Source organism: Apium graveolens, chromosome 2 (genome assembly GCF_009905375.1).
Source record: "Apium graveolens cultivar Ventura chromosome 2, ASM990537v1, whole genome shotgun sequence".
Taxonomy (NCBI): domain Eukaryota; kingdom Viridiplantae; phylum Streptophyta; class Magnoliopsida; order Apiales; family Apiaceae; genus Apium; species Apium graveolens.
In genome coordinates, this window is record NC_133648.1 from 80,787,945 (window position 1) to 80,932,123 (window position 144,179).

General features: G+C 36.7%; 4 protein-coding genes and 1 non-coding gene across 5 annotated transcripts; 4 read left to right on the top strand and 1 right to left on the bottom strand.

The window, feature by feature from the left end:
* The first annotated feature begins 29,571 nt into the window (after nucleotides 1–29,571).
* LOC141707577 (uncharacterized) lies at nucleotides 29,572–36,772 on the top strand. Its single transcript, XM_074510805.1, has 6 exons — nucleotides 29,572–30,071; nucleotides 30,181–30,333; nucleotides 30,975–31,097; nucleotides 33,298–33,501; nucleotides 34,632–34,796; nucleotides 36,006–36,772. Exons 1-6 carry the CDS (start codon nucleotides 29,829–29,831, stop codon nucleotides 36,321–36,323), a joined length of 1,206 nt encoding a protein of 401 aa, XP_074366906.1. The 5' UTR covers nucleotides 29,572–29,828; the 3' UTR covers nucleotides 36,324–36,772.
* Nucleotides 36,773–37,948: 1,176 nt separating this feature from the next.
* On the top strand, nucleotides 37,949–39,549 carry LOC141705997 (uncharacterized). The gene has a single exon (XM_074508847.1). The coding sequence runs from the start codon at nucleotides 38,361–38,363 to the stop codon at nucleotides 39,294–39,296; it is 936 nt and encodes a 311-aa protein (XP_074364948.1). The 5' UTR covers nucleotides 37,949–38,360; the 3' UTR covers nucleotides 39,297–39,549.
* A 4,080-nt stretch (nucleotides 39,550–43,629) lies between these two features.
* Nucleotides 43,630–47,843, top strand: LOC141707578 (KH domain-containing protein At3g08620-like). Its single transcript, XM_074510806.1, has 7 exons — nucleotides 43,630–43,901; nucleotides 44,029–44,123; nucleotides 45,097–45,263; nucleotides 46,076–46,192; nucleotides 46,305–46,421; nucleotides 46,568–46,711; nucleotides 47,304–47,843. Exons 1-7 carry the CDS (start codon nucleotides 43,813–43,815, stop codon nucleotides 47,448–47,450), a joined length of 876 nt encoding a protein of 291 aa, XP_074366907.1. The 5' UTR covers nucleotides 43,630–43,812; the 3' UTR covers nucleotides 47,451–47,843.
* A 7,125-nt stretch (nucleotides 47,844–54,968) lies between these two features.
* Nucleotides 54,969–55,075, bottom strand: LOC141709651 (small nucleolar RNA R71). Its single transcript, XR_012570216.1, has one exon. It is a non-coding gene; the product is annotated as a small nucleolar RNA R71 (small nucleolar RNA).
* A 6,149-nt stretch (nucleotides 55,076–61,224) lies between these two features.
* On the top strand, nucleotides 61,225–74,265 carry LOC141690950 (uncharacterized). Its single transcript, XM_074495703.1, has 4 exons — nucleotides 61,225–61,291; nucleotides 65,777–66,242; nucleotides 72,895–73,443; nucleotides 73,995–74,265. Exons 1-4 carry the CDS (start codon nucleotides 61,225–61,227, stop codon nucleotides 74,263–74,265), a joined length of 1,353 nt encoding a protein of 450 aa, XP_074351804.1.
* Nucleotides 74,266–144,179: the final 69,914 nt, after the last annotated feature.

The following is a 144,179-nucleotide window of genomic DNA, read 5'->3' on the forward strand; positions in this document are numbered from 1 at the left end:
ATTGAAGACACGTCAAAGATCTACAACTTCTTAAATTCTGAAGTGTAAACAGACTGAAGCTGTTATCAGAAGTTAAAGATGGTAAAGCTGAAAGGACTGTAAGTTGTAGTTATCTAGTCAAATTCTCATGCATTTGTACTTAATATTTTTGACATCATCAAATATCTATTGAACTTGTATATTATGCTAATTTACAAGTTGGGGGAGATTGTTAGATATATTTGTGATGTCATGGCTAATATGATTTGTGTTTAAGTTTTCAGATCTTACTTAACAGGACAAATCAGTACTTAACTGAAAATCAGTACTTATACTGAAGTCAGGACTTAAGATATCAGAACTTAAGTTATCAGAACTTAAGTTATCAGAACTTAAGTTATCAGAAGATATTTATCTGGAGATAATATCAGGTCTTAAGGAGACTTTCAGATAAGGCAGGCGGTTGATTGAAAGGAAAGAAGATCGAGACTAAGACAGAAAGAAATATGCATGAAGAAGGAATTCTATGAAGAATAGAATACTTGAAAGAAAAGATAACTAGTTGATATATTTTAGGAAGCAGAATTATATTCTATATCAATTAGAACATTATCTTGTAACTGTGTAGTATATAAACACAGGCATAGGGTTTACACTATATGTGTTATATTAATCGAAGTTATTATTCTTTGTAATCCTAGCATCTCTTGTGATAATTTGTTCATCACTGAGAGAGGACAGTTCCATATTGTAATAGAGTTTATTGTGTTGAATAAAATTTTGTGTTCTGTTACTTGAGTTCTTATATTCGATTTGATTGTAGTAAACACTGTATTCAACCCCCTTCTACAGTGTGTGTGACCTAACATTTTCCCTTATGAAAGTGGGGCTCTCCTCAGTTTCTCCTCAGGGTATTTTTCTTCCCTTCTCATTTTTACTTTATTCCATGCATTATTGACACCACTTATTTTTATTTTTCTCTTGTTTTTGCAGCTGCTAAGGAAATTAATGAGGATAATGTGTCTGTTATTGAGGAGACCGCGAGGATGAAGAAGGCTCAGCTTGCGGGACTAGACATTGGGGGTTACGGAGCCTAGCTTCTTAAGGAAACATAAGGAGCCTATGGTGGAGGCTCCTTCTGAGGGAACTGAAGCCCCAACTGCCCCTATCTTTGCTGCTGATCCTGCCTCTGCTGCCACTGGTGCCTTTCAGCCCCTTTGGGGATTTTGCCGAGGGGATACTGTGGTTGGTTCCACCAAGCATGCCTGGGATTGGTCCTATCATGATGTGACCCCCAAGGAATTTACTGATATTGTGGTTGCCCCAGACTTGGAGAGGATAATGCTCATGGGAGCTCAGTCCTTGGCCTCGGTACGACCCTTTCATAAAATTTCACTCTATTTTTACTTGCAGCATTCACTTGCCTTATATCTTTGTTTATTATTTTATTTCAGTCTAACGCCTACTTCCAAGGCGTTGTGAGGTTAGCTAAATCATAGAAGAGGGCTTCATATAAGGCTGACAATGCCCCCAGGAAGGAGCAGAGGAAGTACGCTTCTTTGAAGAGAAAGTTGAAGCGTAAGGAGGAGGAGATCGGGGAGTCCAATGTTGAGCTGGTTGTGCTAAGGGCTGAGAAGGACAAGGCGATCGATAACTATTTGGACGCGGAGGAGTTCACCCAGTCTATGAGGGTGAGGGACGATTCGGTGTTCCCTGGGTATTTTAGGACTAGCCGGGATACGGCCCTTGGGACTGTGAACGAGGCTTGTCCTGATATTAACCCAGCGGACTATGTCTGCCCTGATGACGAGGCTTTACTACAGAGGTTTTGCACCCGAGTAGTTGTCTCGGATCGTACCCCTCAGAACCCACTTCTTCCTCCTCCCGAGTCATCTTCCAGGCCTTTTATAGATGATAGCTCTTCTTCTTCTGGGACCACTGAGACATCCAGCGAGAGTGGCGGAGACGATGATATGGATGCTGAGGGCACCTCTGCTCCTTAGAGCTTTTCTAGCCCTGTGTGGCTTATTTATTTTGTCTTTGAGACTTTATTTATCAGACTTTGTATTGTTTATTTGAACCATTTTTATTTATCGAACTTTATGCTTTCATCTCATGCACTTAGTTTACTTGCCATGCCACAGGGATTTGTTAAACATATTTCAAAAATTTTCTAAATTCATAAACTGTTGGGATTCATCCCTTACACAAGTCATAATAAACCTCAACATAAAACTAAAACATGTAATCCTAAGCAATCAAAGCTTCAAGGCGCTTTTCAACCTACTTGTCATCTTGACAAGTGAGAATCGTGCTCAACCATTTTACACATAGTAAATCTTCAGGTTTTGTGCATGCCTAGTTCTCGGGACTTCAAAACCATCCATAATCTCCAGCTTGTAGGCTCCTCTTCCTTGAACACTTTTGACCTTGTATGGTCCTTCCCAATTTGGGGCAAGTTTCCATTTCTGCCCAATACCAGAAACTTCCACCTTCCTCAGGACCAAGTCACCTTGATTGAAGAACCTTTTCTTAACCCTTAGGTTGTAGTAGAATGAAGCCTTTTTCTGATATTCCAATATCTTCGCATGTGCCTCATCTCATACTTCATCAATTAGATCCAGGGCTAATCTTTGCCCTTCATCATTATCCTCAGCATTAAAAGCTTGAATCCTGGGAGACGAATGTGATATCTCCACAGGAACAACCGCCTCTGCCCCATACGCTAACATGAAGGGAGTTGCTCCAGTTGTGACTCTACAAGTAGTCCTATAGGCCCATAGTATTGGGAGTATCTCATCCACCCAGTTATTCCTCGACTTCTCGATCCTCGTCTTTAGTCCATCTAGGATTATTAAATTTGCCACTTCCGCTTGCCCATTGGCTTGTTGGTGAGCCACATAAGTAAATCGTAACTCAATTTCATTCTCCTCACAATACTTCTTGAATTCCTCATTGTTGAACTGTGTCCCATTATCGGTGACTAGGATACGAGGAATTTCATATCGGCACATGATGTTTACCCACAGGAATTGTGCAACCTGCTTAGTTGTGATCTTGGCCAAAGGCTTGGCTTCAATCTACTTAGTAAAATAATCAATGGCTACAATCAGGAACTTCCTTTGTGTCGTGGCCATAGGGAAAGGCCCAAGTATATCCATTCCCCACATGGCAAAGGGGATGGGAGAGTTGATGGAAGTCAACATCTCAGGGGGTTGTCGAACAACAGGTGCATGCTTCTGACAACGATCATACTTCTTTACATACTCTTTGGCATCGGCCATCATCTCTGGCCAATAAAAGCCTAATCGGGTTATCTTATGAGCCAGCACTCTGCCCCCCAAGTGTTGCCCACAGATACCTTCGTGTACCTCCTAAAGAGCCAAGCGTGCCTCATCGGGTCTGAGATATCTTAAATAAGGAACCACATAAGATCTTTTGTACAAAATCCCATCGATCAAGGAGTATCTCAGTGCTCGAACAACCAACTTCTGTGCTTCATTTGCATCATTTGGCAACCAACTAGTTTGAATATGGGCCTTAATGGGATCTATCCATGACATCCCCAGCCTTATAGGAGCTACGAGCTTAACATCAATGCTTCGTGTCTTCAAAATGCGGAAGTATACGCTTCCTGAACTTTCCTCTATCTCAGATGAAGCAAACTTTGACAATGCATCCGCCTTAGCATTCTCCTCCCTTGGGATGTGCTCAAGATGGCACTCATCGAATTGAGTCATCACAGCTCTTACTAGGTAGGCATATTTAGCCATCGTATCATCCCTTTCCTCAAACTCTCCCTTTACCTGGGTATGACCAACTTCGAGTCTCCATAGACTTTCAAGTTCTTGACTCTTAGTGTTCCTGTTAGGCCAAGGCCAGCTATCAGAGCTTCATATTCTGCTTTATTGTTTGTGGTTGGGAAGTCTAACTTCATAGCATATTCAATCAAGAATCCATTGGGGCTTTGTAAAACCAGCCCTGCTCCACTTGAATTTGTTTTTTATGCTCCTTCAAAATAGAGAACCCAATATTCCTACTCCTTGACGTCCTTCTCTTTGTCCCCTTTATCACCTTCTGTGTTTGGAGGTATAGTATCTTCCTACCCCCCGACTTCTTGGTTGGGTATGGTACATTTCATCACGAAGTCAGCCAATGTCTGGGCTTTTATTGCCGTTCGTGGATTGTACTTGATATCAAATTCTCCCAACTCTATTACCCACTTAATTAGCCTTCCACTAGCCTTGGGACTATGAATAATATTTCTCAATGGCTGATTTGTTAGCACCTCAAATTGATGAGCCTGAAAGTAAGGATGCAACTTTCTTGAAGCAATTACCAAGGCTAAAGCAAACTTCTCAATAGTTGAATAATTCAACTCAGCTCCATGCAGAATTTTGCTAACATAGTATACGGGTTTCTGGATTTTAAGTTCCTCCTTAATCAATACAATGCTCAAGGCATTTTCTGAGATGGCCAGGTACAAGTATAAGATTTCCTTCAGAGCTGGCTTGGCCAACAACGGGGCATGGGCCATATATTTCTTTAATTCCTCAATTGCCTTCTGGCTTTCCTCAGTCCATACAAAGTCCTTAACCTTCTTCAAGGACTTGAAGAATGACAAGCACTTGTCCCCAAATTTGGACATGAACCTACCCAATGCAACAAACCTTCCAGTGAGCTTTTGAACATCTTTGATAGTTTTTGGTGGCTCCATGTCCAGGATTGCCTTTATTTTATCGGGATTGGCCTCGATTCCTCTCTTGGAGACCATCAATCCCAAAAACATTCCAGATCCCACTCTGAAAGCACACTTTGCAGGATTTAACATCATCTTGTGGTATCTCAGGACCTCAAAAGCTTCCCTCAAATGGGTTATATGGTCAGTCTTTACTAGACTCTTGACTAACATATCATCGACATAAACTTCCATGGTCTTTCCAATAAGATCCTTGAAAATCTTATTTACCAACCTTTGATAGGTGGCTCCTTCATTCTTGAGACCAAATGCCATAACAAAATAACAATAAATACCAAAGTTAGTAATGAATGATACCTTTGGGATGTCGTTCTTATGCATCTTGATTTGATTGTATCCACTAAATCCATCCATGAAGCTCAGCATCTCATGCCCGGCAGTGGCATCTATTAATGTATATATCCTTGGCAATGGGAAATAGTCCTTGGGGCATGCGTTATTCAAATTGGTGAAATCCACACACATCCTCCATTTTCCATTAGATTTCTTTACCATCACATGGTTTGCTAACCATTCCGGAAATTGTATCTCCTCAATGAAACCAGCCTCTAAGAGCTTCTCTACTTCTTATTTTATAGCTTCTTGCCTCTCTGGAGCAAAATTTCTTTTCTTTTGCTTCACTGTCTTCCGATTCGGATCCATATTCAGCTTGTGAGTAATCAGTCTCGGGTCTATACCTGGAATAACAGCTGCCGACCATGCAAACACATCACTATTTTCTTGTAAAAATTTCACCAACTTCCCTCTAAGGGGATCCTCTAGTGTGGCTCCAATGAAAGTCACTTTCTCAAGATCCTCGGGAGCCAAAGGAATCGAAACCAAGTCTTCTGCTGACTTCCCTATTTTCTCATCATTCTCTCAGATATCCAGATCTTCAATAGGCAGAACTTTCCCCCCAACTCCATATACCCTAAGAAAGGCCACATAACAACTTCTTGCCATTTTTTGATCTCCTCTCTCTTCTCCAATCCCATTCCGGGTGGGAAATTTCGTAACTGAATGGTAGGAAGAAGGGACTGCCTTGAAGGCATGTATCCATGTTCTTCCCATGATCGCGTTATAAGTTGAACTAGCCTTCATCACCACAAAGTCCAACATTTGTGTTGCTTGCCTTGGTTCTTGACCTATGGTTGTTGGCAACTTAATTATCCCTTCCGCGGGGCATTCTACTCCTGCAAATCCATATATCAGCATATCGGTTGGGGTCAATTGAGAATCATTATAACCCATCCTTAAAAAGGTGTCATGGAGCAAGATATCCACTGAAGCACCATTATCTACAAAGACCCTCTTCACCAGGTTGTTCCCTATTATAGGTGTTATGACCAGTGGGTCATCATGAGGAAATTTCACACCCTCCAAGTCAGAATCATCGAATGTCATTGTCACTCCTGTTTTGGCCCTCTTCGGGGCTTCCCCAATATTATGCATAACCTCTCAGGTATATGCTTTCCTGGAGTTCCTGGATAATCCAGCAACAGTTGGTCCTCTAAAAATTGTGTTTATCACAGGCCCTCGGGGTCGCGGCCCTCCAAAGATTGTATTTATCACCGGTCCCCTAGGCTAGGGATTCCGCCCCTGATCGTCTTGGTCCCTCCTACGATCTTCAAAGTTCTTTCTCCCATTGTTATTCCTATCTCCTTCGTCTCCAGTGTACTTGCTCAACCTTCCTTTTTGAATGAGGAACTATTTCATCTTTCAATTGCCTACACTCATCGGTGTCATGACCAGCGTCCTTGTGAAATCTATAATATTTGCTCTTATCTAGCTTGGTAGGATCAGCCTTTAAAGGTTTAGGCCAACGAATATCTCTATCTTTCTCAATTTCCATCAAGATCTGGCTTCTAGGAGCATTCAGCTTAGCATATTCAATGAACTTTTGCCCTGGTCGCCCTTCTTTGGGGTTGAATCAGGGTTTTGCACAGTTCTAGAATACCTGTCCTTAGCAATATATTCCAGATCAGTTTTCCTCTTCTTGCCTCCAGCGGGCTCGTTACTTACTACTGTCTTCCTCATACTCTCCTCCACTTTGATGTACCTAGCCCTATCTTGGAGCTGCAACATGCTTTCAGGGGGTGCCTGGCCAAGGACATCTTGAAGAACTCGTCCCTAGTTCCCTGTTGCAGTGCTATCATAGCCACCTTGTCATCAAGGTCCGAGACTTTTAAAGCTTCCTTTGTGAAACGATTCAGATAGTCCCTCAAGGACTATTTTGCTCCCTGCATAATGCTCATGAGGGATGCTGAACTTTTCTCACGCACTCTCCCACTGATGAATTGCTTAATAAAGGCCTGACTTAATTCTCTAAAGGACTCAATAGAGTTCGGGGGCAAACGACTATATCATCTTTGAGCCATTCCCGACAGGGTTTGAGGAAAGGCCCGACACTTAATAGCATCATTCACGGGCTGCAATAACAGTGCATTAGAGAATGTCTTGACATGATTAGGGGGATCTCCAGTGCCATCATAAGCTTTGATAGTGGGCATCTTGAACTTCCTTGAGATATGGGAACTCATTATCTCTTCAATGAATGGTGGAGTAGGATCATCAGGATCTCCAAGGGGAAGATTGCTTGGATCAGCTCTTGGGACTATTGTCCTTCTTTATGACGGACCATCCAGGTCTATGATTGGAGGATTTCTGGTCTAGGGGCCTGGTGCGCCTCCAAGTCGCGCTTCAGACTTTGAATCTCAGCCTCGTGAGCCCTGATTCTCTCCTGCACTTCTTGGGGATTCGTCCATCGGGTGTTCCTGGGATGTTGGTTACCATCAAGCATTGGCTCTTTGCCAGCACGTCTCCTTCTTGGGGCCACTTCATCATCCGAAGATTCGGAGTCTCTTTCAGTATAAGGACCAGAAAAAACCTGATACTCCAGGATAGGAGCCAAACCTTGTATATAGGAGTATTTTCCCCCGCGCTTCACTCCGTCCAGCATATCCACTTCCTCTAACCTCGGGGTAAAGAGGCATCCCATAAGTGGGGTTATTGGTCACAATAGTTGAATACTTATACCCAACTGGTCGAGAATTACAGATGTATGTAGCTGTTGAAGTTGAGGATTCATCCCTTGAGGAGCTGGGGGTATCGTCCCTTGAGGTTGAGGTTCAGTTGCCCCTACCTGGGCTCCTCCTTGGGTGGCTGCTTCCTCTCTGTGTTCTCGCCATGGTTGTTGTTGTGCTTTCCTACAGACGGCGCCAAATGTTATGGATCAAAACTGAGGTATAATAATTGCTATATTTATTACTAAGGAACGTGAACTTTATGGCTCGATTTGACTACTCTTATGTTTCGTGACTCGGTCTGCCATAACAAGATGCCTACATACATTGCTAATTGCCAATGATCAAGTCAAAAATGTAGTTCTGATTAGTGGGGGTGAGACCCCTTATATAGGTGTTGGGAGTCCTTGAATTGGACTTGTTCTAGGAGACTTGGTGGACAAGTCTCAGAATTAGAATGGACTTTGGAGTCCTAGGAAGTAGGAAACTGATTCCTTATCCTATTAGGTCCCTTGGAGGCTAATCTACAAGGATTTATGTTCTCACTAGGACTCATCTTAACAGCTGATTTCTCCCTTATTTAATTAATTACGAAATTAATTAATATTCAGGGTTTTGGGTCTTCTCAAATGGGCCTAACTTTCAGCCCAATTCTGATGTAATTAATGCGACATTAATTACATACTTAGGCCTTATTTTATTCCCTATCAATAATAATAATAACTCTAAAATTCAGTTTAGGGCTGGAGGCCCATTAGCTCTTGCCTATATACTATCTTTTTCTAATAGAATTAGGGTTACACGTTTTATTTGATAAAACATAAACCCTAACAGCTTGAAAGAGAGATAGAGAGAGCAAGAAGGCGACCTAAAGAATGTGCTAGTACACACCCATCCTCCGGGCGATCATTCGTGTGGATACCTTCAAGGCGTAGATCGTTCCAGCGACGAGCTACATGGTGATCATTCAAGACCTCCATCTTTCCATTAACGTAAAGCTTCTTAAGGTAAACATACTGAACTACGAATTAAATATTGTTTTTCGCATGGATCCTGCAGAGGATTTTGATTTTTAAGATTTAAATTTACGTTTTTTGTTGCGTTTATGTGCTAAAAAACCTTCAATGGCATCAGAGCTACTTGCGAATAGTTTTTAATTCGGTTATGTGTTTAACCATTTTCGATATATGAGCATGTACGTGATTCGCCATAATTTGATGTTGATATAATATGCTTGTATATGTATGGTCTTGAATATATAATATTCATGTGAGTTGTATAATCATAAGATGATTATGTAATCTGTATATATACTAATATATACATGATTTATGTTTGTTCTAATTATGAGAATCGTATTAGATACGGATTCTGAATTGGCTGCTGCAGATTTGTTGAAATCTGGGTCTGGTGTCCTATTTACGCAAACGAATACCCTATTCCATAGGTAAACGAGCATCTGAACAAAACTGATAGCTATCACCAACTCGTCTGTAAGGTGTTTGACGTCGTTTACTGCCCGTAAACAGTGATTCTTGTTTTTCTGATTTGATTCTAATTTTTCTGATTTTTGTCATATTTCTTTTATGATTAGATCGTGGATAATATGATATGTTAAGATCAGATTATGTGTTTTAACATGCTTTTATGTGTTGTATGAGCATGGTGGATGGTTATGGCTTTTGGACCTTAGTGTAATGGTTTTGGTTTTGGTTTTAAATACGACTTGCATGTCGTCAATCTTTGTAATCATAAATCTTGAATGTAACTCGAGTTATTCTTTTAAGTTCATTAGATTAGTTTTACTTTCAATCATTTAATGTAATTGAAGACTCAAGAAGGCTATCCAATGGAGGTGATTCAAAGAAGAAGACGAGGCATACAAGAAGTCTAAACAAAGAAGAAGACTTATGTAATAAGTAGTTGTATTTATTTCCATCACCACATTAGATTGACCTTGATCTTTATCATGAGCTTGATAAAGATCACATAGGATGGGGCCATAACCAACCACATTTACTTTATTGCACTTTACATATTGATGTATGAATGTATGTAGAGAATAGTTAATGATGCATGCTTTAATTAGATTAATCATGCATGAATGTATGTATTAGATACGTCACCCATGCCATGCCTAAACAAGATAAAATCTGTAACGACCCAAGATTTTAAAATTTACAAACGAATATGAGATTCTCGTGTTTATGAAACACGGAATAAAATGTGAATCTTCTTTATTTCCGACATGGGACAATTTTGTCAACAACGGGTTCATAGAACTTATAAGGCTGTGGGTTTTAAGCGAGACCGATGTGACTCCTCCCCTAACTGGAAATCAAACCATTGACGAGTATTGATTCGAAGTATTTTATTCAAGGAAAAATTTGGAATCTCTTTATGATGGGATCATGATCGTTATAATACTAACAAAACCCTAATATTTATATTAAGTTATTTAAATGCCTTCCAATATGTCCAACGCGTTAACCCCTAGATCGATAAGGAGTGGGTTCGCTAGAGCGATGTACTCCCATCTATCATGGGACGGCGTGTTGAAGTATATGATACTTTTTAGATCTTTGGGTTTTAACTTAGCTAAGTTACCACAATAGGATTGTGAACTTAGAGGCATAGAGTTTGGTGAGATTTATTGGATAAATAAGAATAAATGTTGTTCCACTAAACTATCCAAGAGTTATATAGTTGATATAATTGAAAAATATTGTCTACCTTATTGAATCATGTTTTAGGAGTAAAGCCAAAGCTGAACTAAAACGTTGTGAAAATTTGGATCTTGGCTCGCTCGAAAGTATATAGAAGACACTCTTTCTGAATTAATAGTTAGGGCTATTAATTTGATAAAATAGAGGGAGATATATATTTTGAATATATATGAATAATCACTTGAACCTAATTTAATAATCATCTGTAAACTAATTTATCTTATGCATTTTAAACATTGTAGATATCAAATGGCAATCAATTCAAACAACTTCTCTGTGCGATCAGTCCTTGAGAAGGACAAGCTGACAGGAACAAACTTCCTTGACTGGCAGAGGAACTTGAGGACTGTCCTCAAACAAGAGCGCAAGCTCTATGTCATAGATATCCCTCGCCCTGCACCTCTCCCTGAAGGAGCATCCCGTGCTCAATATAATATTTATCAGAAACATATCGATGATGACACGGATGTTCAATGTCTCATGTTAGCGACCATGAGTGCTGAACTTCAGAAACAACATAAGAATATGGATTATTATGATATGATTGAGCACCTTAAATGTATGTTTGAAGGACAGGCTCGTCAGGAGAGGTTTGATACTTTCAAATTATTGCATGCATGTAAGAAGGGAGAACGTGATCCGGTTGGACCGCATGTTCTAAGGATGATTGGGTATATTGAGTACCTTGCCAAGTTGGGTGCCCTGATTGCTGTGGAGCACCAGATTGACCTAATTTTGTAATCTTTAAACAACAGCTATTCTTAATTTGTGATGAATTACAATATGAATGAGATAGATTAGAACCCCATCGAACTGTTGGCTATGTTAAAAACTGCTGAGACTAACGTTCAGAAGGCATCCCCTGCTCTCATATTGATGGTGAATAAGGGGAAGGCCAAAGGAAAGGGTAAATGGAAAGGCAAGAGGAAGATGGGATCTAAATCGAATGTCAATCTAAAACCTAATCCGACCAAGACTTTGAAGCCTAAGGGTGGTGTTCCAAAGGTTGGTGATTGTCACTATTGCAAGAAACCAGGTCATTGGAAGAGGAACTGTCATGCTTATTTGGAGGATCTGAAGAAGAAGAAGGTTGTTGTTACTGCTTCTGATTCAGGTATTTATGTTGTAGAAGTCAATTTGTCTACTTCTACATTTTAGGTATTAGATACTGGATGTGGTTCTCACATTTGTATAAATATGCAGGAACTGCAGGGAAGTAGGACATTGGCGAAAGGAGAAGTCGACCTACGAGTTGGCAATGGAGCAAAGGTTGCTGCTTTAGCTGTAGGGACTTATCGTTTATCGTTGCCCACTGGGCTTGTTTTAAAACTAGATAACTGTTTTTACGTGCCTGCAATTTGTAGAAATATTATTTCAGTTTCTTGTTTGGACAAGAAAGGTTTTTCGTTTTTGATTCAGAACAATAGTTGTTCCTTTTCATTCAATAATGTTACCTACGGGGTTGCACGTTTGTTTAATGGTTTATATGTTCTTGATATAGATACTCTTTTCTATAACATAAATAATGATAATAAACGTATTAAGATGAAAGACTCAAATCAAACATACCTTTGGCATTGTCGTTTAGGTCACATAAATGAGAAACGCATTTCCAAATTACATAAAGATGGTTACTTGGATAAGTTTGATTTTGAATCATACGAAGAATGCAAATCTTGTTTCATTCGCAAAATGGCCAAAGCTCCTTTTACCGCACAAGGTGAAAGGGCCGCCGAACGATTAGGACTTATATATAGTGATGTATGTGGTCCAATGCGTACGATGGCAAGAGGTGGCTTTTACTACTTCATTACTTTTACTGATGATTTCAGTAGATATGGATATGTGTATCTTTTGAAGAACAAATCTGATTCTTTTAAAAAGTTCAAAGAATACAAGGCTGAAGTGGAAAAGCAAACAGGGGAAAGTATAAAAGTTCTACGATCAGATCGTGGAGGAGAATACTTAAGCCTTGAGTTTAAAGGTTTCTTGAAAGAGTGTGGTATCGTATCACAACTTACTCCTCCTGGAACGCCTCAATGGAATGGAGTTTCTGAGAGGAGAAATCATACATTGTTGGACATGGTGCGATCGATGATGAGTCTAGCAGATCTTCTAATAATTTTCTGGGGTTATGCTCTAGAAGCGGCTGCATATACACTAAACCGAGTTCCAACTAAATCGGTTCAAAAGACTCCATATGAGATGTGGAATGAGAAACGTCACAGCATGTCTTTTATGAAAGTATGGGGATGTGAAGCGTTTGTGAAATGCTTGGTGTATGACAAGCTGAGACCAAAATCAGATAAATGTTATTTTGTGGGATATCCTGAAGAAACTAAATGGTATAGTTTCTATAATCCTACCGAGAACAAAGTATTTGTTACTCGAACCACTGTATTTCTTGAAAGAGAGTTACTTTCAAACAAAATTAGTGGGAGGACTATAGATCTCGATGAAGATCGAGTTGTACAAAATAATATTAACCAGAGTTGGAAAATGGGCAGGAAGTACATCAAGATGTTCCTGCTCCGGAAAAACAGGTTGTTTGTAGATCTAGTAGGGCTCGTCATGAGCCAGAGAGATATTATGGATTTCTCTTGACTCAAGATGATGATTTAATGCTCATAGATAATTATGAGCCTCTTACCTACAAAGATGTTATGAACATTCCAGACTCTGAGAGATGGCTAGAGGCCATGAAATCCGAAATGGAATCCATGTATCAAAATAAAGTATGGACTTTAGTTGATCCACCTGAAGGGGTAAAACCTATAGGATGCAAGTGGGCTTTTAAGAAGAAAACTGACATGGATGGTAAATTAAAGACCTATAAAGCGCGACTGGTGGAAAAATCTTTCAAACAGGTTTATGGTATAGACTATGATGAGACCTTTTCACCAGTTGCTATGGTTAAGTCCATCAGGATTTTGCTAGCAATAGCTACTTACTACGACTATGAGATTTGGCAAATGGATGTCAAAACCACTTTCTTAGATGGGAGCTTTGAAGAGGATGTATACATGATACAACCTGAGAGTTTCTTCGATCCCAAGTCTGCTAAGATGGTCTGTAAGTTACTTCGATCTATTTATGGATTGAAGCAAGCCTCAAGGAGATGGAATCGTCATTTTGATGAAACAGTCAAAGAATTTGGCATTATTTAAAATGAAGATGAACCATGTGTTTACAAGAAGGTTAGTGGGAGCCATTTGGCATTCCTAGTACTATATGTAGATGACATATTACTAGTAGGGAATAACATACCTTCTCTACAGGCTGTTAAGACTTGGTTGGGAAATAGTTTCTCGATGAAGGACTTATGTGATGCTACTTATATATTAGGGATCAAGATCCTTAGAGATAGATCAAGGAAATTAATCGGCCTAAGTTAAAGTACATACATTGACAAAGTATTGCATCGTTTCGGGATGCAAGAGTCAAAAAGAGGATATGTCCCAATGTCTCATGTGATATTTGTGACGGCCTCAATCCCGGGGTCAGGAGTTCACGTCACCAACAACAATAATAATAATCATAATTCAGTCCAACTCATTAATAGTACATAACTACGACCCCTTTACCAAGACCTTTGCCAGGTTTAAGTATGACTTAGGTTACTCAACTAACACAACTCAAACTTACAACAATTATCTCGACGCAGCTAACTTAACACAACAACTCAACATACCACCCTTGGTCTAGCACAACCATCTCAGAGGAGTCTGACACGAAGGGAACTGGAACTTTGCCCGACTATCACCGAAGAATCTTCTAGGCATCTGCAATACATATATAAAACATTCTGCAAGGGTGAGTAATTGCTTGCTCAGCAGTACCGCTATATGAATAACAAGCAAAACAGTTTAAAGTAAAGCAGTTATAGGAACAGAATTCATAACACATTAAAAACATGTAAAACAGGTATAAACTGGATATCAAATCTAGCATGCTCTGTAAAACAAGATAAACAGTCGTGTGCTGTGCATAAAAACCATAATTCAATTTTTAGCATGCTATTTCCATTTTCAAACCTTCCGTTCCACTACAGGAACCATAAAACCATATGTCCCGTTACGGGGACCCAAAATCATTTGTTCCGTTACGGAAACCATAAAACTTGTCCCATCATAGGACCTATAAAACTTGTTCCTCTCTGGGAACCTCAAAATCACTTTGATTGGTTAAACAATTTCAAAACCATATCAATCAAATACTCGTACCCTCACGGGAATCACAAAACCAAATCAGATACGTAGCGGATATGTGAAGACAGCTGATCAGGCTATCAACACCAGACGGCTCCAACTGCCATCTCATTTATGGCTCCTACTGCCATCTCATTTGCCTGTTCCGAAACTCAGAGACTAGCTAGGTCTCTGACTTGCTGGACTAATCGGTTATACAGTGCGCGCAACCGAATTAGCCTCTTACTCCAACTCAATAGGCCTACTCTGGACACAACGTATCCCATATCTGATCGTTTTAATCCAGTTTTCAAAATCATCACTTTTACCTATCTCTTTTCAAAATCAATTCTGTCACAGCACACTATTCAAATCATCTTTTCATTTAAATCACATTTAGAGATAGGTGTTTCCAGAAGTTACTTTTCCCCAAAAACATAATTTTAAACAACATTTTCAAACACAGGGGATACGTAACTTAAAACATTTCTGTTCCATTACGAAAGTAAAACATTTAGTTATTCACATATACTTAACCATAAAAGAATGGTCAGGGGTACTTGCCTTGCAGAGCTTTACGACCATCTCTAACTGATTTTGATAGACTTGAACGTTCAGGCTCTCATGAAAAAATGACCGTCTCACTAGAAGACATCCCTGCTTCGCAGCAATCTATCTCAAGATAGTATCCAAGACTCCCAGGGTTCTTTGCTTGGGAACCTCGAGGCACTTGCCAACTGATCACTAGATTATCTTAATTTGATATCAATTCCTGAGTCCTTCGACCAGAACCTACAGAGCCGAAATACCCTACGTTAGACGTCTAGGTATGCTTGACATATCCTCAATACCAATTCTACTCAACGATATTCAAACCCGACTCGTAATTATGTATATATTATAATAACACACGCAACAATTAGGGTTCACAATCTCAAAAATCGATTCGGTGTTCGTTTTCAGAAAATACGTATACTCGTAATTTTACGAAATCAGGGTTATTGATTTGGCAAAATATTTCATCACATTGCACAATCAAGTTTCGTATAAAACACACACATATATATAACCACTCGACGTCCTTGATAATCATCGTATACGCTCTCTTATTTCCGTAGTTCAATTTCCCGGAAATCGGACAGCGTCTCCTTTGTTTATCAGACTACCCGTCGAACCAATTCGACGTCATTTCAACAGCAACAACCAATCAATCCCACAATCAAAACTTTCACAAATCCCAATCGCAATCACAATTTAATTTAAGCACCACCAACAATTACAACTCACAATCTAATAACCTCGAATACAAATATTCAACTATTATCTCGCATTGAACTTACAAATAAAATCAATATATTTATTATTTATTTTTAAATATTAGGACTCAGAACAACGTCATCACCGTCCACCGTCCGCTCGTAACGAGTCATCGCGGTACGGCGGCAAAATTTATTGGTGCCCGAAATGTTCGGGTATCCAAATAAATTCCACCGATTAATTTGTAACCATTTATGCACGAATAATTAATATCATGAATATGTATTCAAATAATCCCTGCATTAAAAAAATTAAATCAGAACTTAAACTATTCAACCCAACTGCATAAATTAGCCTCTGTAGAGGCCCAACAATAACAAGCCCCAAAGTGACAGGCCCAAAGTGACAGGCCCAAAAACGCAGCCTACAAGAGCAACACAGCACATGACAAGCACATGACACACACATACACACACTGTACGCGCAGGCCACCTCACCGGAATATAATCCGGCGGCAGCCGGAAAATATAGAACAGCAGCAAGCGAAGCAATCAAGCAATACACATACATATACCCAACATATACATACATGTAAGCAAGAAAAAAACTCAGCCATCGAACCGGAAAAACAGGCGGGGAAATCGCCGGAAAGCCGTTGGATAAACACAGAAAAACGGGGAACAAATATGAGATGAAATATGGAAGAATCGCAGGGGAGCAACAGCAGGAGAGAAGGGAAAAAGAAGATCGATCCCCCCAACCTTTCGACTGAGCCCCCCCCTCACTGCATAATCCCCTCCATCTGTGTTGTGTGTGTTTTTTTATTATATATATATATATATTATCTAACCTATTCTGTTGCTTACACGTGTCCAGGAAGTTGCAAGAATTAAACACGTATATTTTTGGATAATTATGCAAATTCAGAGACCCGGTCAGTTTCAGAAAATTTTGAAAATAGTCTTGAAATGTCACAAATATCCCGAAGTTTATAAAAACATAAGTTTCGAAATTTTTAAAATAATTTTCAGGGTGCTCTTTGTACCCGCTTTTTAACAAATAACGAAACGACGCGCGGGTGAAACTAACTCCGAAAATTTCCAAAATAATTTTAAAATCTCAGAATAATACGAACTTAATAAAATATAAGTTTCATGATTTTTGAAGATTACCATAATTTAATAGGGATTTTACAATAAAAGGCACTTGGAAAATCATACTGGACTCAATAATTAATGAAATATTGATTTCTAAATTTTATAAAATCCCAAAAATAATTATTGTAATTATGAAACTATAAAAACAATTTTAGAGATCATCCAAATATTTATGGAAATAAATTGGCAATTAAATCCACTTTTTAAAGTGGAACAGAACAATACCACTCACTATTTATTACACAAATAATCACTATACAACCACAATCACACATAAAAATAGTAACACACAATACACTGCTGACACTACCAATACACATATTTTATTTATTAATTATTTAACAATTACCCATTTAAATAAATAATAAATATACGAGTCGTTATATTCTTCCCCCCTTAAAAAGATTCTGTCCTCAGAATTTGACTTAACTAAATAAGTGAGGATATTTGTCAAGCATATCTGACTCTAACTTTTAAATAGGCTCTTCTATCCAAGGATCTATTCAAATATACTCAGTATAGACATAGATTCATTCCTAGGGATTCGCTTTTTAACGAACTAAAATTCGAATTGATCGATTCATACAAAACAAATTCAGATGAGAGCCCCTAGACTCTCAATCAACGACTTAGTTCAAATCAGGTACATATCGTCTTAATATTGATACGCAAGACACATTGTATATATACTGCAACTACAGCAGCCACGACCCCTCGGGGCAACTTTACCTATATATACCAATAACTCGAATGGTTCAACACAGTTAGGACTCCACTTGTCCCTTCTATTCAAACGTAGCCAATCTCTTTTAAGGTAAAATTTTCGCCTATACCTCGATCCTCATTCTATATATTCGTATTTTCTCGATGCAAACCCGCTTTCTCTTCTTTGTCTATCCCGAGCTGTTTCCACCCAACACTTCACAAGTAGTATTTCTTACTAACAGGGTAACTATTTTTATAAAAACTCAATCCATGGTAGGTAATTACTTCATTTTCCTTTATAAACCTAACACATATACTCTCCACATTTCATATATTTTCCGAATCATCATTTCACTTTAACCCTTCACATAAAGATGATAGGTAATACTGATTTTCAATGTAATTTCCAACATCCAATCGCTTCTTACTCATTTCCAGCAGTTAAGGCTGGGAAATAATCGTATATACTAACGTCTCATCACCTTCATATACTCAACTTTAATTCCCACAGTTTTCAATTCCTTTACTGATTCCTTAGCAATCTTAACCACACTACACTGGCTTTGCTTAGGTGGTTGTTAGTGAAATACCCAAAATCTCTTATTATTTTCAACCAAAATTCATACTTCAAAACTTAGCGTATAATTGCTTCCCTTTTTAATCTTTGTAGGAAAATCCTTGGGCATTCTTCCCAGATCTTCTTAATCCTTAGATAGCTGAGGATGTTATCAATAAATACAACTTACTTATCTAAGTATTCCTTATACACCATGTTCCTTGATTACCTGTAGATAACTGATGTACTTATTACTCCCCATCATATCACCAGAGATTACAATGTTCATAACTCATTCTGATCGCAATTCATATCATGTCCTCAAGCTGTATCTTAAGCAACCCTCGAGAAATAACACATTCTTTCAATTAGGTCACATAAGTAACCAATTCTTTATAAAGGTTACCATTATCACCAATGATTTTGTTCCACTGGCCTCCAGAGATTCCAGGGCATTTATTATTACCCAACATTCTTCCAGCTTAAATATTCGCTTCTTCGTATCTTTACAAATGGTGGATCTACCTTATATCCTTAGCTTATTACTCCTTTTCTCGCATGATTGGAAGAACTTCTTATATTGCTTCTGCACCTAGAACTTACCTTACCATTGGCTTCTGTACACTTCACAATTCGCTTTTTATAAAAACAATTCCTTGCCATAATACAAGACAATCAGCTAAATCTTAAAATCACACGAAACGCTTCTAGCTTAGAGGGTGTCAGATTAACTGCAACTATGTCCAACTTCTAACCGCTTGATTTCTTGGTTCTTTTTAAAAATTCTATCTCTAGCTGAGCTGAATGTTGGCCCTTGGAATGTAATATCTTGAATAATCGTTCTACAACCCTTGCAATATGGCCACTCTTCCATAATGGTGATACATAACTCTTGCTTTTCTGGATTACATTTTGGTGCATAATGATCCTTATGTCCAGCTTGAAATATTGCACATTGGTCTTGTACGTACCACTGCGTCTCCTTTCACAGAACTTGCAATCCACTGCTCACTTGACTAACTGGGCTAGACTGGAAACAACTGAAGTAACACTAGACTTAGCCTATAATAAACTCTATCTCCGGAGTCTCTTACCCCTATTCCGGCCAAAACAATTCTCAAATCCCTGAGTGGATTCTCCTTGGTTTGCTTCATCATTAACACCTTCCGACTTCCTTTCCTTATCACTTTCATCCTTAACAATCAACTTCTGGTCACCTTCCATTACTAGGGCGACCTGAACCATAGAGGAGTATGTCCTAGGTTGCAATGCCACAACTCCTCTGCGAATTCCAGGCTTCAACCCTTGTTGGAACCTCCTTACTTTCTGAATCTCCATACTTACATACTTAGGAACTAATCAGGCCAATTCTGTAAGCAACTGTGATGGCCTCAAATTCTAACATACTTCTTTCACCTTGTTCCAGTTCTAGAAACTCGATTTTTCATTTGACTTCGCACACAATCTAGGAAATACCTTTCCAAAAACAACTCAGTAAATCTAGCCCATGAAATAGGGTCTTCTCCTTCTAACGCTCTGGTTGATTCCTACCAATAATTCACTTCATTTTTCAACAAATAACTTACATAATCGGTCTTACGGTTATCACTTACTTGCACGAGGTTGGAAACTTCCTCCATTTCTCTTAACCATGCTCCAACAGTTACTGGATTAGGTTCACTTTTAAACTCAAAGAGTTTAACATTCCAATAAGATTTGAAACAAACACTTGGGTTCACTCCTTGCTGTTGCTACTGCAACAGTAGTTACCGCCATTAAACCTGTTAGCTTAACTGCAACTGTTGTTGCTACGGCTGACGCAACAAATCTAGAATTTCATTTATAGTTGGACCCTTCGCAAAACTACTACTATTTTCTATAGACTGGGTAGCTTTCTTAGGTGGTATTTTCCTGAGACATATAAATAAATTTATTTAAACCATAACAAAATATCACTGTTTTTTTTAAACAGTGCACCTGTATCAGGAAAATGCTGCCCAATAATTTACCCATGTCCTTAATATCAGGGTCCATGTACAAAAGAAATCTAGATTAATAGCACTAGCAATCATAGCAACAATGACAGTAGCAGAACCAATAACAGTTCAGGAAAACTAAAATACTGCTCACCATAGTATAGATCCTTAATACGACAGCAACTGACCATTTCCCATCACTACTCTATTACCATATTAACCCAATCTGGTATACAATAAAACTTGGCTGGTTATAAAAGCCACCAATTACACAGAGCCCACTAGTAATTCAAGTCGCTCTTAAGGAATGTTAGATTCCTCTAGGCACCATAGTCTAAATTTCAACCAACCATTTCTCTAAGGATGATTTCTTATCACCCTCAAGTAATTCAACCATCACTGAGTTACCTTTCTCGGGGCTACACTCTATCCTTAGATCCCGAACTCTCACGGTTACCATTACTCTCCAATAACATCCTGGAATAAAGCTTTCCTTCTTCCTGACGGTTACTCTGACTTGCTTTCCATAAAGAGCGTCATCCAATCACAAAAATTCATTATCATCGAATATCAAAGGAAATTTTTAACTCAAGGGAATCAGATTAGAAGAAACTGTGAAGAAGATATAGGTATGACTGAGAGCAACCATACAAGTACATAAGATGGCCAGTCTTAGTACCATACGGTCACAACACATAACTTGGTGGCGTCCCACCAGACCCTTTTGACACATAGACAAATGGTCAATTCATGTGCATTGTTTGCCCCAATCAACCAATAGAATCACAAAGAAAAAAGACAATGTTTAAATAGAAAATTCACCAATAGGGAGGGAGAAAATCTGATTTATAATAGGATCAACAGAATCCTAGGTTGCTTACTTTGAGTTCTCAACTTTCTCACAGAAAAAAAATAAGTAACTTATGGAATAAAGAAACAATTACTCGGGAGATAAAATGTATTTCAAGGAAGAAATAAAAGAGTTCAAAGATATCACCTCCCGTTCTAATCCACATTCACTACCAAACTTAGTCGTCATAATAACCTCTGACTATTATCACGCTATCCGAACTCACCAAGGTCACACAATCAGTTCATTAACATTCCTTGACACAGAAAATGCGATATTTAGAAATAACGTTGGCGTCTCTTCAGCTGACACATCAAAGGTCTGCTCAGAAGCTGAATTCGCCCAATCAGACTCGAATTCTTGAGAGGGAATCTAGAGATCTCTACTGAACATTACTAATAATACATATACGAAGGAAACGCACTCTAGGTTAGGGCAGTTCCAGTCAATCCTCGATAACATTAGGGTTACACTTCCGAAACCCTTGACTGAACTTTTAGACTCGCTCCTCTGGTTGAGTTGCTGACTTACATCTATCTATAAACCTTTCTTCACTCTTTTGACTCTACCCATAACCTAAATTAGGGACTCAAACCTTTAGCTCAGATACCAACTGTGATGGCCTCAATTCCAGGGTCAGGAGTTCACGTCACCAACAACAATAATAATAATCATAATTCAGTCCAACTCATTAATAATACATAACTACGACCCCTTTACCAAGACCTTTGCCAGGTTTAAGTATGAATTATGTTACTCAACTAACACAACTCAAACTTACAACAGTTATCTCGACGCAGCTAACTTAACACAACAACTCAACAGACCACCCTTGGTCTAGCACAACCATCTTAGAGGAGTCTGACACGAAGGGAACTGGAACTTTGCACGACTATCACCGAAGAATCTTCTAGGCATCTGCAATACATATATAAAACATTCTGCAAGGGTGAGCAATTGCTTGCTCAGCAGTACCGCTATATGAATAACAAGCAAAACAGTTTAAAGTAAAGCAGTTATAGGAACATAATTCATAACTCGTTAAAAACATGTAAAACAGGTATAAACTGGATATCAAAACTAGCATGCTCTGTAAAACAAGATCAACAGTCGTGTGTTGTGCATAAAAACCATAGTTCAATTTTTAGCATGCTATTTCCATTTTCAAACCTTCCGTTCCACTACAGGAACCATAAAACCATCTGTCCCGTTACGGGGACCCAAAATCATTTGTTCCATTACGGAAACCATAAAACTTGTCCCATCACAGGACCTATAAAACTTGTTCCTCTCTGGGAACCTCAAAATCATTTTGATTGGTTAAACAATTTCAAAACCATATCAATCAAATACTCGTACCCTCACGGGAATCACAAAACCAAATCAGATACGTAGCGGATATGTGAAGACAGCTGATCAGGCTATCAACACCAGACGGCTCCAACTGCCATCTCATTTATGGCTCCAACTGCCATCTCATTTACCTGTTTCGGAACTCAGAGACTATCTAGGTCTCTGACCTGCTGGACTAATCGGTTATACAGTGCGCGTAACTGAATTAGCCTCTTACCCAACTCAATAGGCCTACTCCGGCCCCAACGTATCCCATATCTGATCGTTTTAATCCAGTTTTCAAAATCATCACTTTTACCTATCTCTTTTCAAAATCAATTCTGTCACAGCACACTATTCAAATCCTCTTTTCATTTAAATCACATTTAGAGATAGGTGTTTCCAGAAGTTACTTTTCCCTAAAAACATAATTTTAAACAACATTTTTAAACACAAGGGATACGTAACTTAAAACGTTTCTGTTCCATTACGAAAATATAACATTTAGTTATTCACATATACTGAACCATAAAAGAATGGTCAGGGGTACTTGCCTTGCAGAGCTTTACGACCATCTCTAACTGATTTTGATAGACATGAACGTTCAGGCTCTCATGGTAAAATGATCGTCTCACTAGAAGACATCCCTGCTTTGCAGTAATCTATCTCAAGATAGTATCCAAGACTCTCAGGGTTCTTTGCTTGGGAACCTCGAAGCACTTGCTGACTGATCACTAGATTATCTTAATTCGATATCAATTCCTGAGTCCTTCGACCAGAACCTACAGAGCCAAAATACCCTACGTTAGACGTCTAGGTATGCTTGACATATCCTCAATACCAATTCTACTCAACAATATTCAAACCCGACTTGTAATTATGTATATATTATAATAACACACGTAACAATTAGGGTTTACAATCTCAAAAATCGATTCGGTGTTCGTTTTCAGAAAATACGTATACTCGTAATTTTACGAAATCAGGGTTATCGATTTGGCAAAATATTTCATCACATTGCACAATCAAATTTCGTATAAAACACACACATATATATAGCCACTCGACGTCCTTGATAATCATCGAATACGCTCTCGTATTTCCGTAGTTCAATTTCCCGGAAATCGGACATTGTCTCCTTTGTTTATCAGACTACCCGTCGAACCAATTCGACGTCATTTCAACAGCAATAACCAATCAATCCCACAATCCAAACTTTCACAAATCCCAATCGCACACAATTTAATTTAAGCACCACCAACAATTACAACTCACAATCTAATAACCTCGAATACAAATATTCAACTATTATCTCGCATTGAACTTACAAATAAAATCAATATATTTATTATTTATTTTTAAATATTAGGACTCAGAACAACGTCATCACCGTCCACCGTCCGCTCGTAACGAGTCATCGCGGTACGGCGACAAAAATTTATTGGTGCCCGAAATGTTCGGGTATCCAAATAAATTCCACCGATTAATTTGTAACCATTTCTGCACGAATAATTAATATCATGAATATGTATTCAAATAATCCCTGCATTAAAAAAATTAAATCAGAACTTAAACTATTCAACCCAACTGCACAAATTAGCCTCTGTAGAGGCCCAACAATAACAAGGCCCAAAGTGACAGGCCCAAAAACGCAGCCCACAAGAGCAACACAGCACATGACAAGCACATGACACACACACACATACTGTACGCGCAGGCCACCTCGCCGGAATATAATCCGGCGGCAGCCGAAAAATATAGAACATCAGCAAGCGAAGCAATCAAGCAATACACATACATATACCCAACATATACATACATGTAAGCAAGAAAAAAACTCAGCCATCGAACCGGAAAAACAGGCGGGGAAATCGCCGGAAAGCCGTAGGATAAACACAGAAAAACGGGGAACAAATATGAGATGAAATATGGAAGAATCGCAGGGCAGCAACAGCAGGAGAGAAGGGAAAAAGAAGATCGATCCCTCCAACCTTCCGACCGAGCCCCCCTCACTGCATAATCCCCTCCATCTGTGTTGTGTGTGTTTTTTTATTATATATATATATTTTTTATCTAACCTATTCTGCTGCTTACACGTGTCCAGGAAGTTGCAAGAATTAAACACGTATATTTTTGGATAATTATGCAAATTTAGAGACCTGGTTTTATCCCGAAATTTCGAAATTAACGGACCGGGGTGCACGCAAAATAGTTTCAGAAAATTTCGAAAATAGTCTTGAAATGTCACAAATATCCCGAAGTTTATAAAAACATAAGTTTCGAAATTTTTAAAATAATTTTCAAGGTGCTCTTTGTACCCGCTTTTTAACAAATAACGAAACGACGCGCGGGTGAAACTAACTCCGAAAATTTCCAAAATAATTTTAAAATTCTCAGAATAATACGAACTTAATAAAATATAAGTTTCATGATTTTTGAAGATTTCCATAATTAAATAGGGATTTTACAATAAAAGGCACTCGGAAAATCATACAGGGCTCAAGAATTAATGAAATATTGATTTCTAAATTTTATAAAATCCCAAAAATAATTATTATGATTATGAAACTATAAAAACAATTTTAGAGATCATCCAAATATTTATGAAAATAAATCGGCAATTAAATCCACTTTTTAAAGTGGAACAAAACAATACCACTCATTATTTATTACACAAATAATCACTATACAACCACAGTCACACATAAAAATAGTAACACACAATACACTGCTGACACTACCAATACACATATTTTATTTATTAATTATTTAACAATTACGCATTTAAATAAATAATAAATATACGAGTCGTTATAATATTGATCTCAAAAGATAACTGCCCTAAATCATTAGATAATAAGGGCCGTATGAGCAAAGTTCTATATACTTCGACAATTGGATCTATAATGTATGCGATGATATGTACTCGTCTTGATGTTTCGTATGCCTTGAGAATGACGAGCAGATACCAGTCTAATCCTGGTGAGGGTCACTGGACAGCTGTCAAGAATATTCTTAAGTACTTGAAAAGGACTAAATATTCATTCTTGGTGTATGGAGGAGATGAGAAGCTGGTTGCAGCTTTCAGACAGACATAGACGATTCAGTATCTCAGTCAGGTTTTATGTTTTGCTTTATTGGAGGTGTTGTAAGCTGGAAGAGTTCAAAGCAAGAGACAATAGCTGATTCTACAATGGAAGCTGAGTATATTGCTGCCAGTGAAGCAGCCAAAAGTGTTGTAAGCTGGAAGAGTTCAAAGCAAGAGACAATAGCTGATTCTACAATGGAAGCTGAGTATATTGCTGCCAGTGAAGCAGCCAAAGAGGCTGTTTGGATACAAAAATTCATAACGCGACTTGGTGTGGTTCCATCGATCATAGATCCAGTTGATCTTTATTGTGATTATAATGGAGCTATCGTGCAGGCTAAAGAACCAAGGTCCCATTCCCGGGCAAAGTATCTACTTAGGAGATATCACCTCCTTCGAGAGATTAATGAAAGAGGAGATATACATATATGTAAAGTGTATATTGATGATAATGTTGCAGACCCACTGACTAAGGCTTTGTCGCAGCAAAAGCACGAAGCTCATACTAGTTCCATGGGTATTAGATACATTGGTGATTGGCTCTAGTGCAAGTGGGAGATTGTTAGTGTTTGTGCCCTATAGACAACACTATTATGTTTATATTATGAAGCATTTGGATTATTAATAATGATTATATGGATTATTCTTTAGTAATATATTATATCTTTATTTTCTGCGATAAGATGTTAGATTAATAAATGTCATTAGAATATGATATATAAATCTATATCTCTAAGAACATGACTTAGAAATGAGATTATGAGAATAGTATTGATATTCCTAAAGGTCCCTAGTCAAGTATTATTGTTAAGGGACGATAATAAATACATTGAGACTAGTGTGTTTGTTGGCTGATGATCGCATCTCATTGATCATAGGTATGGTGATACTAAAGTCAAAACACAGGCACATGTATTAAATACATGGTGTTGGATTGACCCATTGTGAGATACTACATGTTTATATTGTCATAAGTTAATCTCACAGTGATAATGATGTATTGGTCCTTTGACATGAAATCATTATATTTCTATACGAGAATTAATATACTTTGATACTATTGAAAGTTATCCTTGACCGGGTAATAATAAAAGTAGACCTTGGGGACATTATGAATCGTATGGGAAATATGAATGATCTAGATGGGATTTAGCCCTCCTTTTTTAAAGGAGTGATATTATTGGCCTCTTGATTGAGTAAGACTATAAAATGCATGGACGTGCTCAAATACTGATTTGTTTAATAGTTTACTCATTGATCAAGGAAAGAAGGATTGAACGTTAACAGAGGATGACACAATGCATGCCTCGAGTTTGATCTTTAATATAAGGCTAAAGGGATTATATTACATTGTACATTATTCACGAAAGGTTTAATTGATCACCGATTTAATTATTTTTACTTGGGTAACAAAGATGTATTACTAGATGCCGCTCATTGTTTATGATTTTAAATTAGATTCAAAATTGTGGCCAACGTAATAATAACCTAAAGGGTCGCACAAAGAGTGATTGGAGGATTATTTAATTCAAATTCGGATTTAAATTAAATGTAAGTAATTCGAATTATTTGTTATTAATTAAGTGTGACTTAATTAATTAAATAAATAGGAAATTCGAATTTAATATTAAATCCGAAATTAAGTTATTGAATGATTAAGTGAGACTTAATAATACAATAATTAGAATTTCGAATTTAATAATAATAATAACTCTAAAATTCAGTTTAGGGTTGGAAGCCCATTAGCTCTTGCCTATATAATATATTTTTCTAATAGAATTAGGGTTACACGTTTTATTTGATAAAACATAAACCCTAGCAGCTTGAAAGAGAGATAGAGAGAGCAAGAAGGAGGCCTAAAGAACGTGCTAGTACACACCCATCCTCCGGACGATCATTCGTGTGGATACCTTCAAGGCGTAGATCGTTCCAGCGACGGGCTACGTGGTGATCATTTGAGACCTCCATCTTTCCATTAACGTAAAGCTTCTTAAGGTAAACATACTGAACTACGAATTAAATATTATTTTTCGCATGGATCCTGCGGAGAGTTTCGATTTTTAAGATTTAAATTTACATTTTTTGTTGCGTTTATGTGCTAAAAACCCTTCACGATCAACCATCAAACCATTGAAACTATTGCAATGATCCCGTCCATCTTCCACCTCGAGTCCGAACGAATTGATCCACGGTGCAAGTCAACCGCCATACCGCATGTAACTTTGTCAGCAAATCCATCAACGTACTCCACCATACCAATTGAACCTCGAATGTTCCTCTAACCCAATTCATCACGAATCTCGAACCTCGGCTCTGATACCACTTGTTAGGAGGAAGGAAACACACACACATATTCGAGATTCAATTCTACCAATACAGAGTACGCACACAAACACACAACAATATATATGACGTGGAAAACCCACGTCCCAACTTGTATTATTAATCAAAACAATTATCAATAATACATCAATACATACACCTCAATGGTGTCCCTAACTGATACTTGAGTCAACCAATACTCAAGCATCTCACGAACGATACCTAAGACGACTACATCTCTTAAGCATTCATCAAAAACAATAACATGACTATGTATATATAGCCATCACAAACTTAACCAACAAGACATACCTAATCCGATTACAATAATAATTGTCTGCCCATACAATTATTACCCATTCCCATTATGATAATAATTGTCAACAAGTACAATTATTACTTAATCTCATTATGATAATAATCGTCAACAAATACAATTATTACCCAATCCAATTATGTCTTGTATCACCAAACCCATATCACATATTGGGTTTAACCCAACAATACTTTTGTCTGTGTGATAAGTGTCTGGTGGGGCGCCACCGATTGGTCTGTTACGTGTCATTAAAGTACTAAAGGTTGGTCGCCTTCTGTACTTTGACGATTGTTATAATGTTAACGTATCAGATGTTCACCGATCATATTGATCTCTCAATTCAACCCTTTAACGGAAGACCTTAGTTATAAGTGAACCTACCCAAACCATTACTCAGATTTATTATCAATTGATGATTGGTGCTTATGAGATGCAAAAGAAAATGATAAATTGTGGAGTTACGAAAGCTTCCCTTTTTTTGGAAATAAAACAGTTGAGAAAATAATTCCAAGTATCAATTTCTAAATAAGGATATATTATCACACTAGTTTGCCACTAGCATCTCCATAACATATACATATTATGTCATGATTAGGTACCGAGGTCCCGAGATTTCACTTAAATGGAGCAATTACCGAAGTGAGTTTATTTAAGATAATGAGCAAAGTGATGTTGAATACACATAAAGTATGTTACGTGTTATCGGATGTGTGAAGGTGTTTTATTCGGGTAACAATAACATATACCACTGATATTTCATATGGATTATAATAGTTAAATGATGACTTATATCTTAAAAGTTTTAATATTTGATGTTTAGGATTCCTTATCGGATTGTATATCTTTTGAAGTTCAAAAATTGGATTCCGCAAATTAGATTAAACCAACTTTCTCAACTTACACCGAAGGTTAATTTTGTTATGGATGTTTAGTACATATTTGGTTGTTGTTTGTCTACATGCTATCGCTTTTAAGATGAAAGTAAAATGTTGAAGTTTGATTATTGGTACCGGAGATAACTTTCAAAATTAATCTGAATTGCTATTTCAGTTTTTAACGATCGAAAACTAACATTAAATGATTGCTAACTTAATCAGACAACGGTAATTTTTACAAAACTCGAACTTCCAAACACGAGCAATATGCCTTTAATATTGAAGCTCTATTTTATAAGAGCACGTCCAATGCATATGAATATTAGTTTTATAGTTATAATATAGGACTAAAATCATAAAACTCAATTTCAATGCATATCTATACATTAATGAATAAATATATAAATGGATACTTGGTTTTATATATGAGACCTTGTTGGCCTCTAAAACTTAGTAACATACGTACAAAGTATTTAAACAGAAAACAAGCAGGAGAAACGAAAAAGCCCAAAATGTCATTAAAAACATATACGTAGAGGCATCATCTGTGATGAGGAGGAGAAGAAAGTAAAGTAAGGCACGAGATCCCAAACACAGCACATCTTGAGAGAGAGAGACACGCAGAGAGAACACATCTAGAGAGAGAGAGAGACAGAGAGGAGAGAGAGATCGTAGACAGAATTATTCTGGCGGCGGTGGGACGGTTGCGATTTGGGCTTGTAAGAAAATAATAGAGAGAGAATGGCATATAGAAGAAGACAAGGACAAGGATTAGGAAGAGATTGGAAAACGACATCGTTTAAAGAAGAAAATAATTTTAATGAAACTTCTTCTTCTTCTACAACACCCACATCTCCATCTCTTGTAGCTAAAGCTATTAGAGCATCTTCTTCTTATAAAGACTCTTCTCTCTCCTCTGCTTATTACCCTTCTCTCTCCTCCCCTGTTTCTCCTTCCCCTGTTTCTCCTTCCCCTCTTATTAAGGTCTCTCTCTCTCTCTCTCTCCCTCGAATGTATATTAAAGTTGCTTGCTTTATTTCTTTTTACTTGACCCTTTTGTGTTTACTACTGTTATGTATGTGTGATGTTTCAGGATTCTCCTAAATATCAGACTTCTTCATCAAAGCAAGGATTTTGGGGAGTTCTTGCTCGTAAAGCGAAAGGGATTATTGATGATAATGATTCAAGTGGGGAAATTAAATCCCCTAGAGCTCCATTATCAGAGTCAACCACTCCCAGGGCTCAGGTACTTCTTCTCTTTTCTTTTTTTAATTTATTAGTTTTTTTAGTGCTAGGGGAAGGAAGTTGTAGTTCGATTCAATTATGTTCTTATGGAGTCGACTGATGGTGTAATTGAGCCAAACCAACCTCTTTTTGATTATAAAAGTTCAAGCTTGATCGAAAAGAGCAAAATCTTGAAAATCCATATTGAGAGATAAATTTTATGGATTATAACTCAATGCACTTGAGCTCGGAACTAAATTTATTGATTCCAACTTGAGTTGGATGTCTAATGTGGCAAGCTCGATCTGGTCAAACATGTCAAATGTAATTTACTCCAAATGTATATAAAATGAAAATAGTGAAAATAACAGCCTCATGGCTCAAATAGTTGGATATTCCACTGTAGACTATTTTAGTTCTATGTCTACTTCATTATTACCTAGTCAACTTCGAATATCTTACGAGTCTAGTTCAAATAGTTCTGAGTTCCGATTTATATGAGTTTACACCTATGTGGCTGTCTCTTGAATTACCTTGGTTAAGTGTCAATTCTCATCTAGTCCTACTTTTAGAAACCCCGTGCATTGGTGATGTAGTCTCTTATGAATGGTGCTGAATTTTTTTTCCTGTGCTTGCTTTATGTTTTCTTGTTTATATATGTAGTATTATCAGACAAATGAAGCTCAAACCCGTCGGAAAAATGACAATCCTTCTATACAGAAGGGCCTAGATGCAATTACATCTTCGCTTAATTATCTTGGGGGCACTATTGGCAATGCATTTGAGGTAATTTGACACAGTATATATGTTTTATCAATGTTTTCATTCTATATGCGTGGGGAGATTTGATTGGAATACCTCTTTGAACAAATCGCACTTGTAGGTCAACAATTATAGTGTGCCAAATTTAAAGTATTTTAGTAATATGTGCATTTCCACCTTCCCCCCCACCTTTTTATAGTGTTGGACATGTAGCGGCATTTTTCGGCCACAATGAATAACTGTTTGTCTTTCTCATCTGGAAGCACAAGCCTATATATACACAGCACAATACTACTAGCGATGGAAAACAATTATATATTTGTTGGACAAAAAAATGAATATGAAAGCAACGGTCTTGCACGTAAATGTATATTGATAATTAAGAAAATAAAAAGGCAGAGTGGAATCTGATAAGTGAACAATTCAGAGCAACTAAAAGAGTAAGGGGCTGTTTAGTTCACCAGTTTTCCAGAAAACTTTTCTTAGAAAATAGAAAATTTTGAATATGTGTTCAACTTGCATATTTTCTAAAATAAAAACTAGAAAAATGGAAAACACGGTTTTCTGATTTATAATTAGGAATGAGAAAACTCTGGAAAACAGCTTTTTATTGTTTTCTATTCTAAGAATACAGAAAACACCCACGTTCTAACCTAATATTCACGTTCTAACCCCCTAATATACACACATTCACTACCTTTTTATGTAAGATATGCATAATATATTATTATATTGCTTTTTTTTTGGAAATACATGAATATTATTAATAATAATACAATCAATATTATTAATATTAATACATTTGTTTTAAAATAAAGACAAAACAAACTCGCGTAAAATTTAAAAGTTTTATATTAATGAACTAATCATAAATAAATTGTTAACATAATAATACATAAAAGTTGATATATAATACAAATATTGAAAATTATATAAATATAATTAAATAATTTAAAAACAAGTTATCATAATATAATTTTCTTGACAATAACATTATTTATAATTGTTCATTGATTATATAAAAGAATTATATATTTCAGATTGAGAAGTGTTCATATATATTTTCTACTTTTTTGTTGAAGTTAATTTGAAACATGTTTTCTCGTTTTCAATAGTTTTCTTAGAAATAGAAAAGTGAGAAAATTGGAAAAAGGAAAACTGGAAAAAATTTCTGTAAGTAAACAGTCCCTAAATCTTCCGGAATATAAACAGTAAACCTCTAATCTGCTAAAAGCTGGAAGACCTTTAAGTCATGCTATATATTATCACTATAGTCCATAGCTGAGCTGCCTTGCAGTCTTCTCCAAGAGCCAATAGTGTAACTGCAAATTAGTATCTTGAATCTTGATCCATGGCACTACAATCTATATAAATTATTTTTTCCTGTTGTGCAATTAAAATTTCAAATGGTGCCAACGCTATAAAATCAGTTAGCAACTCATCGTTACACATAAGACTGGTGTTACCTCCGACCTGAGCTTGAAAGTAAGTTTTTATGATGTATTATATGAAGTATAAACAATTGTTACTTCATTATTGAATAGATTTGAATTATATGAATTAAATCAGAGAATGTTTTTCTATGTTTGCTAATTCTTTGCGGAGATAGGCTTGTATCCTCTTGTTTAACCCTTTTTTAACCCTTGTCCTACATTAATGACGTTTAATATGTAATAAATTGTTCAAAGCGTGGAAAATTCGTAATTTAAATGGGTAATTAGGCATTTACTTATTTTTTAATGTTTGATGGCATAACTTACGCGAAACTTAAAATATAAGGGTACCACTTGTAAGTCAAAAATTAGTGATGGTACCATTTGAAAAAGCCAAAATAACTTAAAGGATACCATTGAGAATATCCTTTCGTACTTGTACCATTATTGGTCATAAGAAATATTTATTTGTTAAATTATTAAGTTGGTATGATTTTTAATTTTCTATTTTACATATAGTTTTTATTAATACAATTATGCTTGACTCAAAATTAGAACAATTGTATTAGACGGCTAAAAAATTTGCAACCCCAATGCTTATATGTGATAATAAATTCCAATTTAGTTCTAAGAAAAATATACATAAGAAACACAGTGATACATGAATGCATTTGTGCATATACACATGCACGAAGCTGCGAAATTCTCAAAGATAATCAGGCCCCTACTGATTTATATTTTGGGAGTTCACAGCATACTTTGGATTTATGTGTTCTCTTTCCTGTTTACAGGAAGGGCTTACGATGGTTGAAAACCGTACAGCAGATATCATTCAAGAGACTCGCAAGATTCAAATAAAGAAAAAGGATCGCAATTTTGATGTTCAAAATCAGAATTCAAATGTTTATAGTCCGCGACAACAACTCCCTGTCCAGACTCATATGCAACCACAGACGCATGCAGAGCTAGAAATACAACTGAAGGCATCTCGAGACGTAAGGTGGCATTTTTGTGGGTTTAAATTATGGAACTGTCAGTCTGGCACGCAAAGACTTAACTGTATTTGTCTTAATTTAATTTGAAGTGAATGTTCATGCTTTGCTTTGTTAAATTTTATAAGCTGTTCAATTTACTGGTATAGGATTGATCACTATGATGCTCACTAAAATATTAAGCTTCTTTTTTGCCAAAATAAAATATTAGGTTTCTCCTTCCTGGAGCTCTACTCTATTATTTAGCTAAAGAATATATTGATTAGAGAAGAAATATTGTTTCCATCTGGATATACTGTACAACTACCCCTATTCTCGTTTCTGTGATTACTGTGACGTTCACAAATTCAAAAAATTAACAAGATTAGCGCAGAGTTTATTTTACTAGAATTGTATTTTGATAAACCTTGCAATCTTTTGTTGATGTAGAGTAACTAATTGTGTTAAGATCATATACAATGACACACGTGATTTGAGATTGACACGTTTGTTCTTTCTTTAAATTTTTTATGATAGTTGATAATCAGGGTTCAAGTCAGGATGCATTGCTAGTGGGACCAAAGAAATTAACCAACAGGAAAGCTATACTAATTAAATATGGAATTTTATATCAGTAATTTTCCAATATTTGCTTAGAAGGATTAATGAAGTAGTAAATAATTATACAGTGAATTCCTGGATCTTTCCTAAGGGCCTGAATATTTGTAAGAAATAATATCCTAATAGTCACATGTTGAGTAATCCCTATATCGACTCGACGAGCATACACATAGTTCTGATCTAATGTCGTACCTTTTTAACAAGACGGGTCATCTATTTAATGAAGGGGATGGTTTATTAAAGCATGCATCTATTACTTGATTATTGCTTCAATTACACTTTAAAATTCAGTTTATCGAAAGAGTCTATACATACAGCACCTTTAATGTGAGTAATCTGACTCTTTTTTTCTTTCTGAATCCTCTTTATGTAATAGTACAATGTTGGAATTATAATTTAAAGCAGAAAACAGAAGGCATTAAAAATGTTAAGATTCACTAACAAATTTACTGATATTTGGCTATGGTAACAACGTATATGCCATTGGTATTAGGTGAGATGCATGATATGCTTCTTTTTTTTTTCTATCACAGGTTGCGATGGCAATGGCTGCTAAAGCAAAGCTTCTTCTTCGGGAGCTGAAAACAGTCAAAGCAGATCTAGCGTTTGCAAAAGAACGGTGTGGTCAGCTGGAAGAAGAAAATAGAGTCATCAGAGAAAGTAGAGCTGAAGGAGGTAGCCCTGAAGATGATGATTTGGTACGTATTTTTACACCTGGTTACATGTTCTTATTTCTGTTTTCATTTATCTTTTTAGTTCTGCATACTAGCTCATGCTTTCTTTGTGTACATGAAATTTTAAGAACAGTATATCGCCTTTTTTTGTTTTAACATGGTGAGATTTATTGTTGGTTATTATAAGTATTTCAAACTTTAGAATCATTTTTTGAGTCACATATTGCTATTTTTATCTGCTTCCATTTACTCTGATTTTAATTGTAATCATATGATTGACTCGTTCCGTTGAATGTCCAAAGAAGGTTTTTCCGCTTGAGTCAATTGTGGCACATGAATCTACACATTAATTGATGGATGAAATTATAGGGTCTCAAAGCACATTATTTACTGACCCGAGCACCATCACTTTTGTTACTGATAGTGTATTTCATACTTGAGTAGTTGAGTTCTATTTTATTTTTAATTTGTTGGTCCCACATTGAGCAATATCTTTTCAGTGGAACATTTTGTTTAATTGCTATATCTTTTCAAAACTAAATTAATTTATTACTTGAATTTTTTGGACAAGGCCTTAAATATCAAGGAGAAACCTGTTGTGACATCATTGAAATGAGTTAACTGGGTTCACCCATTGAAGTATATATGTGAAAAGAACAATAGTTATTTCTTTTGGTGTGCTTTTATTGTACAAAAAAGAAAATAAAACTATTCACGGACTTATTTTCACTAAAATAAAAAATTATTAATTTGATTGCACATTTTGTCCAGATTTTCCTTTTTCAAATTTGCTTGATTCAACTACCCAACAATAATTTGTGGACATAAATTTAAGTAGAGGGGACTGTTCCTAAAACTGAAAAAGAAAAGGAAAAGAAAAGGCCTCCTTTTTCTTCAGAAACAGTCTCTAACAAAACCTTTTGTGCAGTTTGTATATATCTGCATGCAACCAAGGGTAAGTTCATTAGCTACTTTCTTAAATATATTAATTTCTACTGATTTCTATGATTTCAATGACCGTCTTCATTGCCATAGCTCAAAAAGAAGACAAATAGTAAAAATTAAGGTGGGCTATTTTCTAGGAAAACCAAAAAGAAATTAAGATGCTCGATTCAATTGGGGAAGGAATTACCTTCATGACCAGTTAAACTGTTTACATACAACAAAACATGAAGTGAAACACTTACGATGACCATATTGTTACTAATTGTGATGGCTATATGTTTGCACCAGATACGGCTTCAACTTGAGACACTTCTAGCTGAGAAAGCTCGGTTGGCACAGGAGAACTCGGTCTTTGCCCGAGAAAATCGCTTTTTAAGGGAGATTGTGGAATACCACCAGTTGACAATGCAGGATGTTGTATATTTGGATGAGAACAATGAAGAGGTAACTGAGGTTTACCCGATCAAAGTTTCACCAGCACTAAATGTACAATCATCCAGCACAACAGCAACTTCACTACCCTCCCCAACTCCACCACCTGCTGCCCAGCCTACCACTAGCCCACCTGCATCACGGGAAGTTTCTCCTTTTTATCTACCACCATAAGACTACGTAAAGTCATACGATAATCTAAGTTCATGGTATCTATTGTTGTCCTAGGATGGAGCTTCCCCTTTTTTGGCAATTGTTTTTGTACGTCACGTGGTTTGCCGATTTATTATGTAGCGTCAACACTTTGAAAGTTAGCGATGAAGAAGTGCAAGGAAGAAATACATTTTTCAGTGGGTTCTTTGTGAAAGTTTATCTGAGGTCCATTCCGGTGTGTACATTATTGATGGGAGCTGATTTGTATATGATATTGAACTGGGGGACTTTTGGTCCTCTCAAGTGCTGTAAACATAAATAATGAAAAATATGTATAATTTAAATTGTGCGACTAGTGCGCCGATTTAGTCATGGAGCACTATTTTGTTCAGAATGTTGAATTATTGAAATTGGGTGATAGTAAAATGACTTTTGTACGATTTTATTGGTAAAATCTTCTTAATTTTCTCCATTTATCATATAATAAATATGTTTGCATTTTTCATTTAATTGTGTTCTTATTACAACGAAAGAGGATGTTTGGATCGTGACATACTTGATCCTATTTGTTTCGCACACCGGTCTTGTTTTTCACCGTTAAACTAATGGCAGGCCGTTGTTAGACCTCTTTTTTTTAGTGTTTTTTTCCTTGAACTGTACTGTCTTTGCATGTACTTATGTTATGTGACTTGAATCTCAAATCCTATCAGTTCCAAAATGAAATGACAATACCGAAGCATTGGTAGTATGCATTCACCGTACGTAGTCATTCTATGACCTCAGGTGATGGAGACCATTTTTATTCTGTCATAATCAAGTGTAAAAGTAAAACTCACCAACTACTAGTTTAACATTAATCCAAAATTTTCAACAAAAAGAAGCTACAGACTGACTGATGCCAGCCAGATACATACAGCTGCTGCTGCTGCTGCTGCTTGCTAGTCTATTCGACTACATTTTGTAGGGGAAACACGATCCAACACGAGTCGAGCCCGAGCCCGAATTTATAATCAATGTACATCACCAGACTAAAATTTAAATAATATCCCTTGCCAAATTTTTTTTGAAACAATATCAATTCCTTTTTATCATTTTCCAAATGTAAAATCATTTTTAATAACTTAAATTGACGTATTTACAAACACCAACGTGAATAAACAAAAATCTTCATCCACAATTTTTCTTTGCCTTCTGTATGACACTGATAGAACACTTCAATTACTGTATGCCTTGCCTTGATGGTCAATAACATACTACTCCATTCCCCCACACCGCCCTTTCTCTCCAATTTTAGGCTCCCATATAATTCCAATTTTAAATATCAACTCGCTTTTATTATTCAGATTGGGAACTCACTATCAATGTAGTAATATTTTCATAAAATAATATTGTTAGTACAGTACTACAACTAACTAGTAAAAGAAAAAGAGAAAGGCAGTCACTCTCAATATCTGGGACCAATAAAGGGAGGAAATGAAGTAGTAAATGATTATATATATATATATATATAAAAGATAATGTGGCCATCTAATCAACATGCATAAATCTAAATAGTAAATACAATCTTACATGCACAGTCACATAGGATAGGAGTACTTAACAAGTTCTTGATATGCTACAAAAAAACCCGGTTTAAAACTCTGTTTGACCAAAGAATATGTTAGCAGCATTGCATTAAAAGTCCTGCTAAACTCCAAAGGTTAATGTTGTTAACCAAGAATTAAGAGTAGCAGTAGTAGTAATTACTCTACTCTACTCTACTCTACTCTTCTCATCTTCTTGGGAAACTAGTAATAAATTCACTAGCGGTTGTGCTTCTCTCTCATCCTTAAATACTTCATCTTCTTCATCTATCATCTAACCGTTTTAGCTAGCAAGCTCTTTTATTCTTCCCACTTCATGATCTTCTGCTAATCATTTCTTACTTCTTTTTCATTTTCAATTTACATTTTTTGTTATGTTTACAACATGTATTTGGACAGACAGGGCATTGTTTTATGATGTTACTACTACATTGTTGAATAGAAGTTTTTAGAAGTTACTGTAATTTATGATCTCATGCTTCTGTTTAATTGTTTGTATGTCATTCTGTTCTTGCCAATGCTCATGGCTCAATCACCTAGCAAGCTTTCGGTTCGATTATTTGACTCCATTCTTCAAGATTATGCTTTCAGAGCATTAGATCATAGGCCGAGGACCGGCATTGTGTTAGATGCTAATGTTCCCTCAAATTTAAAGGGTATTCAGGTTTCTGCCTTGAGGTTGAGAAGTGGTAGTTTAAGAAAAAGAGGTTTCTCATTTTACAAAGAGTTTGAAATTCCAGTTGGTGTGATTGAGCAGCCTTTTGTGGAGAGGCTTGCTTTGGTTTACCACAATTTGGGTCATTTTTCTTCTTTGTATTCTTTACCTGGTTACACTTTTTTAGCACCTGTTGTGGGTCTATTGGCTTATGATGCCTCAAATTTATCAGCTACAAATTTGCCTGAATTGGATATACGAGCTTCTGGAAAGCCCATCTTGGTAAAGTTTCCGCATTTGCAAGAAAAAGATGATGGGGTGTCAGTATCACCAATGTGTGTGTTTTTTGATCTTTATGGTTCAGTGGAATTTGATAATGTAATGAGAGGCAATGTGTGTCAGGCTACTACACAAGGCCATTTTTCAATTGTCATCGAGTACACAGCTCCTTCGCCTGCTCCTTCACTAGAGATTTATCCGCGTCCAAGTGATGGCAATGCTGGAAGTAGAAGTAAACGCAACAAATTAATTATAATTATCGGATCTGCAATTGGCTGGGTGTTTCTGGTGATACTATTGGCTATATGGTTAAGGAAGTGCAGACGTCGCGACAGGATACAGAAATTAGAAGAGGCAGCACAATCAGGCGTACCGTTGTCAATGACAACTGTTGGAAGTATGAAAGTGTCTGTGGCAAATGTGACCAGAACAAGACCAAAACTAGAAAATGACTATCTGCCTTATAGTGATTATTAACAAGTACAACAATGTCAATCTTTCTGCAATTCTCTGCTTGACAAAGAGCATTCATTTGAGGAGTAACAATCTGATGAAGTATTCATTTTCTGCTGTTAGTTCATCAGCAATACCAAACTGTATACATGATATTTACTAGTTTAGCACTCCTATATCTTTAATAAATGAGTGTGCTCTGTCCCTCAGTTCCTTTCTGTATTAAGGCAGTATCCTAGTATTTCTAATAATAATAAAGATTTACAGCAATGACATGTAGAAAATTGGTGACTCACTTATAGTTCCATTTTCAGCATTAAAAAAGTTATCGATTTTTTGTTTTGCAGTATTCGTTTGAGATTTAAATACAACACTCTCATGTTAGGAGACTTGGCCTCCGAATTTTATTTAAAAAGAGAAGAGAAAAGACGCGTATCTGTGCTACGTTTAGCCAATGGATATTTGAACATGTAATTACAAATCATAAGGTACTTATTATTCCAATCAAATCAGTCAGTTAATTGGCAGATTTCTACTAAAGTAATCAGAAGGGTCCTGATGGTCCTGATTCGTTCTAGCTATAAATGAATACAGTTTACATATTGCTGGTGGGTGGAGTGCTTCATTTGCTAAAGAAACAGACTGCATTACAAGGATTACTTTGGGATTATGGCCGACACGGATGAGCATCTCCAAGGGTATTAGGTGAATTGGTTAGCTAAGATTGTAAAACCTGTAAGATCGTGTACTTAAATTTGTAAAACCTGTAAGATAGTTTACCTTAAAGCATGTTATTGGAAGGTTATTAGCTAATCAAGTGCACCTAGAGTGTTTAACTAACAGTTGCATTCATTGGAGATGCTTGTTTATATATAGAAAATTTGCATGAATGAGTGAATAACTGAGAAATATGAAAAAAAGAATTGTAATATATATATATATATATATATAGAAAATTTAGAATATTTCATGTATAAAGAGAGACATGTAGGTGAGCAAGTTATTGACACAAACAATACTGCAGTCTAATGTAAAACTCCAGTTTCAGGAAATAAGAAAACAGCCACATTATTTAAGGAAATTTCGAAAACTTGACATCCACTCTTGAAGCCCATATATACGATATGCATACACATTTATGAATAAGTAAGCCCATATGGAGCAATGAGCATATATTATGACTTACAGCACTCAACATTTGCCAGATTCTACATTTTTGATCTAATTTGCAGCATAATAACTCCATGTGAAAGCTTGGAAGGCTCATAATTTTGCTTCTTGTAATACTAATCATGAAATGTTTATGCAAATTCCATTTACTCAAGTAACTCAACTCACTCAAATCCACACAGAGTCAATTTAAAATACATTTTGCAAGAGAACATGAAGTTAAAACATTAACATTACCAAAAACAGAAACAGTAAGGCTGTGAAAAGGATAAAATCATATTAATATATAGCAAAAATACAGTGAACACATTCATATATAGAATAGTTCCAAAACTCTAAAAAAATCATGTGATCACAGCAAATTCTTTACTGTTATTCATTATGATTCGAAATACATTGAAAATGCCTTTATAATGGTCCCATGCACTGCTGTCTCGCTGGTAAAGTTTAGCTACATCAATGAGTTGGTCATAAATTTTGTTTAAATGATAGGATTTCTGTTGCTCTATTCTCTGTTTTTGCTAGGTAATGCATGTTATTTTCAGTTAAATACTTGGATGATAGACGAAATCCGCTTTTTGTTCTGTATATGTTGTTACAGCTTATAGTTTACATATAATTTATATGTAAGAATCTATGCATACATATATAAAATGACAGGAAGATGGTTCTACGTAGAATTTATATAAGTGAAGCAGCCTAATGGTTTGTTGTGATCCACATATTGTTGTCTCTGCCCTAACATGCATTGCCATATACTTTTTAAACACAGCTCTCAGGAATCCTATGCAATAACAGCTAGCTACCCCCCTCTTGTTGTATTATGTAAACATCTTTTAAGTCATGCATATGGGTGTCCTTTTTCATAATCTATTTTCCTCATGAAACATGCGGGTTGAATTTGCTTAGGTTGTGGTTTATTGTCATGAGCCAAGGCCCCAATAGTTTACTAGCATGGTCTCTTGCTCTCTGCAGTACCATTGTATCACTTGCCAATATGAGTGTGGTATGCAATTAGTGATTTGTGGAGGGGAGCTTCACATTTGTTTTCTCCTTCACCTTAAAATTTATTGTAGAAATTTAAATAATAACACATTATTTCGTGTATCATTGAGTCTCGAATTGTACTCTCCGACTTCTTATTTTCAAAGATATTCATTGCGCAAAAATGGACGGAAAAGTAGATGTTTATGACATTAATCTATCCTTGGTCCATGTGTGTCAATTTGATTAGGGTTGGTGGATACAAAATCATACATATGATTAAACTTCATTTGCCTAGCATGCAAAGTAGTACCCGATACAAATTACTTGTTTAATCTAAAGAGTTAGGAATAAATTAATTAAGGGGGGCTGGGTTTACAACTGTGATTAAGGGAAAGCTGTCTGTTTGCTGTGTGGGAATATTTAGGTAGGTGGGTGGGGTGGGAGTGAGGGCTGGACAGTGATGAAGTGAGAGGTCAGAGAGCCAACAAGTGGTTGGTACAGTCATGACAACAATTATAATAAATTCTTAGGGGGTGCAATTTTTACTTACAACTCACGGTAAACTTCAAACTTGGCTTGAATTGGTGTCCTTTTGCGCCAGTTTATTTCCCTTGTGTTCAATTTTAAGAAAAAGTTCCAAGGGTTATTGTGTCTGGTACATGCTGATACGAGGGAAGACTCAACAGAGAACTAATTAGGAGCTATAGTCTCCTTGATTTATGGATGGCTATGATACAATACCTAATGGTTTCATTGTGTGGATTGTGGTTTAAATTTTTAGCAGTTAGTTCCATGTAAAACTAACCTTAAGTTATTTTTGGAACCTTGGCTTTTGATCTTTGTTCTAGATTCCAGAGTGTTATAAAAAGTATGTAAGTGTATTTACCGGGTTTTGCTAATCAACAACTCCCTAGGTTTCAATATAACTGTCCACTTTTAAAAAATTAGGCATATTAAGAAATTCTAATATTATTAAAAAACTTATATTAATTATCATATTTATTGTATTGACTACGTTAACTACACATAGAAAGTTAGTCTTGGAAATAAAAACTAGTAATACAATAATTGTGTGGTATAGAATTCATCTTGAAAATATAAACTAAATTTTATAATTTGAATAATGATATTGAAACTGTAAATGGGCAACTATTTTGAAATAAATTTTTACTTCAAAAATGGACAATTATTTTGAAAATGAGGGAGTAGTATTTTATTGATGTATTATAAATTTGGTGAAAGAGGGAAGTCAAAGCAATTCCCAATGGAGGATTAAACAACATCTGATAATATTTCTACCAATTGAACAAATCAAAATAATATAACATAATCTTATAAATAACAATAATAAAACATTTGACATTAGTTTAATTATAATATAGCTGAAACTAATGGAAAACATATTTATTATTGTCACACAAGTTGGTGTATTGAAAACACAGAAAAACATGCCTCTTGTGTATTATTTGCTCGTTGGATACTCTGACTCAGGACTACATAGACATTTGATACGAATATTCAAATGAAGACGCCAGAAGCAACACGCCCATATATTGAGCCAAGTCTGGCGCTTTTGGGTCATTGGATAGGAATGATGTTATTGTTTTAACCTCAAAATCTTGATATCAAATATTTGCTATTAAGATCTAGATACAAATAAATTTTTTAAGGAAAGTTGATTCTCTTCACTAGTTTATTCTAAATAAATGATGGTAATTTTCAAGATTATGTCACATGTAGATCTTAATTAATTTCTATTTACATGCCAAACTATATATCTACTATAAATTTTAAAAATGAGGGGATTAATATAGAGCATTTTTAGTATCAAATATGCCCAATTAAATAGATGGGTTACCTGTGTGAACTATCAATTTTTTAACCCAAAATGCAAATTGTTGTAGTAAACAAAATGTATGTAATTAGCTTTAATATTTTACCATGCTAGCACTTAAATATCAAAACAAAAAGAAACAAGTAAAACTGACATTCTCAAATGTTAACTTATAATGTCTTCTTTGAGAAAAAATCTATCCAAAAACAGAACGTAATTGCAACAAATATTACATGAAATAATTGAAAGGGGAAAGAAATGATGCAGTACATAAAATGGAAATACTGTCCTATAGAAATGTTATTACAGCAAAGAGAGAGATAGGAATACACGAACACAAAAGCTACTACGTTATAAAAAAGAAGAGGGAGGAAACAAGAGACAAACGTATCTGTCTCTGGAGACCCCACTTAGTATATTTTCTTCTTTCCAGGGTTCATTGCCTCCTCCCTTTCCCTCATTTCTCTCTTTTTCTTCCTCCTCCTAACCAATCTATACAACCAAAACATCATCATATATGTACATGTTCATCACTGCATATCAGTAGGCATGTCCAGTTTTTACAATCACAACCTGAATTTCTCGCCAGCAAGAACTGCTTCTCCTCATATTACTACTACTAATCCAGATGCTGATAGGTGCTTCTTCTTGCTTCTTTAATCTTTGCTTAATGACTCATATCTTGTTTTGGTTTACTTTTCATCTTTTTCGACTGTTTTTATATATGTGGTGCTGAAGTATACATGTGTTCTTGGTTTATTTTAGTACACAGCAGTACCTGTCAGAGCTATTGCAAGAGCGTCAAAAGCTGGTACCTTTTATGCAAGTCCTTCCCATATGCACCCAACTTTTGAATCAAGGTCCCTTAATCCTTTTACTCCTTATCAACTTTTCTTGAGATCTGCTTATCACTCTATCTGTACACACATTAACAATTCTGTGCTCAAATGAAATTAAGTACTACTTATAACAACCTTCCATTATTGATTATCTAATGGTTCCGATGATATGTACTAGTATGACCGATGACTTATAGTTTTGTAACTCGTGATTTATATCCTGCTTTTTAGATGGTTTTTAGTTTTACATGAGCATATATATAATAATTATTGGTCTTGTGCCTTTTGTGCTTTGAATCTACAGGTTCTGGTTAGTAAGTGGCTGCTAAAGACATTTGGACTAGGAGTGTACTGTATTCCGTATGTTGTGGACCTTGTGATATTGCTAGATGTATTCTAATAGATGTTTCAAGAGACTTCAATCACTAAGTTGTAGTTTATAACTTGACTATAAAATCATATTTTTAAGGGCAATCAAGTTATGAAGAGTAAACATTTCGATTCTTTCTTTCATGTTGGGAAGATTCACATTGCATATTTGTACTACAAAGGAAGTTTATGTGTACGTCGTAAAAAAAACTATTGGTCTCAACTCTCAAGTATCCACATGTATCAGGATACTATGTGCTAATCTGCAGAACAAGACTTTGGATAAATATTTAATCAGTCTCCTAGAGTTAAAAATTTGTTTAGTTCCGTCTTACAAGTTTCCTATAGATGCAAGCCATTAGTTATACTGTTATGGCTTTGTCTCGTCAATCAAGAGATTTAACAAACAAATATCTAAATCGGTTTCATATTGTGAAGTTTTATTGTTCACATGTCTCAATTTACTCATCAGTATGTTATATATTGTCCACTCTTCCATAAAGCATATGTTTGATATACAAGGGATATGATTAGTTTTGACTTGTATCTAGAGACATTTTCCGATTCATATGCATATGCTTTTCATCCTTCTGCGTTCTAATATTTACTTCTGCAATATTTACAGAGATTTTGAAGCTTTCCAGATTGATCCCCAACCAAAGTTTTAGTGACTATGACCTAATGCAGCGTGGAAGCCCGAATCCATCAAATTCGTCGGAAGTACTTACTGACATTGGAGGAAAAGGGGTGAACATTTGGAATGGGAATGGCTGGAAAGGGCTTCAGCGTGAGGTGTGTACCAATTTTCTCAACTTCAAAAGCATCAAAACTCTACTTGGCTTTATACGGTCTTCTCTTTGACAAAATAATTTTAATTTATTGTGCTTCATGCAGTTTCCTTCTGTATTTTGTTAGATTTGTTTATCTTCAAATGAATTTTGCCTAGAGCAAAAGACATGATGCACAGTAAGCAAAAAAGAAAAAGAATCAATGCATACAATTGTAGGACAAGCCGACAATTGTATAGATATCCTATTCTTGTTGGGAGAAAAACTTACAGAATAAGGCAATAGACCTTGTGTTGAGTCGAAAAGAATCCTTTTAGTGGCATTCGGTTCTTTACCGCTTATGATAAGGAAAGTCGATAAGATACCTGTGTCTTGAGCATGAGATCAGGAACTTCCCCACGTGGGTTTTTAGGCGTGTGAGCATGTTTATCATTAATCAACCGAGACCACATTTTTTCTGTTAAGCATCTCATCTAAATGCTGACACGTCTCTCTTGAACCTCCTATACAGTTTTGGCCTTGAATTGGTCCTTTAGACACTATAATCCTTTGTCAAAATTCTTGCTAAAGTGAAGGTATCCGTCTAGAACAATTAGGTAATGTTGATGTGCTTACTTCTGTAAGTGTAAAGTTGATCAACTAAAATTTGCTTATGTATCTTCTTTTCTCTCGTACAAGAGTCCGGTTTTCTAATTCACAGACTTGTTTTGCTCATTGTCATCTATCTATACTGCAATATTTTCTTCTCTGTTTCTGGATGTTTTGGCTGTATCAGAGTGACTAGTGATGCTAAAATATTGACTTATTTTATATCAGAGAGTAGGTGGACCGCTAGGTATGACAAATGACTGGCAGGCAGCTCCAGGAAGCCCAAGTTCCTTCATTGTGAAGAGAATTTTGCGCTTGGATATACCAGTTGGTAATTATCCAAATGTAAGCTGTGTGCAATTGAATAGTATTACTTTACTTGGTTTTATTCTAAGCATGATCCTTTGGACTTATGAATATTAAAGTAATAATTATAACAAAATTCCTGGTTTATTAGTTCAATTTTGTTGGGAGGCTTCTGGGTCCTCGAGGAAACTCCCTAAAGCGGGTAGAAGCTTCTACAGGATGTCGCGTTTTTATTAGGGGAAAGGGTTCGATTAAAGATCCTGATAAGGTACTATTCTTTCCGGATCATATTTGGAATATATAATCATAATGACATTTATCAACAAATGTATTTAGGTCAAGCTTAATTCTAGCTTATCACATTTTGAAGTAACTAACGTCTTAGTGTTGATTTTGTGCTATTTCTTCCTGAAGGAGGAAAGTCTAAGGGGCAGACCAGGCTATGAACACCTCAATGAACAACTACACATTTTGATTGAGGCAGAGCTTCCTGTCAATGTCGTCGATGTAAGGTTAAGACAAGCACAGGATATCATAGAAGAGCTGCTTAAACCTGTGGTATTTAATATTAATCCTTTTCTTATTATTGTTTTTCCATTGCATAAGGTTTTCCAAAGACCAAAATACATGATTTTATATTGAATCCACATATTCATGCATTGGTAATTCTTGATCTATCCTTAACACATTTTTCTTTAGATAACTATTTAGATGCTTCCTCAAGGTACGTGGAAGCAAACTACGAAAGAATGATATTATAAAAGATAATCCGTAATACTTTGAGTACTTTGATTGAGATGCTGATCTACAGACCTCTAAAGATGATGTCACTTGTCAAAGTATACCTTAAGCAATCTTTTTACATTGCTTGAGAAAAAGTGCTGCAAGTGGTGTCTCTTTTTTTAAAAATAAAATAAAATTGAAACAACGGAAAAGAGGACATATAAGCATTTCGCTTATTTCCCTGAACACAAAAGTCCAACATGGAGAAATCTGGTGTGTATCTACCATATATAAAATGTTATTATGTTTGACCAACTGAATATTGCATTGAAGCAAGCTATTGCTAATTTTCCGTCCTTGTGCCCATTCAGAATTTCTATTACTTTAATAAAATTTCACCAAGTCTCCTGTTTAAATTTTGTTGCAGGATGAGTCTCATGATTTGTACAAAAGGCAACAACTGAGAGAACTTGCCATGCTAAATTCTAATTTCCGAGAGGAAAGCCCTCAGCCGAGGGCTAGCGTGTCTCCATTCAATTCAAGCGGGATGAAGCGTGCCAAAACTGGTTGGTAGAACTTCCATAGGCACTATCCTGTGGTTGAGGACATATTACAGAGGTGTCGATACAGTACCTCCATAATCTACAGAGATGCATATGATTCTGCATATTTGCCAGTTGATACTATTCGATGGGGCCAGCTAACAAGTTAAAATTGGATGAATGTTGAGCTTGGATGCAAGAGTGTTCAGTGACAAAACAACAATGCGAGAAAGATGTGGAGAACATCAGTTATAATTACTTTCTAATTTGTGACTGTAGGTGCTTGCTGTTGTCAAAGTAGACTATTATTATTGGATTTATTTGTTGATCACCATACATTATTATTGACCTAGTGTTGTGAGAGTACTGCAATAATGCACATGCAACAAAAAAACTTATAAATCTGTTTTGCTTGTTTCCCTTCTCGTTTTTTTGTTAATGGAAACATATCCTCGTCTGCAGTTTATAATTGCATGCTAAATAATACTCCCTCTCATTTTAAATAATTATAATTTCAATTTTTTTTCACACATGTTTAGGAGCTTTATCTAGTTAAAATTATTGTTTTTGAATATTTTCTTCTGAATAGAAATATCAATTCAATAGTTCAATTCATAAAAAAACAATTGTTGTTACCAGATCCCTCCGTCAACAAATTGACGCTAGAAGGAGGGGAGCTAATTAAGATCATAGTCTTGGGAAGAAAAGATGTCTGACAATCATGATGGAAGTTCTTATGATGGAAGTGATAGCAGATCTGAAGGAGAGGGTGAGGGAGGCTACACTCGCCATAAACCCTACGTGCCCAGAAACATAATGGATCCTCTGTGAGCTCCAGATGTGGGAGGAACACCACGAGTTCTCATCAGCAACGCTGATATCTTGGAGCAGTTGTATCGCATTGGGGACACTATGAACAATTTTAACTCGAGGTTGAGCACGGTGGTGCGTCACAAAACAAGGAGGGGTCGTCGTTTACCCCCCCATGGCCACGCCGTGGGGAAATCGCCCGTGGTCGAAGAAGATGCCCAAGATGTTCGCGGCCAGGCCAATGGAGGAAATCTGCGAATCACTTCGCGGTGCTTGAAATACTCTGATAATGTAGAGCCTATCGTGGAGCTTATCGATGAGGATACTGATGGAAGAGAGAGGCCTCGTATCGACAATCAGGTTGTTCCGCACCCGCATAGATCTGGACATATGATAGACGAGCGTCGTCGTGCGAAAAATATCCAGAATCAAGATGAGGAAAGAAGAGATTTTTCAACTCTGAAGAGGAGACTTGGCATAAGGTTGGAAGATGACGATTTGAGGACGTTGCTACTAGAATGACAAAAGGAAAGAAACGGTGGAGAAGTGAGTCCCCATGATACAACACGTGTGCCCCTACATGCGGCACCACGAACACGAGCGTGCCCTCCACGAGGAAGGTTTGAAAATTACGGCCGCACTATCCGAGGAATAAACGGGGAAGGTCGCGATACCAGCATGGAAGGGAGCCATATAATGGGAGATGAGAGGGCGCACCCTCAACTGAAGAATCCCCTGTCATTATTCCTTTAGCTTCTCACAGTACTACGGGAAATGGATCCAAGATGCGTCCTCATGACAGGAACGACGTCCAAATTCAAGAAAGGTTGCAAAATAACAATGAGATACCGAGACGCGGCCAGGAGGAACCTCGTGCACAAGAGAATGTTCAAAATCAAGATGGCGATATATCACAGCCATAGCCTCAGGGCGAGGGGCGACAAGATCCACCGGTACACCCGGGGGGTAACCAAGGGGAACAACAACAGGTTGTGGAACAACCCCAACAACTAAACGTTCAAACCATTCCTGGAGTAGGAACGTTCAATGTGGATGATCTTAAGAGGTTGCTCAACCATCTTGAACGAGGTAGGATTATAGCAACTGTGCAAGCCCCATCCCCCTTCTCTGCTATTGTAAGGGAAGCGCAGCTACCCGTTGGATACAGGAATACGACCAATGACTTGCACTTTCATGGAAATTCTGACCCCGTGGAATTCTTGGGATGATTCAACATTGAAATGAATGTATATCAGGTACCTGACTTAGCACGGTGCCGTCTTTTGGCAGCTACTTTTAGGGAAGGTGCTCAACAGTGGTTCTGGGGACTTGGCCCGGGGATTATCACATCATGGGAATAAATGAAAACCTTGTTTTTGACTCAGTTCCAAGCTTCGGTGAAGTATACGCCGTATGTTACCACACTGGCCAATGTGAAACAGAAAGAGGGAGAAAGCTTGACCTCATACTTCAAAAGGTTCAATGCAGAGTCTACCTTGGTGAGAGGCGCAACTGAAGAGACGCTGAAAATACTTCTTATAGCTGGTCTGCGCGTGGGAACATATTTCTAGAAACACTTGCAAGAAAATGACCCTATGTCGTTAGCTGATGTACTTGCGTAGGCTGAGTTCTTCAAGGAAATTGAGCAATCGCTTGCTGAGACCTAAAATAATAATAATACCAACAACTCAAAGGGCGAACTAAGAGGAGAGATAGGTCTGCGATTCCAGAGTATCGGCGGAATGCTCAGAGTCCTAATAGGGTGAATGTCATGAACGTGAGGAGAGAGTGAAGTCCACCATCGAATTATGAAAAGAGGGTGAGCAATTATACTCCCCTGGCGGCACCTATTGATCACATCTTTGAATTAAACAAGGACATAGGAATATTCAAGAAACCAGACCGCCTGACCTTATGGTAGAGTAGAGACAAGAAAAAATATTTCAAGTACCATGAGTCTACCGGTCACAATACCCATGAATGTCCTCACCTAAAGGATGAGATTGAAGAATTGGTCAAGGCTGGGTATCTGGGAGAGTAGATTGACAAGGTGAAGCGACGCAGAGGAAACGATGATAATGGGAAAGATGAAAGGCATCCCCCACAAGCAGACGTTGATGAGAAGCCAGCCGAGGTTAAGTTCCAACGAGCTGGGATTATTAGGGAAATTTTCGGAGGACATCCATTTATTGGTGATAGTAATCGGGCATTGGAGAAAAATGCTAGAGAGGCACGACATCTACCACTCACCAACATTCATAGCTTGGAGGATAGACCTCCGAAAATATTCAAAGGGGAGTCAGCTGATATTACGTTCAGGGAAAGAGAGTCAAGGTGGGTACATCATCCTCATAACGACGCGTTGGTAATAACTATGCTCATTGGGATGATGAACGTGCATCGGGTCTTCTTGGACAACGGAAGTTCTGCAAACATTTTGTATAACAACAAGTATAAATGACATGAATTTTGAAGATGCACACGTCTATGGTTTTAATGGAGAAACGGGAAGGGTTATGGGTTCGATTAGACTTCCTGTCACATTTGGGGAAGGAGCTCTGTCTGTTACTCAAATGATCGACTTCAAAGTGCTGGATCAGGAGTCCGTGCATAATGTGCTGGTGGGTAGACCTTGGTTGCGAGCATTCAGGGTGATAATATCGATACATCACTTGATGATAAAGTTTCCGACGCCTAACAGAGTGGGCAGCCTGAGAGGGTCACAATACGAATCACATGACTGCTATCACAAGGCTATTAAGGAATTCCACAGGAGAAGCTATGAAGGAAACAGTCTTCCCCATGAAGATGCGACGAACATTCAGGTGAAACCAAATGGAGAGGTTCACGCCATTATTTTGGGGAGGATTCGGAGGAAGAAGAAACTCGTATGACCAACACTCCTGCTTTGATACTGGGGAATGTTTCGAGGATTCGCAGTGTGGCGGAAGTCATGGTGAATCATGAAGGAGATATTGTGTAGAGGGAAATTAATGGAGAGAAGTTGAAAGGAAGGAGTGAGACCTTTAAAATCCTGAAAAGTAACCCCAAGGTAGATGCTCCTCAAAGGAAGGACACGCCCTCCATATTTGCAATGTCAAAGAATAATACTTCATTAACTGAGGACGCTTCCTCCACACTTGCAATGCATGAAACTATGCCTTGTCCTGAGGTTGATGCTCCTATTTGTAAGGACGCGCCCTCAAGTGCAAGAATGGAAGTGGAAGACCCCCGAGACTTTGATTTCGATCTGGATCCTAGGATCCCTATGCCTGCTGAGAAAACAGGGCCAGCTGAGGACACGATATCTGTTCCAATAGATAAAGATGATCCAAGCAAGATTTTGAAAGTTGGATCTCAGTTAAGTTATGAGATGAGAGAAAGGCTCACCCATTTTTTGATTAAAAATCTCGACGTCTTTGCTTGGAGTCATTCAGATATGGTTGGGATCGACCCGGGAGTAATGTGCCATCGTTTGAACAACTTCCCTAACTGCACGGGCATACGACAAAAGCGTCGTCCGGTGAGCGGAGAGAGGGCGATAACATTAAAGGAGGAGGTAGGTCGACTGTTGGAGGTTGGGCTAATTAAGGAATATTTCTACCCCGATGTGCTTGCAAATACGGTGCTTGTGAAAAAACCGAATGGGAAGTGGAGGACGTGTGTATATTTTACAGATCTTAACAAAGCTTGCCTGAAGAATAGTTTTCCACTCCTACGAATTGATCAGTTGGTCGATGCAATAGCGGGGCATGCCTTGTTAAGTATCATGGATGCATACTTAGGTTATAATAAAATTCCAATGTACAGTCAAGATTAGGAGCATACATCCTTCATCACCGATAAAGGGTTATATTGTTATATAGGGATGCCATGTGGATTGATCAACGCGGGCGTGACTTACCAACGGTTGGTGAACATGATGTTCAAAATTCAGGTTGGAAGGACCATGGAGGTATATGTAGATGACATGTTGGTTAAATCGAAGAAGGCGAATGATCATATCAAGCACCTGATGGAAATGTTCAACATCCTAAGGAGGTTCTGCATGAAGTTGAACCCGCAGAAGTGTGTATTCGGTATTGAATCAGGCAAATTTCTTGGATTCATTGTCAATCATAGGGGGATTGAAGCTAATCCTGCCAAGACCAAGGCACTAATAGACATGAAGTCTCCCACAAGTGTAAAGCAAGTGCAAAGCTTATTCGGAAGAATCACTGCGTTGAATCGATTTATCTCTAAATCATCCGACAGATGCAAGGAATTCTTTAAGGCAATTAATGTGGCAGGGAAAGACTTTGTGTGGACACCAGAATGTGAGGAAGCTTTCAGGAGGATCCAGGAGCAACTGGGGACCCCTCCCATGTTGTCAAAACCATTGGATGGAGAGTCTCTAATTCTATACCTTGCGGTTTTGGAGTATTCAATCAGCGCAGTATTGGTGAGAGAAGAGGATGCGCAGCAATTACCAGTGTATTATATGAGTAAGCGGCTGCATGATGCTGAGACTCGCTATAGTAGCATGGAAAAGTTTGTTTATGCCTTAATCCTCGCATCAAGGAAGCTGCACTCGTATTTCCAAGCGTATAGAATTGAAGTCCGTACAACATATCCTTTGCGACAAGTCCTTCACAAACCAGAATCGTCGAGAAGGGTGTTGAAATGTGATAAATGGAATTTTATACCACTTAGAACGTCTTGTAATGGCTTGAATTGGTGTCTTGAAATCAAGTATTTTATGTATTTGATGCGTTTTTCTAGTAACTTGTGTAATTAGGGGGATTTCATCATAAGAAGCTTAGGGAAGTACTTGGAACCAATTGCGGGGAGTTGTGCGAAGAAATCGGTAAAATCAGAAGCAAGAAGTGGAATTTTTCAAAAGGTGTGCAGGCGCCCGCCTGGAGACTGCAGGCGACCGCCTGGAGAGCAGGCGCCCGTGTGGGATTGGAGGCAGCCGCCTGGGGTCGGATTTTCAGATTCTGGATTTTGTAATTTGAGTTCTATTGGGCTTCTACAACTGCTGTTTCTTGTGGACTCTTATATAAGTAATCTTGGGAGACATTTTTACAACAAGTAACAAGCAAGGATCAAGTAACAAGGAGCGAAGATTAAGAAGACCGTTTAGCAGGAAACAAAGAAGAAGAGGAAGCATACGTTTATCTTGTGATTCTTTTAATTCGTTGTAACATTGGATGCTAGTTTTCTTTACTCTTTGAACCTTAATACTCTTGTGACGTACTCTGTTTTTATTAAGTATTTTTTAGTTTATATCGTTGTGTTATTATCATGTTTTCAAATGAACCCATGGTGACGATGGGTTCTATCATGGGCTAATCGTGATCATGGGGTCGTAGCGGATTTACTATGAATTTCTTTAGTTAATTATTTAATAACTTGGTATGTGATGATTGTATGATATCTAGCATAGGCTGTGCTTATTCGTCTTATATGCGTCACGAACATATAAGATAGCGTGTTAATCTCTTGTGAAGCGACAATGAATCTTGAGATTTAGAACTTGCTATGCTAGCATAGGTTCATGTATTGTATGCATGATTAGTGGGTAACTCTAACCGTTTTACTTGCCCTATGTAATCATAATGAATAACTTGCGCTTAAATCGTTATATTGTCATATTTTGTAGACATATAGGGTCTCAACATAATTGATGCCTATTCAACTTCTATCTTAATTGTGGATGCTTGGTAGAATGGTACCTGTGCAACGAAAGTTAGCTTTTATCAGTTTCATGTTGTTCGATTAATATCATCACCGTTACATGCTAAGGGTAATAACAATGACTATTGAATGAAGTAGTAATGAAGTTATGATCTCATGTGTGTTTAATATTGTTAATTGAAGTGTTAATTTAAGTGTTTAATTCTCATAGTTAATAATTAGTTAATCAACCTTAAGTGTTATTGTCTTGACATTGAAGAGTAATCATGCATTGGTGAGTAAGTGTTAATTAAATATATTTAATCAGAGTCTCTGTGGGAACGAACTAGAAATAATTCTATATTACTTGCGAACGCGTATACTTGCGTGAATTATTAGCGCATGCTTTGTGCCTAACAAGTTTTTGGCGCCGCTGCCGGGGACTTGGTGTTAATTTGTTTAGTTTATGTACATGCCATCAGTGGTCATTAGGACTCATTGATTAAGACTTGTTACTTACTATTTTCGGTTGTATTTCAGGTACTCTAGCGAGCGTTTATGCAAACACGTTCTCGCACTCACAAGAGGACTCTAGATACGGCTGAGGAGACAGATTCAGTTCTTGACATTCCGGAGAAGATAGATTTTGAAGATTCGGATAAAGAGAGTGAAAATAAAGAACCTGTAATAATGGGTGATCGTATAGTTCCAGCAGATCCAACTCTTATGGACTTTTATCGGCCTAAAATTGATGACATTTAGTCAAGCATCATTCATTCGACTATTCAGGCCAATACTTTCGAAATCAAGTCGGGCACTATTCAGATGGTGCAAAATTCTGTTTCTTTCGGAGGTGCTGCAACTGAAGATCCCAACATGCATATCAAGATTTTTTTTAGATATGCAGTACTTTCAAATATAATGGTGTTACTGATGAGGCTATCAAGATGAGGCTTTTCCTATTCTCTCTGAGGGATAAAGCTAAGAATTGGTTACATTCTTTACCAGCTGGGTCCATCACGACTTGGGAAGATCTTGCGCAAAAGTTTCTGGTGAAGTTCTATCCAATGGCCAAGACTGCAGCTATGAGGAGTGCTCTTACTCAGTTTGCACAACAACCAACAGAATCTATGTGCGAAGCTTGGGAGCGCTATAAGGAGATGTTGAGAAAGTGTCCACATCATGGAATGCCTAACTGGATGGATCACTGGGTTCTACAATGGTTTAGGGGCCCAATCTCAGCTCATGCTCGATGCAGCTTCTGGAAGCGCCTTGTGGGGACAAAAGCTATACTGAGGCCTATAATCTCATTGAAACTATGGCTGCAAACGTGTATCAAAATCCAACTCAAAGGATGATGCCTGGGAAGGTAGCAGGTATTCTGGAAGTTGATGCAGCTACAACTATCGCAGCGCAGCTCCAAGCGCTGTCTATGAAGGTTGATTCTTTAGCCAACTATGGAGTCAATCAAATAGCTATTGTCTGTGAGCTTTGTGCATGCTCTCATGCTAAGGATCAGTGTTCTCTTCTTAATGAATCTGTTCAGTATGTGAACAATTATCAGCGACCGCAGCAGCTTGTGTCAGCTAATTATCATCCTAATAACAGAATTCATCCCAATTTCAGCTGGAGCAACAATCAGAATGTTGTTCAGCAACCATATCAGCAAGCTGTAAGTAAACAATTTAATCCACCTGGATTCCAGCAACCTCAGCGGTATACTCAAAGGCAATCATATCCTCAACAAGGAGGTACTGCTCCACCTTCTAGTGCTGATTTCGAGGAGCTAAAGCTGTTGTGCAAAAGTCAGGCTATTTCTATCAAGACCTTGGAGAATCAAATCGGTCAAATAGCTAATGGCTTGCTCAATCATCAACCTGACACACTTCCCAGCGATATTGAAGTGCCAGGAAGGAAGGAAGCTAAGGAGCAAGTCAAAGCTGTCACTTTACGGTCTGGAAAAGTTGCTGAAGCTGAAAAAGCAAAGGATGGAGAAGCTGAAGTTGTAGATAAAGAAGGAAAGTAAAAGGAGAAAGAGGGGGAACCGAGGAAGACTACTGTTGAACACACTCTGCTTGAGGGTAATACAGGGGAGAAACAACTCTATCCTCCACCACCTTTTCCTAAGCGATTGCAAAAACAAAAGCTGAATAAGCAATTCGGTAAGTTTCTAGAGGTGTTCAAGAAACTTCACATCAACATACCTTTCACTGAGGCTTTGGAGCAAATGCCTAGTTATGTGAAATTTATGAAAGGTATTTTTTCAAGGAAGGTGAAATTGGATGATCTTGATACCATTGCTCTAACGGAAGAGTGCAGTGCTGTGCTGCAACAAAAGTTACCTCCAAAGCTTAAGGAACTAGGTAGCTTCACCATTCCTTGCACCATTGTCAAGTTGTCATTCGACAAGTGCCTTTGCAATTTGGGAGCAAGCATCAATCTGATGCCGTTGTCTATCTTCAAAAAGCTGAATTTGCTTGATCCGAAGCCCACCTACATGTATCTACAATTGGCTGATCATTCTATTACATACCCACGAGATATCATGGATGACGTGTTAGTAAAGGTGGACAAGCTCATCTTTTCTGCAGACTTTGTCATTCTAGATTTCGAGGAAGATAAGAAGATTCCCATAATCTTGGGAAGACCTTTCTTGGCTATAGGCCGTACCTTGATAGATGTGCAAAAAGGTGAACTTACTATGAGGGTGCAAGATCAGGATGTAACATTTAATGTATTCAATGTGATGAAATTCCCTACAGAAGATGAGGAGTGCTTGAAGGTGAATTTGATTGATTCTGCAATTACTTCAGAACTTGATCATGTGCTAAGGTCTGATGCCTTAGAAAAAGCCTTATTGGGGGAATTTGACAGTGATAATGAGGAAGGCAATAAGCAGTTACAATATCTAAAATTTTCTCCTTGGAATCGAAAGCTAGACATGCCATTTGAATCTCTTGGTAATACTGATCTCAAGAATGCTGAGGGAAAGCTCAAACCATCTATTAAGGAAACACCTACTTTGGAGCTTAAACCATTGCCTGAACACTTGAGGTATGCTTTTTTAAGTGATGCATCTACTTTTCCTGTTATTACTGCCTCTGACCTTTCAGGTAGTGATGAGGACAAGCTCTGGAGGATCTTGAGAGAATTCAAATAGGCCATTGGATGGACTATAGCAGATATAAAAGGGATCAGCCCTTCATACTGCATGCATAAAATTCTGCTAGAGAAAGGTAGCAAGCTGACTGTTGAGCAACAATGAAGACTTAATCCAATCATGAAAGAAGTGGTGAAGAAAGAAATTCTAAAGTGGCTGGATGCAGGAATTATATATCCTATTTCTAACAGTTCTTGGGTGAGTCCCGTGCAATGTGTACCTAAGAAAAGAGGTATTACTGTGGTAGCAAATGAGAAGAACGAGCTCATCCCCACTCGAACAGTCACAGGATGGAGGGTATGCATGGACTATAGGAAGTTGAATAAAGCCACGAGGAAGGATCACTTCCCTCTTCCATTTGTTGATCAGATGCTTGACAGGTTGGCTGGTCATGAGTATTAGTATCTTCTGGATGGCTATTCGGGCTACAATCAGATTTGCATTGCACCGAAAGATCAAGAAAAGACTACTTTCACTTGTCCATTGGGCATGTTTGCTTTTCGCAGAGTTTCTTTTGGCTTATGTGGTGCACCTTCCACTTTTTAGAGATGCATGATGGCCATATTCTCTGATATGATTGGAAAAATGTCGAAGTTTTCATGGACGACTTCTCCATCTTTGGACATTCATTTGATGAATGTTTGAATAATCTCCGTTTGGTGCGAAAAAGGTGTGTGGAAATCAATCTAGTGCTAAATTGGGAAAAATATCACTTTATGGTGCAACAAGGCATCATTCTTGGGCATAAGGTCTCTAGCAAGGGCCTTGAGGTGGATAAAGCCAAGGTGGGAGTCATTGAAAATCTTCCGCCACCCATTTCTGTTAAGGGAATCCGTAGTTTTCTTGGTCATGCGGGTTTTTATCGGCGTTTCATCAAGGACTTCTCTAAGATATCTAAGCCGTTGTGCAACTTGCTCGAGAAAGATGTGTCTTTCAAATTTGATGATGAATGCTTGGCAGCATTCGAGACTCTCAAGAAGAGTTTAATAACTGCACCAGTTATTACGACACCTGATTGGAAAGAACCTTTTGAGATGATGTGTGATGTAAGTGATTATGCAGTGGGAGCAGTTCTTGGGCAGCGTAAGAATAATATCTTTCATGTGGTATACTATGCTAGTAAGACGCTAAATAGAGCTCAAATGAACTACACCACTACTGAGAAGGAGCTCTTGGATATAGTTTTTGGTTTCGAAAAATTTCGATCTTATCTACTTGGGACAAAGGTGACAGTGTTCACTGATCATACTGCCATTCGCTATCTGGTCTAAAGAAGGATTCGAAGCCTAGACTAATTCGTTGGGTGCTATTGCTACACGAATTTGAGTTGGAGATCAAGGATCGAAAAGGTACTGAAAATCAAGTAGCGACCATCTCTCTAGATTGGAGAATCCCGATTCTACTGCACATGATAGGACATTGATCAATGAATCTTTTCCGGATGAGCAGTTATTCGCAGTTCAAGAGGAAGAGCCATGGTTCGCAGACATTGTGAACTGTCTTATCAGCAATATAATGCCTCCTAATATGAATGCGGCTCAAAAGAAGAAGTTTCTGCATGAGGTGAAGTGGTACATGTTGGATGAACCATATTTGTTTAGACAAGGAGCTGACCAGATCATCAGGAGATGTATCCCATTCTGTGAGACAGAGGGGATATTACGAGATTATCCTTCCACAGTTTATGGTGGACATTATGGTGGTGAAAAGATAGCAGCTCATATTATTTAAGCAGGTTTTTTCTGGCCCATGTTGTTTAAAGATGCACATCAGTTCGTTTTAAGGTGTGATCATTGCCAAAGATTTGGGAATCTTACTAGAAAGGATGAGATGCCTTTAAATGTGATGCTTGAAGTTGAGGTCTTCGATGTTCGGGGAATCAATTTCATGGAACCATTTATCTCATCCTACAATAATCAGTACATCTTGCTGGCAGTTGATTATGTCTCGAAATGGGTAGAAGTCAAGGCTCTACCAACGAATGATGCGAAGGTAGTGTTGAGTTTTCTTCATAAGCAGATATTCACAAGGTTTGGAACGCCACGAGTTATCATAAGTGACGAGGGGTTGCATTTTTGCAATCGTAAGTTCACTTCTATGATGCAACGCTACAATGTGAATCATCGCATTACTACTTCCTATCATCCGCAACTAATGGTCAAGCTGAAGTGTCTAATAAAGAGATCAAGCGCATTCTAGAGAAAGTTGTTTGTCCTTGTAGGAAAGATTGGTCTTTAAAGCTCGATGAAGCTGTTTGGGCTTATAGAACAACATACAAGACTCCACTTGGGATGTCCCCGTTTCAACTTATCTATGGTAAGGGATGTCATTTACCTGCGGAGCTTGAGCATAAGGCTTATTGGGCATTGAAGAAGTTAAACCTTGATCTACATGCAGCTGGGAAGAAGCGAATGCTTCAGTTAAATGAACTTGATGAATTTCGACTTCAAGCGTACGAAAATAACAAGATGTACAAGGAAAATGTAAAAAGGTGGCACGACAGGAAGCTATCTCCTAAGTCATTTATGCCGGGGCAACACGTTCTTCTATTCAACTCTCGTCTCCGACTTTTTCCTGGAAAGTTGAAATCAAGGTGGTCTGGACCATTCATCATCAAAACTGTGTTTCCATATGGAGCGGTGGAAATTTTTGAGAATGATCCGGGCCAAGCATTCAAAGTAAATGGTCAGAGATTGAAGCACTATTATAGGGATACGACAAACTGAGAAGTGGTTAGTGCCACTTTATTGTCAACTTGATCGAACTACTCTTCGTCAAGCTAATGATGTAAAAGAAGTGCTTCTTGAGAGGCAACCCAAGATATGAGACCACAGGAACCCTTAGAATTTAGTACTCTATCCAAAAACCTAAAAAAAATCAGAAAAAACTGGCCGAAAAAAAATATTTTTTCCAGGGACCTTGCAGGCGCCCGCCTGCAGGTTCCAGGCGGCCGCTTGCTGGCAGGCACCCGCCTGCTGGTTACAGGCGACCTCCTGCAGACCTGAGTTTTGAAAATTCGGTTTTTCAGCTTATAATAAAAAAAAACAAAAAAACACAACAACACAACCACAACACTACAAACCCCATTACCCATGATTTTCTTCCTATAAATTAGCCACAACCCCACTCCTAATCTAATTCTAACCTTAATCCTACCCTATATATAGACACAACATCTCCATACACATATATTATACTTTCAACTTACGAACTCTCTCCTACACACAAAACACAACTCTACAACTCTTATTCTCAGTTTCAATGGCCCCAAAGAGATCTCGAACTGTAGATAGCAGCAACACCATTCCGACTGCTGATTCTTCAAGGGGTACTGCTGTGAGGCCCCGATTGGTGGATAAGGCTATTGAGGAGGAGTATGCTAGGCTTCTGACTAAGCCGATTTTGAAGGAGAGGGGGTTTTTGCCATCAGGGAGGAATGGTGAGTTATTGCCGATGATTACAGAGAAGGGTATGGTGACTTTTTGTGAGTCACCTGAGGCGGTCCCGATGAGTGTTGTTCGCGAGTTTTATGCGAATGCCAAGGCCGACAAGAATGGGTATTCTATTATTCGTGGGCTTACTGTTGATTATCAGCCTGCAGTGATTCGCTGTGCTATTGGGCAGCGACAAAGGAAGCCCTAGGAGGAGAATTGGAATGAGAAGACCCCTGAGGATTTTGACTCAGATTTGATTATTGCTACTCCCTGTCAGTCGGGCACGGTGTAGAAGTTTAAGATGGGATCCAATGAGTATCGTTCTTTCCCGACTGTTGCGATGAACAGGCATTCCAGAACAGGTATTCCCGTGTATGGGATGCCTTTATTTGTGCTAATATTTTGCCTTCTTCGCATGCACATGAGGTTATAGTTGAGAGAGCCAGGTTATTGTGGGGGATTTTGAATGAGGAGTATTATGTGGACCTTGGTGAGTTCATCTAGCAAGGGATTTTGAAGTTTTTGAGGGTGAAGTCGCATTACAACATCCCGTATGCCTCTATTGTCATGAAGCTGTGCAAGGCAGTTGGAGTCCACTGGCCTTCTTATGAGCAGCTGCAGATGCCGGGCGCTCCTATTGATTCATCGACACTGAATGCGATGCAGGAATGGACGGGTGGAGAGCCTGAGGAGCATAGTTTGGGATATCATCTCCCAGGAGGACGTCCAGCAGCTGGTGCTACGATGGCTAGGCCCAGTCAGGCTCAGGGGGAGGCAGGTTCTTCCAAAGGCGAGGGAGGAGATGGTTCGGGTATGGCTGATGTCCAGTATAGGAGGCTTTCCAGGAGGATGGATGCGATGTATGAGTCACAGAGTAGGTTTGCGCGGGAGCTTACCCTAGCGCTTGGGACTGCTTATAGAGTCCTTGGAGTTGACATCCAGTGGCCCGTTTTTGGTGAGGACTCTGCTTATCCACCTCCTGACACTTCACCCTCTAAGGGTGATGATGATGATAATTTCTCTGAGTAGGTATACCCTGTGTTCCTTTTTATTACCTTCACTGGGGACAGTGAAGATTTTAAGTTTGGGGATGGTAGTTAAGGAACATATTTGTGTGTGTGTCATATAGTTGCATTTTCATGTAGTTTAGCTCATATAGTTGCATATTTTGTCATATAGTTTTTTTTAGTTTTATCATGTCATATAGCTCATACATATACCATGATCCCTTTGTGTTGCTTTATTGATTGATATGTGATATTGATGCGAGTGTAGTGATAGCGTTAGAGTGATGTTAAATCTTGTTAGGTTGACATGCATGCTAGAAACACTTGTAAATTCACTAAGTCTTAAAGTATGCTTAAGGACTAGATTGTTGTCATGGTTTGATGGTTTTTGAGGTTAATCTATTGCTTATACTTAGAATATATGATAGGCTCTTAATGATAAAAGGCATGAAAAGATAAAATTGAAGTAAAAATTGGAATTCATTGCTAGTTGTGGCTAGGCGTCAAATGGCTAGTAGCCGGCTCGTATTGTATGTGAGTAGTCTAGGGTTGAGCAAGATGGAGCGAAACGCACTTGCTCAGAAATTTTAAAAAAAAGTGAAAAAAAGAAAAAAAAAGAAAAAAAAGAGTAAAATTTTTTTTTTGGTTTAATGCATAATTGATCACGACTAAGCTCTTTGGTATTCAAGTTATTAAGTTCTTAGGGGACTTTGTGCCAAGTGACCTAAGGCTTTTATAGTCCGGGATCCGCTAACCTAACGCTCGCTAAATGGGTACCATTGCATAAGTCTTTTGTGGACCTCACTCATTGCACGATCAAATAAGCATTTGTTTGTTGTGTTGAATAAAAGCATGATTCTGTAATAAACTCCAGTGATCTTGAAGTGTTATAAGTCATTTTGTGTCTAGAATATATTCTTCGTATAATCTTGTGATTGCCTTGAGGATAATTGAGTTACGATAATTGATCTAGTTTCGAAGCATATTTGTTAAGCATTCGCACACACCACGTTTTTAGTTGTATGTTAGCTTGCGTGATTTGATTGATCTTTAGTCGCCCAATTGCATTTGTTGAGATGTCATGTTTTGGTTGGTTTAGTCATCGCGATGGGGATCGCTGCATTCATGTAGTTTGCATTCACGCATGTTTTTATTTTGTTTTTGAGTTTGTGACACTTGAGGACAAACATCGATTTAAGTTTGGGGGTGTGATAAGTGACATTTTATACCACTTAGAACGTCTTGTAATGGTTTGAATTGGTGTCTTGAAATTAAGTATTTTGTGTATTTGATGCATTTTTCTAGTGTTTTTGCATTTCAGGATATAACTTGTGTAATTAGGGGGATTTCATCATAATAAGCCTAGGGAAGTACTTGGAACCAATTGCGGGGAGTTGTGCGAAGAAATCAGCAAAATCAGAAGCAAGAAGTGGAATTTTCCAGAAGGTGTGCAGGCACCCGCCTGGAGACTGCAGGCGACCGCCTGGAGAGCAGGCGGCCGCGTGGGATTGGAGGCGGCCGCCTGGGGTCGGATTTTTAGATTCTGGATTTTGTAATTTGAGTTCTATTGGGCTTCTGCAACTGCTGTTTCTTGTGGACTCTTATGTAAGTAATCTTGGGAGACATTTTTACAACAACAAGTAACAAGCATGGAGCAAGTAACAAGGAGAGAAGATTAAGAAGACCGTTTAGCACGCAACAAAGAAGAAGATGAAGCATACGTTTATCTTGTGATTCTTTTAATTCGTTGTAACAGTGGATGCTAGTTTTCTTTACTCTTTGAACCTTAATATTCTTGTGACGTACTCTGTTTCTATTAAGTATTTTTTAGTTTATATCGTTGTGTTATTATCATGTTTTCATATGAACCCATGGTGACGATGGTTCTATCATGGGCTAATCGTGATCATGGGGTCATAGCGGATTTACTATGGATTTCTTTAGGTAATTGTTTAATAACTTGTATGTGATGATTGTATGATATCTAGCATAGGTTGTGCTTATTCGTCTTATGTGCGTCGCGAACATATAAGATAGCGTGTTAATCTCTTGTGAAGCGACAGTGAATCTTGAGTTTTAGAACTTGCCATGCTAGTATAGGTTCATGTATTGTATGCATGATTAGTGGGTAACTCTAACCATTTTACTTGCCCTGTGTAATCATAATGAATAACTTGCGCTTAAATCGTTATGTTGTCAAATTCTGTATACATATAGGATCTCAACATAATTGATGCCTATTCAACTTCTATCTTAATTGTGGATGCTTGGTAGAATGGTACTTGTGCAACGAAAGTTGGCTTTTATCAGTTTCATGTTGTTCGATTAATATCATCACCGTTACATGCTAAGGGTAATAACAATGACTATTGAATGAAGTAGTAATGAAGTTATGATCTCATGTATATTTAATATTGTTAATTCAAGTGTTAATTTAAGTGTTTAATTCTCATAGTTAATAATTTGTTAATCAACCTTAAGTGTTATTGTCTTGACATTGAAGAGTAATCATTCATTGGTGAGTAAGTGTTAATTAAATATAATTAATTAGAGTCTCTGTGGGAACGAACTAGAAATCATTCTATATTACTTGCGAACGCGTATACTTGCGTGAATTATTAGCGCATTCTTTGTGCCTAACAAAATGGGCTGTGGATTTGGGACAGTTTGACTGAGAATACATGTTAGTGTTTGTGCCCTAGAGACAACACTATGATGTTTTATTTTAAGACATTAGGATTATTAATGTTTATGATCTATCGATTATTACCTTTATAATTTATTAATTCTTAATTTGCTGCGATAAAAATGTTAGATTAATAAATGTCTTTGGAATATGATATGCAATTCTATATCTCTAAGTACGTGACTTAGGAATGAGATTATGAGAATAGTATCAATATTACTAAAGGTCCCTAGTCGAGTATTATTATTAAGGAACAGTAATAATGCATTAAGACGAGTGTGTTTGTTGATTGATGATCACATCTCATTGATCATAGGTATAGTGATATTGAAGTCAAAGACACATGCAGATGTACATGTACATGGTGCTAGAGAGACCCGATGTGAGATTCTACATGTTTGTTGTGTCATAAGTAATTCTCACAGTGATAATGATGTAATGGTCCTTAGACCTGAAGTTATTATATTTCTATATGAGAATTAATATACATTGATTTCATTAAAAGTTATCCTTGACCGGGTAATGATAAAAGTGGACATTGGGTATATTATGAATCGTATGAGAAATATGAATGATCTAGAAGGGATTTAACCTTCCTATTTTAGGAGTGATATTATTGGCCTCTTGTGTGAGCTAGACTACGAAATGCGTGGCCACGCTCGAATGTTGATTTGATATGATAGTCTACTCATTGATCAAGGAAACCTGGATTAAACATTGATGAGGATGACACATTACATGCCTCTAGTTTAATCTATAATATGTGGTTAAAGGGATTATATTACATTGTACACTGTTCACGAAAGGTTTAATCGATCACCGATTCAATTATTATTACTTGGGTAGCAATGATGTATTACTAGATGCCGCTCATTGTTTATGATTTTAAATAAGATTTAAAATTCGTTGCCAATGTAAAAATAACCTATAGGGTCACACACAAAGAATGCTTGAAGGATTATTTAATTTAAATTGGATTTAAATTAAATTAAAGTCATTTGAATTATTTATAATATTAATTAAGTTTGACTTAATTAATTAGATAAATAATGATATTCAAGTTTACTAATATTAATTATGAAATTTATTTATTAAATAATTAAGTGAGACTTAATTATAATACAAATAGAAATTTCGAATTAATAATAACTCCTAATTAGTTAAGAGTTATAATTCGTTTTTCTACTCTCTATATAATATCTCTTGTGTGGCTGATTTTTTGGTGTGCAAGACTTTTACTAAAACCCTAGCCACCAAGAGAAAAGATGGAGAGAGCAAGAAGAAACGAGTTTGTGCTAGTACACATCCTATCCTTGAGTTCAAGCATTCGTGTGGATACCGATAGAGCGTAGATCGCGAGAGCGGGATGCGTGGTGATTGAACAAGCTTTGGATCTCCATTAGTCAACTAATTGGTAAAGCTTTTTAAGGTAAACAATCTGATCTATGAATTAAATATATGTTTTTTGAATGGATCCTGCGGTGGGTTTTAAAATTTTTGATTTTTTACATTTTTAATTACTGTTTCCGTTGATGTGCTCAAACCCAACAATACATTCCTCGCACATCAATCAAAGGGCAAGCCCTGGCTGATTTCTTACTAGATATTGATTACAAAATTGATGGTAAGGCTCTGGCGGTATTGAATCCATCTCCTCATGAAGAAGTTTTGGAAGAGTTTCCACATCCATGGTGGGTGTTGCATGTGGATGGAGCAGTTAACGATGGAGGAGCAGGCACGGGCATAGTCCTTGTATCTCATGAAGGCCATCATCTGATGAGCGCGAATCACTTTAAGTTCTATGCTACGAATAATGATGCGGAATATGAAGCGCTGATTAATAGCCTAAAGATCGCTTTAGAAATGGGAATGCATAATCTAATTGCAAAGAGTGATTCAAAGTTGGTGGTGAACCAAGTGAATGGGGGGTTTCAAGCTCGAGGACCGCAAACAGAATTGTATTTGAGATGCACGCAGCGCCTGATGGGAAGTTTCAAGGAGGTTAGACTGGAATGTGTACCTCGGGAAAAAAACAGCTACGTGGATTCTCTGGCAAAAATGGGTATTTGGTTTAGTGTTTCAGATTTAATGTTATCAGATTTAATTTTGAATTTTCTGATTTTTTCAATATTTGGTTTTTATGATTATATCATGATGGGTATGATATGTTAAGATCAGATTATGTGTTTTAACATGTTATTTTGTGTTAATTGAGCATGATGGATGGTTATGGATTATTACCTTAGGTTAATGGTTTTGGTTTTTTAAATACGGCTTGCATGTCGTTTAATCTTGTAATTATTAAATCTCGAATGTAACTCGAGTTTTTCTTGTAAGTTCATTAGATTATTTTCATATTTCATTCTTGTAATGTACATAAAGACATGAAGATTTGAAGATCAAGGGTAATCCCACACGGAGGCCATCCAAGGAAGCAATACAAGAAAGAAGACATGTAATAGTTAGCCTGTATTTATTTTCCACCTTAGATTGACCTAGATCTTTTTTATTAGCTTGATAAAGATCACATAGGATGAATCCATAACCAACCATGTTTATTTATTGCACTTTACATATATATGCGCATATGATGAATGTATGTGTATAGTAGTTTATAAAGATGCATGCTTAATTAGATTAAGGATGTATGTATTAGATACGACACCCATGCCATACTTGCTAAATAAGATAAAATCTGTAACGACTCAAGATTTTAAAATGAAAAAATGATTATGAGATTCTCGTGTTTATGAAACATGGAATAAAATACAAATTTTCTTTGTTTTTGATATGGGGCAATTTTGTCAAAAGCGAGTTCATTAAACTTGTAAGGTTGTGGGTTTTAAGCGAGAGCGTTGTGATTCCCTCACTACCTGGAAATCAAACCATTGACGAATATTGATTTAAAGTATTTTATTCAAAGAAAAATTGGAAATCTCTTTATGATGGGATCATGATCATTTTAAAATTAACAAAACCCTAAAGTTAATATTAAGCTAATCAGATGCCTTCCAATGAGTCCAATGCGTTAACCTCTAGATCGACCAGGAGTGGGTTCGCCAAAGCGAAGTACTCCTATCCATCGTGGGAGATGTGTTGAAGTATATTGATACTTTTTGACTATTGGGTTTGACTTAACTAAGTTATCACAATAGGATTGTGAACTTAGAGGCATAGAGTTTGGCGAGATTTATTAGATAAATATGAACAAATGTTGTTCCACCAAGCTATCCAAGAGTTATATAATTGATATAATTGACAAATTTTGTCTACCTAAATAATCATGTTTTAGGAGAAAAGCCAAAGCTGACCTAACGCGTGGTGAAATATGGATCTTGACTCACTAGAAAGGATATAGAAGATATTTTTTCCGGATTAATAGTTACGGCTATTGATTTGATAAAAATAGTGGGAGATATATATTGTGAATATATAATGAATAATCAGTTGAACATAATTTAATGATCATCTGCAGACTAAGTCATTTTATGCACTTTACTATTGTAGATATCAAATGACAAATAACACAAATAACTTCTCTATGTAATAGTCCTTGAGAATGACAAGCTGACATGAAATAATTTCCTCAATTGACATGGGAACTTGTGGATTGTCCTCAGATTCAAGGATGTCACTCAAACCCCTCCCTTATTTCTTCTAGCCGAGAATGAAACATGTGCTGAACAAAATGCTTATCGGAAGCAAATTGATTATGCAACTGATGTTTCATGTCTCATGCTTTTAATTACGAGTGCTAGGCTTTAGAAGCAACAAAAGCATAATGATGCTTATGATATGATTGAGCACCTTCAAAGGATGTTTGAAGGATAGGCTCGTCAGAAAGATTTGACAATAATAAGGCACCATATTTTTGCATTAATAGGAGAATGATATCCGGTTGGACCACATGTTCTAAAGATGATAGGTATATGTACCTTGATATTTTGGGTTTCAAGAATAGTCTAGAGACTCAGCTTGATTTAATCAAACAATCTTTGAACAACTTCTATTCTTAGTTTGTTAAGAACAAAAGGAATGAGATAAACAGAACATTCACTAAGTTGTTAAGCATGTTTAGAACTGCTGAAAATAACACAGTAAAGGCATGAATTACGTCCATATTGATGATGTACACATGGAATACAAATGGGAAAGGAAAGTAGACAAACAAGGTGAAGATTTGATTTTATTCGGTGCCAAACCAAAGTCCAATCCCAAAGGGCTTTTGAAGCCTAATAGTGGTATTGCTAAAGGAGATGATTGTCATTTATGTGGAAATAACTGGATGAATGAAAGTTAAATTGTCGAGCTTATTTGGAAGATCTAAAGAAGAAGACTAGAAATGGTCAAGCTTCAGGTATAGAGTTAAAATTGGAGAAAAAGTTGTTGCTCTAGTTGAAGGAACTCGATACCTAATTTTGCCCATAAGGCGAGATTGAGAACTTGATAAATTATTATTACGTGCCTGCTTTAGCGGATACATTAAGTCAATTTATTGTCAGGACAAGAAAGGTTTTCATTTTAATTAAATAAACAATAGTTGTTTATTCTATTTCAATGATAAGACTTATAATGTTACATAATTAGTTAATAATTTATATGTTCTAAGATGATTCAAATCAAACATTGCCTCTAGCATTGTCGTTAAGCCATATTAATGAGAAACGCATTTCTGAGTTACATATAGATGGATACTTGGATAAGTTTGATTTTGAATCATACGGAAGATGCGAACTTTGTCTCATTGGAAAAATGACTAAAGCTTCTTTTACCTGATCAGGTGAAAGAGCCACCGAACGATTATGACTTATACATAATGATGTATGTGGTCGAATGCGTATGATGGCAAGGGGGGCTTATACTAATTCATAACATTTACTGATGATTTCAGTAGATATGGATATGTTGTTCTTATGAAGAACAAATCCGATTCTTTTGAAATGTTCAAAGAATATAAGGCCGAAGTAGAAAAGCAAACATGGGAAAAGTATAAAAGTTTTACGATCAGATCGTGGACGAGAATACTTAAACCTCAATTTCAAGAGTTTCTTGAAGGAGTGTGATAGTGTATCATAACTTACTCCTTCTGGAACACCTCAGTGGAATAGAGATTCTGAGAGGAGAAATCGTACCTTGTTGGACAGAGTGCGATCGATGATGATTCAAGCGGATCTTCCATTCAGTTTCTAGGGTTATGCTCTAAAAACAGCTGCATATACACTTAACCAAGTTTCGACTAAAGTGGTTCAAAATACTCCGTATGAGATATAGAGTGATAAATTTCAAAGCATGTCATTTATGAAAATTTGGGGACGTGAAGCGTTTGTAAAATATTTAGCCTCTGACAAGCTTGGACCAAAATTAGATAGATGCTATTTTGTGGGATACCCAAGTGAGACTAGGGTATAGTTTTTATAATCCTTCCGGGAACAAAGTATTTGTTACTCGGGCCGCTGTATTTCTTGAGGGAGAACTATTTTCTAAGAAAATCAGTGGGAGGATAATACATCTCGATGAAGATCGAGAACCACATGATAACATTGAACCACTGTTGAAATAAGATCAGGATGTACATCAAAATGTTGAAAGTAATCATGTTTAGGAAACACAGGTTATTCGTAGATCTAGTAGGATTCACCATGAGTCCGGGAGAAATTATGGATTTCTTTTGACTCAAGATGGTGATGTGATGCTTACGGATAAGGATAAGTCTCACACCTACCAAGTTGCTATGAACAGTCCAGACTCTAAGAGATAGCTGGAGGCCAAGAAATCCGCGATGAAATCCATGTATCAAAATAAAGTATTGACTTTAGTTGATCCACTCGAAGGGGTAAAACCTATAGGGTGCAAGTGGGTTTTTCAAGAAGAAAACTTACATGGATGGTAAAGTACAGACCTATAAGGTGCGACTAGTGGCGAAAGGTTTCAAACAAATTCATGGTATAGACTATGATGAGAATTTTTCACTAATTTCTATGGTCAAGTACATCAGGATTTTGTTAGCAATAGTTGCTTACTTTGACTATGAGATTTGGCAAATGGATGTCAAAACTGCTTTCTTATATGGGAGCCTTGAAGAGGATGTATATATGATACAACCTGAGGGTTTTATCGTTCCAAAGTTTTCTAAGAAAGTTTGTAATTGCTTCTATCTATTTATATATTGAAGCAAGCCTCAAGGAGAATGGATATTCATTTTGATAAAACGGTCAAAGTGTTTGGCTTTATTCAAAATGAAGATGAACCATGTGTTTGCAAGAAGGTTAGTGAGAGACATGTGACATTCCTAGTATTATATGTAGATGACATATAACAAATAAGGAATGACATACCTTCTCTACAGGCTGTTAAGACTTGGTTGAGAAATAGTTTCTCGGTGAAAGACTTAGGCAATGCTACCTATATATTAGGGATCAATATCTATAGAGACAGATCGAAAAGATTAATCGACCTAGTCGGAGTACATACATTGATAAAGTATTACATCATTTTATGATGCAAGAGACAAAGAAAGGATATGTTTCGATGTCTCATGGGATAGTGATCTCAAAAGATAACCCCCCCTAAATCATTAGATGATAAGGGTTGTTTGAGAAAGTTCCAGATGCATCAGCAATTGGATCTATAATGTATGCAGTGATATGTACTTGTCCTGATATTTCGTATGCTTTGAGCATGACGAACAGATACCAGTCTAATCCAGGTGAGGGTCACTGGATAGTTGTCAAGAATATTTTTAAGTACTTAAAGAGGACTAAAGATTTATTTTTGGTGTAAGGAGAAGATAGGGAACTAGTTGTAAAGGGTTGCACTAATACTAGTGTCTTAACCTAATTTATGGATTGACAAGGATAATTATGTGTCTATTCCTGGTTTATGTTTTGTCTAAATATAATTGATGTTAGCTTGAATAGTTCAAAGCAAGAACATTGATAATTCTATGGAAGCCGAATATATTGATGTTTTCAAAATAGCCAAGGAGACTGTTTAGGCATGTCCTTAAGCGATATCACCTTATTAATGAGATTAATGATCAAGGAGATAAAAATGTAGAGTGCATAGTAATGATAGTGTTACAGACCCACTGACTAAGGCTTTGTCGCAACATAAGCACGATGGTCATACTAGTTCCTTGAGTATTAGATACATGGGTGATTGGCTCTAGTGCAAGTGGGAGATTGTTAGTGTTTGTCCCCTAGAGACAACACTATGATGTTTTAGTTTAAGACATTAGTATTATTAATGTTTATGTTCAATTGATTATTCCCTTTATAATTTATTAATTCTTAATTTGCTGTGATATAAATGTTAAATTAATAAACGTCCTTGGAATATGATATACAATTCTATATCTCTAAGTACGTGACTTAGAAATGAGATTATGAGAATAGTATCAATATTCCTAAAGGTCCCTAGTTGAGTATTATTATTAAGAGACAATAATAATGCATTAAGACCAGTATGTTTGTTGACTGATGATCACATCTCATTGATCATAGGTATAGTGATACTAAAGTCAAAGACACATGCAGATGTACATGTACATGGTGCTGGATATACCCGATGTGAGATTCTACATGTCTGTTGTGTCATAAGTAATTCTCACAGTGATAATGATGTAATGGTCCTTAGACCTGAAGTCATTATATTTCTATACGAGAATTAATATACATTGATTTCATTAAAAGTTATCCTTGACCGGGTAATGATAAAAATGGACATTGGGTATATTATGAATAGTATGAGAAATATGAATGATCTAGAAGGGATTTAACCTTCCTATTTTAGGAGTGATATTATTGGCCTCTTGTGTGAGCTAGACTACGAAATGCGTGGCCACGCTCAAATGTTGATTTGATATGATAGTCTACTTATTGATCGAGGAAACCTGGATTAAACATTGATGAGGATGACACATTACATGCCTCTATTTTAATCTATAATATGTGGTTAAAGGGATTATATTACATTGTACGTTGTTCACGAAAGGTTTAATCGATCACCGATTCAATTATTATTACTTGGGTAGCAATGATGTATTACTAGATGTTGCTCATTGTTTACGATTTTAAATTAGATTTAAAATTTGTTGCCAATGTAATAATAACCCAAAGGGTCATACACAAAGAATGCTTGAAGGATTATTTAATTTAAATTAGATTTAAATTAAATTAAAGTAATTTGAATTATTTATAATATTAATTAAGTTTGACTTAATTAATTAGATAAATAATGATATTCAAATTTACTAATTTTAATTATGAAATTTATTTGTTAAATAATTAAGTAAGACTTAATTATAATACAAATAGGAACTTCGAATTAATAATAACTCCTAATTAGTTAAGAGCTATAATTCGTTTTTCTACTCTCTATATAATATCTCTTGTGTGGCTTATTTTTTGGTGTGCAAGACTTTGACTAAAACCCTAGCCACCAAGAGAGAAGATGGAGAGAGCAAGAAGAAACAAGTTTGTGTTAGTACACATCCAATCCTTGAGTTCAAGCATTCGTGTGGATACCGATAGAGCGTAGATCGCGAGAGCGGGATGCGTGGTGATTGAACAAGCTTTGGATCTCCATTAGTCAACTAATTGGTAAAGCTTCTTAAGGTAAACAATCTGATCTACGAATGAAATATATATTTTTCGCATGGATCCTGCGGTGGGTTTCAAAAATTCTGATTTTTTACATTTTTAATTACTGTTTCCGTAGCAGTTTTGTGCTCGAAACCCAACAATACATTCCTCGCACAGCAATCAAAGGGCAAGCCCTAGCTGATTTTTTACTAGAATTTGATTACGAAATTGATGGTAAGGCTCTGGCGGTATTGCATCCATCTCCTCATGAAGAAGTTTTTGAAGAGTTTCCACATCCATGGTGGGTGTTGCATGTGGATGGAGCAGTTAACAATAGAGGAGCAGGCACGGACATAGTGCTTGTATCTCATGAAGGCCATCATCTGATGAGCGCGAATCACTTTAAGTTCTATTCTTCGAATAATGGTGCGGAATATGAAGCGCTAATTAATGGCCTAAAGATCACTTTGAAAATGGGAGTGCATAATCTAATTACAAAGAGTGATTCAAAGTTGGTGGTGAACCAAGTGAATGGGGGGTTTCAAGCTCGAGGACCGCAAATAGAATTGTATTTGAGATGCACGCAGCGCCTAATGGGAAGTTTTAAGGAGGTTAGACTGGAATCTGTACCTCGGGAAAAAACAGCAACGTGGATGCTCTGGCAAAAATGGGATCCCAGCAGGAAGCCGTGTTGTTGAGATCTATACTCTTAGAAATCCTGGAGATTCCTAGTATCCCAGAGGTGGAGGTGATGCAAGTAGATGAGGCTCCCAAGGAAATATGGATGACGCCTATTCTTGCCTATATTCAAAAGGGAATACTCCCTGAGGATAAATTCAAGGCTCGATGACTCCGCTATCAGGCTGTGAGGTATGTGGTATATGATGAAGTTTTATATAAAAGAGGCTTCAATCAACCACTGCTCAGATATTTCGATGAAGAAGAGGAAACTACATTTTGAGGGAAGTGCATGAAGGAACTTGTGGTAATCACTAAGGGGATAACTCGTTGGTGATGATGGTTCTATGCCAAGGTTATTATTGGCTTACGACCTTAGAGCATGCGACCACTGCCAACGCTTTGCAAATTACTCATCTATGCCAGCGAAGCTTTTGACACCTATGATGAGTCCATGGCCATTTTCCATGTGGGGGATTGATCTTATTATGGAATTGCCGAAAGCTAAAGGGGATGTCAAATATGCAGTAGTTACAGTTGATTACTTTACTAAGTGGGCAGATGCTACGCATTGGCAACTATCACTGCGAAGAAGATCAAATACTTTATGTTCAACTCCATTATATGCAGATTTAGAATTCCTTACAAGCTTGTCTCTGATAACGAAAAGCAGTTTGACAGTAAGGAGTTACGACAGCTATGTGAGGATTTGAATATTAAGAAGGAGCTCGCAGCAGTCTATCATCCTCAGAGCAATGGGCAAACAGAAGCTGTCAATAAAATAATAAAGCATACCCTCAAGACCAAGCTAAAGGAACGCAATAGAAATTAGCCTAAAGAACTCCCAAAAGTGTTGTGGTCTTACAACACTACTCCAAGGTCTACTACGGGAGAATCTCCATTTATGCTCACTTACGGGTACGTGGCTATGGTTCCTGTGAAAGTTGGTTCAGGATCGCTTTGTAGAGATTATTACGTGGAGGAAGATGCAGAAATTAACCAGAGACTTCACTTAGATCTTTTGGAAGAAATAAGGGAGAATTCCCAGTTAAGGCTCGCGACATACCAACAGCGTGCTGCAAGGTACTACAACAAGAAAGTAAAGGGAAAGCTGCTGAAGGAAGTGGATCTGGTGCTCAGGAAGGTGATTCCAAATGCAAAGAATCCCCATCATGGAGTATTTAGAGCTAATTGGGAAGGACCTATAGAATAAAAGCAATCTTGTGGAAAGGGATATATCACCTTAAAGACTTGAAAGGAAAACTTGTTCTGCGAGCATGGAATGCGGAGCATCTCCGAAAGTATTATCAGTAAGGCGCGACCGAGGCCCCTTATATATTATTTATATTTTCAGTTGATTTGGGTAGGGTTGTGCCCGAATCATAGACTAGAAGCAATAAAATTCCTCCTAGCCTAGGTTGGTAGTGAATGTACTATCTTACCTTAGAACTAGTTAAAAATCTCATATTTTCAAATAAATTCCCCACCAAGCATAGTAGCCATGGGACCGGTGCACTTTTGACACTGGAGCGCATTATTAATAAAAACTTTGAAAATTTCTTCAAAATTTATCAATTGTTATTTGATAGATTTCATTGCAAGGCACAGTATTCAAAACATATATGACGCGCCCTTAAGCAAAGAAGCGTCCTGAAAATAGAGTTATGATAACTTGCATAAAAAACATGAGGACGGGCCCTCATATCTTTTATAATGTTGATGATAGTTTATAACTTTTGGATTAAATTAGTAAGGTAGATGCCTCTTGAAATGAGGATGCGCCCTCACAATATAACCCTTAACTTACAATATTAAGGGGTCAATAGTAGAATGACTTATATAAAAGAAAAACTAAGAAAAACTCGGATGTAGTTGTAACAAGGACGCGTCCTCAATCGATTAAGCGTCTTAAGAGGTATCTTAGCTATAGGGGGACGCGTCTTGAGTTGAGGACGCATCCACTATATGACTTGTTAAGAATTTTAATAATGAAATAACCAAGAAGAATAAACATGAAAGGAAATATGCATGAAAATATATTAAGGTATAAAACCTTAGAAAAGTACCAGCAAAACAGAATCCAAAGATATCAAGTCATAAAAATACAAGTTGCAAGGTTTAAAGGGACCTGCACCCTGAGAGTTGTGGAGTAAAAGTTCAGTATACAAAAGAAAGACGCGTCCTAGGAAGGGGGCGCGTCCTGTTGCTTATCCTTGTCCTTTGGAGAAGGTGGAGGATGAGCTTGAAGTGGAGAAGGCACAAGAGACGCGTCATCCTCTTCCAAGCCTATGATGATCCTTTTGCTCTTGATGAAATCTATAGCCCTGACTTTGAAGTCATTCACCCACTTTTGGGTATCTTCATAAAATTTGGAAAAAGTGTATTTTGGGTCATTTGCTATGAACCCAGAACACCACTCCTCAAAGCTAGCTGCAAACCCATTCTGGTAGACCAGCTTCTTCTCTTCTTTCCAACCATGCAACCTGTCATCATTTAGAGTGTCAAGCTCCAACTGCATGCTGGAATTCAGAGTAGTCATGCTATCTATTGCCTTCTCCATAGAGGTAACATGGCCCTCGAGATGTGCCTTCTCACCCTCAAGACATGTCTTGTCTTGCTGTAACCGTATGATCTCAGCATCTTTTTCTTTGACAATAAGGTTCAAGTTTTTCTCCAAGGTTCTGATTTTATCTTCAGCTTGCCTTTTGGCAGTGTCAGTGGCCGCAAGATGCGCCCTCAGTCTGGCAGCCATTAGCACTCTGCCTCGCATACAGGTGAAGTTCGGCTGCAGCCCTTACCATGGCCTGTTCAGTTTTCTCCTTTGTCCTGAAGGTCCAGCCTCTCACCTCTTCTTCAGAGAAAGCTCCAGAAGAGGACGCGCCCAGATATCTGAGGATGAATGATTGATCATCCGGAATAGTCTTCTGGCGCTTCGAGGGTGTATCCTCCTTGTCTGAGATGCCCACTAGAGTTGTATCTATAATTTTTGGTGGCGGGGAAGGGACCACGGCAGCTAGAGGATTCTTGGCTTTTGGATCAGTTTTTGCAGCATGCTTGGTCCTCCCATCTTTCAGTTTTCTGGAGGCACCAATAGCAAATCCCTTGGGTCGAGAAGTCATATCTGTAAAAGAACATGGTAAACATTAGTTCTGGGCGTGCCCAGATAAGAGGACGCGCCCTTTTGAAAGAAAACTTATGGCAATATGAAAAGTGACATATATGCATATTATGACTGTGTGTAAACATCAAGCATTATAAGTATAGAAGGAAGGACGCGTCCTGGGTAATGTGACACGCCCTACGTGAACTATGGAAATATATACATTTATCAGACAAAATAAGTGCTACGTGTATCAATGCATGGCACCTCCTATTTATACGATTAAAAGGGAAGCATGGGCTAGTAAATTTGCAACAATCAATAAAATTATGAAATTTTTCAAAAAGTGAAGACATAAATATAACAACTTTATGTGAACATCAAAATTATGCATATCTCAAAAGACGCGTCCTGATGCTATAACGCATCCAAAGTAAATACATGGACTGTGAAAGCGTGTATGAATGTCAGAAAGAATAAGGATCGCGCATGTAAATGTATGTCGCGTCATAGCACCTATGACGCGTCCTATTATGATAATTCTTACCCTGCTCTAGGTCTACTTGTCTGCTAATGTCAAGTTGAACTAGCTCAGTAGCGTCAAGTCCCATAGATTTCTCATAAGTTGTAAGGATAGGTTTACCATTGTGAAAGTCACGATACTTGCAGAGAGAACCCACTCTTGCAGACAGTACACCAACCCTTTTGAGGTTGGACTCTGTGATCATCTCTTTAAGATTGAAATGCTTCTCAACATATTTCAACACCTTTTCTGGCTTCTTCTTCCTCTTTCCCGTTAACTCTCTTTGAATCCTTTTGTCTAAAGAGAAACAGGGATATCAAAAAAAAGAAGAAAAGTAAGAAATAGTAGACACGTCCTACAAAGAGGACGCACCCTGATAGTGTAATTTACTTGGAACCAAGTTAAAACGCACACGGGCCCTTTTCACATTATAGAGATAAAAGAAAGGTTCTTTCCAATCTCATTCATGGCTGATTTTGCCTTCATTGAAATCTTTGTTATTCAACCATTTGTTGACAACAAAGAAGTGGTATCCTGGAATGGATTTTCTGATGCTAAAAAAATAGTGAATTCCTTCATAGAGGGCGTGCCCAGCTCGAGATCATGATACATGATATACAAGGCCCATGCCAGTTTATACGAATTTGGGGATAGTTGAACTGGGGCTACATCATACCACTTCAGGATCTTCTTATTTTAAGGGTGCAAAGGCGCACCCACGCCCAGAGAAATCAGTTTAGGAGTAAGCACCATCCTGGGAATTATTTAATTTCCTATGTTGAAGATATGCGGCCTCATCTTGTGAAGAGGGTGCGCCCATATGCTCTCCATGTCGTAATATTTCATATTCCACCCTATCTCCAAGTCTGTTACGGTGGAATCAAGTCCAACACAGGCTAACTTATGTTTTTTCTTTCTCTAGACATTTTTCTATGCTTCGGGGAGATGATCGAGCTCTTTCCAATCAAAATCCAATTCAGCATCAGATGGCTCCCAATGTTCAAGGGGGAATCGGATTTCTGTGGAGATACAAAATATTTTTCAGGATCAGGAACCCTCTTCTCGAACTCACTCTCACTGTCAGGAGATGCATCCTTTTCAGTAGACGCGTCATGACGAGGGGACGCGCCTTGATCATTTGACGCGTCATCATCTGAGACGATCACCCGAGAGGTTGGTTAGTTGGTTGCGGGGATGATCTCATCATCGGTCCAATCCTCTATGGTTAAGCTAGTCTTGGATTGTGGAGTTCTCTTATATTTCAATTTCCTGCTCCTTATGCTTAGAGAAATATCATCCATCGATTCAGTACTCGAGTTTAACATAATAGAGCTCTTTGACTTAAGTTCTTCAAAAACACGTGCCTCTGCCTCAAGGAATGAAGTAATCCTATGGAGCCCAGATGGTTCAGGCGTGAAGGAAATGGAAGATGGGGAATAAATTTAAAGGCGCTTGTTGATAACCTTGAATGGATGGAATGGAGAAGATGAAGACACGTCCTTCAGCTAAAAAAAGAAAGAAAAAGGTGTTGAGGATGCGTCCACGGTTTAAAGAAGAAAATATATGAGAAAATAAAGAAAATAGTAAAGACGCATCAAAAGAAAGACACGCGTGAGCATACAAAAAAGAAGATAGAAAGTGAAGTGACGGGACTCTATACGCGGACGTGTCTAGAGTGTCTATTAGCTAAAGCCTATGACACGTCCTAGTTTGACAGTTTGTCAAGATCAGTCTATATCAATTAGGTCATGCAATAAACAGGCAACAGGACGAGCCCTGTTGGGTTGACGTGTCATGATAACATGAACACAGAGATTCTAATCGGTTACAATCGATTTGGGGAAAAACCTATATAACCCTAGAGACATTCAATCAGGAATAAAAGAAGCAAAATATGTTGATTTAATCAATATATACACGTATATACAAATTTATAATGAAGAACAAGTGAGTGGAAGTAAAAGAACATGAACAATCTTTTGCCTATTACGGTCGATTTACTCGATGAAATAAAGAAATAGAAGAAGATTCATGTACCTTGAAACTTGGGAGGTTGATTGGCTATAAAAACTTGGGAAATAGCCGGTTGAATTGCCGGATTTTTGAGCAAAGCTTCTTGTAGCGGCGAAGATGGCGTTTTGAGTAGAGAGAGAAAAAGAGTAAATGGGTGGTTAGTTATTGAGAGTATTTATAGAGGAGTGGTAATGATGACGTATGAGACAGATGGAGCACAGTGAATATAAAGCGGTTGAGTTTTGTTCATACGAATGAAGGACGAGTCCTCCTACTACGACGCGTCTTGACGATTTGGAAGGTGGCAACCCAAATTTCGCTGATAGTTCTCAGGATCAAAATTTCAACTTTGATTTCAACTGTGTATGGAATTTGGGGGTAGTTGTTATAGCCAAAATTTGGCATCGGGTCATTTCGAGTCAAGAATGGGCCAATTGGAATGGAATTGTAGCAAAGAGATGAAGGATTGAGTTGTAGGAAGCAATGTTCTAAGGGAGGACGCGCCCTCCGTTTGAAGGACGAGTCCAACATGTAGCGGATTGTGTGAGTTTTATCATTTGAAGCCAAGGTTTCCATGCCAAGGGATCTAGGACGCATCCAGAGTTCAGGACGTACCTTATATGGGTAGAATTAACAAGATTGATTGTCCACATGTTAAGTTTGCAATATAAGGAAAATACGTGCATTCCACGGGAAGAGGACGCGTCATGTCCTTAAGAGATACATACTTTTGGATAGTTGGGTTTGTCCTCACCTAGGACAAGGCGAAAAAGATATCTTGAAAATAGGGCAAGCATGGAAAGATGAATAGAGATTATTTTACTAATATATTTGTTGCAGGTATGTTAGGTCACACAACATTGTAGAAGGGGGTTGAATACAGTGTTTAATATAATCAAATCGAATTCGAACACAAGTAACAGTAAACAGATATATTCAATATAATAAACTCTGTTACAATGGAACTGTTCTCTCTCAGTGATGAACAAATATCACGAGAGCTGCTAGGTTACAATGTATGATCTTCTCGATAATGATAACACATATAGTGTAAACCTATGTCTGTGTTTATATAGTACACAGTTACAAGATAACTTCTAATTGATATGGAATATAATACTGTCTCCTAAAATATATCAATAAGATATCTTATACAAGTCTTCTTATCTTCTAACTCTTTCCATGCATATCTTTTTTTGTATTAGTCTCGATCTTCTTACCTGTAAATCAGTTTCCTTCCTTAACTGTAAGTCCTCCCGTACTTAAGTTCTGATATCTATCTTCTGATATTTATCTTCTGATAACCTAAGTTCTAATATCCTTAAGTTCTGACTTCCAGTAAGTACTGATTCCAGTAAGTACTGATATTTCCTGTTTTTTAAGATCTGAAAACTAAACATGAAACATATTAGACATGACATATCAAATATATATAAAAATCTCCCCCAACTTGTAATTGTGCAAAAATATACAAGTTAATAGATTTGATGATGTCAAAAACATTTAAGTTCAAATGCAATAAGAGTTTAATAAGACTATTAACTATAACTTACAGTCCTTGTAGATTTACCAACATCAATGGATCAATCTGAATCCATATTGATTCTTAACAAAATCTTTTACCAGCTTATCTTCAGCTTTTCTCAAAACTTCAACTAACTGTGCTTTGACCTGCATCAGTTCTTCATCTTTACTATCACCAATTTGATAAATGGCTGTTCTGAGAGCTTGAATTGATGTTCTTTCAAGTCCATCACCAAGTCTGATAACTCTAGGATGTGAAGAGTTTTCATTATAACATAAGCATCTTCCTTTCAGAATAACTTCCACCTTAGCAGAGTTCTTCAGCATAGGAATTTCTCTTTCATCACCTTCAGTAATTATTGGTATATACTGAGAAGTCTTTGTACCAGAGATTCTAAGTAGATCTCTTATAGCCTTCAAAATGTATCCTGACCATCTTCTTGTAACATCAGATTTTACTTCCAGAAGATAATGAATATGTTGAAGTTCTCTGATAGACTTCTTTAGCACATCAGTATCAGCTAATTTGTAAGTTAGTCCATCATTGAGAAATAAAATCAATTTCTCCTTTGGATTATCCTTATCATGAGCATCTATCACAATTTGAGCAGACATCACTTTGTCAAGGTGCTTTTGTTTGATTTGTTCATATGGTTTGTCTGTCAATATGAAAGGATCTCTTAGAGTAACTTCTACTCCTGTTTGTATCTTCTCTTCATCAGAATCTAATCTAGCTCTATCTCTAGGTCGCTTGGCTCTCAATCCAAATGTCGTGAGTTGATTAATCATAAGATTGGATTTTGGTTCAACTGGAGTAGATTTCTTCTATAACAGCTTCTTCTTATCAGCAATTGTCATCTTTTTCAAATCAACTTGATCAGAATTTGCTGTTTCTTTTGTAACTTGCTGTTCTTCATTCTGAACAACTTGAACAGTGTCAGAGGTTATTTTAGATTCTTCAATTATCTTTCTTCTTTTCAGAATTTGAACAGTTTCATCTTCTATCAAATCATCATGCATTGTAGTTTGATAGATTAGAACGGAAGAATTTATCTTTTTCTCAATCTTTAAAGGTTCACCAACCTTTTCTTTTCCTTTTGTCTTAGGATCAATCTCAGTTTGTGATCTAGTCTTGGACTTTGAAGCCTCAGAATTTGACTTTTCCCTGATCACAATGCCTTTTTCCTTAGGCCTTAGAGGTTTCTTTGCATCAGAAGCTTTAGATGTAAGATTTATCTTCTTAGCTTCAAATCTAGCTTCTTCCTCCTTGAGAGTTTCCAAATCCATTCCTGGATTTTGTTTCAGAAATAATCTTCTAGCTATCTCCTCATCAAGTGTCTGGATTTTAGGATCTTTGTAATAAACAGTAGTCTGCTTCCCTTTTAGCTTCAGAGTTTGTAAAAACTTCTGTGAATCTTTAGATCCTGACTGAATCAGAATATCAGAACTTGACATCAGACTTTGTTTATCCGAACTTGACTTCAGACTTTTAGCATTCATAACATTAGAACTTAACTTGTTCTGTGTAGAAGATTTTCCTTGAACTTATCCTTGACCTCTGCTCTTATCGGAGTTTCCCTGGTCATCACCTTTATCATCCTTTTTCTTCAGTATTTGAGTAGGTGAGCATTTGGACTTAACTACATTCTCCCCCTTTTTGGCATCATCAGGATGTAAGAGAGAGAGAAGTAGTTCAACTGAAGATTGGATTTCATCCAATTGAGCTTTCTGAGAAGCTTGGTTAGCCAGAACCTTATCAATTTGGGCCTGTTGCTTCTCTTGAATCTTCTCAATGGCTTCAATTTTCTCAAGAGTAGGTCTGATATACCTATTCTTGTCAAGATTGATCTGTAGATCTAGCTTATCAGCTTTTTCCTTTAGTGTATCAACCTTTTCATGAGTAGAAGAATGTAGACCTTGAAGATGTTTGGTAGATAGAGCAGTGATCTTGAGTTGTGTCTTTAAATCATCATTTGTGAGAAACTCATCAGCTTTAGCAATATGCTCTGTCAGAATGTTAGAGCTTGGAATAAAATCTGATTCATTCCACTTCTTGGTCCACTCCACACCTCTGTGAGTATCCTCCCAAGGAATAGGTGCTTCCTGTTCAACAAATTTCTTCACCAATTCTTCCTTGCATAGTATGGGAACTGGAGTCTCAACAGAAACACTGTCTTCAGAAATTGAGGAAGACTCATTATGTTTTGACAGCACAATAGTGTGTGAAGCAACTGGAGATTCAGGAACAACTTCATTTAAATTCTGAGCATCAGAATTTATCTCCAGAGCTGGTGTAGATGGTCTCTCAGCATCTAAGATTGGAGAGTTAACTGTAGATGGCCGAGCTTCTGTAGATGGAGCTTCCAGATAAAGAATATTTGGTATATTCAAATTGTGAATATCTATCTCAGAGTTTTCAGTTTGTTCTTTAGCATCATCTGTAGCTTTAATAGGAGAGACATGAGGGGTAACCACTGTATCATTAGCAGTGTCTTTGACTTAAGCTGGAAGGGCTTAAATGACAATTGGTTCTTGTGAGATCAAAGATTCCTAATCCCCTTCCTCAGCTTCTTCAATATCTTCTGATGGAGCCTTAGCCAAATACCTCATTGCCTTTATTTTCTTCAATCTCCTTGCCAATGAAGGAGTTGCTTCAGCAACTTCAGAACTTACAGATTTCTTTCTTTTCAAAGTAGCAGAACTTTGAGCTGTTGTTTCTTTCTGAGAAGTAACATTCTCAGCTTCAACTATCACAGGTTCTGATGCATGAATCTGTGCTTCAACTGTCTCCTCTTCATCACTATCAGATTCATCTCTGAGAATCATCTTCCTTCTCTTTTATGGAGGTTGAGGAACAGACTTTGTCCTCTTTGGCCTGGAAGATGAAGATCTGATGGTATGTGCTGATGATTCAGGTTAAGATGATTGAGTTGATGGTGTGAAAGATGTCCTGATGGTAGATTTTGGTTGTGATTGAGAAGTTTGAGGTGTTTGGGTAGTGGTGGTAGGTGCTGATGGTTGAGGTTCAGATGGTTGAACATCAGGATATAGTGTAGTGTATGTAACTGGATCATAGGTTATTAAGTCTTGTTTGACATATAAAGGAATTTGGAGGGGTCTTAACACAACCTTCTTATTATCAGTAGATAATAAGTCATTAAAAGCTCTTTTAGCCAATCTAAATGGTGAAATTGATTCACTGGCTAATTGGGGCTTATCAGCACAACAAAAACTATAAATAAACTGACAGAATCTAGCAAAATAAACAGTATTCCTATCTTCTGTCATCCTATCCCCAATAAAGCCTAAAACAACACTTGCATAATCAAAATCAGTTTGATTAATGAGAGCATACCAGATTTTTTGACTGAATATAGGGATTGCATCGAAATTAGAACATTTGTTTTATAATGACTCGTGTATTTTTGAATTATTTAAATATGTGATTATGGAAACTATTAAATAAATAAAATATGTGTACTGGTTTTGACCGCTATGTGTTGTTTGATTATTATCTAGGTGTGATTTATGGTGTACCGGGTTGTCTGCGGGATTAATTATGAAGTTGTATTGAATTATTTTTAATTTCAAAAGTGGATTTAGTGCAAATTTATTTGCATAAATATTTGGAATGTCTCTAAAATTATTTTTATGGTTTTATAATTACATTAATTATTTTTAGAATTTTATGAAATTGAGAAATCAATATTTTAGTAATTATTTATCTTTAACAATTTTCTGATTACATTTATTTGTAAAATCTGTATCTAATTCTAGAATTCTTCAAAAATTATGAAATTTATATTCATTTAAGTTTGGAATATTTCAAGAACTTTAAAATTATTTTGGAAATTTTCGGGATTAATTTCACCCGCACGTTGTTTCGTTTAATTGTTAAAAAGCGAGTATAAAGTGCACTTCGAAAATTGTTCTAGAATTTTGAAAATTACGTTTTTATGAACTTTGGGATATTTCTAGCATTTTAAGGCTGTTTCCGTGATTTTCTGAAATTATTTTAAGTGTAGCTCAGATCATTAATTATTAAATACGGATATGAGTTACATTTCAAATATATTTTGAAAATTACGAAAAATTTATTTTTAATAATTATAAATTATTTGTGATATTTTAAAACTATTTTGGTAATTTTTTGATCATTTTCACTCGTAAATTATATCGTTTAAATTTAAAAGGCGGTACAGGCAGGGGCAGGACACGTGTCTAATTGTTATGATACATGTTTCATTTATACAGCAGTTGGATTCGTGGCAGTGCTACATTTGTAGAAGAATAATAATAATAGTAATGAAAAAAAACAAAACAAAGCATCAGGGTACCCCCTTCCTCCTTCCTCTCGATCCTGATTGTCTCATCTCTCTTTATTCTCTCACTCCCATCTCACATGGCTTAATCCCTTCCCTCTCCTGTTCTTTTCCTTCTGTCCCCGTCTCCGCCCCGCTGTAATGCCAACGCCGCCGTTTCTGGTTATTCCGGTGACTGGTCGCCGTTTTCTCCCTTCCCCTGTGCGTGTTCATTCGCAGGTGTGTGTTATATGCATATATACGTTGTCTACTGTGTATAGCCTGTGCTTAATTCGTTTGTGTGTGAGGATTGTGTTCTGTGCTTATATTTTTCCGGCTGGTTGTCGGCTGCTGCAGTGATTCCGGTTACTGGGTGTGTTGTGCGTGCGTTTGCACGCGCCTGTGTGGAAAGTATTTAATTATTTAAATTGTTTGGTTTTCTGCAGGAATTATTGATGAGTTTCGTGAAATTTAAATAATTATTTGATGCAAAATTATTAGATAATCGGTGGAATCGGCATGGACACCTGAATTATTCGGGCACCGACTGATTTCGCCGCCATCAGCGATGAACATCGGTGAGTTGACGGTGGGCTGTGATGAATTAATTCTGAGTCTCAATATTTTAAAATAAATAAAATTAGTTTTATATTTTTTATTCTGGATCGAATTAGTTAATTCGTAAATATTGTAATGAAACGGTTACAGTGATTGTGATTATTAAGAGTGTATCGAGATTGTGATTTATGAAATTTGACGGAGATTGTTGTTGAGTGATTTGGATTATAAACGGTGGTTGTTGTATTAACTGTCCGATTGATTGGTTGTTGTGGACGTCGATTGTATTCGACGGGTAGTCCGATAAACGAAGGAGACGCTGCCCGATTTCCAGGAAACTGAAATACATAAATACGGGAACGTATCCGATGATTATCGGGACGTCGAGTGATTATATATATGTGTGTGTGTTTTTTTATACGAACTTGGTTATATGATGTGATGAAATATTTTGCTAAATCGATAACCCTGATTTCGTAAAATAAAGAGTATATGTATTTTCCGAAAACGAATACCGAACCGATTTTTGAGATTGTGAACCCTAATTATTGCGTATGTTATTTTAATATTCATAATTACGAGTCGGGTTTGAATATAGTTGGGTAAGAATTAGTATCGAGGATATGTCAAGCATACCTAGACGTTTAACGTAGGGTATTTCGACCCTGTAGGTTATAATCGCGAACCTGAAAGTGGACGATGGACTAGAGATGACCTAGTAGTCAGTCGACGAGCTCAGTAGAGTTTCAACTAGAAAAACTTGAGTATCAAAGTCGAATCCAATGTGATCTAGTGATTGGACGTTAAAGCCTGAGCGACAGAGCCGGCTCATAATTAATCAGTAATAGTTATAAAGCCCTGTAAGGCAAGTACTTCTGAACGTTTCTTCAAGATCTATTGCCAATATTTTTGAACTGTTTCATAACATGTCGCTATTATTCAAAATAACTCCTATTTTATAATACAAGTGCTTTAAACTATTTAACTTTGAACCCTGATTTTCTTGATCTTGAGCCATAAGCCCTATTCTTTGTAAACCATCCTTTGTTGATCCTCAAACACCATACCACACAAATATGATACTACACCCCAAATGCATAACTACCAAACACCAAATACTGGAACAAAATTGTTTGAAAACACAGAAACTTTTATAGTCCAACCATTCTTTATAACATCAAAGAACTATACCTTGAAAAATCATTACTGGTCTAATACCTGATCCTTTACAAACTGGAAACTGTTTCTTATACATACCCTGATATACCCTTGTGATGCTCAAGAATTGCATTACGCTTTTATACCAATGCTTTATCACTGTTTATTATGATCTTGCTTATTGAATTACATTGTTTATTACATTAAACTGTTTTAGAATTTGATAGTTTTCTTTATATGGACCAGATTCTTGGTCAGACCAGATTCGTGGTCGAATTAGGCCAATGTGTGCCTTGGATCCAGTTCGTAGAGCAGAGCTGTGTGCTTCGCTCGGGGTTAGTGCGTGACTGATCAGCAACCTAACCTTGGTTTTTTTAAAATTTAAAATGAATGTCCAATTCTAATGATTAGTTAAAAAGAAACTTGATTCCTCTGAATCATTTTATCTGATTATTGCTTAACCTCAGTTAGCCCTATTAAGACTTGCTGAGCTAGTTAGCTCACCCTTGCGATTCTTTTATATATTTTACAGTTAAAAAGAATATGGATGATAGTGAAGTTCCTCAGTCCAAAGTGCGGGCTAAGGTTCCAGTTGAGTTGGATCGAGCTTGCAGAAGCTTCATGCGGTAGAGAGATAGTCAGATTGCAAGAATGATTTTTATTATCCGTTGTAAGTTAAATTAGTTGGGATTTGGTACGTTGTAATAAAAGTTAAGGTTGTGGCTTGTTTTCATACTTAAACCTGTTGCGATCCGTGGTTATGTAAAGCAGGGTCATTGCAAATAATATTTCTTATACAGGTTCATATATTGTGTATGTGTTGTGGACCCCAAACTTCTGACCCGGGTTTGGAGGGCGCCACAGGTTGGTATCAGAGCTACAGGTTTTAAGTCACTGAAACAAGCCTAGGTAGTCGGGATTGGATAGAGGGTTAGGATTAGGAATAGGAAATAGAAAGATAAGTCGTTGTGAGGATGAGTGCGACTATATAGTAGGTCTCCGGCACGGTTCTTGTTGTGATTCGAGATTCTTAACTTGCGACGTGATTCCCAGACAACAACAATGATAGATCCTGATTTCCATGTATCATCTGATCATTTGGAGCTTTCTGTTCGAGGATCGTTATCTTTTTTCATATTTTATTTGCACCTTGTTCTTCCATCAATATTAATGGTACTACCTTCCGTTATGACAGTTGCACCTCTTCAAGCTATTCTACGCTATTCTACCACCTTTTGATACGAGACTACCTATTCAAGAACCTCCATCTGTTTAATTTTGTTTTACTGGACATTCGGCAGTGAGTGTATCTCTTTAGTTTACCCTACATCATATTCTATACCCACGGTTTAAAACTTTTCCTATAAAGCAACAGTACCTACGAGGATGAATTCGAAAGTTACAGTGAATGGTGAGTACTTTAGATATAAATAAAGGTGAGAAGAAGTCTAGAAAGAATATTCAGGTGTTCCAAAAGATAGTTGTTATCAGATTAAAAGAAGCCATTAGAGATTAGGCCACCCATGACTAGCTTGTGGAATGAATTAGATAAGTATTGAAAAGAGAGTTAGAGGAGATTATGGTTCTGGAGCTTTCTTGAAGATAATTAATGGTGTTATGACAATGTGATATATTTATAGTAACAAGGTGATGTGACATCAGCCGATTTGTTGACTATTGGATAGCCTGTTCTACTTAACTACTGCAACGATAATGTCGAGAGTATTACCAGTATGAAAGCTTTGATGTTAAGCTACGAATAAGATAACATGCAATGACAATTGAAGTTTTCGTTGATTAAGGAAGGCATATGGACACAATAAAGGAGAAAAAGGTAGATTGAAGTGAACGGACTTTTATGTGATTATTTCTTTAATTTGGTACCTTGTTATAGGTAAGAAGGACAACATCCAACTCATATAGTAAGGACAATCAAGTGTGCGATTTCCAAAATTTTCATAAATAAATTCTCGAAAGAGATTTTCTTAACAAATTTTCAAAAGCTGTTTTAATAAAATAAATTTTAAGTCTTGGTTGTCAAGTTACTACTTGAGTTTCTTGTTTGTTAAAAGACCTGGATTACCTGGAAGGATGTTTGTTTCAGATTTAGTATTTTAATTCAGAGAACGAAGTAACCCGTGATTATGAAGAAGTTGATTATTCCTAACGGTTTGACAAGGTTAATAACATAATCCGCGTACGGAGTAATTATTCATCCAGTGGCAGAGACCATTAAAGTTTAAAGAATTCATTGATGTAAAAGGAGCCTGGGCGTGATCGAAGAAGATTGGGAAGATTTCCAAACTTTTCTAAAAGAAGAATATTATTAACAAAAGGATCGTTATATTGAATGATTCACGATTATTCTAAATTGAAAAGAGGAAACTCGAAGTTATCTGGTGGGAACGCCATTATGATTGAATTGTTAAAGTATTATACATGTAGGTGCGATGTGAAGGACGCAAAACTTAACAAGTAAGAATCTATCATAATGCTTAATGTGCGAAGGTATTTTAGCATACCCTCTAAAGTTATTATATGACACAACTGGGATATGATCGAACAAGGTCGAAAGATGAACACAAGTGGAATGTGGATGGTGAATAATGGTATCATTCTTGTCCTCAATATTACAGCGTATATTCCTATTTAATTCCTAAAAATGTATGAACTTCTTTTCTTAATAAACTCCTTATGATGATATCAAAAAGGAGGATATTGCATTCCTTTCAAATTTAATTGGTTCCCTCAAGTTTTGCTTTCTGATTGGGAAAAACAGTGTTATGATGAAACGCTTTGTCGGGATGACGAAGAGTCAGGTGGGATGCCACCTAATCATGTGTTGTATGCCATATGGTATGGAAGACTGGCCATCTTAAGTACCAATGTGGTTGTCTCATTCATATCCAAATCATTATTTCTTCTTTCTTTTCAACTTCAACTTTATTGAATTATGAATCCTTCTAGTTATTTCGTTATACCGTCGTTCTTTACAAAAGTTTTTTTCAAATAAATCAATGTATTCTGAACCAAGCGGGCAAAGTTCCATCTACCTCTCATGCATGGAAAGGAAACAAGGGTATATGGAGAGAATTGCAAATCACTAACCCAGTCAGGGATGCATTAAGAATCAAGGGAATCTACCCCAATAAGGAATACGCCTTCAAGAACGAGAATATGCGATTTTCCTGTGAAATATGTTATTTAGAATACGGACGTGATGACATGGATGATTATGGTGAAAGTGAGATTTTTAATAATAAGTTTGTGAGGATTTGATATTATTCTAAGGAATGAATTAACTATTTAAGCGTGATGCCCAGATAGATCGTCGTGATGAAAAGATAGTTCTGAGGACGCCAAATGAAAAGGTGGTGAGGTTCAGAAGATAAAAGAAGGTAAAGAATTTGTTAACGATGACTTAAGCTAAGAAGTTACGGTGACCAAGGGGTAAGCACTATGTTGATTATGAATAGAAGTCAGGAGTAAACAGAATCTGAAGATTTTATAGTTTCAAGAAATATTTCCAAAAGAATTACCAAAATTTTCTCCAGATAGGGAAATGAAGCTCGCGACTGACTTAACACCTGAAAACGAAGCCAGTGACCAAGGCCTTCCATAAAATGGCACCAGTTAAAATGAGGAAATTAGCAAAGCAGAGGCAAGGGATGCTAGAAGAAGAAGCGATTAGACCCAGTGTATCCCATGAGGTGCACCGATATTAATTGTTAACAAGAAAGATGGAAGTATGAGATTGTGTGTCGATTTGTGAAAGATCAACAAGTTTACTATCAAGAGCAAGTATCTATTACCTCGAATTACTGATTTGTTTGGTCAAATAGAAGAAGTAAAGTATTTTCTAAAATTGATTTAAGATTTGGGTGTTACCCATTTGAAGATTAAACCTATGGATATATCAAAGATAATTTCAGAACTAAGTACCGTTCTCGTATTGTCATTTAAATTAACCACTTTACCCGTAATATTTGAACTCGATGGACATAATCCTTAAGGAATATCTGGATAAGTTGTAATTGTGTTACTTAAAGTCAACGGAGGACCACACGAAGCATTTAATGACAACTGGGGAGTCGGAAAAGAAATAAATTGTATGTAAAGTTTACTAGGTGAAAGTTTTAATGGTAGAAAGCATAAGTAATCAGTAAGGAGGAGACCAAAGGAGATCCAGTAGAAATCAAAGTTACTATGAATAAAGAAAGGCCAAAAAGTACCAATAAAAGTAAGGAGTTTTACCATAGACCGGTTATTATTGAAAATTTGTGCAAGATTTCTTGGAAGTTGCAATACTTTTGGCGAAGCTAACCAGGAAGAAGCAAGAAGTTTATATGAAATGGAGAAGGGTGAAGAAAGTTTTGCGGAATTAAATGAAAGAATAGTTTCAGCACCTGCTTTATCACTTTGAAGGTATCAAGGAGATGTGGAAATTTATAGTGATGCTTCTTATAAGGGAGTAGGATGTGTGTTGATGCAGCACAATAAAGTTATTATATATACACCAGACAACCGAAACCTTATGAGCAGAGGTATCCTACTCACAATTGGGACTAACAATAGTAATATTTGTTTTGAAAGATTGGGAAACATGATATGTATGGAGAAAAGTGTAAGATCTATGCGGACCATAAAAGTTTGAAGTATGTACTCATGAGAAAAAGCAAATGTAGAGGCAGGCGATAAGCAAAAAGGAGAGAATGAACGTAGAAACTGTACCAGAAGAATTATCTATGGAATTTTAGAAGTTGGAGTTGGAAGTCAGGCATATAATTCCAAGGAAACAAGGATGGGTAGTATGACCTTTCAGTCAGAATTGCTAAGAAAAGATAAGGAGATATCAAGGGAAGATAATGAACCACGATGTTAACAGTGAGTAAGAGGAAGATTATGCACCCAGAGGAACAATCACGATATTCCTAGATTTTCTTCTAGCACTTGGATGCTATAAGTAGATGAATTAAGAAATGAGATCCCACAGGAAATTCAGAATATAAAGTATTTAATTTACTGAAGAAATGCCAAGATATACGGAAATTTTAAAAAAAAATAGTGATAACCAGGTATAAGAAGGAAATTTTATGATGGATTAGGAAGTATGGACATGTCAAAGAATTAAGGCGAAGTGTTAAAGGCCTAGTGGTTAAGGCAAACCAAGGAGTGGTTTACAAGAAGCAAATCGTAAAGTGTACCAGTAATGTTGATGGAGAAAAAGGAATGAAATTATGAGATTATGTACTGATTATCGGAAGTTGGACAAAACAACAAATAAAAATAAGTGACCCCTACAAATAATTAATTACCTACGAAACCTAATTCATGAAGTGTGTTATGTTTCAGGAATTAACTTAAGATCCAACCTGAAAACATATCAGAGATTACGATTAAAGTGAGTTATGAGCATTGCAAGCTCCGGTGATATTATGTGAAATAACAAGTGTATCAGTTGTCTATAAGGAATTAAGGAACATGTTGTATAAGGAGTACTCTGATAAGTGAATTGTATTTATTGATAACATCTTCAACTATTCAGGGAACTATACGTTGAGTCTTCAAGAATGAAATTTTGACTAAGGTTAACAAAAGACTCTGATTAATCCGTTAACAACCACCCGAGCAAAGCCGTATGGTAACAGATGTCTTATGCCGACAGAAAGGATTGGATATAATTAAGACCACCGAAGAGTTAATAAACGAATTGGAAAGAGTGGAATCTGAAGTTTAAATACTTAAAGGTAATAATACGTGAATATATGAGATTACTTTTCAGCCTTAACCGATGGAAAAGAGTAAGAGATGTTTAAATATTTGGAAATCAAATTGAAAACGAGCACCGCCTATCATCCTTAAGCGGAGGGTCAAAATACTGGAATGATCATTTATCAGTGATGTCAGCTTTGGAATGCCACTTTACCAAGCTTCATGTGAACACAAGTGTAGGTCCCCATTTTTATTGAGATAAAGTGGGAGAAAGAAAGTTGTCAAATTTTAAGTTAAGTCAGCACACCAAGAGCGTGGCAATATTGATTGAAGCAGCTCAGAGTAGACAAAGAAAGAAGGCGAGATTGTATCGAGAGAGAATATGAGTATAGAAATAGGACCAGTAGTGTTAGTAAAAGTTTCGTCTTGAAAGAGATTGGATAAGTTTGAGTAGAAGGGACAAGTTAAGTCCTAAATTTAGTAACCATTCGAAGTGTTGATAAATATAGACAAAGTTATTTTTGAATTGATGTTGCCATCACACCAGTATGTACATAATATGTTCTGCGTGTCAATATTAAGGCGATAAGTATTTGATTCGAATCGAGTAATTGATTAGGAGCCAAGGGGCTCTTGTCCAAGTTTGTAAAGCACATAGTGATCGATCCAAATTTCTTGATCGTTCAAGGCGAGTCCTTGGAAATGAGCGTATATCTATAATGAATTCGTTTGGAATCCTCGAGTAGGAGAGTTTAATTGGAAATTAGAGTCAAATATGCCTGACAAATATCTTCACTTATTTAGTTAGACCAGATTCTGAGGACAGAATCTTTTTAAGTGGGGAAGGATATAACGACTCGTGTATTTTTGAATTATTTAAATATGTGATTATGGAAATTATTAAATAAATAAAATATGTGTACTGGTTTTGACCGCTATGTGTTGTTTGATTATTATCTAGGTGTGATTTATGGTGTACCGGGTTTTCCGCAGGATTAATTATGAAGTTGTATTGAATTATTTTTAATTTCAAAAGTGGATTTAGTGCAAATTTATTTGCATAAATATTTGGAATGTCTCTAAAATTATTTTTATGGTTTTATAATTACATTAATTATTTTTAGAATTTTATGAAATTGAGAAATCAATATTTTAGTAATTATTTATCTTTAAACGATTTTCTAATTACATTTATTTGTAAAACCTGTATCTAATTCTAGAATTCTTCAAAAATTATGAAATTTATATTCATTTAAGTTTGGAATATTTCGAGAATTTTAAAATTATTTTGGAAATTTTCGGGATTAATTTCACCCGCACGTTGTTTCCTTTAATTGTTAAAAAGTGGGTATAAAGTGCACTTCGAAAATTGTTCTAGAATTTTGAAAATTACATTTTTATGAACTTCGGGATATTTCTAGCATTTTAAGACTGTTTCCGTGATTTTCTAAAATTATTTTAAGTGCAGCTCAGATCATTAATTGTTAAATGCGGATATGAGTTACGTTTCAAATATATTTTTAAAATTACAAAAAAATTATTTTTAATAATTATGAATTATTTGTGATATTTTAAAACTATTTTGGTAATTTTTCGATCATTTCCACTCGCAAATTATATCGTTTAAATTTAAAAGGCGGTACTGACAGGGGCAGGACACGTGTCTAATTGTTATGATACGTGTTTCATTTCTACAGCAGTTGGATTCGTGGCAGTGCTACATTTGTAGAAGAATAATAATAATAGTAATGAAAAAAAAAACAAAACAAAGCATCAGGGTACCCCCTTCCTCCTTCCTCTCGATCCTGATTGTCTCATCTCTCTTTATTCTCTCACTCCCATCTCATATGGCTTAATCCCTTCCCTCTCCTGTTCTTTTCCTTCTATCCCCGTCTCCGGCCCGTTGTAATGCCAACGCCGCCGTTTCTGGTTATTCCGGTGACTGGTCGCCGTTTTCTCCCTTCCCCAGTGCGTGTTCATTCGCGGGTGTGTGTTATATGTATATATACGTTGTCTACTGTGTATAGCCTGTGCTTAATTCGTTTGTGTGTGAGGATTGTGTTCTGTGCTTATGTTTTTCCGGCTGGTTGCCGGCTGCTGCAGTGATTCGGGTTACTGGGTGTGTTGTGCGTGCGTTTGCACGCGCCTGTGTGGAAAGTATTTAATTATTTAAATTGTTTGGTTTTCTGCAGGAATTATTGATGAGTTTCGTGAAATTTAAATAATTATTTGATGCAAAATTATTAGATAATAGGTGGAATCGGCCTGGACACCTGAATTATTCGGGCACCGACTGATTCCGCCGCCGTCAGCGATGAACATCGGTGAGTTGATGGTGGGCTGTGATGAATTAATTCTGAGTCCTAATATTTTAAAATAAATAAAATTAGTTTTATATTTTTTATTCTGGATCGAATTAGTTAATTCGTAAATATTGTAATGAAACAGTTACAGTGATTGTGATTATTAAGAGTGTATCGAGATTGTGATTGGATTTATGAAATTTGACGGAGATTGTTGTTGAGTGATTTGGATTATAAACGATGGTTGTTGAATTAACTGTCTGATTGATTGGTTGTTCTGGACGTCGATTGTATTCGACGGGTAGTCCGATAAACGAAGGAGAGGCTGCCCGATTTCCGGGAAACTGAATTACGTAAATACGGGAACGTATTTGATGATTATCGGGACGTCGAGTGACTATATATATATGTGTGTGTGTGTGTTTTTTTATACGAACTTGGTAATATGATGTGATGAAATTTTTTGCCAAATCGATAACCCTGATTTCGTAAAATAAAGAGTATATGTATTTTCCAAAAACGAACACCGAACCGATTTTTGAGATTGTGAACCCTAATCGTTGCATATGTTATTATAATATCCATAATTACGAGTCGGATTTGAATATATTTGGGTAAGAATTAGTATCGAGGATATGTCAAGCATACCTAGACGTCTAACGTAGGGTATTTCGACCTTGTAGGTTATAATCGGGAACCTGAAAGTGGACGATGGACCAGAGATGACCTAGTAGTCAGTCGACGAGCTCAATAGAGTTTCAACAGAAAAACTTGAGTATCAAAGTCGAATACAATGGGATCTAGTGATTGGACGTTAAAGCCTGAGCGACAGAGTCGGCTCAGAATTAATCAGTAATAGTTGTAAAGCCCTGTAAGGCAAGTACTTCTGAACGTTTCTTCAAGATCTATTGCCAATATTTTCGAACTGTTTCATAACATGTCGCTATTATTCAAAATAACTCCAGTTTTATTATGCAAGTGCTTTAAACTATTTAACTTTGAACCCTTATTTTCTTGATCTTGAGCCATAAGCCGTATTCTTTGTAAACCATCCTTTGTTGATCCTCAAACACCATACCACACAAATATGATACTACACCCCAAATGTATAACTACCAAACACCAAATACTGGAAAAAAATTGTTTGAAAACACAGAAACTTTTATACTCCAACCATTCTTTATAACATCAAAGAACTATACCTTGAAAAATCATTACTGGTCTAATACCTGATCCTTTACAAACAGGAAACTATTTCTTATACATACCCTGATATACCCTTGTGATACTCAAGAATTGTATTACGCTTTTATACCAATGCTTTATCGCTGTTGATTATGATCTTGCTTATTGAATTACATTGTTTATTACACTAAACTGTTTTAGAATTGGATAGTTTTCTTTATATGGACCAGATTCGTGGTCAGACCAGATTCGTGGTCGAATTAGGCCAATGTGTGCCTTGGATCCAGTTCGTAGAGCAGAGCTGTGTGCTTCGCTCGGGGTTAGTGCGTGACTGATCAACAGCCTAACCTTGGTTTTTCTAAAATTTAAAATGAATGTCCAATTCTAATGATTAGTTAAAAAGAAACTTGATTCCTCTGAATCATTTCATTTGATTATTGCTTAACCTCAATTAGCCCTATTAAGACTTGCTGAGCTAGTTAGCTCACCCTTGCGATTCTTTTATATATTTTACAATTAAAAAGAATATGGATGATAGTGAAGTTCCTCAGTCCAAAGTGCGGGCTAAAGGTTCCAGTTGAGTTGGATCGAGCTTGCAGAAGCTTCATGCGGTAGAGAGATAGTCAGATTGTAAGAATGATTTTTATTATCCGTTGTAAGTTAAATTAGTTGGGATTTGGTACGTTGTAATAAAAGTTAAGGTTGTGGCTTGTTTTCATACTTAAACCTGTTGCGATCCTTGGTTATGTAAAGCAGGGTCATTGGAAATAATATTTCTTATACAGGTTCATATATTGTGTATGTGTTATGGACCCCAAACTTCTGACCCGGGGTTTGGAGGGCGCCACATGTTTGCAAAAGCCTTTGTGATGCAGTCAAAGAAGAAACTCCATTCCCTCCTTATGTAAGATCTCTTCAATTGACCCAGCTTTGCCAATATATTTTCATACCCCAGACTGACCATCATATTTTGAAGAACTGGCTCCTCAACAATTCTATAAGCGCAGTTCTCAACTAACTGCAATGCTTGGAGAACCGTATCCAAAGTCACGACATGCTCATTTTCCCCTGTTGTAAAGATAATACTTGGGGACCCTTGAGCACCACCATCATCATAAATTCCACTTCTCCAAAACTCTAGCACTTGGGTTCCAGAGATTACTTCAGGTTGGGTCAAAGTATACCCAATATCAGAACTAGCAAGGAAATCCGGAATAAAGTGAAGTTCCGATGGAGCTTCAGCCTTGCTAAGAATAGACAAGTAGTTGTTAGGAACAAACTTAGCTCCATTGAAAATCAAGTCTTTTGGTGCCATCTCTGTAAGAAATTAAGTGAGAAAAATAGTGTTTGCAAGGTGTTTGATAAAAGTCCTGTAAGAAAATGCTTCAGAGAATATTAGAGAGAGAGAGAGAATAAAAGAGATTAAGAATAGAAAAGTGAGGAAAAGATTAAAAAATCTTTTAACTCCCATATATATACTCTCTCCACTCAACAGTTATATTTTTGAAGCATGGGATACACTTTACACCTGGCAACGTGTGAACAGTGAGTAAAAAGTTAAATCAAGAGTTAATGGGCACGTAAATTAAGCAATAATTACCATGCACATGCAGTTTTTCAGCACAGACACGTTTACCACTAACTCATAATGATTATGACTATTTTTATCTCACCTAAATATATTCTGATTAAATATGATCATTTCAGTATTTACCTCAAATAAGTCAAGTAAAGAATAATGCCACATAAGCATCAAGGATTCCATCAGGATTTAATATCAGAACTTAAACTTATATCAGTATTTAACAATCATCAGAATATGGCTTCTGTACTCAAAAAGTAAATATCTTTTTCTGTGGTTCTTCATACAAATACTGACTTATTTTCATCAGAGTTTAATCATCAAAACTTCCATCTGAACTTGTCCTCAGAATTTATGCAAATGACACTTAACTGTTTGTCAAAAACAACTTAATCACCACAATAATTTTCATCATTCATATGGAGTGAATGTGTGTGCATTTAGCAGAATATCAGATAAAGATTAAAGTCTGATAAACTTCAGTACATCTTAGAAATAAGGCATAACTAAGAAAAGTGCATAAAATCTGTCATCAATTATGAAGTCTACTCAAGAACAAATTTATGCAAGAATCCACCTCAACTGTTTGTGCTCACTTTATGCATCTTTTGAAATTCCTTTTTACAGTGGCTTCTCAGTCTAAGTGAGTCACGACTGTTTATCAGAATTTATGCTGATGTCAGATTATTTCTCCAGTAATCAGAGAATGTGAAAAGTCACCAAGAAAATTTATTTGCTTTTCTAATGCATATTACTTAACACCAACAATGCACTTGGGTCTTCCCTTCCACATTATTTACTCTAGATCTCAAAGGAGTACCTGATTTTCTTTTCTTTTCTTTTCTTTTGATAAGTGAGGCTTCTCAGCATTTAGTTCATCCTTAAGATTTTCTGACATCAGAATCTGAAAGATAAGAAGCAAGAATCTAGTTTGTGACTTAGTAATAAGATACACAAAGTAAACTTGACTAAATTCAATATCAGAATTTGCTTGTGTTAATGAGTTTCCACATAAACAACTAATTCAAACATGGGATTTCTAGTATGTTAAAGACTACTAGGTCAGCATCTAGCACAGTTATCCTCATTAGATTGAATAGTCACAGAAAATTCAAAACACTTATCAGAGTATATAGATCCACATCAGATAACAATCAGCATTTAATGAATTTCAATTAAAGCATAGATTATATGAAAATAAAACAATCTGTAAATGCTGATCATAAAGTCTGATGCATGAGAACAAATACTAAGCAGATTTAGAGAAAGAACCTGAAACCATTCCAAGTTCATTTACCAGTCTTGTAAAGGTAGCTTCACATAGTGGTTTTGTGAAGATATCTGCTTGTTGTTGATCTGTTGGAACAAAATGCAATTCTACTGTACCTTCCATCATATGTTCCCTTATGAAATGGTACCTAATACTGATGTGCTTTGTCATTGAGTGTTGAACTGGATTACCTATCATAACAATAACACTTTTATTATCATAGTAAACAAGGATTTTAGAAAATTCTAACCCATAATCCAGTAACTGATTCTTCATCTAAAGAATCTGTGCACAACAGCTTCCTGCAACAATATATTCTGCTTCTGCAGTTGATGTGGAAATTGACTTTTATTTCTTGCTAAACCAAGAAACTAATCCGCCTCCAAGAAATTGGCAGCTTCCACTAGTGCTTTTCCTGTCTATTTTGCATCCTGCAAAATCTGCATCTGAGTAACCTATTAGCTTAAAATCTGATTCTCTAGGATACCACAATCCCAGATCAGCTGTACCCTTGAGGTACTTGAAAATTCTTTTCACAGCAATTAAGTGAGGTTCTCTTGGATCAGCCTGAAATCTTGCACAAAGATAGGTAGCATACATGATATCAGGTCTACTTGCAGTTAAATAGAGTAAAGAACCAATCATACCTCTATAGTTAGTAATATCTACTGATGAACCAGTATCTTTATCTAACTTGGTTGTAGTGGCCATGAGAGTGGATGTAGTTGAACAATCTTGCATTCCAAATTTCTTCAGTAAATTTCTGGTGTACTTGGATTGACAGATAAAAGTACCTTCTTCATTCTGCTTGACTTGAAGACCCAGAAAATAACTAAGTTCTCCCATCATACTCATTTGATATTTTGACTGCATTAGCTTTGCAAACCTCTCACAGAGTTCGGCATTTGAAGAATCAAATATGATATCATCAACATATATCTATACCAAAAGTAAGTCCTTTCCATGTTTGAGGTAGAAAAGTGTTTTATCAATTGTACCTCTGTGAAATCCACTTTCTAGAAGGAATTGAGCTAAAGTCTCATATCATGCTCTAGGAGCTTACTTAAGGCCATAAAGTGCTTTGTCAAGCCTGTAGACATGATTTGGAAATTTTGAATCTACAAAGCCTGGAGGTTGTTCAACATAGACCTCTTCTTCCAATTCTCCATTAAGAAAAACACTTTTCACATCCATTTGAAAGACTTTAAACTTTTTTGAGTAACATAAGCCAAAAAGATTCTTATGGCTTCTAATCTAGCAACTGGTGCAAATGTTTCATCATAATCAATACCCTCCTGTTGAGAGTAACCCTTAGCAACCAGCCTTGCTTTATTCCTTGTAATTATGCCATCACTGTCAGTTTTGTTTCTGAACACCCATTTTGTGCCAACTAATGATATGTTCTTTGGTCTTGGCACTAGGGTCCAGACTTTATTTCTTTCAAATTCATTTAACTCTTCCTGCATTGCTTGCACCCAATCAGCATCTTGAAGAGCTTCTTTCAGTTTCTTTGGTTCAGTCTGAGATAGAAAAGAATGATAGAGACATTCATTTGATGTTGCAGTTCTAGTTCTGACACCTGCTTCAAGATCTCCAATAATTAAGTCAGGTGTATATGATTTGGTCCACTTCCTTGCAGATTAAAGTTGACTTCTAGAACTGGATCCTCCCCCATGATCCATTCTGTCTCCATCAGCATTTTCTGATGCTCCCCCTGTAGTTATGCTCTCTGAGACTTCAGAATTTGACTTGGATCATTCAGGATTTGAAGTATCAGAGTTTCCAGTATTATCAGAATTTGGCTCATCAGAACTAGATGAATCAGAACTTGAAGAGCCATCGACAGGTTCTGATGCTTCTTAAGAGTCTTGAGATATGGTAGGATCTTCAGCTTGCTCCCCCTAGATAGGTGCATTTTCCTTTGGAGTTGTTACCACAGATTCAATGATATCAGTACTTACAGTATCAGAGTATAAGTCATCAGAATTTACAGAATCAGAATTTAAGTCTTCATTTTCAAATCTCAGCTGATCGTGATCATTAAAATCTTCAAGTCCTGTAATCTTCTTATCATCAAAAGATACATTGATAGATTCCATGACAACCTTTGTTCTTAAATTGTAGACTCTGAAGGCTTTTGTGGAAAGTGGATATCCAACAAAAATTCCTTCATCAGCTTTTAGATCAAATTTTGACAGTTGTTCAGGATGAGTCTTAAGAACAAAACACTTACATCCAAATACATGAAAGTATTTCAGATTTGGCTTCTTTTTCTTCACCATCTCATATGGTGTTTTTCCATGCTTGTTTATGAGTGTTGCATTCTGTGTAAAACAAGCAGTCTGCACAACTTCAGCCCAAAAATAGGTTGGCAGCTTTACTTCATCAAGCATAGTTCATGCAGCTTCAATGAGAGTCCTGTTCTTTCTTTCTACAACTCCATTTTGCTGTGGAGTTCCAGGTGCAGAAAATTCCTGTTTGATTCCATGCTCTTTGCAGAACTCTTCCATGATTGAATTCTTGAACTCAGTGCCATTATCACTTCTTATAATTTTAACAGAATCTTTGACCAACTTATCCAGCTGTCTGACATGATCAGTTAGAGTAAATGCAGTTTCATTCTTCTTGTGCAAGAAGTACACCTAAGTGTACCTTGTGAACTCATCCACTATAACCATAGCATATTTTTCTTTGCAATGGACATGACATTGACTGGACCAAATAGATCAACATGCATTAGGTGATAAGGCTCAAGATTTGATGACTCAGTTTTGCTTTTGAAAGAAGATTTTCTTTGTTTTGCCTTTTGACATGAATCACAAAGGTCATCAGGAGCAAATACTAATTTTGGCAGTCCTCTCACAAGATCTTTCTTTATAAGCTCATTTATGTTGTTGAAGTTTAAATGAGAGAGTCTCTTGTGCCAATTCCAGCTTTCTTCAATTGATGCTCTACTTATCAGACAGATTGTAGAACCATCAGTACTTGTTGAAAGTCTGGCTTCATAAATGTTACCATGCCTGTAACCTTTCAGAACCATTTTGCTTTTAGAATTGCTTACAACTTCACAGTGTTCTTTAAAGAAATCCACATGATAACCTCTGTCACAGATTTGACTCACACTCAGCAGATTGTGTTTAAGTGCTGAGACAAGAGCTACTGTTTCAATGATGACATTCCCAAGATTAATATTGCCATATCCCAGAGTTTTTCCCATGTTGCCATATCCATACGAAACTCCTGGGCCAGCTTTCTCCACAAAGTCTGAGAGCAGGGCTTTATTTCCAGTCATATGTCCCGAACATCCACTATCCAATACTAGGATGTTTTTCCTGTTGCCCTGCAATCACAAAGACCACTAATGGTTAGTTTTAAGGACCCAGACTTGCTTGGATTCTTTGGCCTTTTTAAGTTTGTTAGCATTTACAGCGGATTTAATATCATAGTTTATGCTAACATGCTATTTATCAGAACTTATATCAGACTTTGCATCAGACTTTACACTAGAAGGAATTAAAGCAACTTTCTTCAAAGAAGGTTTTATTTGATAATAATCATAGTACAAACTATGATATTCCTTACAAGTACAAATGGAATGCCATAAACTACCACAATGAAAACAAGGATTTTATGGCTTAAATCTAACAGACCAACTCTTAACTCCTGACTTAGGAGGTAAAGAGTTTATATTCTTATTCTTCCTACAAAAAGAAGCAAGATGGTTAGAGTTTCCACAGTTATAACATTTCTTTCTAGGAGCATTAGGAACAGGCATATAATTATTGCTTATATTCACACCTTCCTTTCCATTCCTTATTTTCCTAGCTACCTTTACCTTGTTGACATTCCGTATTTCTTTCAGCTTATGCTTAAGCTGCCTCTTCGTCATTAAGCCTATGTTGACTTCAGCTGGTTTATCCTGTTCTAATTTGTCAGAAGTTGACTTCTCCTTTACTTCTGTCACAGACTCTTTCATCTTTTCAGAATCAGACTTTACAGTTTTAGCTACAAACTTTACAGGATTTGCCTTTGGCTTAGCAGTTTATTTAACAACAATTGGCTCAATTTGTTCAGTTCCTTTTTCACTTTTATCATCTCCATAACCTAAGCCCTCTTTCTAGTTTCCACTACTTAATAAATTCTAAGTTGTTCTGCCAGAGTTAGTCCAAGTCTCGATAATCTCTTTTTCTTTTTCTAACTCAGTTTTTAGAGATTTATTCAATTTTAGCACTTCATCTCTAACATAAAAATCATCATCTCTTTCTTTCTGAGTTTGATGGAACTTAACTAACTCCTTTTCTAGATAATCATTCCTTTTTTTAAAAGCAAGATTTTCAGAAGTTAATCTTTCACATGTTAAAGTTTGATCTCTGTAGCTAATAAACATGGTTTTAAGATATAATCTCAACTCAATAATATCATCAGTATGAAAAGCATAAGTTGTTTGAGGTACCTTCAATTCAGCAGTTTCAGGGCTGCTATCTGCATTTGCCATTAAAACATAATTCACCTCATCTTCAGAATCTGAAGAGTCTGTCTAGCTTTTCTTCTTTGTGACAAGTGCCTTTCCTTTCTCAATCTTTCTTTTCTTGTAGTCAGGAGATATGTGGCCTCTTTCATCACAATTGTAGTATTTGACATTTGAGTTGTCTCCTCTGTCAGACTTTACACTTTTGCCTTCATACTTTCTGAACCCTTTCTTATCAGAACTTCCTCCTTTCTTGGAAAACTTCTTTCCCCTTCTGAATTTTCTGTAGGCTATCTTTGTGATACCCTTCACCATAAGAGCACACAATTTCATCATCTCTTCATCAACATCTATTTCAGGTAAACTTTCAGTTTCTGAATCATCATCATCAGAACTTGATGATTCTGAATCAGACTTTATGATGAGAGCCTTTCCTTTGCCTTTCTTTGTGACAGCCACTTTGGAGGATTCCTCCTCAGCCTTAAGAGCAACTGTCCTTGAATTTCTCCCATGCCTCTTGCTCCTTTGATCCATCTCAAGTTCATAAGTCTTGAGCATACCATAAATTTCATCAAGAGTAGTTTCATCAAGAGCATAGTTGTCTCTTATAGTAGTAGACTTCAAATCTCAACTATCAGGAAGAGCTAAAAGGAATTTTAGATTTGAATCTTCAAGATCATATTCCTTGTCCACCAGTGACAGATCATTCAAGAGTTTGACAAACCTGTCATATAAGTCAGTTAATGACTCATCACCTTTTGAGTCAAAGTGCTCATACTCTTGAGTGAGTATAGTCCTCCTGTTCTTCTTGAATGCATCAGTTCCCTGACATCTTGTCTCCAAGGCATCCCATATCTCCTTTGCAGTCTTGCAATGAATTACCCTGTTTGACATGATATTATCAATGGCACTATGTAGAAAATGCCTTACCTTTGCATCCTTGGCAATGGATGAGATATCTTCAGCTGTATACTCAATTTTATCCTTTGGTATGGTCTTTGCTGGCTGATCTGCAACTACAACAGAGAGCTTGGTTGGCTTATGTGGTCCTTCATTAATTCTGTCAAGGTATTCTGGATCTGTAGCTTCCAAAAACATAACCATCTTCACTTTCCATATGGGATACTCAGAAGGTCTCAGTATGGGAACCCTACTAGTCTCATATCGACTGTGGGTTTGAGTCTTTTGAGTTTCTTCAGTTTTGGTGGGCTTGGTTGGATTTTCCGCTTCTTCAGACATGATTGTTTGGATCTTTACTGTATGTGTGTTAACAGATAAGATCTGATACCAATTGTTAGGTCATACAACACTGTAGAAGGGGGTTGAATACAGTGTTTAATACAATCAAATCGAATTCGAACACAAGTAACAGTAAACAGATATATTCAATATAATAAACTCTGTTACAATGGAACTATTCTCTCTCAGTGATGAAAAAATATCACGAGAGCTGCTAGGTTACAATGTATGATCTTCTCGATAATGATAACACATATAGTGTAAACCTATATCTGTGTTTATATAGTACACAATTACAAGATAACTTCTAATTGATATGGAATATAATTCTGTCTCCTAAAATATATCAATCAGATATCTTATACATGTCTTCTTATCTTCTAACTCTTTCCATGCATATCTTCTTTTGTATTAGTCTCGATCTTCTTTCATGTAAATCAACTTCCTTCCTTAACTATAAGTCCTCCTGTACTTAAGTTCTGATATCTATCTTCTGATATTTATCTTCTAATAACCTAAGTGCTGATATCCTTAAGTTCTGACTTCCAGTAAGTACAGATTCCAGTAAGTACTGATATTTCCTGTTTGTTAAGATCTGAAAACTAAACATGAAACATATTAGACATGAAATCTCAAATATATCTAACAATGTACTCTTTGAAGAATTCCCTCCTTGAGACGGTCAAGGAGGGGGATGTCCGTGAAAAGCTTGAAGGCCTCCAGGGGGGGTATGCCTGATGATTGAAGGCCTTCTCCTGTTTCCAACGGGTGTCCTCATTGGGGATGTGGGGTTAAATTTGGTGTGTGCTCTGGGAAATCTGTTCTTGTATTTAACGGGTGTCCTTGTTGTGAACTTTGGAGTCATCCTGCACTTTGCACCAAAAAGCTTGGGATCACCTGTCCTGCTATCTGACGGGTTATCCTCATTCGGGGGACAGGGTCACGTTCAGCATTTGGGGTGAACCATGGCTATACCTGCGTTCGTAAATCAAGGGAGATAGCTGTAGCAGAATGCTATCCTTGCGCAAGGAGATGCACTATCCGTGAAGTCCTACGATTACGAACGAGCCTTGGGCCTTCACGGTTGGTCCTCATAGTTGGACATTCCTAAAGCTAGCAAATTAAGATGGATTCTGGAAGGACTTCTACCGGGCTTAGGAATAGGAAGTCTAAGCCCATTAGATTTCTTGTTTCCTGCTGACCATCCTTTGTCCAGTGAATCTTAACCCTTGACCTTGTATTCTTCAAGCTACATTTGTTGTCTTTCCAATTCAATGATAGAATTGTTTGTTGACTGATAATCTCGAATCTTCAATTTGTCTACATTCTGAATTATGAGATAGTTTATCGAGATCTCTTTTTGTTCTGTAGAGATGTCACATATCGATAAGTATAATAACTTATCGATATCTTGAGTTCTCTATATGTGTTACTGACTTGTCGAAGTCTTCAATTCTCTACATGTAGACAACAGAAATAATCTAAATAGCAAAATTAAAATCAACAAAAACTAATGTCTCCCCGGCAACGGAACCACAAAAGCTTGATATGTTATTTTATATATACCGCAAGTGCACAGTGTCTGTTGTTAGCAGAAACTAGCAAGTACGGGTCAAATCCACAAGGAGACAAGTTCCAAGGATTTTAATCTAATTATTATAAATTGTTCCTACAGCGATAACGATTGTTGGGAATTTTTTATAACTAAATAATGCAAATAACCATGTTTTGAGGATCAATTAACTAAAATTCTAGGGCAATCGGGTTTACCATGCTTACACCAAACTGGTTCCTAAGCTAAAGCGACTAAAGTGGTCACACAACTAGAGTCTGTCAATCTCTCTCAAGTATTAACACTTTTGGAACATGTTTACACAATAATAACTTTTAGTAATTTAATTGGTCAAGTGATTAGAATATATGTCGATCTCTCTCGAGTATCAACGCTCTCGGAAATTTAATGATACTCTCATATTCACATTCATTCGGCTAATTGTATGTGTGCCTCTAATTAGTATACTATCTTTCGATCTAGTACCATTATTGCATATAATTAGTCTATGATATTGGCCAATTACAAAAACTAAACATTAAAATATATCAATTAGAATCACTTAAACCAGTCAAAATACTGTAAAAATCAAACCATTATAGTGGTGTAAACATGGTTTTCCCCGCACCCTAGATTACGACTACTCACTCATGCTATGGATAAAAACAAGCAAAAGAATGAATAAATCCATAATAAACATATACTACTAAAATAAGAGAAGAAAATAGTACCTCAAATAATTGTATTAATGGAGAATAAAGCTAAAACAAAGTGTATCTCAAAAAGAGTAAGAACCCTAGCTCTAATAGAAAGTACGTAAGTCTCTCTTCTCCAAGCTAATAATAATAAAAACTCACTAACCAATAATAAAATCTGATGTTCTATCCAATAATCAAATTATTTTCTTGTTCTAATAAAACTACAAGAGACACTTCTAAACCGAATAGGATTCTTTTGTTAAAAATTCGCAGGTCTCTATTTTTCTCTGCTTCTGGACTGCTCCAGATGGATTCTCCTTACTGGACCAGCTCTGAATTAAAGAAAATCCCGTGGGCTTCGCGTGAACTGTAAGATCATCAAAATCGGACTTCGGGATCTCTAGATAAGGCCCAAATAGTATTTGCAGCCCGTATAGACATATAATACGAATTTTCTTCTATTTCCACTCCAAAATAGGACTTTTTACTCCAAATCCTTCCAAGTCTAGAATTTCCTTGTATCCTACAGTAAAACATCAAAACCTATTAAATAAATATCAAAATCAATGCAAAACACAATAAATATGAGGACAAAAATCATTTAAATATATATAAAAATATACTCTAGAATCTCAGAATCTAAACCTAACTTGTGGACTTAGAATGACACCAAGGCCTACCCTAGGCCTCCCTGGGCCTACTCCCAAAGTTGACTCTCCCCTAATCCAGCGACACTCAAACTGCCCTATTTTGCTCTCACTTTGTACCCTTGGTTTTTTTTTTGTGCTAAATTTGGTTTTAATTATAAACACCCAAAATATGGCTTGCAAACCTCCCACATACTCCCTAGTATCAGTGATAATCGAGGCCAAATGAGGGCCTACCCATAACACCACTTTATGACCTCAAAACTATGCCAAACCTAAATTGTCCCCTGTTTCGGCAGATTTAGTATTTTCATGTGTACACCTCACTAATTGTAGGTTTTATTTAATCAAAGGCTTCTGGACTCAAGTATAACCCAATTCCCAACTCTCTGTATCTCGGGCCTACCAAGGCCTAAGAAATGCCCATTCAAAACTCACCTACAACTAGTGTGCAAATCTGGGAAAACCAAGTGTCATACTCTAATCCTTCCACCTTAACTCCCAATTTAAAACCAAGAAATCGACCTTAACCCCAACAATCCTACTATACTAATACCCTTAACTAATACCTCAACAAGTGGGGAGACCATTCATACCCTAATGCACCTCCATGCAACCAATTTACCACAAGCAATTCAAGTTAACAATTTATCACGATTTCGGCTAAACATGAAAGATCATTTCTTACAAATTCGACTTTAAAAACTTACCCAATACTATTAATCATGCATACTATCTTACCTTAACTAATTTTAGCAAAATAACATGGCAACAACTCATATTATGCACAAATTAATTCGAATTTCAACAGTTTAATCATGCATGCATGTTTTTGAATATAGTAGCAAAAGTATCATGGTTTTTGTAACACCCTCCAAATCCGGGGTATAGATTTGGGGCATTACTAATAAGAACTACAAACTAAACCTGCACGAGCAAAATATAAATATGATAATCACCCCGAACTACTGCTACTTAGGATCTTTTAAGGTTAAGAGTTGAAAACAAGAACCACACACTAACTTTATTACAAACCCAAATAAAATAATCTGTCTCAAGAACTCTCTTTATTATAAAACTTTATTCTATCTACATTCTCACCACACAACTTTTATTCAAACCACACAAAACCTTTATTCAAACCACGATGCTACTTATCCCGTTACACCTGATCTGGTAACTCAAAGCTCTCTTCGGGGATAGGAAGGAACACCCTTGGTATAAGAGGGTCCCTCTGCTTGATTCGCTTCTTGACTACGCGAGTCCTGATGGGTTTCATTTTCTACTTTAACAGTAAAACAATAGGAATAACAATAAAAGAGGATGAGCCAAAATTGCTCAACAAGCCTGCAACAATAAATATAGTATAAAGAGAGAAGAATAAATGAACCGATAATCTGGTGGTTTGAACAACCATTTGTTTCTGAGTAGAATAATAATTTGCCATTGCTGGCGAGTGCCAAATGAACAAGACTGGATACAAGAACTAACTATGCACTATAACCTGCTGATCAGTCAGGATACAGTGCGGATCTATACCCAACTGCATAGACCTGACCAACATAAAGAGTACTCAGGCAACCATTGCCCATTAATTAATGGTCTGGGTAAAACCCAGCCCGTATAGTAACCATCCAGTCCAAAGCGTAGCATCTGGAACAATCAGAATGCTTTTGATGTATCCCAACACCAGGATATATCAAAGTATATGTAACAAGGGTAAAAGTATAGGAATATGAATAGGGATTCAATAATTGGGAGAAATCAAGAATCGAAATGAAATAGAAACAAGAATCAATAATTGGGTATAGTGTATATGAACAAAAATTATCAAAGTGTAACTGATATGGAAAATGGGGTATAATTTACTATTCTGAATTTAGAATAGGGGAAAACTTGCCTTGCGCGTACTTAACCTGGTTCAACTCACCGCCTTCGGTCTCGAGCATGATCTGCCTTCGGTCTCGAGCATGATCTGCCTTGCTGACACTGAACCAATCATAGAAAGATAATCGTTTAGATAACTTACTACATACGTGTATCTCGAATTGATACTACGAAACCCTATCAATCTACCCATGCATCTTTACCTGACTCGCATATACACATATATAATTATATAACACATAAGGTTCACATAATCACGTAAAACACATAACACATAGAGTACATAATTGATTTTTTGACCTATAAATATTTTTAGAATCGATAATAAACTCATACCTATAATAACTAACCCTATCTGATTTTATTATAATTTTTCGGGATTTATTTGACTCGATTCTACCCCTAATAGGGCCTAAAAACAATTAATTATCACAATACCACTCTCTTCCAGAAGAAACTATGACATACAATTATTTTCATTGGATTCGTTTCATTTTTCTGAGTCTAGGGGTTTTCGTTTCGCTCAAAACGGACTAACGGTTTAATTATTACGAATTAAACAAGATTTAATTAATTAATAATTAATTATAAATAAATAATTATAATTAATAATCCTTAATTATATTTTTAAATAATTAATTAATAATTATTTTATTTTAAAATAATTAATCCCTAATTATTAGGATTAATTACAATTTATTACAATTATTTACAAATTATTATTACTTACTCGATCAGATCGATTATTTACAAATAATCAATCAACACAATTAACTTATACGCTATTTATCGAATAAATAATAATTACTCGAATCATAACCTAACTCAACGAGCAACCACTCGTATAAATACGAGTTACTCGCGGTTCTCGAATAACTATCGAACTGTTATTATTATTACTATAACTATACGATTAATTAATCAATTAATTATCTGTATTTAATTATTCGATACGAATAATTATTACGATATTCTTCGAATAAATTATCGCTCGAATAATAATTCTAATTATCGAATCACTAGTCGCATAGATACGAGTTACTCGTATTATTCAACTAATTATCGAGTTATTAATCATATTATTTAATCCTTATTTATTAATTAATTACCTAATTATTAATTAATTATATAATTATTAATTAATTAGATAACTAATAAATAATTAGATAAATAATTAAATAATTAATTAAATAAATAAATTCGAATTTCTAAATTAATAAAATAATTTAAAAATTAATTATAATATTTTTCAGAATTTAAAACTACTTTTATTAGGATTTTAGAATTATTAAAAGTAATTTCTAATTTATACAAATAAAATAATTAATTAAAAATTACAGAAACAACATTGCAAGCAAGAAACTAGGACTTTTCGGATCAAACGGCGGGGGAGGGGAGGAGCAGTTCGCCGGCAAGGGGAAGAAGATGACCGGAGCAGAAGAACTCACTTGAGAAGCCCAGAATCCGGCGAACTTCCGACGTCCGGCGTCGATCGATTCCCGGCCATTCGTGCACCATTCGACTCCGTTCTTGCTCCTAAATCCATCCAAACGTTACCAGGAACTCACCCACCACCATAACAGTTCATAATCACCCTGATATCAGCAAAAACGACCAAAATCTCCGATGAACTCGCGGTTTTCCGGCGAGAGTCCCAAATCCCTCAAAACACAACCAAACAACGCGATTCTTATGCCAAATTAAAGTTACAGACTTCTATAATCATTCCCAACAGTTCATATTAATCAAAAACATCTTAAAATCTAAAGAAAACAAAATAAAAAACACTAAAACCCAAGAACTCGACATAACATTCCAGGGGTTATAAAATCAAAGTAAAAATACCCGATTACTCCGAAGAATACAACAAAACTAACTGAATCAACCAAACTATCAAACGATTCTTCAAAATCAAAAACCGAAATTTATACCAAGAACATAAAAATCGATTTTGAGATTAAACGAACCTCAGTTGTTGATATTAGTATCAATAGATTCGTCTCTTCACAAGGATTTATCGGTTACTAGAGCTTTTTCAGTGGATTAGTGAATCTCCTAAAAACATGGATTGATCTTCTCCCTCTTCCAAGAACACAAAAGTCACCAACACTTTCTAATTTTTAATAATCTGATTTTTAATAATTAATTAACTAAAAATTAATAATAATCCAGCTATTTATACTATGGAAATTAATACCCCTAAATAAAATTAAGGGGCTAATTACACTCCTAATAAAAATATTTGGCCCCAATTTTTATAATTTTTGGGTATTAATAATGAATTTTTAAATATTCAATAAATACAAAATAAATGCCAAAAATTCCTAAAAATTGTGAATATTACAAAAATGCAAAGAAAAATGATATATGATAATTTCATGATCATATAAAAATAAAAATATGATATTTTTGGGGTTTTTGGTACCCGAAGGGGTCCGGAAAAGTCGTTTTTCGCGAAAAAGGTAAATTTGTAAAATGTCTAGGGGTTCAGAATAGCGATATAGTATAGGGCATTTTTGGCAAAATAGGGCCAATGATTTTGTTTGAAATACGGGCTTTTAAAACATGGTTTGAGCTGTACGGTTTTTGATATAAGATATATAACTTACGATAAAACACTCAATAAATATCCAAAACACGTTTGGATCAAAACAGACAATACGTAGCACATAGCAGTTAGGGTTTAATGACTCAACACATTTAATCACATAATAATACACATAATTTATCTTTATTATAATGTAATACAAGCGTAATTTCTCGATCGTTATATTCTCCCCCCCTAACAGGATTCTGTCCTCAGAATCATACTATGCAAATAACTGAGGATACTTTTCTAACATTTCACTCTCGAGCTCCCAGGTTGATTCTTCAACCACTGGGTTTCTCCACAAAACTCTCAATAATGATACAGATTTGTTTCTTAATACCCTCTCTTGCCGATCTAGAATTCTTATCGGCTGCTCTACGTATGACAAATCTGCCTGAAATTCTATTGGCTCATATTCTATTACATGCCTTATATCAGGGTTATACTTCTTAAGCATAGATACATGAAATACGTTGTGAATATGTTGCATATGGGGTGGTAAAGCTAACTTGTACGCAACCTTCCCAACTTTCTTCAAAATTTCAAATGGTCTGACGTAGCGAGGTTTCAATTTTCCTTTGTTGCCAAACCTAGTTAATCCCTTCCATGGTGATACCTTTAGCAGTACATGTTCTCCTTCCTGGTAGTCCATATCCTTTCTGGATAGATCTGCATATTTACGCTATCGATTCTGCGCTGCTTCAAGTCACTTTCGTATAAGTTCTACTTTTTCCTTGGTCTGCTGAATCAGTTCTGGACCTAGAATCTTGCGTTCTCCAACTTCATCCCAACATGTAGGCGATCTGTATTTTCTTCCATATAGAACTTCATAAGGTGGCATCCCAATACTTGCTTGATAGCTGTTATTGTAAGAGAATTCCACTAGCGGTAGGTGCTCGTCCCAATTGCCTTCAAAATCTATTACGCATAAACGTAGCATATCTTCAATTGTCTGGATTGTTCTTTCACTTTGCCCGTCCGTTTGTAGATGATAAGCAGTACTCATGTTCAACTTCGTTCCTAGACATTCTTGGAATTGTCTCAAAAATCTTGAATTAAAACGGGGATCTCGATCCGATACAATCGATATGGGTACTCCATGACGCATTACAATTTCCTTGAGATATAAGTGCACCAACTTATCCAGTAAAAATCTTTCGTTGAGCTGAAGGAAATGTGCTGACTTCGTTAGTCGATCAATGATAACCCAAATTGCATCATGATTTGCTTTCGTCCTTGGAAGTCCCACAACAAAATCCATAGCTAAGTGTTCCCATTTCTATTCTGGAATATCTAGCGGTTGTAGTAGTCCGCTCGGGCGTTGATGTTCAGCTTTCACTCTTTGGCACGTAAAACACTTGCTGACCCATTCCGCTATCTCTTTCTTCATATTCGGCCACCAAAAGTTTTCTTTCAGGTCTCTGTACATCTTTGTGCTTCCGGGATGAATCGAATATCTTGAACTATGAGCATCCTGCAAAATTTCCGCTTTTAATTCTGGTACGTTAGGTATCCAGATCCTTGAAGCAACACAAAAAATTCCTTTAGTATCCTTCTGACTGGTAATCTCTTCTCATGTCAAATTGTCAATATCTTGGTCCATTACTTCTTCCTGACACCTTCTTATTTTCTCCAATAGTTCTGGCTGAAAAGTCATAGCGTAAATCATTTCGGTAGAACTTTCTGGCACACGAGCTTCAATCTCCAATTTATCGAATTCCTTGGTTAAGTCTTCTGAAGACGTTAATAAGTTCAATCGTTCCTTTCGACTTAACGCATCTGCTACCATATAGGCCTTGCCTGGATGATAATTGATTAAAACATCGTAATCCTTGATTAATTCTAGCCAACGTCACTGTCGCATATTAAGCTCCTTCTGGGTGAAAATGTACTTCAAACTTTTATGATCTGTATAAATCTCACATTTTTTGCCGTATAGATAGTGTCTCCAAAGCTTCAATGCGAACACAATTGCTGGCAGCTCGAGATCGTGCGTCGGATATTTTTGTTCATGCGGCTTTAACTGTCTGGAAGCATATGCGATTACGTTCCCATGTTGCATTAAAACACATCCAAGTCCTCGATACGAAGCATCGCTGTATATGACAAAGTCTCCTTGATCAAGTAACACAAGCATAGGTGCGGTTACTAGTCGATTCTTCAATTCTTGGAAACTTGCTTCACATTTCTCGTTCCATTCGAACTTTTCGTTCTTTCGCTTCAATCAATGGTGTGGCTATCTTCGCAAAATCTTTAACGAATCTTCTATAATAGCCTGCTAATCCCAAGAAACTTTTGATTTTCGTTGGCGTCTTTGGTCTTTCCCAATTTAGAATAACTTCAATCTTCGCTGGATCCTCTTGGATTCTTTCAATACTGATGATGTGTCCTAGAAACTGTACTTCCTTTAACCAAAATTCACATTTTAAAAATTTCGCTTAGAGCTGCTCCTTTCGGAACGTCTCCAATGTCGTTCTTAAGTGCGCTGCATGTTTTTCTTCCGTCTTTGAATAAATCAAGATGTCATCAATAAATAAAATGATAAAATTATCCAAGTACTTCTTGAATACTCGATTCATCAAATCCATAAACGCTGCAGGTGCATTCGTTAGTCCAAAAGCCATCACGAGAAATTCATAATGTCCGTACCTCGTTCCGAACGCAGTCTTTGGAATATCTTCTGCCTTGATCTTTAACTGATGATAACCTGATCGTAAGTAAATTTTCGAAAACCATGTTGCTACTTTTAGTTGATCAAATAAGTCATCGATGCGAGGCAAAGGATATTTATTCTTGATAGTTAACTTGTTCAACTCACGATAATCAATAAACAGTCGCATGCTACCGTCCTTCTTTTTCACGAACAAAACTGGTGAGCCCCATTGGGATACACTTGGCCTTATAATTCCTTTGTCGAGAAGTTCTTGCAGCTGCTTTGCTAATTCCTTCATTTTAACAGGTGCCATTCGATATGGGGTTTTCGAAATTGGTTCAGCCCCTGGCGCCAAATCAATAGTGAACTCAATTTCTCGATCCGGTGGAAGTCCTGGAAGTTCATCTGGAAAGACATCGGGAAACTCACAAACTATAGGAATATCTTCGATCTTCGGACTTTCTTTGTCGGTATCCGATACATAAGCTAAGTAAGCTTGACATCCTTGGCGTAACAATCGTTTCGTCTGCATCATTGTTAAGAATCTCTGCTTTTGCTTTTCACCTTTAAATATTACCGTTTTATTTCCTTCAGTCTGCAATTTCACTTCCTTATTTGTGCAATCAATCTGAGCATTATTACTAGCTAACCAATCCATTCCTAAAATAACATCAAACTCTCCTAACCTGAAAGGTATCAAATCAACTGAGAAATGACATCTTCATATCTCAATATCACAACTTGGGCATACTTGATCTACCATAACCTGATCATCATTTGCTAATTTTATAACTAACACTTCATCTAACCACTGAATCTCACAATCTATCTTAGAGAAAAAATCTTCAGAAATAAAAGATCTAGTAGCTCCCGAATCAATCAATACTAGAGCATTTACGGAATTTACAAGGAACGTACCTGTAACCACATTTGGACTTTGTACTGCTTCCTTCATTGACATGTTGAAAGTCCTTGCCCTGGGCTGATTTTTTGGTGGTAGTCGAGGTGGAGGTAATGCTAAAACCCTTGGAACACTAGCGGCCATTGCAACTCCTCTGCAGTCCTTGGTAATATGTCCTTTTCTTCCGCACTGGAAACAAGTGATCTCTGTCTTTCCCATCGGACATCTCCATAATAGTGTCCCTTTTGCTTGCACTTGAAACACGTGATAATTGGCTTGTTGCAAACTCCCGTATGCTTCTTACCACATGTTCTGTAATCAGGTATGAAAGGTCAAATAAGTTTCTGCTGATTTAGGGCTGGAAGTCGATTACCCGCCCTCTGATTGTTTTGTTCTGCTCTCCTGAAGTTTGCTTTTCTCCGTGCTTGAAATCCCGGCTTTTTGTTGAAACGGTTCTGAGAATTTCCTGGTCTCTTCTCTTTCTGAGCTACTTCACTCTCACCTTCAATGATCATGGCCTTCTGAACAACCGCCGTATAAGTCGTCAACTCAAATACAGCTACTCTGCTACGGATCCATGGTTTCAGTCCCTGCTGGAATCTCTTGGCCCGCTTTTCATCCGTATCTACTTGCTCAGGTACAAATCTGGCCAACTCAGTGAACTTGGTCTTATAATCCGTGACCGATAAGTTGTCCTGCTTCAGCTCCAGGAACTTGATCTCCATCTAGTTCTTTATAAAGCGAGGAAAATATTTCTCCTGGAAAAGATCAGTGAATCTATCCCAGGTCACCACACCTTCTCCCTCCAAAGCTTTCTTCGATTCCCACCAGTAATTGGCTTCGCCTTTCAGAAAGTAGCTAGCGAACTCCGTCTTCTGTTCTTCCTCAACCTTAACCAACTTAAAAGCCTTTCTATTTCCTTCAGCCAAGCTCTTGCCTCTGTAGGATCTGTGGAACCGGTAAATTCTGGAGGCTTTACCGACTGAAATTGCTTGAAAGTGACTGCAGGTGCTGCTGGTGGTACTTGATGTCCTGGATGAGCGGCTTGCTGTAACATCTGTTGTTGGAACTGCTGATGTTGCTGCTGCATTTGTTATTGCATCATCAGCATCTGCTGTTGCATAAGATGGAACATCTGATCCATCTGATTATTATCGGTTTGGCCCTCGGTATTTCCGTTAGATGAGTCGGGTCATGCTTTTCTTTTAGGTGCCATCTTTCTGATAATAAAACAATGGGTTCTTTTAATAACAGTATACTAAACAGGTATTATATAATGGAAATAGTCTTTATAATATTAAAACAGTGTTAAAACAGTTGATATAGGGAAAGAAAACAATTTATTAAATATCTAAATAAATAAAACAGTGCGATGTATAAATAAATCCTTTTTAAAATAATTTTAAAAATTTTGAAAACATAAAGGGTACAATATGATCGTAAATAAAACAACCTTTTTAAAGATTCAACGGTAAAACAATGAGATAAATGTAAATGTTTAAATGACTGGGAAATAAAGAAAACGTGAAAAAGTCCATCTCATATATATATATAGGTAGGGTACCAGCTGCAGGTGTCAATGCTTGATACAAAAGTCTATGATATGTCAGTCATACTGCTACTGCTATCAGTTAAAACTAGTAGCTACACTCATACAAACTAGTCATACAATACTATGCTGCCTCTATCTACAAAAATATACAAGATACAACACTCCTCCATCTGCTAATATCAGAATCCTGGTGGCACATGGCTTAGCTCCTCCTGCAACGCCTCTAACACTGCCTCTGTAAGTCCCATCACCCTGCGATATGCTACCTCTGCACTAATATCCTGCTGCCTCAGATCAGTAAGCTCCTGAGAACGAACTCTGTGAATCTGGCATAGCCTCTCTCTCAATATGTAGTCTGGTCGTAGTGCTCGAACGGGACCATCCGCTTGTGTCTCAAACAATCCAAGGATCTCCCTGCACTGGTTCTGCCATCTAACTCTCTCCTCTCTATCTGCCTGAAAACGCTGATATGTAACTGTATGATGCTCACAAAGATCCGTGCTGGAACCTCGAGAAGGTAATGGCTCATCTACTACTACCTCCTCCATGAACTCCGGCTGTGGAAACTGATATACCCCGGGAACAGGGGCATAGATAGCTAGCGGGGCAGGAAATAAGATAGGCTGCTCCATAGGTGCATATACTGGTGGCTCTGCCTCAGGCTCCATCGGTGGAATCTCTGGAATCTCGACTGGTGGCATAGGAATCTGGGGCTCCAAATCCTCCCACTGTGAAATATCAACCATGTCAGGAATATCGAACATCGGGAACGCTAGTGGTGGAAAATCTGGTATCTCTGGCTGAAAATATGGAAAATAATCTACAAAATCTGGTACCTCTAGGGAAGAGGTATCTCTGGTGCTGGTTCAGGTGGCAATGGTGGAGGTGGTGGCAATGGAGGAAAGATCTGCTCTGACACTAGAGACACTACTGGTGCAATCACTGGATCTGTCTCGGTCTGCTCCGTAGATGATGATAAAGAAGCCATCTAATATACATAACAATAATAACACAAGAACAATCAAATCACAATCCTAAAACTCATAACTTCTAATAACATAAACAAACAATCCTAACACACTTACTTCTATCCTATATGATCTTTCTATCTTATCATAATCATAATGTTCTTGTTTTCAAGGGTCAAAACCTAAGCTCTGATGCCAACTGTAACACCCTCCAAATCCGGGGTATAGATTTGGGGCATTACTAATAAGAACTACAAACTAAACCTGCACGAGCGGAATATAAATATGATAATTACCCCGAACTACTGCTACTTAGGATCTTTTAAGGTTAAGAGTTGAAAACAAGAACCACACACTAACTTTATTACAAACCCAAATAAAACAATCTGTCTCAAGAACTCTCTTTATTACAAAACTTTATTCTATCTACATTCTCACCACACAACTTTTATTCAAACCACACAAAACCTTTATTCAAACCATGATGCTACTTATCCTGTTACACCTGATATGGTAACTCAAAGCTCTCTTCGGGGATAGGAAGGAACACCCTTGGTATAAGAGGGTCTCGCTGCTTGACTCGCTTCTTGACTACGCGGGTCCTGATGGGTTTCATTTTCTACCTTAACTGTAAAATAATAGGAATAACAATAAAAAAGGATGAGCCAAAATTGCTCAACAAGCCTGCAACAATATATATAATATAAAGAGAGAAGAATAAATGAATCGATAATCTGGTGGTTTGAACAACCATCTGTTTCTGAGTAGAATAATAATTTGCCATTGCTGGCGAGTGCCAAATGAACAAGACTGGAAACAAGAACTAACTATGCACTGATCAGTCAGGATATAGTGCGGATCTATACCCAACTGCATAGACCCGACCAACATAAAGAGTACTCAGGCAACCACGGCCTATTAATTGATGGTCTGGGTAAAACCCAGCCCGTATAGTAACCATCAAGTCCAAAGCGTAGCATCCGTGAAAGGCATATGTCATAGCCTATTTATTTATTCGAGGATTTAACTCAACTCAAATAAGAATGTAACAAGTAAATAGTGGATCTACCGTCAAAGAGTTCTCATAAAGTAACATCTGTCAAAGGATTCAGAAACAAGGTTCATCTACAGACTTGAGGAATTACTTCACTGGAAGAAGTTCAAGAAATTGATCAAGCCTCAGTGATATAAATCAAGATTGTGGATTTAATCAAGTGACAGAGATCTTGTCAGGGTATCAGATAATTACAGGGATTTAATCTGAAGAAAATCAAGATTATCAAAGTCAAGACATGAAGAAACGTCACGAAAGTTAGTCACTCATGAACCAGACAGTACATCGAGTGTCAACATTGAAGTGGTGGAATTGATTCATAATTGACAGTGATTTTCAGAAGATTTTCAGAAGAATGGTTGTTGTTGAAGAGTAGTATTAATTCTCTATTAATTAATTAAGTCATATAGTTTAATTAAGAAAATAAATTATATCTGCAAAGATTAATTTATTTATTAATTGAATTAATTGATTAATTAATTCTGAATTAATATTAAGAATTTTCAGAATTGCTTGAATTTATATTCAATATTAATTCAGCATGACAATCAAATGAACTGGTATGACTATCAGATTGTCATACCGAAAGTCATGCCAGTTCAAAAGGATTGTCATACGAAAAGTTCTACTAGTTCAACAGATTGTCATGCTAGTTCAATCAATTGTCTTGTCGATTGTCATGCCAATTAACAGATTGTCTTGCCAGTTCAAGTAGGTCTGTTGAATGAATTATAAAAGAACAGAAGCAGCAGAAGTCAAAATTAATCATCCAACAACTCAAGAACAGAAAAGAAAAGCAGACGAGCACAATATTTCATTTTCATCTGCTAAATTCAAGATCACAATTTCTAGTAATTAAAGTTAAATCCAAACCACTAGAAATCATTATCTTGTTCTTGTGTAACTATCTAGCGGATCAAAATCCCTAGAACTTAATCTCAAATTGCGTTTAACATTTGATTCTTTTTATTGCAAAAATAGAAAAAGTTCATGTCAAATTTATTCTAGATTTGTGATAATTAATTTGAGATTAATCCCTTATAATCGATACCGTTGTTGTAACAGCTTTCAAGTTTAATAATATTTTTATTTAACTTGAATTTTGTTTCGATTTTTTATTCCGCACTAAATTTGATTAAACGGTATAGTTTGTATTCAACCCCCCTTCTACAAACACATTGGGACCTAACAATTGGTATCAGAGCCTTCTGATTAACGAACAAATCAAGATCCTAGACTTTTGTGATTTTTCAACTCCTTGAATTTTTATTTATTCAAAAATTCATAATGACTTTACAGAAAGTTGGAACCGTTAAAATTCCACTAGTTGATAAAGAAAATTATATTATGTGGAAGAAGAAGATGCTCTTGTTTTTACAAGTTGCAAATCCCAAATATCTGAACTTGTTAAAGAAGGGTCCAAAAACTCCGATGGTTATTGAACCAGAGGTGATAGTAGATGATGTTGTGATTACCAAAGCTAAAACCTATGCAAAAGAGCCTGAGGATTTTTCTCCTGCTGAAAAAGAAGAAGCCTCCTTGGATGCCAGCCTTCAATTAATTTTAATTGATTCCCTTGATCCCTTGATGAACAGACATGTGAGGAACTGTAAAAATTCCAAACACATGTGGGAAACTATTAAGGTGATTAATGAAGGCACAAAGGAAGTTAGGGAGAACAAGTTGGAGATCCTAACCTCTGAGTGTGAACATTTTAAATCCAATCCAGGAGAAGGAATTACTGAAGTGTATGAGAGGTACAATGCATTGATCAACAACCTGAACATAAATGGAAAATATTATTCAATCAGGGAGGTCAACAAAAAGTTCCTTTTAACACTGCCAACTCATCTTGAATATAGAATCACTGCCATAAGAGAAGCTAGAGATCTGAGTGAGATTTCTTTGGATAGACTCTATGGTATGTTAAAAACCTATGAGTTGGAGCAGATTCAACAGAAGGAAGTCTACGGGAAAGATAGAGTGGTCAGCACATCTACTGCTCTAGTAGCTGAAGGTCAACAACAACAATAACAATCTCAACAGTCAGAGAGAATGGTACAGTCTTCCAAGGCTGAGGAAAATGTGTTAGTAGCAGAATATGAGAATATGATCCTCCTACTACAAATCAATCTGGTGATGATTTTTACTCCTTGGAAGAGTTGGAGCAATTGGAAGATGAGTCAATGGCCCAAATTGTCAAGAGATTCTCCAATTTCAGATTCAAGAGAAATCCCAAGTTCAAGTACAAGTCCAACTACAATAGATTCCAGACAGGTGGATCTTCATCCTCTAACACTAGCAGTGGTGGATACAAAACAGGGATGGTTGATCGGAGCACCATTAGATGCTATAATTGTAATGAATTGGGACACTTTGCCACAGAATGCAGGAACCAAAGCAAGTGTTGGGTCGCAATGTGTTTGTAGAAGGGGGGGGTTGAATACAAACAGTACCAAATAATCGAATAAATGCGGAATAAAAAAAAGTGAAACAAAATTCAAGTTAAATAACAATATTATTAAACTTGAAAGGTGTTACAACAACTGTATCGATTACAAGGAATTAATCTCAAATCAATTATCACAAATCTAGAATAAATTCGACATGAACTTTTTCTATTTTTGCAATAATTAGAATCAAATGCTAAACGCGATTTGAGATTAAGTTCTAGGGATTTTGATCCGCTAGATTGTTACACAAGAACAAGAGAATGATTTCTAGTTGATTGGATTTAACTTTGCAATCTAGAAATTGATCTTGAATTAAGCAGATAAAAAATTGAATATTTCAGAGGCGGCTGCTTTTTCTTTCTGTTTGTTCTTGGCTTCTATTTTTCTGGATTATTGAGTTGCTGCTGCTCTGCTTCTTTTTAATCAACAGCCGAATAGAATTGAACTTGCATGACAATCCTATAGCTGGCAAGACTTTCGGTATGACAATCAAATGAACTAGCAAGACGATCAAAATAAACTAGCAAGACAATCAGAATGAACTAGCAAGACAATCCTCCTCCCAGTGTAACTTTCGGTGAGACTATTGTTTGTACTAGCATGACTTTCGGTATGACTATTGATTGTCATACCGATTGTCATACTAGTACAATCAGTTTGACTTGCTGAATTTAAATGAATTTTAATCCAATTTAAATTCTGAAAATTCCTAAAATTAATTCAGAATTAATTAATCAATTAATTCAATTAATAAATAAATTATTCTTCGCAGATATAATTTATTTTCTTAATTAAATTAGATGACTTAATTAATTAATAGAGAATTAATTCTAGTCTTCAACAACACCCATCCTTCTGCAAATCTTCTGAAAATCACTGAAAATTATGAATCAATTCCACCACTTCAATGTTGACACTCGATGTACTGTCTGGTTCATGAGTGACTAACTTTCGTGACGTTTCTTCATGTATTGACTTTGATACTCTGATTTTCTTCAGATTAAATCCTTGTAATTAATGATACTCTGACGAGATCTCTGTCACTTCATTAAATCCACACTCTTGATTTATATCACTGAGGCATGATCAATTTCTTGAACTTCTTCCAGTGAATTAATTCCTCAAGTCTGTAGATGAACCTTGTTTCTGAATCCTCTGACAGATGTTACTTTGCGAGATCTCTCTGACGGTCGATCCACTATTTACTTATTACATTCTTATTTGAGTTGAGTTGAATCCTCGAATATATAAATAGGCTATGACATATGACTTACAGCTAGTAAGGAAGAACTCTTATGATTCAAATCAGAAGAGTAACTCTGAAAGGGCTTACCTGGCAAAGGGAAGAAGCTGGGATGATACTGATAGTGAAGATGAAGAAGATGAGAATCTTGCTCTTATGGCTATTGATGGAAAAGCTTCATCGTCAAGAAAAGAGGTAAAATTTATTGATGCTGAATTAGTTTATCATCTAGAAGGTTCTTTAGATTGTGCTCGTCGTGATAATGAACTGTTAAGTCAACAGATCAAAGACCTTGAGAAAGAGGTCAATAAATTAAGACTTGTGCACATTAATCAAGACAAGTTAAAAGAACAAGTATCTTTTCTAGAGAATAGAGTAAACTGTTATAGACAACTCGAAACTATTCTCAAAGACAAGATCACCGGTCTTGAGACTAAGGTTAAAGCCTACTTCAATTCTTGTTCGAAGGCTAAAGAGTTCTACAGTAAGCAAGCTGTTAATCAAACATCTGGAATATGTTACGATTACAATGCTGCTATTGGAGAATTAGGCATAAACTCCCCTCCTCATGTATGTGCTAAAGGTAGGGAAGTACCACATGTGCTTAAGGGTGTTGATAAACCCCTCTATAAAGGATCAATTGCTGAACCATTTGATGCGACCTCCTCTATTATTCAAGAAGAAATACGTGCTGAAGATCTTGCTAATGAGAAGGTAGTTTCCAAGTTAAGTGTGTCGAAAGTTCCAGTCAAAGTTGTGAAAGCAACTGAGACTAACTCAGACACACATGAGTTGGATAACAAAAATGCCTTGTCTACCATGCATATTTTTCCTGTTGTTAATCCCTCTCATAAAGCATGTGGTGTTCCTGATTGTATGTCTTGTGCTTTCAATTTGATGTATGCTTATTTTAATGGTAAGCATGTTTCTAGTGATAAGACTACTCCTCGTCAGCATGTGAATAATAGGAAGCATGATAGGTCTAAGACTGCTAGTCCTTTTAAGGCTAGAAAGGAGACATTTGTGCCTAAGCCTAAACAGAAATTTGTTAAGGCGGTTTACAAGGTCAAATGTCCAGTCATTGAGAAAGTTGAGAACATTAAAGTTAAGAATGTTGTTTTGCCTGACAAAGGTCAATTCTACAAGTATGCCGGGCCCAACCAAGTTTGAGTTCCGAAGAAGGTCTAATCTATTTGTAGTACAGGGCAGTAAACAGGTGGAACCGGTAGTGTGGATTCTTGACAAGTGGATCGTCAAGACATATGACCGGAGATAGAGCCCTGCTATCAAATGTGGTTGAGAAAGCTGGCCCACTGGTTACCTTTGGAGATAATAACAAAGGTTTAACTGAGGGATATGGCTGATTGCAAGCTGGTAATGTTATCATTGAACTCAAACTTCTTTCAACATTAGTGATTTCTTATTTCATTTAAAATCTTTTGAAATCACTATTGTACATCATCTCTCTCAAAAGATTAAATGTATAATTTTCATTCATTATAGATCTTGAGTACAATTTATCTCTATATTGCCATATGTTCTGTGATACAGGTTCAGTCTCCAATGGCTTTCTTTCATTGACAGTCATAAGGTTGAAAACCCACAACTTCTATCCCAGGCTGTAAAGACAAACACAAAACACAGAACCAACCAACACTCTCTTACCACTAAAATGAAGTATGAATGAGCCTGAGGGAGATAGTGCCTTAGTACACCACATAATGAAGGTTCCGAAGTCAACCCAGCAGCTCTGTCTCCTACATAGATGAGTAGTATTTAAACCGAGACAACTGCTAGCCCCCATACATCTTCTCAACAAGATGTAATGGCTGAAAAAGGCACAAAACAGTTACTAGATTCATACTGTCAACATGGTGCATCTATTGAAATTTGCCTGTCGGCCAGGGTATCCGATGTAGTGTCACCACCTCAAATATAAACAATTCTTGATGCACAAGGAAAGGTTACACACATAAAGGATGAGTTGACGAAAACAAGAGTTTCGACCATTTTAAGGTTAGATTTGATTGTTCAAGGTTCTTTAATGGACCAATTGCCTTTACAGGTGTTAGGAGAGGATACTGATCCAAAAGCCATATGTCAGTGGTCAGTGTCTACCTCCCCAGGCTTAAATTCCCTGGATGCATCTGCGGATAGTGGATCTGACATAGGCGCAGATCAGTAACTTGTTGACAATGATTCAGATATTACCTGATGAGTCACAAGGAAATGTCTTCATAGATATTAGAAGGAAACTTTGATCTTTTTGCTAAATTCTTTGGATCATTGTTTACCTTTCCAGAATTCAAATCTGGAACCCTAAAAGGGAAACTAGCAACTTGTAGATTATGACTCAGATTCATCTGACGAGTTTAACAAGGATGGGGATTTGCGAACTCCCATTGCACCACCTGTGACCTCCTTAAGGATGGCTAAGGTGATTTTCCTTGCAGGTACAACTGAATTTTGGAGCTATGAGAGGAGTGATACACTTGTGAGAATGAGTGTAAAAACCAGTGGAGAGAAGGGTGAAACACATGTGAGGTACACTAAACATAATCACATACTCATAGTGAGGAAGAAAGAGAAACTACTTGTTATTTCTTTTCCAACCAAGTGAAATATGAGAACTCCTTCAGACAACGGCATACATTCCTTCTCTAAGGGGGAGATAAAAGCTTTAGTAATAGTTTGGAGGATTCCTCAACTAAGGGGGAGAAATAGCAGGGAGGAAGAAAAAGATCCTACATATGTACACTACACCACACCATTGTTGTTTGTAACTACATATCCTATTGTACGGGAGAGGTGGTAAACACAAGGTGATTTTCTAGTAAGGGAAGAAGCTGTCTTCCAAAAGGGGAGTACCATTGGTTTTTATCTGTAGATCATATTGTACGGGAGATGTGGTAAACGAATGTGATCTTCTTTAAAGCAGTTGATTATCATAGGGGGAGAATCGAGAGAGATATGCGCTTCTTAACAGGAAATATGGTTGTACAAAAGAAGATGAAACTACTTGAAGATATGTTCAGTCTAGAGGAACATCTATTTGGAATCTGGAAAATGTTAAATATAATCCAGAACTTTTCTGCTATTTACTTTGCATTTCTATTTACATCTTTTTCTTATTTGTTAGTTGAGTAATCCAATAGGTATTTGTTGTTATTATCTACCAAACAAATAGGGGGAGATTGAAAGGCATATGTCATAGCCTATTTGTTTATTCGAGGATTTAACTCAACTCAAATAAGAATGTAACAAGTAAATAGTGGATCTACCGTCAAAGAGATCTCACAAAGTAACATCTGTCAAAGGATTCAGAAATAAGGTTCATCTACAGATTTGAGGAATTACTTCACTGGAAGAAGTTCAAGAAATTGATCAAGCCTCAGTGATATAAATCAAGATTGTGAATTTAATCAAGTGACAGAGATCTTGTCAGGGTATCAGATAATTACAGGGATTTAATCTGAAGAAAATCAAGATTATCAAAGTCAAGACATGAAGAGACGTCACGGAAGTTAGTCACTCATGAACCAGACAGTACATCGAGTGTCAACATTGAAGTGGTGGAATTGATTCATAATTGACAGTGATTTTCAGAAGATTTTCAGAAGAATGGTTGTTGTTGAAGAGTAGTATTAATTCTCTATTAATTAATTAAGTCATATAGTTTAATTAAGAAAATAAATTATATCTGCAAAGATTAATTTATTTATTAATTCAATTAATTGATTAATTAATTATGAATTAATATTAGGAATTTTTAGAATTGATTTTGAATTTATATTCAATATTAATTCAGCATGACAATCAAATGAACTAGTATGACAATCAGATTGTCATACCGAAAGTCATGCCAGTTTAAAAGGATTGTCATACGGAAAGTTCTACTAGTTCAACAGATTGTCATGCTAGTTCAATCAATTGTCTTGCCGATTGTCATGCCAATTAACAGATTGTCTTACCAGTTCAAGTAGGTCTGTTGAATGAATTATAAAAGAACATAAGCAGCAGAAGTCAAAATTAATCATCCAACAACTCAAGAACAGAAAAGAAAAGCAGCCGAGCACAATATTTCATTTTCATCTGCTAAATTCAAGATCACAATTTCTAGTAATTAAAGTTAAATCCAAACCACTAGAAATCATTATCTTGTTCTTGTGTAACTATCTAGCGGATCAAAATCCCTAGAACTTAATCTCAAATTGCGTTTAGCATTTGATTCTTTTTGTTGCAAAAATAGAAAAAGTTCATGTCGAATTTATTCTAGATTTGTGATAATTAATTTGAGATTAATCCCTTGTAATCGATACCGTTGTTGTAACACCTTTCAAGTTTAATAATATTTTTATTTAACTTGAATTTTGTTTCGATTTTTTATTCCGCACTAAATTCGATTAAACGGTATAGTTTGTATTCAACCCCCCCTTCTACAAACACATTGGGACCTAATAATCCCGAACAATCGGAATGCTTTTGATGTATCCCAACACCAGGATATATCAAAGTATATATAACAAGGGTAAAAGTATGTGAATATGAATAGGGATTCAATAAATTGGGAGAAATCAAGAATCAAAATGAAATAGAAACAAGAATCAATAATTGGGTATAGTGTATATGAACAAGAATTATCAAAGTGTAACTGATATGGAAAATGGGGTATAATTCACTATTCTGAATTTAGAATAGGGGAAAACTTGCCTCGCGTGTACTTAACCTGGTTCAACTCACCGCCTTCGGTCTCGAGCTTGATCTGCCTTGCTGACAATGAACCAATCATAGAAAGATAATCGTTTAGATAACTTACTACATACGCGTATCTCGAATTGATACTACGAAACCCTATCAATCTACCCATGCGTCTCTATCTGACTCACATATACACATATATAATTATATAACACATAAGGTTCACATAATCACGTAAAGCACATAGCACATAGAGCACATAATTGATTTTTGGACCTATAAATATTTTTAGAATCGATACTAAACTCATACCTATAATAACTAACCCTATCTGATTTTATTATATTTTTCGGGATTTATTTGACTCGATTCTACCCCTAATAGGGCCTATAAACAATTAATTATCACAAGAACACTCTTTTCCGAAAGAAATTATGAGTTGCAGTTATTTTTATTGGATTCGTTTCATTTTTCTGAGTCTAGGGGTTTTCGTTTCGCTTAAAACAGACTAACGGTTTAATTATTATGAATTAAACAAGATTTAATTAATTAATAATTAATTATAATTAATTAATTATAATTAATAATCCTTAATTATATTTTTAAATAATTAATTAATGATTATTTTATTTTCAAATAATTAATCCCTAATTATTAGGATTAATTACAATTTATTACAATTATTTACAAATTATTATTACTTACTCGATCAGATTGATTATTTACAAATAATCAATCAACACAATTAACTGTTACGCTATTTATCGAATAAATAATAATTACTCGAATCATATCCTAACTCAACGAGCAACCACTCGTATAAATACGAGTTACTCGCGGTTCTCGAATAACTATCGAACTGTTATTATAATTACTATACCTATACGATTAATTAATCAATTAATTATCTGTATTTAATTATTCGATACGAATAATTATTACGATATTCTTCGAATAAATTATCGCTCGAATAATAATTCTAATTATCGAATCACTACTCGCATAGATACGAGTTACTCGTAATATTCAACTAATTATCGAGTTATTAATCATATTATTTAATCCTTATTTATTAATTAATTACCTAATTATTAATTAATTACCCAATTATTAATTAATTAGATAACTAATAAATAATTAGATAAATAATTAAATAATTAATTAAATAATTAAATTCGAATTTCTAAATTAATAAAATAATTTAGAAATTAATTATAATATTTTTCATAATTTAAAACTAATTTTTATTAGATTTTTATAATTATTAAAAGTAATTTCTAATTTATACAAATAAAATAATTAATTAAAAATTACAGAAACAACATTGCAAACAAGAAACTAGGACTTTTTGGATCAAACGGCGGGGGAAGGGAAGAGCAGTTCGCCGGCAAGGAGAAGAAGATGACCGGCGCAGAAGAACTCACCTGAGAAGCCCAGAATCCGGCGAACTTCCGACGTCCGGCGTCGATCGATTCCCGGCCATTCGTGCACCATTCGACTCCGTTCTTGCTCCTAAATCCATCCAAACGTTACCAGGAACTCACCCATCACCATAACAGTTCATAATCACCCTGATATCAGCAAAAACGACCAAAATCTCCGATGAACTCGCGGTTTTTCGGCGAGAGTCCCAAATCCCTCAAAACACAACCAAACAACGCGATTCTTATGCCAAATTAAAGCTACAGACTTCTATAATCATTCCCAACAGTTCATATTAATCAAAAACATCTTAAAATCTAAAGAAAACAAAATCAAAAACACTAAAACCCAAGAACTCGACATAACATTCCAGGGGTTATAAAATCAAAGTAAAAATACCCGATTACTCCTGAGAATACAACAAAACTATCTGAGTCAACCAAACAATCAAACGATTCTTCAAAATCAAAAACCGAAATTCATACCAAGAACATAAAAATCAATTTTGAGATTAAACGAACCTCAGTTGTTGATATTAGTATTAATAGATTCGTCTCTTCACAAGGATTGTATCAGTTCCTAGAGCTTTTTCAGTGGATTAGTGAATCTCCCAAAAACATGGATTGATCTTCTCCCTCTTCCAAGAACACAAAAGTCACTAACACTTTCTAATTTTTAATAATCTGATTTTTAAAAATTAATTAACTAAAAATTAATAATAATCCAGCTATTTATACTATGGAAATTAATACCCCTAAATAAAATTAAGGGGCTAATTACACTCCTAATAAAAATATTTGGCCCCAATTTTTATAATTTTTGGGTATTAATAATGAATTTTTAAATATCCAATAAATACAAAATAAATGGCAAAAATTCCCAAAAATTGTGAATATTACAAAAATGCAAAGAAAAATGATATATGATAATTTCATGATCATATAAAAATAAAAATGTGATTTTTGTGGGGTTTTTGGTACCGAAGGGGTCCGGAAAAGTCATTTTTCGCGAAAAAGGTAAATTTGTAAAAAGGTCTAGGGGTTCAGAATAGCGATATAGTATAGAGCATTTTTGGCAAAATAGGGCCAATGATTTTTTTTGAAATATGGGCCTTTAAAACATGGTTTGAGCTGTACGGGTTTTGATATAAGATATATAACTTACGATAAAACACTCAAATAAATATCCAAAATACGTTTGGATCAAAACAGTACGTAGCACATAGCAGTTAGGGTTTAATGACTCAACACATTTAATCACATAATAATACACATAATTTATCTTTATTATGATATAATACAAGCGTAATTTCTCGGTCGTTACAGTTTTCCATCAGAATCTCATCTTAAAACTAACATGCAAGACTAGAAATGGTCATAAAATGAATGATCACTAACATGCAAAGAGTTTTATCATGTTTCTTTTGCAAAAATACATAATACTAGCACATAAGTAATGTATCTCATGGAGAAGCCTTGGATTCACAAGAATCAAGGTTTTTCTCTTTGAGTTTAAACAAAAACACAACATGCAACCATAAATCATCATCTTTTAAGCATAAGAATCTCTGAGAAGTGAGTAAACTAATCATGGGAAGTGAAATTACACTAGAAGAGGGTGAGAAATTGATGAAAAATGGAAGGGAATGGGGGATGAGGGTGTTCGGCCGAGAGGGAGAAGAAGGGAGAAGCGAGAAAGAAAATGGAGTGGAGTGGAGTGTGATAGAGTGTTGAGTGTTCAAGTTAGGTTAATCATCTCCTTTTTACTTTTATACACATGCAAGAGTAAGTGGACTTTATTTTTACAAATTTACCCCTCTCCCACTTAAAGGCAAGATTTGCATGCAAGGCTATTTGAGTAATTTGGCTAGTGGAAGAGTGGTTAGTGGGGTTGGAAATTCCAATGGTACCCTTGACTTTATATTGGGAGTAAAATGCATGCATGGGTATCTAGGTAATTTTCTAATTAATAATCAAATTAATTATGGAGAATAAATTTTATTAACAAAAATATACTTTCAAAAATTACAAGAGTGGCGTCATAAAATAGCTTAGAATTTTAGGGATTTAATAAGATAAATTTCAAAATTTATGAATAAAAGTAATTTTAAAAACGATTTTTCTTAGATAATAAAATGCATTTTATAACCTACATAAATAACAAATAATGCATTTCCTATTTTCTAAAATTCCAAATAATATCACACAGTTATTTAGCATAATTCTAATCACACAAACAAATATTCACAAAATTTTTATTTAACTCACTTAATACACACACACACACACACACACACACACATATATATATATATATATCGATTTAAGGATAAATAAAATATCAGTTATGAAAAAATTTACATCCCGACGGATGATTCATTATCCATCGAATTTGATCATCCGTCAAAATAGAAGAGATTGGTAAAACTCAATTGCTTTTCTGGATTATTTTAAAATCGACGGATAATTGCTTTATTCTCATCCGTCGAGTTGTCTACATCTTAGACATTAAAATTCTGAACATTATCCATCAGATATACTTACAGCCTGTAGGTATATCACGACGGATAATTGACAGAATTTTGACAGTTTATTTTACTTTTAAACGGCTATTTTGGGCAATTCTTGTAACACCCCCAGATTCGGGTCGGGGATCCGGGTCGTCACGGTCTTTCTTTCCACAATATCACTTCACTTAATTAATAATAAATAACCTTATGCTGTGACCCCACACTAACACACACCACAACCCGTTATAGTCTCAGAGATGAAATTGAAATAAGTACAAGTCTTTGAATCCACAATTTAAAATTTATTACAACCCAAAATGATTACTTGATAATTTACAGTTAATTGCCATTATCTGCCACAGGATATAATTATACATAATTTGTTTCTCAAAAGTAGAGTGCCTGATCTACCAATAGATCTACCTCTGCAGCTATAACAGCTACAACATCATCGGGAAGACGCGGGACGCTTCCCACGCGCTTGCGCTGGGTCTGCTGAAGTCTGGCCATCTTTCCTAACTGTTGTTGTGTGATGAAGAAATAAAGCAAGAGTGAGCCTTACAGCTCGCAAGATAGTATAAAGTGATAACAATAATATAAGTATCTAAATGGATACTTACTAGAATCTTTTATCAAGTGTAAGATAATTACTTACTAGATATAAGTAAAAACAAGGGGTGAAGTTACCAAATACTTCAATACACTTATATCATTTATAAAGCTACTTGAACTACCACTTGTTCAAAGTATAATGAGCTTTTACCAGTTCATCACATAGATGAGACTACCAGACAAGATTTGAATAGATTAAACCTTTGAAATATTATTAAAGGAAATGAAGTTATGATATACTTCATTAAGTTCTGATATGTATATATATATCCACATATACATCTTCTTTATACATTTCCTGAAAACCTCTGTCATGTAAAGTATGAACAGAGTTTGAAACATCCAATAAATTTTGGGAAAGGAAAAGAATTTTTGCATAAACCAGGTATCTCGCTGATCAGGCAAAGATACCAATAAGTAACCTTTTCTACTAGTAGATGGACGAATTCCCCACTGGTCATCACCCTGGTCTCAATAGGACCTTATGTTGGACTGCCACTCAGCCACTTATGCATTTGATGGACTCCCACTGAGCCACTTACACTATCATGGATGCCCACTGAGCCCATGTTGCTTATGCCGACTCAATAGATGGACTTACTTCCCGAACGTTGGGTAAGTAATCAATTCATTTACCAAAACTGCAACCTTGTTGCGAATATAAAAGACACCACAGAGCCGGATCCCTCAGGTTTCGAGCGAGTATTTAAATCCCCTTTAAAAGGAAGATCTTAAATATAAAAAAATGAGTTTTGGGATCCGCTCTAACTTTTAAAAATCATTTTGAAGACTCGAAAACACTTTAAAGAGTGTTTGGAGTAAAGCTGATTTAATGAAGTAAATCAGTCCCCAGTATATTTAGAAAATGTCTGAATATTATTATTTAAATAATATTCCCGTAAAGAATAATCTTTATAAAAATAATTGAAGTAGAAGTATTAAAATTTATACTTGAAACGAGTATTAAATAACCAAAGATATACTTATACGAAAGTACTATCTTTATTTGAATAATCAAAGATAAGTTTGATTATCGACACCTTATTCTTTAATAAAATAAAGAACATATCTCAGCAAATAATCGGAGTCATAGATCCTCAAATGAATATTCAAATAATATTCATTAAATAATATAAACTGAGTCATAAGCCCTTGAATGAATATTCAAATAATATTCAATAAATAATATAAAAGAGTCATAAGCCCTCGAATGAATATTCAAATAATATTCAATAAATAATATAAAAGAGTCATAAGCCCTCGAATGAATATTCAAATAATATTCATTAAATAAAATAAAGTTATCGAATAAACCTTATTCGATTAATAGTTTTGAAAACTATAACCATATATATATATAAATATATATGTATATATATACATATATACAAAATCTACTCGGGATCCTCGACTCCCGGTTTTAGAAAATGTTTTCACCTTTTGGGTCCCTATACTAAGGGTATATGCAAGTTACCGCTATTCTCTAGCATAGGTATTATCAACTGAATCAACAATTATATATGGAAAGAATACGAAACAGGCATACATATATATATACCATAGCAGCATGCTTCTATATATAGCAACATTTGCTAATTAACCAACATGCATCTATCGCAAGATAATGCATATACATATATACATCACAACAACAGTTATAACGGGTAGAAAACTTGCCTGAGCGACTTGGGGTGATAAAAGGCTTGGGACGAGTCTGGTAACCTATAAACAACAAGTAAGTTGGAATTAAACCAAAGTCACTTGTAAATCTATACTTTAACTAACTTAGACTCTAACGCTTGTTTTGCGCTTACTGATTCGCTTAAGTCACTCGAGTACCCTCGGTCCACCATTTTTAATAATTTAACCTTTACGAGTTTTAAGGCGACTCCTTCGCGAGTGTCTTACCAACTGCCTAACACACTTACCATAAATGTTTCATACATTAATTAACCCTTTTTGGTCTTTAACCTATGTTTCAAAGTAAGGCGAGGGGAAAAGTTTCGTTCGCGAAATGCCGTTATTTGAAACGGTCGTTTCTCCTAAACCGTGCATCGGAATCGAACGAACTACATATCAAAACGAAGCTCGTAACATGAAATATCTAAACATGGCAATGGTCATAATCTAGCAGGGGGGTTCTCGGGTCCTAATGTTATGCACAAAAACAGTCTAAAGAAAATCGGACGTTACAACGGCTATGTTTACGCGATTTCCCAATTTAAAACCATTCAAAACCAACCCAATTCAACCTCAAATCAAACATACAACCAAAATCCATCCTTATCACATCATATCAGCCCCAACAAATTCAATTTTAACATTCATACTTATGCCTAAGCTTGAATTTAACTATACTACAATCTTTTAACCAAAATAACAACATTTACCATTCCATTCAATACCATTTCAATCCCAAACTCTAAATCACAAACATTAAGCTTCAATATCACCCTACTAATTAAAATCATCTTATAATACATAGGAATCTAGGGTTTGGAGATGATATACCTTCCTTGAAGTGGTGGGAGGAGCTAGGAAGCCTTGAGAAGCTTTGAGAAGTCTTAGGAATGCTTGGATCTTCAAGGAAATCAAGAAAAATTTCAAGTTAAAAACTTGAAAACACTATTCATTGTCTTCTTCTTTGATTAAATGAAGAAGATTGAGAAGGAATTGATGGCTTAAACTCATGATATAGCCCTAACTAAGCATAAAGATGATTAGGGAATTAACTCACCAATTTAGGAAGCTTGGATCTTTGATTTCGAAATTCATTGCCTTTAAAATGTCAAAAAGCCGAGAGCATGAAGAACAATGCCTTGGTTTCTTTTTTTTTTTTTTTGATTTTGATGAAAGTGATTTGCTTGGCTTGGTTGATTGGTTTTGTGTTTGATTTAGTTAATTACCTTTTTGCCCTTGATTTTGTATGGTTAAAAAGCCACCAAATCTCCTTCCTTCCCATGTCATGCCCATGTCATGTGGTGATGTCATCTTTCCCTCCTTGTCCTCTTCTCATTGGTTGGGTGACATCACTCTCTCTAATCCCTTTGATTAACTTCCTAATTGTTTGCCTAATGACCGCTAATCTGTTATACGGTTCGCTTAACTTTCGTTCTCGTTTATCGTTTGAAGGATCATACCCGGGATCTTATTACTTAGGTTCCCTTAACCTTTCTCAATACATTATATTCCTTTTTATGATCCTCTATTATAATCCTTTAATTTAAATCTTTTTTATCCTGCTACCTTATACTCAATTCTTTCCGTATCTAGTGGATTTCCGGGAAAAACCAAAGTGTTCGGAAATTGGATTCTGACGATCTTTACATACACTCATATACCATATAGAGTACTAATAAAATCTCAGAATATCCATAATAGAACCCCTACATAGTGTGGCATGAAAAGTTTTCTCATTCAGCTAAAACACTATTCACAAAGGTTACAAAAAGTTGAAAATTTTGGGGGTTATTACAGTCTCCCCTCCTTAAAAGGATTCCGTCCCGGAATCAAACAGAAAACAAATGGGGGTACTTTTCTAGCATTGCACTCTCTAGTTCCCAAGTTGATTCTTCCACATTATGATTCTGCCATAGTACTCTGACTAGCTTGATTACTTTGTTCCGAAGCACCTGCTCCTTCTTATCTATAATCCTTACTGGCTTCTCCACGTAAGTTAGATCTGGCTGCATATCCACCTGCTCGTACTCCACTATGTGTCTGGCATCCCGATGATACTTCCTTAGCATTGACACATGGAACACATTATGAACTTGTTGCAAATTAGGGGGTAAGGCTAGCTCGTAAGCTAACTTTCCAATCCGTCTTAATATCTCAAAAGGTCCAATGTATCTTGGGTTTAGTTTTCCTTTCCTTTCGAACCTCATTAATCCCTTCCAAGGGGATACCTTTAGCAGTACTAAGTCCCCGACTTCATATTCCTTGTCCTTTTGGGCTAGGTCTGCATATTTCTTCTGTCTGTCTTGGGCTGCTACAAGCCATCCTCTGATGAGATCCACTATATCTTTGGTCCTTTGGACCACTTCGGGTCCGAGCATCTTCCGCTCTCCTACTTCATCCCAGTATAAGGGAGATCGACACCTTCTTCCGTACAGGGCCTCATAAGGCGGCATTCCGATGCTAGCATGAAAGCTATTGTTATAAGAAAACTCGATCAACGGCAAGTGATCATCCCAACTCCCTTTAAAGTCTATTACACAGACTCTCAACATATCCTCTAGTGTCTGGATGGTCCTTTCACTCTGCCCATCCGTCTGGGGATGGTACGCGGTACTCATATTTAACTTGGTCCCCGCACATTCCTGAAAGCTCCTCTAAAATCTGGAGTTGAACCTGGGGTCTCGGTCTGAGACAATGGACACTGGGACTCCATGTCGCGTTACTATTTCCTTAAGGTAAATGTCCACCAGTCTATCGACTGTGTATCTCTCATTGATAGGAATGAAATGAGCTGACTTTGTCAGTCGGTCAATAATTACCCAAATGGCGTCGTGATTGGCTTTCGTCCTTGGCAAGCCTACAACAAAATCCATCGCTATCTGTTCCCATTTCCATTCGGGAATCTCCAGGGGTCGTAAGAGTCCACTGGGTCTCTGGTGCTCTGCCTTTACCCTTTGGAAAGTCAAACATTTGCTTACCCATTCTGCTACATCCCTCTTCATGTTGGGCCACCAGTAATATTCCTTCAAATCCCTATACATCTTGGTACTTCCCGGGTGAATGGAATACCTTGAACTATGGCTTTCATCCAATATCTCATCTTTAAGCTCTTGAACATTCGGAACCCAAATCCGGTAGGAGTACCTCATTCTCCCTTTATCATCTTTCTCAGTATGGATCTCCTCTCCAGTCATTGACTCTCTGCCTTCATTCATTATTTTCTCCTGGCACAATCTGATCTTTTCCAATAACTCGGGCTGCATTGAGATCTCAAAAAGCTTTTCAGTTCCGGTTCCGGTTACCTTTACTTCTATTTCCATTCTCTCAAAATCCCTTATCAATTCTTCCGAAGTTGTTATCATTCTGAGTCTTTCCTTTCTACTAAGGGCATCAGCCACCACATTGGCTTTCCCTGGATGATAGAGAATCTCACAATCATAGTCCTTGATTAGTTCTAACCATCTCCTCTGGCGCATGTTGAGCTCTTTCTGCGTAAATATGTACTTGAGGCTCTTATGGTCTGTGAAAATCTCGCACTTCTCTCCATACAAGTAGTGCCTCCAAATTTTTAAGGCAAATACTATTGCCGCGAGCTCAAGGTCATGAGTAGGATATCTAACCTCGTATTCCTTCAATTGTCTCGACGCATACGCAATCACTTTACCGTGCTGCATAAGCACACATCCTAATCCTTTGTGCGACGCGTCACTATATATCACAAAATCTCCTTTTCCGTCCGGCAATGCCAATACCGGAGCCGTTATCAACCTTTTCTTTAATTCCTGAAAACTGTTCTCACATTTCTCCGTCCATTCAAACTTCCCTGTCTTACGAGTAAGTCGTGTCAAAGGGGCTGCGATCTTCGCAAAGTCCTGTACAAATCTACGATAGTAGCCGGCCAATCCTATAAAACTCCTTACCTCTGTGGGTGTGGTTGGCCTTTCCCAATTTGAGACTGCCACTATCTTGGAGGGGTCGACCAATACTCCTTCTTTATTGATCACATGTCCTAAAAACTGTACTTCATTCCGCCAGAATTCACACTTCGAGAATCTGGCATACAACTGCTCCTCTCTGAGTATTCCTAGAGCTATCCTCAAATGCTCTGCATGTTCTGCCTCAGTTCTTGAGTAGATCAAAATATCATCAATAAAAACTATCACACATTTGTCCAAGTACTTCTTAAATACTCTATTCATTAAATCCATGAAAGCCGCTGGGGCGTTGGTTAATCCAAAGGAAATTACCAAGAACTCATAATGCCCATACCTGGTACGGAACGCTGTCTTGGAAATATCTTCGGGTTTAATCTTTAGTTGGTGATATCCAGTTCTCAGGTCGATCTTGGAAAAATAAACAGCATCCTTTAGCTGGTCGAACAGATCGTCTATTCTAGGTAATGGGTACCTGTTCTTTATGGTTAGCTTGTTCAACTCTCGATAGTCTATGCACAGCCTCATACTCCCATCTTTCTTCTTAACAAATAAAACTGGTGCTCCCCATGGAGACACACTGGGTCTTATCATACCCTTATCCAAGAGTTCCTGCAATTGGATAGCTAATTCCTTCATTTCTAACGGGGCTAACCGGTAAGGTGCTTTTGAAACTGGCGCCATCCCTTGGTCCAACTCAATAGCAAATTCAATCACTCTATCGGGTGGTAATCCCGGAAGGTCTTGTGGGAATACATCTTCAAATTCGTTGACTACTGGAATATCTTGTAAGTTGGGCACCTCCTTCTGCGTGTCCACCACATAGGCTAGGTAGGCCTCATCTTCTTTTCGTAGCATCCTTCTGGCCTGGGCCATAGTCAAAAATCTCTGCGTCTGCCTCTTTCCTCTAAATATAACTTCTTTCTTCCCTGGGATATTTAGCTTAACTTTCTTCCCTTTACAGTCTATCTGAGCATCATTGCTAGATAGCCAGTCCATTCCCAAAATTACATCAAACTCCCCTAATTTAAAAGGAATCAGATCAACACTAAAGGATTGCTCCCCTATGCCTATCTCACAGGCGGGGTAAATCTGGTTAACAGGAATAATTTCATGATTGGCTATTTCTACTTGCAAGGGTTCTATTAAGGGTTCAGCCTTAAGTCTTAACTTACGCGCAAAGTCCTTTGATATAAAAGATTTAGTTGCTCCCGAATCAAATAAAATATTTACACTGACTGAATTTAGAGAAAGGGTACCTGCTATCACATCTGAATCTTTTATAGCATCCTGGACTGTCATGTGAAAGTCCTCGCAGTAGGTGGCTTATTAGAAGCAGCCCTGCTTGCTCCCGAAGCTGCTGGTTTGTTCATTGGGCATTCCCTCTTCCAATGACCTGGGCGTCCACACTGATGACAAGTGGTGGTTGGAATGACGGCAGGGGTTGATGATGGGCACTTAGTTGAATAGTGGCCTTCCCGACCGCACTTAAAGCAGGTTGCTGGCTTTCCTTTACACTCCCCAGTGTGATTCCTTCCACATATGTTACAGGCTGGCAATGGGGGTCGAGACTGGTTGGAATAGGACATTCTTGATTTCTGGCCGCCCTGGCTCACACTCACACTCATTGGCCGCTTAAACCCAGTGTTCCTTCCTGGTAGGGACACTGCTCCTCGATTAAATCTAGTTGGGAAGCTCCTTCCTGTGGAACCTCCACCCATGCTCATACTTTTCCTCTTTATTCCTTTCTTCTCTTTTTCCTTCTACATCTGTTCACTTCCGACTTCTACAATCGTTGCCTTTTGCACCAGAGTGGCATAGTCCGTAAGCTCAAGGATTGCCACCCTATTCTGAATCCACGGTTTCAGTCCCTGCTGAAACCTCCTAGCTTTCTTTTCCTCGGTGCTCACAAACTCCGGCACAAACCTTGATAACTCAGTAAATTTCGCTTCGTACTCTGCTACAGACAAGTTATTCTGCTTTAGCTCTAAGAACTTGAGCTCCATCTGGTTTTCCATAAACCTCGGGAAATACTTTCCCAGAAACAACTGACTAAATCTCTCCCAGGTTATAATAGCATCTATCTCCATGTTTTTCTTGGCCTCCCACCATTAGTTAGCTTCTCCTTTCAGAAGGTAGGTAGCAAATACAGTCTTCTGTGCCTCATCGGTACTCAAAATCTCAAAGGATTTCTCCATTTCCTTTAACCATGCCCTTGCCTCAACTGGGTCGGCTGATCCGTGGAACTCAGGGGGCTTAAGGGACTTAAAAGCCCTGAAAGAGTTTGCCACAGTATTGTTATTTCCTTGAGCGGGTGGGTTGGGTTGACGTTCCAAATTCTGCCTTAGGAGTTGCATGAACTGGCCCATGGGATCCATGCCCGGGTTTGGTACCGGTTGCTCAACCTCAGTTTCTCCTTCTTCAGCCTCTATCTCAAATCCCTCAACATCATATATTTCCTCTTCCTCTTCATACAGGGAGTCATCCTGTTCCACATAATCCTCATCTTCCTCTTCAATGTGTTCCTGGTTCCTATCATCCTGGTTATGGCTTCCCTGGTCCTCAGATCCAGGGTTCGCCCTAGTTCCAATCTTTCTTGGCGGCATGATTCTGATAATAAAAAAAATTATTGGGAAATTCAACGTTAGGTCACAATCATATACAACATTGTGCCTTGCACAGCTTCATAATGGGGAGAACGTATATCGCAATTCTATTATTTTAAGAAAGTTCTAATACGAAGTGCAGTAATAATAATGATAAAAACAGTGACCTCGTCACTAAGGAACTGAACCGAAATGAAACAAATATATACATAATGCGAGAAATACATAGTTTGATCTGGTCAAAAGTACAACAGTGCTACAGTCATCTGTCCCAAAAGTGATACACAAGAGTCTATCTGTCTAGTCAGAAAAGGGATACTATATACAAGTTAACTATCCCGGAAAATTGGCTCTTACTAAGGCCTCGGCTAACTAGACAACTAGACTATTCCATCATCAATCCTGAATCATACACCGGAGCGGGTCAGCTCCCATACCCTTTCCATCGCACGACGGAAGATATAGTCGGCCTGCCGCCTGGAGATCCTACCATGCCTGTCCCCCTGGAGCGATCTGAGCCTCGCTCGGGATGTGAGCTCTATCCCCGTAAGCTCCCTCCTCAAGGATCGGGGTATAGAAGCCCTAGTCTCATAAGCTCGGGTACGCCTACCCGCCCTCTCTGCATCCAACTCCCTCCTGGCCTCATCCAGTCGGCCCTCGGCAACAGCCACTCGGGTCCTCAGAACATCCTGAACATATCCATGAGCTAACGAAGACTGCCTGTGGGCAGGGTCAAGAGGTGGTGAATCCGGAGCCGCTGAGGGTGCCTCCTCGGTCTGCCTAGGCTCGGAAGTATGGGTCTCTGAGCTGTCATCATCGGGAATCCAAGATAGTGGTGGAGGGGTAGGGGCTCTGACCACCGGAAGTGTGGGTAATGGGGTACCAGCATACACTACCATAGGTCCAACACGCTCCTCAGCTACTGGGACCTCATCTGGGTCCTCCTCATCTGGAATAGCAATAACCTCTGTCTCTGACTCCTCTGAGGGGTCCTCCTCATCTGAAATAGCAATGACCTCCGTCTCTGACTCCTCTGAGGGGTCCTCCTCATCCTCCTCCATCTCAGGCTCCTCCTGATCCTCAACATCTAGCAGTGCCTCATCATGCTCACGCTCGAACATCTCAGGGTCCTCTATCTCAGGCGCCTACACATTAAACGAGCTAAGTTACTATCATGATACTTATAAGGGTTCCCGTAAGGGTTTTAACTGTCAGCACTACTTTAAGTAGTCCGACCATGAACTTGGCAAGAGTTCTTATTATCTTTGTGAGTTTGTTATTATATCGTCACATCATCTCTGAGGTTTATAACGCTTAGCTCTGATACCATTTCTGTAACACCCCCAGATCCGGGGTCGGGGATCCGGGTCGTCACGGTCTTTCTTTCCACAATATCACTTCACTTAATTAATAATAAATAACCTTATGCTGTGACCCCACACTAACACACACCACAACCCGTTATAGTCTCAGAGATGAAATTGAAATAAGTACAAGTCTTTGAATCCACAATTTAAAATTTATTACAACCCAAAATGATTACTTGATAATTTACAGTTAATTTCCATTATCTGCCACAGGTTATAATTATACATAATTTGATTCTCAAAAGTAGAGTGCCTGATCTACCAATAGATCTACCTCTGCAGCTATAGCAGCTACAACATCATCGGGAAGACGCGGGACGCTTCCCACGCGCTTGCGCTGGGTCTGCTGGAGTTTGGCCATCTTTCCTAACTGTTGTTATGTGATGAAAAAATAAAGCAAGAGTGAGCCTTACAGCTCGCAAGATAGTATAAAGTGATAACAATAATATAAGTATCTAAATGGATACTTACTAGAATCTTTTATCAAGTGTAAGATAATTACTTACTAGATATAAGTAAAAACAAGGGGTGAAGTTACCAAATACTTCACTACACTTATATCATTTATAATGCTACTTGAACTACCACTTGTTCAAAGTATAATGAGCTTTTACCAGTTCATCACATAGATGAGACTACTAGAAAAGATTTGAATAGATTAAACCTTTGAAATATTATTAAAGGAAATGAAGTTATGATATACTTCATTAAGTTCTGATATGTATATATATATCCATATATATATCTTCTTTATACATTTCCTGAAAACCTCTGTCATGTAAAGTATGAACAGAGTTTGAAACATCCAATAAATTTTGGGAAAGGAAAAGAATTTTGGCATAAACCAGGTATCTCGCTGATCAGGTAAAGATACCAATAAGTAACCTTTTCTACTAGTAGATGGACGAATTCCCCACTGGTCATCACCCTGGTCTCAATAGGACCTTATGTTGGACTGCCACTCAGCCACTTATGCATTTGATAGACTCCCACTGAGCCACTTACACTATCATGGACGCCCACTGAGCCCATGTTGCTTATGCCGACTCAATAGATGGACTTACTTCCCGAACGTTGGGTAAGTAATCAATTCATTTACCAAAACTGCAACCTTGTTGCGAATATAAAATACACCACAGAGCCGGATCCCTCAGGTTTCGAGCGAGTATTTAAATCCCCTTTAAAAGGAAGATCTTAAATATAAAAAAATGAGTTTTGGAATCCGCTCTAACTTTTAAAAATCATTTTGAAGACTCGAAAACACTTTAAAGAGTGTTTGGAGTAAAGCTGATTTAATGAAGTAAATCAGTCCCCAGTATATTTAGAAAATGTCTGAATATTATTATTTAAATAATATTCCCATAAAGAATAATCTTTATAAAAATAATTGAAGTAGAAGTATTAAAACTTATACTTGAAACGAGTATTAAATAACCAAAGATATACTTATACGAAAGTACTATCTTTATTTGAATAATCAAAGATAAGTTTGATTATCAACACCTTATTCTTTAATAAAATAAAGAACATATCTCAGCAAATAATCGGAGTCATAGATCCTCAAATGAATATTCAAATAATATTCATTAAATAATATAAACTGAGTCATAAGCCCTCGAATGAATATTCAAATAATATTCAATAAATAATATAAAAGAGTCATAAGCCCTCGAATAAATATTCAAATAATATTCAATAAATAATATAAAAGAGTCATAAGCCCTCGAATGAATATTCAAATAATATTCATTAAATAAAATAAAGTTATCGAATAAACCTTATTCGATTAATAGTTTTGAAAACTATAACCATATATATATATAAATATATATGTATATATATACATATATACAAAATCTACTCGGGATCCTCGACTCCCGGTTTTAGAAAATGTTTTCACCTTTTGGGTCCCTATACTAAGGGTATATGCAAGTTACCGCTATCCTCTAGCATAGGTATTATCAACTGAATCAACAATTATATATGGAAAGAATACGAAACAGGCATGCATATATATACCATAGCAGCATGCTTCTATATATAGCAACATTTGCTAATTAACCAACATGCATCTATCGCAAGATAATGCATATACATATATACATCACAACAACAGTTATAACGGGTAGAAAACTTGCATGAGCGACTTGGGGTGATAAAAGGCTTGGGACGAGTCTGGTAACCTATAAACAACAAGTAAGTTGGAATTAAACCAAAGTCACTTGTAAATCTATACTTTAACTAACTTAGACTCTAACGCTTGTTTTGCGCTTACTGATTCGCTTAAGTCACTCGAGTACCCTCGGCTCCACCATTTTTAATAATTTAACCTTTACGAGTTTTAAGGCGATTCCTTCGCGAGTGTCTTACCAACTGCCTAACACACTTACCATAAATGTTTCATACATTAATTAACCCTTTTTGGTCTTTAACCTATGTTTCAAAGTAAGGCGAGGGGAAAAGTTTCGTTCGCGAAATGCCGTTACTTGAAACGGTCGTTTCTCCTAAACCGTGCATCGGAATCGAACGAACTACATATCAAAACGAAGCTCGTAACACGAACTATCTAAACATGGCAATGGTCATAATCTAGCAGGGGTGTTCTCGGGTCCTAATGTTATGCACAAAAACAGTCTAAAGAAAATCGGACGTTACAACGGCTATGTTTACGCGATTTCCCAATTTAAAACCATTCAAAACCAACCCAATTCAACCTCAAATCAAACATACAACCAACATCCATCCTTATCACATCATATCAGCCCTAACCAATTCAATTTTAACAT

What these genes read in the sequence shown, in the direction of transcription:
- LOC141707577 (XM_074510805.1), top strand. Translation starts at nt 29,829, where the DNA reads ATGGCATATAGAAGAAGACAAGGACAAGGATTAGGAAGAGATTGGAAA. An exon ending in CTCCTTCCCCTCTTATTAAG is followed by an intron (nt 30,072 to 30,180) that starts GTCTCTCTCTCT and finishes GTGATGTTTCAG; the next exon opens with GATTCTCCTAAATATCAGAC. An exon ending in GCCCTGAAGATGATGATTTG is followed by an intron (nt 34,797 to 36,005) that starts GTACGTATTTTT and finishes TGTTTGCACCAG; the next exon opens with ATACGGCTTCAACTTGAGAC.
- LOC141705997 (XM_074508847.1), top strand. Translation starts at nt 38,361, where the DNA reads ATGCTTCTGTTTAATTGTTTGTATGTCATTCTGTTCTTGCCAATGCTC.
- LOC141707578 (XM_074510806.1), top strand. Translation starts at nt 43,813, where the DNA reads ATGTCCAGTTTTTACAATCACAACCTGAATTTCTCGCCAGCAAGAACT. An exon ending in CACCCAACTTTTGAATCAAG is followed by an intron (nt 44,124 to 45,096) that starts GTCCCTTAATCC and finishes CAATATTTACAG; the next exon opens with AGATTTTGAAGCTTTCCAGA. An exon ending in GGAAAGGGCTTCAGCGTGAG is followed by an intron (nt 45,264 to 46,075) that starts GTGTGTACCAAT and finishes ATTTTATATCAG; the next exon opens with AGAGTAGGTGGACCGCTAGG.
- LOC141690950 (XM_074495703.1), top strand. Translation starts at nt 61,225, where the DNA reads ATGGCTAGGCCCAGTCAGGCTCAGGGGGAGGCAGGTTCTTCCAAAGGC. An exon ending in CGAGGGAGGAGATGGTTCGG is followed by an intron (nt 61,292 to 65,776) that starts GTATGGCTGATG and finishes ATTTCTTACTAG; the next exon opens with ATATTGATTACAAAATTGAT. An exon ending in CTGGCAAAAATGGGTATTTG is followed by an intron (nt 66,243 to 72,894) that starts GTTTAGTGTTTC and finishes TTTCCGTAGCAG; the next exon opens with TTTTGTGCTCGAAACCCAAC.